Raw genomic sequence first — 141,203 nt, 5'->3', positions numbered from 1 at the left:
ACAGCGGCAATCAGCAAAAATCCTCCCAAGAGACCCACCCCTCTCTCCATAGTTCTGAGTCCGTATATCTTGTCACACAAGCACAAGCAAAATGATACAACTGGTATCTTTGGTAGCACAAGTCTCAGGGGATGTTTTAAAACTGCACCGGGCCACAGAAATCCTTGACCAATCAATCACCAAGTCTCAATCACAGACATTTTCACACACTGACCCGCCCACACACAATCCTCATGCGCACGCTCATCATCCACACCCTCTCACAGCTGGAATGTACACACAGAACACTCTCCTACAAGCACACACATCTCCGTGAACTTCACAAACACACACCCCCTCAAACCAAGGTGCACAGCAAATTCACACACACTCACACAGACATCCACTGCCGTACCTTTCACACAAAGCCTACCCCCAACACACTCATATACAGCTACACATACAATTGTTCACTCAACGCTTACAACCAAGGACACAGTGTCACACACACACCCCAGCTCACTCCCAAGGATTTATCACAGTCATACAAAGCACACACCTCACAACACACTCAGGGGCACACACCACTTTTGGAGACATTCCAGATAGAATCCAGGGGTCTCGCGGCTGCTAAGAAAGCCCTTTGCGCTGACGCACCGCCACCCCAGGTCTGACGCATCTGCTCTCAATGGTGTGGTCTGAAGCCTCACCCAAGATCACTATCAGCTCCGCTGTTCTCCCTCTGATGACTCGGGAGGGGGCGAGTGAGGGAAGAGGGCAGAAAACCAGGGACTCTGAATTTCTCTACAAAGAGGCAGCCTTTGGAGAGGAGCTTCTCCATAGAGTTTCTTCACTCACGAGGGTCTGTTTTTATCTGGGTCACCATTTATAGAGCACAGACCCCATGCCTGTCAGGGGGTACCCCTTCACTTATGCAATAAATATTCCCTGAGTGCCCCCCAAGGGCTGGCTGCTGTGCTGGGCACTGGAAATTCCACGGTGAGCCAGAAGTCCCTGTTCTTGTGACACTTACAGTGTAGGGGGAGACAGACAATAGAGTAATAAACCACTACATATATAAAAGGTCAATAGCTGTGAAACAAATCAAGCAGGCAAAGAGGATAAGTGTGGGAGTGCTGTATTCGATAAGGGGATCAGAAAAGGCCTCCCTGATGACGTGACACTGGAGCAGAGACCTGCCAGAAGGAGGGGCGAGGCACGCAAATATCTTCAGGAGAGCATTCCAGGCAGAGAGAACGTGCAAAGGGCCTGCAGCAGGGGCAGCAAAGTGGCCAGCACAGCTGGAGAAAGGAAGCAAGGGAGGGGCAGAGAGCTGTTGCCTCTGTCAGGGGCATCATCTCGTTTAATCCTTGAGTCTCCGTAGAATAGGATTATCATCATCTCCAATTTACAGATGAGGCTCAGAGAGGTAACGTGGCAGTGCCAAGTCACACAGCTCTGGAGATATTGAGAGAGATGCACACCTGGGTCTGCCCACTCCAGGTCCTCGCCTGCCCTCATCTGCCCCTCTCTCTGCCAGGATGTGCCCAGCTCTGTTAAGATAGAATGCTCTAGCTCCCTCGCCACGGTCATCAAAGTCACGACTGATTAATTCATTGTTAGAGTTCTCATTACACACGTTATTACAATGCACGAGATGGCAGCTGTTAGCTTACAACTACAAACACCATTAATAACTCATCGCTCTTTCCATCACCACTAACGGGCGCTTTCCAGGGCCCCTCACACATACACCGGAGCTGAGGAGGGACTCAGTCCTCTGCTGTCTGTCCCCAGCTACCTGCCCCTTTATCCATGACAGGGAGATGGCCATGGCTCTGCCCACCCCAGAGCTCTCCCCTCCTTATAGGCTCTGCTGCCTGGGGTTGTTTTGATTCTCTCCTTTCTTTGGGTTTGAGAGGAAGAGAAGGCAAGCAGAACCCCATGACCTACAGAGAATTCAAGGCTGACTGTGGATAATCCACGATTCAAGCTCCAGTATTAGGCAAGAAGCAAGCCCCTTATACAAAAGACACAGCGGAGATTCGAAGACTTCACCAGAACCCCTCCAAAACCAGGCGGAAAGAAGATTAAGAAATAAGGACATATTTTTGCGTCTAGATCTATGAAGTCAATGCTAGACGTAAACATTTTCTCATGGAATCTTTACAACAACGCTGTGAGAGAAGAATCATGACGCACATTCATTTTAGAGGTGAAGAAGCTGCAGCTCAGAGATGTTAAGCCACTTGCCTGAGGTCACACAGTCAGTAAGTGGAAGAGCTGGAATTTGAACCCAAGTTGATCTGGCACCACAGGCTATAGTCTTGCCCGAGTTGCCCAGATCAGGGAGGTACAAAGGGACTGAGGAGGGTCATGGCATGGCCAGCGACTGTCCTGCAGTAAGACACTCACTTATCTCTCTGTTCCCCCCTCCTTGCAGGTGTCTGTGGAGAGTAGACTTCAAAGAGAGAGCAGAAGAGGCGAAGGGAATTGGGAGGAAGGAAAGAGAAGGAAGAGGAGATTGGGGGAGAGAACAGAGGGGAAGTTAAAGGAGAGGAAGGAAGAATAAAGGAGACAAAGGAGGAGGAGGTCCCCTGCCAGGTACCTGCCGCCCTCATCCTCACCCCTGCTCCCTCCTTGTACTAGGGTGTTTGCCACACATGGTCCTTAATCCACACTCCAGGATATGGAAAGAATTAGACAGTCCAGTCCACAGCAGCAGGAGCCAAGGGCCACCGTGCCCCGGGTACCACCCATACATGATCTCATTTCGATCTTCAAAGCCACTCTCTTCGTGGAGGCTCAGGGACACGTCGTAAGTGAGCAGCCACACAGGACTATCGTCCATCCCCACACCCACGCCCTTCCACCTCTCCGCGCCTCTGCCTAGAATGTTATCCCCTCCCAAACTCATTGTCTGGCAAACCCCCCATTGACCCTTCAAGACCCAACTCAAGGGGCCAGCCCGGTGGCGCAGTGGTTAAGTTCACATGCTCCGCTTCTCAGCGGCCCGGGGTTCGCCGGTTCGTATCCCAGGTGGGGACATGGCACTGCTTGGCACGCCATGCTGTGGTAGGCGTCCTTCCTATAAAGCAGAGGAAGATGGGTACGGATGTTAGCTCAGGGCCAGGCTTCCTCAGCAAAAACAGGAGGATTGGCAGCAGATGTTAGTTCAGGGTTAATCTTCCTCAAAGAAAAAAAAAAGACCCGACTCAAGGGTCACCACCTCTAGGAAGCCACCTGTGACTCTTGCAGGCAACACTAGTTGAGTAATACAAAAGCGTATGAAAAGTTCATTTTCTCCCTCTCCCTGCTTTCAGTCTCATTTCCCCGAGGTCACAACAGATGGTACATATCCTTTCATGTAATTTTCTAGGCCCACACAAACACAAAAAAAATATGTGGGCTTTTTATTTCTTTTTATTTATTTCTACTTATTTATTTAATTTTAAAAAATAGGATTCACATTACTCCAAACTTCTTTATTCACTTCGTGTATCACGGACAACGCTCCCTCCCTCTCTGCCTGTGTCACTGTCTGAAGCCTCGCTGGGCCGGGAGCTGCCTCACCGTTCCCTCTAGATGGATTTTTACCTGTTTCATCTTCATCACTACACGCAGGGCTGTTATGAATGTCTGTACATTTGTCCTTAGATTCTGAGGTTTTATTCCCAGAGGATGGATTCCCAAAAGAAGGATTGCAAATCAGAGGGCATTCGTATTTTAAATTTCAATCGCTCCTGCTGATTTTGTTTGCTAACATTTAGAGCAATTCTCACGCCCAGGGACGCATGCGCGAGCCCTCATCCCACACTGTGGCCCGAAGGGACGTCGCCTGTCTTTTTTATTCTTGCCAATAGATGGGTGACAGTGCCTGCCTCATGGAATGCGTGACGTTTAAATGGGAAATACCGTATCCAGCACACAATAAGTCCTTAATAAGTGTTAGCCGTTTACATAACTCTGGTGTCATGCTATTATCATACGTCTAAGGAAAGCCCAGGGTAAGTGAAGACCTCTAGGTTCAGCAGACTGTGTTTTTCGAAAGCAGACCTGGATTGCAATCCAGCCTTCCCTGACCAGCTGAGTGGCTCTCAGCTGGTCATTCAGCCTCTCAGAGCCTCAGTTGCTTCATCTACAAATGGGGAGGGTGAGCCCCACATGTTCTCCTTCATGAGGAAATAATAGAACTCAAACAAATTCGTGAATGTGGAAGACCCCGTGAGGGTAGGGATGGTGATGCTCTCAGTTCCTCCCATGACCAGGCGTGATGCCTCTGTGATTAACAAGAAGCCACTTCTTAGGAGAAAAGGGACCTTCACAGTCAGAGAAGAGGGAGGAGGTCCCCTCACGCTCGGTCCTCAACCCTTCAACCTGGCATTCATGCTCCAGGCATCCCTGAGGACAAGGGAGAAACATGAATACGCGCATGGGGTCATCCAAATGGCCCCAAAAGAATCTCCTGCTATCCACAAATGTCCCCTAACCCAGAGGATATTGTTAGACGCAAAATTTCACCATTAGACAGCCACACCCTGTGACACTCCCCGGGGGACCAGGTCCAGTTCCAGGACGCCCAGCATTATTTACCAAACTCTTTCTGAGCACGTGCTTGGTACCAGGCACTGTGCCCGGCACACGCGGTACCTCATGGTCAACTCTGTGCTTGGCACTATCAAAGGCCACCTCTCCAGCTTGGACTCCCCTCCATGCTGCAGACCCACATTCCCATCTGTTCACTAGAAATCTCACCCTTAATGTCCTGCAGGCACCTGAAACTCAGCACACCCCAAAATGACCTTAGCAGCCCCCTCCACAAACAGGCCCCTCCTCCTCCTGGCTTCCTCTAGGCCATAACATCACAAGCCTGAGCATCACCTGAGCAAGGAAGGTCCCACTCCCTCACCACCTGCAACCCACCAGTTACCAAGCCTTATAAATCCAGCTGCCTTCTCCATCCCCTCACACAGGGCAGGACTAGGGGGAGGGGAGTGAGGCAGAATTTAAGGAGCCTCTCTCAGGCCCCTGCAAATGCGGACCCTGAGAGGGAGCGCCTCCTTAAATCTGGCACCCTAGGAGCCTCACCGGCCCACCCTCGTCCAGGCCAGCCCCACCCCCTGGATGAGGCCAGCTCAGCATCATCTCCCTGGGCTAAGGCAGCAGCAGTTACCCAGCCTCCTGATCCCCTCTCTACCTCCAATCATCCTCTTCCCTGTGGCCAGATTAATCTTCCCAAATCCCAGCTTTGACCAAATCACATCCTCAAGAATGTTCCCGGACTTGCCATCATCTATTGAATTAAGTACCAAGCCTTGCATTCCCACAGGACAACTCAGCTACCATGCAACAAACTTCTGCTTGAATCTACCCTGCCAAGGCTCAGAGCTGCCATCTGATTGGACAATGCATAAGCACCTGACACAAGAGAGGCCCATTCATAGATTTCCTAATAGCCTATCCCACGGCCCGACACAAAAAGCTCTACAAAGAGACAATGGTCATCAGCTGAGCCAATCAGATTTCTTCTCTCAGGAGTTGGAACTAGAAGAAAAAGGAGAAGAATTGCCTAACTGATAGCAGGACAGAAAAAGCCGACACAGGGAACAGAATCTGAATGGTGTTAACAGAGCTAATGAACTCCCTCCAGCTGCCAACTTCCTGGCGCCATCTTAAACCAGTCTGCCTCAGTTTCTCAGCCCTGTGACAGCTCCTCTTGTGGGATTTCCATAAGAAGGCCCCTATTATGCCACGAGGGTCTTGTGTGAGCTGGCTTGAGTGGATCTCTGATCCATAAAACCAACACATTCAAGGCTCTTCGCGATACAGCCCTGCTCAGAATCCTGTCTGCAAGTAACAGAAACCCCCTCAAGCTGGCAGGGTTGGGGCTTTTATTACAAAGATCCAGGGAATTTCGTGGAAGAGGACCAGAACTGGAATGCAGAAGGCCACCAGGAATCAGTCAGTCCTTTCTCTCTCTCCCTCTGCTGTCACTGGGCCAACTCCCAGCTTCCCAGTTAGAGATCCTAGTCCTGCCTTCTCCGAGGCCCAGTTCTAAATTTCCAGAAAAGAGAATCTGATTGACCCCATTTGGGTCAGGTAGCCAACTGGCCATGAACCAGGGAACCAGCTCCTGGGAGAGACACATAGCCCCAAGCCTTGGAATTCTTCCCCTACGTTAATCATCGCCCTCTCCCGGGTCACCCCCACCCACGGCTGTGTCCTCAGTGATGTTCTGAGATGGGAGCCAGAAGTGGGCACCCTGCCTTCCTGACCTTGTTGTCTGGCCCACAAGGAGTGGTACTGGCTGAGGAAGGCTGGATCCCACCAAGACCCAGGGCAGGAGACAGCTGTCTAGAGAGGGCTGTAAACCCCAGCTCCCACAGCCCTGAGCTTGGCTGTGACATCCACACACCCACGAGAAAAGGGGCATCTGATGTTTCTGCACGGTTCCAAAAAGCTGGAGACATCTCACACCCACAAATAATGATCATGATTTTCTATAATTATTATTTGTGTATTTTGCATAATTGTCATAATTATTATCATCAGCTCATCAGCCTCCCATCCCGGCATGCTCGCCTCCCGTGCCTGGCCCTGAAACCTGATCATGTGGGGCACCCTCTCCTGCCTCTGACTTCCTCCCGAGAGCTGGTTCTCAGGGGTCCTTCAGAATGGGACAGGATGCTCCTGAAGGCTCTCCTGCTTTGCTTCTCCTCCCAGAACATTTCTGGGCCTCGGTGCTAACCGTGCAGAGCCTGTGCTCAGTGCTGGGAGACGAGACTGGCAGAAGGGCTGTTAAACATTTAGCAGCACACCCTCAAACCCACCCTCCACACTCCAGACCAGATGTTCTTTTAAGGCTGATATTGAATGGTGTCACTCTCCTTCAACGGCTCTATGCTACCCACAGGTGAAGTCCAAACTCTTCAGTGTGAGGCCTCCCAGCCAGCCCCAGCCCACCACTCTGGGCTCCATCCTTACCATCTCCCTATGTCCTTCCAGATGTCTCTGTGCCCCGGAGAAGTCACCTCCAGGCCCCACACTCTCTGGCCTCCAGTCTCCACCACCACACGCCATCCACGCCTGAAACACCTTCTCCACCTGTGGCCTTCCCCCTTCCTCCTTCAGTTTTGGCTTCAGCATCACATCTTTCTGGGAAGGCCTATTGACCCCAGCCTGGGTTAGAAATCTTCACTTGAAGTCCCCCGTCCCCCACTGTCATGGCAGCATGGATTTTCCTCAGGGGTCTTGCTCTCTGTGGTCCCACTAGACTACCGGCAGGAGGTGAGTCTAATTCGCTCGTTCTTTCACCTTCTGCATCCAGCACCGAGTCCAGCCATGTTGAATTGAGTAGACTCCAACTGAATTGAACCAAATAGAATCAACACCATAGTCCAAGACAGGCTGTGGTCAGAGCCCAAATAAAGGGCTCTGGTTGGTCAGAGAGAGCAGGATGCTTCTGATGGATAAGGCAGGACAGGCGTCCAGGATGCATCCCCAAGGAAGAACCCCAGGGGCACATGAGCAGGGCAGCACAGGCGCCTTCTTCCAAGCAGCACTCCTTGCACCAGCTCTCTGCCTCCTGGCTGCTCTGCCCTCCCAGTGGGGCACCTCATGATGCCCCCTTGGTCCCTACCTGCTCCCGCTGGGCCTACTGCTGCACACTACCATGGCGCAGGAACCCCCACCACCACCCCCTCTTACACACACACACACACACACCTCCAATTTAGCCCCAAAAGTGGCTGAGGCTGAATTTCCCAGATCCCCCGAGGAAAAAATGGGGGCTCGATCTTACGTGGTGAAATTGATCTGAAGGGGAAAACGTGGTGTTTCTCGCACAGTTAAGTCTGTGGGCTGAGATCCCTATATCACAGCTCACATCTACTGAGAACCATCGAGGAGCAGAACAAAAGCCAGCAGAACTAAGTTAAATAACAAATAAACAAAACCAAACCTGAGAGTTTTAACGTGCCAGACAAGGGTCCGTACCCTGGGGAAGATATTCCCTGAGCAGTCTGCTGAAGGGGAAAATTCAGGGTTTTCTCTACCAGAAAAGGGAGTGGCAGCCAATGGTGGCTCTGTTACTTAAGGATGAGAACCAATACTCCACCGAGGACTGGCTCACAGGTCCAGCAAATCTCCAGCTTGGTCCAACAAGGGTCTGGCATGTGTCACGTATGACAACAGCCTTCAGCTCTGATACCTCCTAGACCAGCGCTGCTCAAGTGGACGTGTCCCCTGTGTGATGCCAACACTTACTGCTCACATCCGTGTCCTAAGGACATGGCAGCCTCTGCAGGAGGGGCAGTGGGGACAAGTTCAGGCTCAGGTGCCAGACCACCTGTATCCAATCTGCAGTTCCAGACCTTGAGCACATCACTCCCTGTTTCCTCGTCTATAAAATGGGAATTATAATAGTATCTGACCCACAGGGTTGTTTTGAGGACTAAACAGTGCTTGATAGATAGAATCTTTTCAGAGTTGACTATTATTATTATTATCATTATTATCTCACTTAATCTTGTCCTCAAGAGGGGGATGCTGTTCTTATCTCCGTTTCACAGACGAGGCACAATGACTTGCTCGTGATCCTGCCATCGCTGCTGCTCCCCAGGGTCTAGGAATTGGCGGTGTCGTGCCGAGGATCCAAGGAGGCCTTGCTCATCATGGCCGTTACTCAACAAGGATTGCTGTGGAGACATCACCGTCCTGGCCCCCAGGACTCCTTCAGCTCCCCCACCAACACACGTGGCAAGGCTGGAACCACCCAGCCCCCCGGAGATCCTACTTTCTCCAAGGCCCTGCCAGGGAACAGAAACGAGTCCCCTCTGCCTGGATGACCCCAGATTCCGTCACCTCCCTGTCTCCTGTCCATAAAGATTCTCCTTTAATTGGGAGGAATTCTTCCCTCTCTTTTCAATTTTCTTTCCCCTCTCCCACCAGGACACCCAACTGAATCCCCTGGAGAGATTCCAGCTTTGGGGACCCATAACCCCACAGAGAAGGGTCATTCAGATGTGTCTTCCTTCCCAGTCACAAACCACTAATCTCCCCAGAGCTGAGGACACTCAGACCGCTGCCCGCCTAAGTGGATGAAAGACACAGAAAACATCACTAGCCCCAACTGTCACCTCCACCAGAGTAGGGGCGGGCACTGGAACCCTGCTCAGGATGGATCCCCTAGAAGTTGGAGTCTGGCCCTGAGGTACCAGGCTGGCCCAGGAGCATCCCTGAAATAGCCCCAAAGGAGGTCACAGTTTCGTGGGGACACACCCCCCAGGTGACCATCACTATGCAGAGCAGGGAGCTCTAATGGGAATTTGACGCTATTGCTGAGTGAGGAGCCATCAATTCTGCACGAAAAGGGCAGAGGAGTCTTCCAGGGAGGGGAGCTGTGAGCTTGGCCAGGCTGGGTGAGGAGAGGGCACCCGCCTGGAGGGGTGAGAGGTCCAGCAGAGAGAAGAGCTGGAGGCTTGACCTTGCACTGGTGCCAAGGAACCAGTGTGGTAGTGAGCACGGGGGCAGGGCAGGGGGGCGGGAAGAGAGGCAGATAAGTAGTCAGGGGTCTGGGGTCCTGGGCCAAGCAGCTTGGCCTTCCTCCTGCAGGCAGTGAGGGGTCTGAGGTAAGGAGGGATGTGCCCAGATTTGAGTTTTGGAAAAACATTCTGGCTGCAGTGTGGGGAATGACTGGGGTGGGGGCAGGGAGGCCAAATAAACCACTGCAATAGCTCAGAGATGTCAGATGATAGGGGCCCAAACTGGGGCCGGGGGTGGGGCTAGGGGAAGAAGACTCCAGATGGGCGGGCTTGGGCCAGGGCAAAGTTCCTACGCAAACTGCCCCCCACTGTCCCTCCTACCTAAAGGACTATTTCCTTCAAGCCCACAGACAGGACCCTGTTGGTCCCCCAACGGCAGCATAGTTGGGACACCAGCAGAATGGAAACCCCCCCAACCCTCCCCGACCTTCAACTGCAGCCTGAGGCTGGGGAGGGGTCCTGGGGAGGCCTGCCCAAGGTTGGGCCAGCTCCACAGCTAGGCTTGGGGCTGAGATCTTGACCCTGTCCCCAGGAACCCCACTCATGGACATGCACACCACACACTACACACCCCCACACATACAGGCACACCTAGTTCACCCAATCCAATGGAAGGTGCATACCACAAACACACGCAGAGCCCCTGCCTCACCCCCACTATCCAGCCCACCCAGCTCAATACTCAGTATATAAGAGCCACCTCCATCCTCCAGCAAGGACCACCACCTCCACCACACCCATCCTCCCCCACACCCAGACATCATACGTTCAATCCATCCCACACTCCACTCAGACTCACACCTCACACACCCACCACACAAAACACAACGTACACTGAATCACACAAACATCAGATAAACCACTAACACACACAAATCCAGCACACACCACCACCTTCACACGTGTAAGCCCGGCCTGCCCTGCCACACACGCACCTGCAGGTACCCCCCACATCACCCAACCCAGGGCTGAGTGAGGCCCAGAGGGTGAGCGGGGCTGAAGTCCCACCCAAGCTCCGCCTGCAAAGTTGTGTGTCCACAGAGCTGGGGCAGCCCGATTAAGGCTCCTTTCTTTAACTCACAAAAGGCAGTGTTTACTTAGGTTACACATGGCCTGGCAGAGCCAGCTGAAATTCTCAAACCAAACAATGCCTGATGGAGTCCTGTCTACAGGAACAAACTTTGTAACCATATCTGGGCAAGTCATCTCCCTCCTTAGAGGGAGGGACCATGCCCCTCCAATTATAAATGACGAGAAAACTCCAATATCAAAGGCAACTCCAAATAAATTAAAATGTATGTTATGCTCGCTGTGTGCAATAAATCTCATTTTTTACCATGAGCAGATCACCATCTTTACTAACAGAATCACTTGTACCCGCTCCACCAAATAAACGCTGAACAGATACATAAGGAATATTGATAGAAAGTGGTGTTGAAGAATTAGCCTGCCCGGGAGGCCCTCGTGCACCCACCTGGCCCTGCTTAACTCATTCCCTGCTTTCCGAGATGCTGGGCGGGGAGGGGCGCTGGGCCCGGCACACTCAGGGGCACATGGTGCCTGCTGCTGGCCGCATCAGCTCTGAGGAGGTCCTCGCCAGCAAGACCAGCTGCCCACCTGGAGGCCGGCTGGAGACGTTCCGCCTGGAGGGGCTGTGGTGGATTTTTCTAAGCCCACACTTGACTCTGTCCACCCAGAACTCGCCTGTGTGTGGTCTTTGGGGAGGCTGCATGGGAGCCGCATATCGATCAGGCTGGAAGGAGAGAGAGAAAGAGGAAAAATACCTTCAAATAGCAGAGCTTTAAATCCACCTCTGGTTTCTAAAGACCCAAAAGCATGAGCACACACAGGCAAGCCTGAGACAGCCTCACACATGAGACACAGGGATGCAGAGACACACAGAGACAGCCCACAGCCCCAGGCATAGAGCAATACTCACATGTACTGACACATATGTGTAGCACAGACACAAAAGTACACGTGTCTGTGCAGACAGAACAAGCCCAAAAGTACAGGCGTGTGCCCATGCATATAGCTGCCCAGTGTCTTCACACAAGAACGTGCCTGTGTACACACACACAAAGATGCTCGTACACATTCATGGACACACACTGCAGCCCGCTCTGAACGCCTCGTCCTGGGGCGGGTGGGAGCGCGTAACTCTCACAGTGTGTCCTGCCCACCTTCTCTCAGCCTCCAGATGTCAGGAACCCAGGGCCCTTGGACCCACTCCTGTGATTGTCATGGTCTCGAAATGTAAATGATGCAGACCTACCCCAGGAGGGCAAAGACCATCCTGGCATTGATCAGCTCACTCTCAAAGCCCTGCAACCCAGTAATTCAGGGTGCATTAGAGCCACCAGGGTGGCTTTGTAAGTTACTGATGCCTGGGCCTCAGCCCCAGAGGCTCTGATGCACCTGCTCTGGGGAGGGCCCCAGGGGTGCGTGTGGCTCCCACAGTCCCCAGGTGATCCCAGTGCACTTCCAGGGTTGGAAATTCCTGGAGCGACCCATGTGGCCTCCAGGGTCCTGCTGGCATCCTCGTTTTCCAGCAGGACTGCCCCAATAAATGAGATCTGGAGGGTGTGGACAGGTCCCTCACCTGCCGTTCAGCTCGCCCAGGAAGCCCTTGACACCCTGGGTCTGACCCCCATCTTCCGAAAGGCCCTTTCCGAAGTGCCGGTGGCACAGAGCGAGACGTGTTGGGGGGCGCAGCCATCCACGCGCTGCGGCTGCCCCCTGCTGGACGGAGTGGCCCCGCCACCCGGCCGCCTCCTGACCCGCTTTCCCTCCGCGCCAGGGCTGACTCCGGCCTGAGATGCCGGGCTGAGATGCGAGGGGACGCAGGAGGGCAAGGCCCTGGAGAGAAGCCCCTAGACCCGCAGCTCTGCGCCCTCCTGCCGAGGCCCAGCACCTCTGTGTTCCCGGCCATCTCAGGCCTGGGTGATCACCTTCACTCAGTGGTAGCCAGTAATGCCCATGACCCGGGCTGGCTGTGGCAGCTGGGGCTACGGGGATGAATAAGGAAAGGGACCAAGTGACGAGGCGCCTCCAGTCCCCCCGACACCCACCCGTCCTCCAACAGCTGCCTGAACCGCCTCCCTCCAGCCCAAGGCATCCTTGTGTCCCCCACATCCCCCAGTTCTCCCACCGCCCTTCCCATAAAGCTCAGGCTCGGGGACGCGGCTGACCAGGCCCCTCACAGCCTGGCTCCTGCTGCCTAGTCTCCCTGGAAGGTCTTCCACCCTGGGCTGCCTGGCAAACTCTTACTCACTCTTCCACATTCTGCTCATGCCACCTCCTCCGGGAAGCCTTCCCTGGCCTCCTGGCCCCACCACTCCCCACACCTGTTAGTTGCTTCCTCCTCTTTTTCCTGAACAGTACATACCACCTCTTATAATAATTCTGTTTACACGCCTGCCTTCCTCCACCAGACTGGGGGGTCCCTAAGGGCAGGAGTCAGAGTCTTGGGGTCAATAAAGGTTTGTAGAATGAACGAAGCTTTCTCCCACCTGCTTGGTCCATAGGCAGCTCTGGCTCCCTCACACCTATGGGCTGAGCCCCTCACTCAGGAGCAATCCTTAAGACAAGGAAGAGCCAATAATACCAACACCAACAAAACGCTTACTAATGCCAGCTGTGTATTCGGTTCCAAGTGCTTTCCTTCTATTAATTCATTTAACCCTCACAACAACAGGATTATCCCCATTTTACAGATGGGAAAACTAAGGCACAGAGAGCTTAACTAACTTGCCCACACAGCTTGGCAGTCCAGAGCTAGGATGCAGGCCAGGAGTCAGCGCCAGAGACCACGCTGTTCACCACACTTCCCTCTTAAGGGAAGAGGATGTCGGTGGAGCACCCATGCCCCTCCAGCCCCGGCCTGCCCCCAGGTGCCTCCGGTGGGATACTGGAAGGGGTCTTCCCAGGAGAGGCCAGGCCCAGACTCTCTCCCCAGCCGGCAGTCCTGGGCTGTGGCTCTTTCACTTCCTTCTTCATTTTTCTGACGAGAACAGATGCCGCCGCAGCTGACAAGCAGCCTGCCGGTGTGAAGGGGAAGGCGGATCCAGCCCTCGTTTGTCTGGTGAGAAAATGGAATCAGACAAGGAGGCAGCTGAGCTTTGGGGGACCTGGAGACTCCGGGGGTGGTGCCAGGAGCAGGAGGACTCTTGACAGGGAGGGGTGGGTGCAGGGGGAGTTCCAGGATGCCCAGATACCCTCGGGACCAGCCCCCGCCTCTAGTCTGCCCTCCCTCCCTCCCTCCCTCCCTTCCTTCCATCCAGACTTGATGAGCGACTACCATGTGCTGGGCCTCTGCAGGCTACTAGGACACAAGGACGAAGTAGTCACCAGCGTCCTCCAGAAGGACAGTCTGGGGAATCGGCAGGGACCCTGGCATGAGATGCTCTGATGGAGCAGGACTCCGAGGCCCGGCCGCCTGGTCCCCATCAGTCTCCACCACTTCCAGCTGTGAATCGCACAAGGCCCTTAAGCCCCACGGCTGTAAAATGGGATGCTAAGGACACCCGCTTGGTTGGGTGTTAGACAGATTAAACACGTTCGCACGTGGAACTCATTTGATTACAGTGCCTGGCACACAGCAAGCTCCTTCTGCCCACATCCACATCCTAGAATAGTGGCTCCTCACCAAATCCTGGGAGCTCCTCTGCTCCTCTGTCGTCCCTCACACCCCCTCACCTCCAGAAGTGTCAGGGTCTAACCACCATCCTTCCAGCTGCAAGTCTCTTCTGATCATCACAGCAGACATCTGCATGTACCATGCACAGTGTGCTCCCCGCTGAGCTCACATGTCCTCTGCCTAAGCCCACAGGGGGAGGGTCTCCAGAGGCCCTGAGACCTGATCTTGGAAGAGGGTTGGAGTTTGGCTTGGGGTGAAACGGCTCCCTGCCCCAAGCCAGGTATATGCACCTCACCAATCCCTCAGGCCCAGGCAGTACGTGGCACCCCTGACTGCAGAAAGCTGGCTTCCCAGCTGGACAGTTCTTCCTGGCAGCTGGCCTCAGGCTCTCCAGCTGCAGTGCCAAGGATCACATGCTGGCCAAGCAGAGAGGCTGCTGGGTAGTCTGCAGAGGCCGTTCTCCCTGACTCCACCCCTGCCCACGGTCCCAGGGAGCAGGTACCAAGGTGAGGGGTCAGGCACATCTCTGGCCTTAGCAAGCCCCTCAGAGATGAAGCCACCTGTGGATCTGGTGTGTTGAGTATGTCCAGAGGTGCACTTTGTCAGTGTGTCTATCTGAGCGTGCATGACCGTGTGTGTCTGGACGTATCTGGGGTAGGGGACAGGGTGACTGTGTGTTTGTGTCTCTGTGATTCGTGTAATTGGAGCTCACGTGTATGACAGTGTCTCTAGGTACTCACATGAGTGCATCTGTGTCCCTGGGACACTGTCCCTGGCTGCACACTTTGTTATCACTGCCAGGACCAGCGTTGCTATCACCCACCGAGTCCTCACTTTGTGCCACATGTTTTACCTATGTGGTTTCATCTATTCCTCATTCCGAAGTGGGGTCTTTGAGACCCCTTGTAATCTGGCCCAAAGTGATTTCTCCAACTATGTCTCCTGTCTTTCCTTTTCTCAGCCAGGAATCTGCCCTCCTCTCACGTCCTGGAAACTGCTACTCACCTTGCAAGACTCAGAAAACATTGCTTCCTCCAGGAAGTCCTCCGCGATGGCCCTGCCATCTCCTCCAGGAAGCCTTCCCTGATTCTTCAAGAGTTGGCACCTTCGGCCCGAATGCTGCGTTCAGATGCCCCCCGCCCCCAGGAGGGTCATTACTCCTTCCATGTCGAGCTCCCCACCTGACCGGGAGCAACTTGAGAACAAGCAGAGCCCGATTCCCCAGGGTCTCCAGCCCGGCACACAGCGAGCGCTCGGAAAATGTTGGTTGACCCTGTGATGCTTGGTTGGCTAGAAGGTGGCCAATGTCTATTCCCTGAGGCTTCCCCCAGCTTCACTTAAGGATGCAGCTCTGCCCTCTGTCTCCTGGCTCATCTGTAAGGGTCAAGGTGCTTGGTCCAGAGCAGACTGTGTGCAGCTGCCCAGCCCTGGAGGAGCTCCACAGGCGCGTGCCCAGAGCAGGCACAGACCTCTGCTTGTGGCTGGGCTCTCCCTGCTCCTGTTTCCCCCAGGACAGCCGCGCCCCCCAGGCTGGAGACCAATCCCTGAGACCAGCCACGGCCACTCCCCCATCCCTGCTATCACCGCCGTCACCATCACAGAGGCCTCCCTCAGAGGGGGTGGTGCAGAGGGAGGAGGGGGGAAGTGAGGTGGTGGAGGGAAGGGAGGGGAGGGGAGAAGAGAAGCGGGTCTGATCGCCTGTTCCTCTCCGCCTGCAGCCTGATGCTTCACCAGTTAATTGCCGGCCATTCGGGCCCCAGCCCCTCCTCATTACCATGATTAGCATTGAGCGAGCTGCGCATTTTACGACTCTCCAAACCAAAAAAATAATTAAAGCAATTACTGTCATTAAAGCTCTGCCCTCTTCACCACCTTCGCTGAGAGTGAGCAGCGAACAGGCCCTGGGGCGTTGTGATTGGACCCCGAGTGCCTTCTCTCCTCATCTTGCACTCCCCCCCCCACCCCCCACCGCCACCACCACCACCACCACCTGCCGCCTCCGGGAGCACCAGCCTGGACAGCTCAAGGCGCCAGCAAGGCTGGGAGACCACGAGGAAGCCTCAGTGGGACCCTGGACAGACCCCCTGCTTGCCTGGAAAAGCTGGAGCCAGGCCTCTGAGAACCTGCACAGAGACAGTGCCGCCTCCAGGCAGGAGCCCAGCAGGCCCAATCACCCTGAGACTTGTCCCTCTGTGACTCCTCAGTGCCAGGTTCCCCAGCCCCCAGGCAGGGCTCCTCCAAGCCCAATCTCCCATCACAGCCCAGGGTAACGGCACTGCCACACCCCAGCTGGGTGACTTGTCACCTCAACCTCAGAGTTTCAGTTTCCTTGTCTGTAAAATGGGCTAGCTTAATCAGCTGGGGCTGCCGCAATAAAGTACCACAGGCTAGGCTAGGTGGCTTAAACACCAAACGTTCTTTTCTCACACTTCTCGAGGCTGAGAGGTCCAAGGTCAAGGGGCCAACAGATTCCGCTCCGGGTGTGAGCTCTCTTCCTGGCTGCAGAGGCCACCTCCTACTGTGCGCTCATATGCCTTTCCTCCTCCATGCACATGGTGGGGGGGCGAGGAGGGGAAGAGAGAGGAGAGAAAGGAAGCAACCTGTCTGGGTCTCTTCCTACAAGGGCACTAATCCCATCACGGGGGCTCCACCCTCATGTCCACATCTAAACCTGATTACCTTCCAAAGGTCCTGCCTCCAAACGCCACCGAATTGGAGGACACCATTCAACCCGGAACACGGGCTTTGAAACATCTGTGGAACAATCCGTCCCTCAGGAACGCATCTGAAGGTTAAATGACGTGAGCAACAGGAAGCACCTAAAGCAAGCCCCGCACCTAGTAGGCCCTCAAGCACCAGGGGTTCCCTTCCGTGCTCGACTGAAGCAGAAGAGGCATGGGGTGCAGCAGGAGGATCTGCTGAGGAGGCTGCGGAGGGGGCCCCCTCCAGGCTGTGGGGCTCTCGTGAACCATGCTGCCTGTGCCCCCCAACGGGTCTCCCACCTCTGTCCCTACCCCCACCCTTCCATTTACTCTCAGCGCGCAAGCCGAAGTGAAGCTTCAAAACATTAATCACAGGGCACAGAGAATTTCTAGAACAGTGAAAATACTCCGTATGATGCTATAATGATGGATGCAGGTCGTTATACATTTGTCCAAAACCACAGAATGTGCAACAGCAAAAGTGAACCCTAATGTAAACTATAGACTGTGGGTGATAACAACGTGTCGATCTAGGCTCATCAGTTGTAACAAATGTAGCACTCTGGGAGGAGCGGGGCTGCTGATAATGGGGGAGGCTGTGCATGTGTGGGGACAAGAGGTATATGGGGAATCTCTGTACCTTCCTCTCAATTTTGCTGTGAACCTAAAACTGCTCTAAAAAAGAGTCTTTAAAATGCCCCTTAAAAAACAATAAATACTTTTTTAAAAAAAAAGTCTGATCATGTCACTTCTCTGTTTAGAATCCTGCAATGGATCCCCATCTCACTCAGAGCGAAAGCCGAAAGCCTCATGATGGTCTCCAGGGCCACTTCCTCTCCTGCTCCCCATCCCTCCCACTCCCTCTGACCTCAAACATAGCCAACAGATTCCTGCCTTAGGGCTGGCCCATCTCAACTCACCTCTTTCCAGACCCTATTCAAGGTCTTCCCAATGACGCCAAGGCATATTGTTTCCTCTGGAAGGTCTAGCGGCGCCCAAGGACCTGAAGCAACAGAGATGCCAGCACAGCCATGGACAAGCCGTGTCCATCAGACCGTGCAGGACTAGCCTCCAACAGCGACACCACATGGCAGGAAGAAGCAACAGCAGCCGTGGGCTTTCTTGTTTCTTCCCGGTGTGGTCCTGGAAGCAGGACTGACCTCATTTTGACTGCATCGGCCACAGAGATTCCTGGCCAATCAAGACAAGGGGAGAGATTCTCAATCGGACTTTCTTCTAATAATGAGTGGCTCTCAGCAATTATTTTATTTATTTATTTGTTTATTTTTGAGGAAGATTAGCCCTGAGCTAACTGCTGCCAATCCTCCTCTTTTTGCTGAGGAAGACTGGCCCTGAGCTAACATCCGTGCCCATCTTCCTCTACTTTATATGTGGGACGCCTGCCACAGCATGGCTTGCCAAGCGGTGCCATGTCCGCACCCGGGATCCGAACTGGCGAACCCCGGGCCGCCGGAAGCGGAACATGCGAACTTAACTGCCGTGCCACCGGGCCTGGACCTCAGCAATTATTATTTTTTTTTCCCCTGCTTTTTCTCCCCCAATTCCTCCAGTATATAGTTGTATATTTTTAGTTGTGGGTCCTCCTAATTATGGCATGTGGGACACCGTCTCAACGTGGCCTGATGAGCAGTGCCATGTCCACCCCCAGGATCCGAACCGGTGAAACCCTGGGCCGCCGAAGGCGGAGCGAGCAAATTAACAACTTGGCCATGGGGCCGGCCTCCTCAGCAATTATTTTAAAAACCAAAAGTTTTCACTTCACCTCCGTTACAATGGCTATTACTTAGAAACAACAAAATAGCAAGTGTTAGCAAGGATGTGGAAAAATGGAACCCTTGTGCACTGCTGGTGAGAAGGTACAATGGTGCAGCTGCTATGAAAAATAGTATGATGGTCCCTAAAAAACTCAAACAGAATTATCATATGAGCCAACAATTCCACTTCTAGGTATATTGCCCAAAGAACTGAAAACAGAGATTTAAACAGATATTTGTGCATCAACATTCATAGCAGCATTATTCGCAACAGCCAAAAGCTAGAAGTGACCCCAGTGCCCGTCCATAAACAAAAGAATAAGCAGAATATGGTGCATAGAAACAGGGAATATTACTCAGCCTTAAAAAGGAATGGAATCCTGATACATGCTACAATGTGGATGAACCTTGAAGACGTTATGCTAAGTGAAATAAGCCAGTCACGAAAGGGCAAATACTATATGGTGTCACTCATATAAGGTTCCTAGTCAAATGCAGAGAGACAAAAAGCAGAAGGGTGTTTGCCAGGCAGTGGGCAGAGGGGGGAATGCGGCATTGGTGTTTTATAGGTGCAGAGTTTCAGTTTGGAATGATAAAAAATTTCTAGAGGGCCAGCCCCAGTGGCCTAGTGGTTAAGTTCAGCATGCTCCACTTCGGCAGCCCAAATGTGGTTCCTGGACATGGACCTACACCACTCATCTGTCAGTGGCCATGCCGTGGCAGTGGTCCACATCCAAAAAGAAGGAGATTGGCAGCGGATGTTAGCTCAGGGCAAATCTTCCTCAGCAAAAAACAAAACAAAACAAAAGTTCTGGAGACAGTGGGTGGTGATGGTTGTATGACGATGTGTATATACTTAATGCTACTGAACTCTACACTTTAAAATTATTGCAGTGGTGATTTTTATGTTAGATATATGTATAATTTATGACAATAAAAAATTTTTAAATAAAAAAAGCAAAAAGAAAACTGCAGAAAATAAAAGGTTGGTGTGACTCTGAGTCCAAGGAGTAATGCTTCAAAGCATGGCACAGGGACAGGGACGGGCCATCTGCCCACCCCATGTGGAGCCCACCAAGCCACTGGCACCGACTAACCCCGATTTTATATGCCCCTCTTCACCATGTTGGGATCCAAGTTTGGCTCATATTTCTTTTCAGGGTCTATCTAATGATTCTGAACCCCTGAAACTCAAACCACACAGAGCATGTTCCTCTAGAAGGCTCCTTTCCCCTGGTCCTATTCAAAGCTTGGAAAAAGGCAACAAGATGGCTGTGAGTCCTCTGCCCGTCCTGTCCCACGTTCCATGCACCAACCAACAAGCCCGTCCAGAGCCAACTGACTTTCTAGGCACACGGTCTGGTCTGGTGTTCTAATTACTATTGATTGGGGTCCACGCTGTGTAAAGTTAGAAGTTCCTTTGTAGAAAACTGATAAGGTGCAAATGAGTCCCATCCAGCAGAGAAAATAACCCCAAAGGTTGTGGTTTCGCGGACCTATGGGATATTAACCAATTTTGTATTTAACGTCGAAATCTTATTCAGTCATTGTGTTCCATAGGAGTTTCTCATATCCTCCTTTGAACCGGCTTTGTTCAAAGATTCTCTCTCATGGAGTTAAATAACATTTTGATTGTGCTCACTATGTGCTGCAGGAGAATTAGGTTTTTCACATTTGGACAACTATACTTTGGCATCTGGAGAACCGGGATAGGCACTCATATGTTCCACACATAGTCGTGGGGGGCTGCTTGGCCCCTGACTGTCTCGCTGTTCCTTCTCCTGGCTCCCCTTCCTCTTGTCTGCCTCCCTCCCCCCCTCCCCCGTTCGCTCTCCCTCCTTCTCTCTCTCTCCCCACACCTGAAAATCCCTGTTCTCCTCTGCTCCCACCTCAGGCAATAAAACCAGGTCACATCCACAGCAAACTTGGCTTGAAATGTAGTCATTACGAAACAGAATATTTACCATCTCCGTTTGCCTCTCCTGCATTCAGATTTCTTCTCCCAGGCCTCTTCCTAGAAAAACAGGTGGTATTTGCCTCGTATAAAGGACCCATCTTGGTTGATTTCCTTTAGAAGGGTGGGGGAGGGGTCTAACTCAAGGTCACGTGTTTCCAGAAACAACATGGTTCCCAGAACCCAGCTATCCCCAGGGGAGCGTCCTCATTAAGTATTAAAAAAAATAGTAAAAACCCTTTTCTCTGGATAAACCTGCTACAATATCTTAAAACTGATTAGTGTTGTTACAGAAAAAAGCTTTTGTTTCTTTTTTTAATTTTGTATCTGACATCCTCCTAAACTCTTTTATTTGCCATAATTAATTGTTTTGAGTTAATTTTATTGGGTTTTCTAGTGATAAAACTGTCTTTGGCAAATGATGATAATTTTCCCATAGCTAAATTTTGTAATCATGTTTTCTGTCTTATCGCATCAACTGGAGTATGTGTTCTTAGCTATGATTAAATGTGTTGTGCTTTTGAGCAGCTATAGAGAAAAATTTATTGGTGAGCAAAGAGGAGAGTGACTGAGTAAGCAGCCCCAAAAAACGGATCGTCGTCGTTCGAGTGTGAGGTGATGGGGTGATGGGGAGAGGCGTGGACCAGAATCATGCCTGCGAAGGAAGAGCAACAGGGAAGAGAGAGTTCAGACGATGAGTCAGCAATGAGGGCAGAGATGGAACACGACTCCAGCCCAGCGGTCCCCTGAGTGACCAGGTATGGTGGGCACCCGTTCCACCCACTCCTGTACCATAGCGATTGTTTCAGGGGTGGGCACCTGATCCAGACCCACACCAAACAGGCCCTGGCAGTCCCCAGCCACGTGACCCAAGTTGGTCGGATTAATACTCAACCTCTTAATCTCAAGTTCGTGTGTCCGATGTGCGGTAACCAATCCCTGAGCCCTCGGCGATAGGAGAAAGGTTTTATTCGAATTGGCCAAAACAAGAAGGCAGGAGGATGGGTTCTCTCAAATCTGCCTTCACAAGAGAAGAAAGCAGGGGGTTCATAGAGCTAAGGGGCTTGGCAGGAGGACTTTTAGAGAAACAGGAGTCATCGTGTTTCTTTCGCTCCAGAGAAGCCCCTGGGCAACCTGACTTCTGGGCGTCAACAGCAGCTGGGGGCTGGTCATCCAGGGATGGAAACCTCCCCCAAGGCATTCTCTTTCTTCTGCAAAACAAGCTCACAAATCCTGGAGATGCCCGAGTCACCCCTCAGGTTAAACAAGAAAACAGCAAATGGACAAGATCTATCTACGTCTGCGTTGGGAACAGGGTTGAAAGGCAATCTTGTCCTTTTTGAAGATCTACAATAGCCCTCAGGTACCCAGCTGCACAATGAGAAGTGAAGCTCAGGAATTTTGTGGGATGGTTGGCCAAAGGGAAGCCCCCTCTCTCCCAGGATTTAGAGGAAGAAACCTAGGAGCTACAGGCACCCAACATGGAGAAGCTGGCCCGAGCATCAGAGGTAAGGCTCTCTGGATCAAACCCATCCTGAAGTCCATGCCACCTTTGGACTTTCAAATCCCATAACCTACACATTCCTTTTACTCGTTAAGCCAGTTTGCAGTGGGGGTTCTCTTACTCGCTATATAGAGTCCCAACTGATACACCAAGAAATTAACAATAATTTTAATAGATACTATAACTCTCTTACAGCATATTTATCTGAAAAGAGGTGTGAGGGAAAAAAGTAATTAGAATTCTCAGTTTACAAACATTTCCTAAAATGTAAATTCAAGAATCAAATTCACAAATATTTTAATTGTCTACTCCATTTCCACATTCTCACATTTAATCTACCTCTTCTCTAAATATATTAATTAACATTTTGTAAACACTTTTCCAGTTGACAATACAGCTTCACACATCTCAACTCATTTGGTTCCCACCACAAACAAGAGAGATGGTGTGGTAACAGCAGAGCCTCATTTTGAACAGCACTTGACAGTTTGCAAGCCTCTTTCTCGTACATCATTTTGTGTGATACTCATGTACCTAGCTCTTGCAAGTTCTGGAGTCCAGGAAAACTGAAGTATGTGCAGTCCTCTTGGCCCACAGAGAACTGTTCCACATTTCTGTGTCTTCGCTTATGTCAGTGAACACTGTCCTTCCTACCTTGTTCACCAGGTGAACTCCTATTCATACTTAAAAACCCACTTCAGAGGCCAGCCTGGTGGCATAGTGGTTAGGTTCATGGGCTCCACTTTTGCAACCTGGGGTTCACCAGTTTAGATCCTGGGTATGGACCTACACACTGCTCATCAAGCCATGCTGTGGCAGCATCCCACATACAAAATTAGAGGAAGATGGGCACAGATGTTATCTCAGGGACAATCTTCCTCAAGCAAAAAGAGGAGGAATGGCAACAGATGTTAGCTCAGGGCCAATCTTCCTCACCAAAAAAAAAAAAACCCACTTCAGATAGGGCACATCGTGTCTCTCTCCCCAGGAAGGTGGGCAGGTGGTGTGGTCCTCAAGAAGTGTGTTGCCTTTGCCAGATTTGTCAAGGTCAGCCAGCTGGTTGTTGGTGTGGAGGGGGGGCTCTGCCTGTTTTGTGGTTTCCAGCAAACTCCATCCACCACCAAAGGGAAGATACCAGCTGCTTCCAGCCCCCTGGACACAAGAACCTACTTCAGGCTTGGCCACACTTGCTCTCTTTGTTGGATGGAAGGAGAAGGGCCAATGTCAGCCTTGGCCTCGGGCCCTTCTTATTGGTTTTATGTTACTGGCCCTCAGGCCAACCCAACCAGTCATTAGGCCTTCAAACAGGCCTCAAAGAGACTTAGAAATAAGGCTCAGATAGGTTCTCAAATTGGTCTCAAAGAGACCCTCACCTGGATGCTCAGAGGTCCCTCGGAGGGACCCTTCCATGGGCTTGAGTCAGAACACAGCCCTGCACAGCAGACCCCTCCTCTGACCCCAGACGCTGCCTCAGAGACACCCTCCCGAGAGAGCCAGCGCCTGGCACCCACTGTCGGCGACCCTGCTGGAGGCCTGTCTGGGGCCTGCAGGGCTCCGTCTGGGAGTGTCTTTGTGGGTCGGAAGGCCTGACTGGGGAGGACTAAGGACGCTGGTGGTGGCCATGACTTCCAGCTCGATTTCCTGACTCAGAGCCTGGGGGCGGGAGAGCCTTGCCTGCCCCATCTTATTGCCACTCTGGGGATTCCAGTAACCAGAGTGACCTCTCCGTGGACTCAGGGGTCAGAGGGCAGAAAGCATGGGAAGAAAGCTGCCCCAGGGGGAGACAGAAAGAGTCACTAAGGGGAGGAGGGAGGTGGAGGGATCAGAAGAGGCGGCCCAGCCCTCTCACCGAAGCTGTGAGGCCTGTTTCCCTTGGGCTGCCTGGGGCCTGGGACACCATGGCCCAGGTCACAGGGTCTGGCTGCAACTGTCAGGGTGAAGCCGACTTCCCGTGTCTGCAGCACAGTTGGGTCCACATCTGGAGGTTGGCTGGTGTCGCCACACTGAATGCCTCCACTTCCCAGCCGGTTCAGAGGAGGGCCCACCATTGCCCAGCCTTCTCTCCCCTCCCCCAGCACCCACAGGTCACCTTGACTGCCCAGCCTGAGGTCCTCAACTCAGGCTGGATTCATGCCACCATGCTGAGCTAGACTCTGTCTTCCCACCAGCCTCCAGAATCAGTCTCCCAGAAACCACCTCTGCCTGTATCGATGGCTTCAGAACCTTCGATGGCTCCCCACTGCCCATGAGATAAACTCGAATGAAGCTCCTTGTCCAGTGCTTCACAACCAGGCTCCCATGGACCTCTCCAAATTCATCTGCTGGCACGCATGCTTCTTTGCAGCCAGATTCAGCCACATCCACTTCTCATCTCCACCCCTTTCTCCTGCCAGACCCCCCACCTGGCCTGCCTCCTCTACTGGTGCTATTTGCTCTGCCCTTGCGGGTTTCACACAGCTGCTCTCCCGTTGGGATCCCACGAGGTCTGCCCCTCCCTCCTTGCATTTCAAGTGCTATTTTCACCATTTCTACAAAAAAACCCAAAAAACAAAAAACCCCTGCACTGGGCGATAAACACTCTGAGTGACTCACTGCTGAGTTCCATGAATTCACGCCCGAGTTCCATTAATATTGTTTGCTGGGATGAAGTCATTTGTTCAGTCACTGACTTTTGGGGAGCGCCTACCACGCTCCGGGCACTGTCTGGGCCCCGGGGCACAGCTGTGATCAGGGCGAGGCCCCCGCCTTCATGGATGGGACTCACACTGTCCCAGAAGATAAGTACCAAGTGAATTCTGGCTCTTGGCAACTTTCCCGGATGCCTCTCTGGACTCCAGCGTCCAGGACCCCAGAAATCCGAAGCAGCAGACCCTATTTGCTCCTCCCCCACAATCGCCTGCCATCGGAACGTGCAGAGCAGGTGTGCACACGACACCTGGGCATGGGGGCCCTGGAGCGGGGCCGGGAAGGTGAAGCCTGCAAGTGACCCCAGGCCGGACCACCACCGTCCTCCTGGACCCTCCAGGTGCTCCCGTCCTTGCCCCTCCCCCAGCCCCGGCCCCGCCCCCCCCAACACTAGTGGCTCCCAACGCACCGCGCTCCTGTTCTTTAATTTTGCTGAACACCGAGTCCCAACCCCGTGTTAATTGGTTTTACTCCAGCCTTTTGTGCCTCCCATTAAATGAGGAAATGCCACTCATAAAATTTTAATTTTAAAAGCCAACTTGTTTGTTTTATATTGAAATTCCCCGGGCAGCTCCAGCAGAGGGAAACAGACACATTTTCGTTTCATTAAAGCAACTTGAGTCAAGATAAAAAAGAAGCTGAAAAATTAGATTTAAAAACAGAGCGAGAAGCATTTAAAGAAAATGAATGAAAATGAGCCGCCGCAGAGTGCGGCTGGGATCGGCTGCACCTCGCTGGCCTGCGCCTCCTGCAGGGAGACAGCGAGACGGAGGGGAGCCAGTGGATGCTCTTGGCTGGCACCCCCAAAAGGCTGGACCAGGGACTATCTCCCCTCCCGAAAATTGGCCCACTGGGTGCCCTAGAGGAAGCAGGCTAGAGGGACGCCACCCCCGGGCCAGCAGCATCCTCTTCCTCAAGGACAAACTGCATGATGGTTAAACCAACTGGTGGCCCTGGCTCTAACAGGTGCATAACGGAGGGCACGTGGCTCAGTTTTGTCATCTGCAAAATGGGAATAACAATGTTACCTAGTTTATAGGGTTGTTGTGAGGATTAAGTAGGTTAATACCTTGAAAATACTTAGAACTGAGCCTGGTATGCAGTAAGTGCTTAATAAATGGTCTCTCTGTTATTCTCACCCAGCTGGCTGCTTCTAACACGTTCCCCTCTGCTGAATGAACCTGCCTCCCTCCCTCGTCTACACAGCGCTTCCCCACTCAAAGGTCCTTTTAGTGATGCCCCTGAGCAAAACAGAGCTAGGAGACGCTGGGGGAAGGTCTGAGGAGAGGCTTGGGGAACCCCCACTCCTAAACCAATTCATTAAAAATGGTTAAGTTTGGCACGCTCGGCTTTGGTTGCCCGGGTTTGGTTCCCTGGCACAGACCTACACCACTCATCTGTCAGTGGCCATGCTGTGCCATGGCTCACACACGAAAAGCGGAAGATGGGCACAAATGTTAGCTCAGTGTGAATCTTACTCAGCAAAAAGATGAAGATTGGCAACAGATGTTAGCTCAGGGCAAATCTTACTCAGCAAAAAAAAAAAAAAAGTATAATCCTTCCAAGGAAAGCTGGCCTCCCTGGGTTCAAATCCCAGCTCCACCACTTACCAGCTGTGAGTTCGTGGGCAAGAGTCTACTGGACCTCAGTCTCTCCATCAATAAAATGGGAACAATAACTGGATTGGCCACTCGTTATCCTGAAGATCCAATAACACCAGCTCTGCAGAGTGCCCAGCACAACTAAATGCCCAGCGAGTGGCCGCCGAGTGACTGCAGAGGTGGAGAAGGGGCAAGGCAGGTGGTTCCATAATAGGGCGACCTCGCCTCCCATTCTCGGCTCTTGCCGTGGGGTAGTTACTATGGGCGCTCCCTTTCATTCTCAAAAATGTCCTAATCTGGATGAGCAATCATATGGTCATGCTATTTCTAATCCCCCACACCAGCGAGGGGGGGGGGCCTCAGAGCTTGCCCCGGGGGAGGTGGAACAGGATCCCGGCCCTTGACCTGTTTTCTGATTGCCTACTCAGTCCTAACCTCTGGCCCTAAGCTCCAGCTTGGCTCCGACTGAAGCAGCTCACTCCTCTCAATTAGCATGATAAAGAGTCGGGGTGGGGAGAGGCCCGGCGGTAAGCCTGGGTGCCGGGAAGGTGGTGGGATCCGAGTCGGTGGTGATTCCCGGCCTCCTCTTGGCGCTGAGGGCAATTTACGCAACCTCCATCTCGGATCCTAACTTCCTCTTCTCTCCGGGGGCGGAATTGGTAATGGGACGATCTTACCAAGGGTTGCAAAGACCAAATCGAACTAGCGAATGGATGTGAAAGTGTTTTGTAAACTGCAAAGCGTTGCTCACTGGCTGACGAGGACCATGATGAGGTCAGTGACCGCTGCTCCAGCCACCCAAGCAGAATTCCCAGGTTCCATTCCTGGACGTGACCAGAGATGGGCACACAGAGAGTCACAAAGGGGCACAGATGGGGTAGAGACGGTCAGCCCCGTGCCTCGGCACATGTAAGTTCTACAACACACAGTGTCCTGCAGACCCTGACCCACTTCCCATAGGCCCCCAACACCTGCCCAGGACCCTCTGCACCCCCTCAGAGATCCCTCGTCCAAGCAGGAGCCACCGCTGCCCCCAAACTCTATCCCACCATTTGCTAGAACTACCTCAGGGCAGATGATGAGCCAGCTGCCTCCTGGGCTGCTTCTCAGCGAAGCTCAGAGACGACGTTTCAGTGGCTGAAAGCAGCACCCTTTTTTCTAGGCAGAATTCTTTGCCAGCGGTTCCCAAATTGTGCACCAAGGAACCCCTTGGACTTAAGGACAGTTCTGAGACAGTGGGACCAAGTGGTGGGGCTCCGGGCACACTCTCTCTCTCCCTCTCTTCTCCTCCCTCCCTTCCTCTCTCTCCCTCCTCTCTCCTATCGCTCTTTCTCCAACCAGAGCAGCTCTATTTTATATATTCTCTCCAAGATTCTGCTTGCACAAAAATTTCCACCGTTAAAAGATTTTTTCAAAAACGCTGTTCTGCTCCTCATCTTCTCTTCCTTCCTCCCTTCCTGAACCATCCAGTACCCTAACCCCAACCCTAACTATTCAGTCCTGAAGCCCTCAGCTGCAGCACAGCAAGGCAGACACCTTCGTGGCTGTCCAGAGCAGGGTGGGGAGGGGTCTGGGGGGAGGCAGCCAGGCACAGGCTCAGAGCCCCGACCTCGCGAGGAGAGCGTCTCTCACCTAAGGGCAGCCTGGCCGGGGGGTGTCCGAGTACAAATGGGCTGAGGGGGCAGCCACACATGGGTCAGCCCGGTGTAGGTGACAGACCCATGTGGGGGGCTGGGCCCAGTGGGGGAAATCAGAGGCTGAGCTGGATGAGGAGGGGTCCACAGGGGGCCCAGCCTGGGAGAGGGAGGAGGCAGGGTATCTAAATGGAGGGAGGGGGTGACCCTGTCTGGGGGGTCAGAGCCTGAGAGCGGGTGGAACAGAGAGAGGAGGGACTGCCCAGATCACCCATCAGCACAGTCTCAGGCCTCTGCCTCTTTTCCACCTGCCCAAGTCCTTTCCGAAGCCAAGGAAGACACTCAAGTCATCGAGTGTTCCCTGAGCACCAGTGATGTGCCAGGCAGCCTGCTCAGTGCTGGGGAGAGAGTTGGGAGGGAGCACATAGCCCAGCAGGTGGACAGACACGGAGCCCAGCAGTACAGAGTGGGAGCCATGGGAGCACATGGCGGGGGGCTGCATGGCCTCTCACGGGGGCTCAGGAACCACGCAGAGAGGAGACAAGCTAAGAGGTGAAGGAAGATGAGTTGGCAGAAGGGCGGCAGGCCAGGGGTGGCAATGAGCCTGGACCTCAGTTTCTCCCCCTGCCCATCCTCACCTGCTCATCCCCGGGATGGTCAGGGAGCTTCAGGGGGCCATCTCACTTCTCTGGGCAGACCTCACTTCCTCTGAGGACTCCCTCCATGCAAGGTTCCTCCCTCTGCTTTTCTCTCTGAGGTCTGACATCCCTCCTAATTGAGAAGTTCTGCCTGGAGTTTAACTCTGACCCCTCCTGCTTTCTATTTATTTTTTTTTCTTTTCTTTTTTTTTTTTTTTTTTTTGCTGAGGAAGATCAGCCCTGAGCTAACACCTATTGCCAGTCTTCCTCTATTTTGTATGTGAGTCTCCTCCATAGCATGGCTGAGCAGTGGTGTATGTCTGCACCTGGGGTCCCAACCCGGGAACCCAGGCCGCAGGCCACGGGAGCAGAGCACACCCTGGACTTAACCACTACACCACCCCGCCAGCCCCTGCTTTCTCTGTTCTTAAGAGAAATGGCTAACTGAGCCCCTTCACCAATATGGCTGAAACACTGACAAAATCCGTCCCGGAGGAGGCGTGGGAAGAAGCCGCCCAGGTCAGTGGGTTGGGGGCTGCAACTATACAGTCCCTCAGGCAGAGGCCTCCCTCTCACTCCTCCCCCCCACCCCCACCCCCATCCTTATTTTTTTCTCACAAGCCCTAACCTACAATCCTTCCTTTGGGGGTGCCTCTGCCCTTCCCACGCCCAGGTGAGAGGCCCCCTCTGGCACCCACCTGCGCCACAGCACTGCCTTACTCCGCATGGGTCCCCCTCCAGTGGTCCCCTCCCCTGGGACCTCAGGATGGCCCAGCCCAACCTAGAAAAAGAACTGCTTGGACTCCATAGGACATGATTCTCATGCTTCAAACAGCCCCAGGAGAGGTCGAGGCTCGACCCCAGAAAGGGCTTCCTCCTGTTCAGAGCTGTGGCAAGGGCGCGCCGGTGCCCCGCTCCCTGCGGTCCCCAGGAGAGGGCGCCGCAGGCCAGCCGTCGGCCGCGCCATCTGAGGACCGGGCCGCGCGCCGGGCAGGAGCGAGGGTCGGGGGCGCTGGGGGCGCCGGGCGCGGGGCAGCAGGCGGAGCCGTCGGAGGAGCCGGGAGCCCCTGGGCGCAGGCGACGCGCCCCGCGCGCGCCCAGACACGGGAAAGGGAGCGGCGTCGCGTTCTGCCTAGTCATCGCCTGCAAAGGCGCGCGTCACCTCTGATGTCAGGCCTTCAAGGGGCTTCGTTCCAGCTGCGGGCTCCAGGAAAGGGCGTCGCGGGGCGCAGAGGTTACACAACTTCCCCAAGGTCGCGGTGGAAGTCACCGGCGGGGCGGGGATTTGAACCCGGGTGGCTGGGCGCCTGCCACGCGGGCCCCGAGCCGGCCGGCCGGCACAGGGTGCAGGTGGCGGCGCTCCACGTGCCGCCCTGGCGAACCCACAGCTGGAGCCCGAACGGCCTTGGCCTAGCTTCCTCCTTTCTTGTCTCTAAAATGGTCTTTCACGGTAAGATCTCCTTGGCAGCTTTATAATAAAAAGGAGCCTCTGAAACCACAGATGTTTTCAAATGAATTCAGGTCCCAAATTCCCCGAGTGGCGGGGGGGGGCGGGGGGGAGGCGGAAGATGATGGTAAGCCTGGGGCCCCGCGTCTCCGAAGTGTCCCCTTTTGAAAACACATGGGTCCTTGAGTTCTGAGTGTTTTGAGTTCGGTCCATTATGAGAAATCTCCTTTTGAGGAGGGACGTATTCAAATCCAGATGTGGTCCCCGCAGCTCGAAAAGCTCCCTCCAAATTCTCTTTATCAAGTAGGTTCTCATCCTTTGAAGGAATAACATCTCTTGGTAAGTGGAATTTTTTTTTCCCCTCCAGCCAAGAACCTGCTGCTCTGAATTTGTTAAAACCGGTTTAATAGCCTGTCTCGGTTCCATTTCAGATGACAGGATGGCGGTGACAAGGTGGAATGTCACCCGCTGATGGATTCAATAGATTGAGTATGGCGCCACTTAGAAGAGAAGGTTGGATTTTTAAAATATGTTCTTTATTTTGATTCATTTCTTTTAATTCAGGACTTTCATTCAAACGGGACAATTGTAAGATGAGACACAGATTGTCAAAAAACCTCCCCACTCATACACTGCTGATTCAAAAATGCCTGAATAACAACTTTTCAGGAAAGAACGATTGATTGTAAGTCAGTCCCAATTTCAGTCATATTCATTTTTTAAAGTGTGCTTTAAAATGGAAGAAATGTGGATTACATATTTGTTGACAATAATATGTGTATATATAGCCAACCAGGTTTTTTTTTTTTTTTTTGGTGAAGAAGATTGGCCCTGAGCTAACATCTGTTGCCAATCCTCCTCTTTTTGCTTGAGAAAGATTGTCACTAAGCTAACATCTGTGCCCATCTTCCTCTATTTTGTACGTGGGACCCTGCCACAGCGTGGCTTGATGAGCAGTGATGATCATGGGTCGGTGCCCATGATCCCAACTCGTGAACCCCAGGCTGCCAAAGCACACGAACTTAACAACTATGCCATCAGGGCAGCCCGCCGACAAAGATTTTTATCAGCACGATCTAGTATTTGTGTTGAAACTACCTGAGAGCTCAAAGCAGGAGTCTGTCCTCACTCTCCTTGCACACCCCTGGAGATGGGGTGTTCACTACCTCCGAACACAATCCTTTTCATTGTGGGACACTTCTGACAGACACAGAGGTTGTTCTCAGCCCCTCGTTATCTCCACGGGTCCCAGTTCTGCCCCTGGAGCCAGGCAGGATTATATTACTACTCCTCCCTGTGTGCCTGAGTCTCTTTTCTCCAAGGTTAGTATCCCCAGTTCTTCACTATCCTTGGCCCTCTACAAATTGGACTGTGGTCTCTCCCTGTCCCCTCAAAAGTATGGCAACTACAATTGAACACAACCCTCCAGCTATCACCTCCCTCATTCTCAACCCTATACCTCTACAGATGCAACCTGAGATCACATTAGTATGGGGCAGCCATCTTAACACGGGATTATATTGAACCTTCAGCCCAAACCTTTTTCGTGCAAAATCTTTTCCTTTTACATCCATCCCTATTCCACTTTACTTCAGGGGGTTTAGTCTATCATTTCATCCACTTTAGGTGCTTTTGAACGCTAGTTTGGGCCTTGAAAATGCCAGCCACTGAGTCTAGCACATTGAATACGCTTTCTGTGCCTTTCCCCCAGCTGTTTATAGACCTGTCGCATGACGATCCTGACCCAGCCAGCCCGTGTCTCTGGGACCTCAGTTTCCTCATCCAATTACAAACAAAAGGGAAGTGAGGAGTCTATTAATAGAGTTTGCGTATTATGTGTCAGACGCTCTGCCAAGCCCTTTGCAAACAGCATGACCTCTAACTCCTCACACCAATTCTACCAGGGAGGTGTTATTATCATCCTCTGGTATCTACAGATGAGGAAAACAGGCTTTGCAGGATTTGAACCCAGCTGTCTGGCACCCACTCCAATGCTTTTAGCCACCGTGGTTCATGGCCCCACCCCAGAGCAGGATCTCTGGTACACGGCCTGGAAGAGAGCCCTGAGGCCCACCAATAGTGACTTCTCACGAGCTGCTCACCAGCGCTCCTTGGGGGCCCTCGAGCACCCCCAAGTCCCACTCGTGGATTGGAAGCAGCAGAGAGCTGGAGGGTTAAGAGGACATGAGAATGGCATGACAGATCCTCAGCCACAAGGATCAGCACATGTGAGAAGGATGATCCCAGAAAAACGGGCCCTCCCCTCAGCCCACGCCTTGATTCTGCTCCAGAACGCGGAGGATGCAGAACTTCAAGAGGGCTGCGGCGAAGGTGTTGGCCAGCTCAGTGGACCCGGCACTTTGGCGTCAGAACTTCAGGTAGGCTGTGGAACGTAAAGAAAGTGGTGTTTCTTACACACCTGAGTTGGAGTCTGGGAGCCAGCCCCCCAACGCCCCGGCGCCAAGGAGTTAGACGCATGGGCTCATTCTGGGTTCCCAACTAAGAGGCCCTTTCCCAGATCCCGCAGGGGACATGCTTAACTTCACACCTGTAATTCTTCAGAGAGCCCCTCAAATTGCATACGCTTCAGGCCCCCCAAAACCTTCTCCTGTTATTAGCCCTATTTTATAGATGAAGAAAAATATGGCATAGAGAGGTCAGGGAGGTTACTCGAGGAGGCAGGGCTGGGAGGTGCTGAAGTCAGGATTCAAACTCTTAACACACTCAGATGAACCCTGAGTGACCGAGGGATTTTCCCAGGGGATTCATGTCTTGAAATGCAACTGTAGCCTCTGCTTCTATTTTTACATTTTAACCCATGACTAAATCCTTATTTATTAATTTTTTAAAGGAAATTGTTTGAGACACTAAGATTTATCAAATGACGATTCATAGTTACTCAGTCTTTTTTTTTTTTTTTTTTGCTGAGAAAAAGATTCGACCTGAGCTAACATCTGTGCCAATCTTCCTTTATTTTGTATGTGGGTTGCTGCCACAGCATGACTGCTGACGAGTGGCGGAAGTCCACGCCTGGAAACTGGACCTGGGCTGCCAAATTGGAGCACGCCAAACTTAACCACTAGGCCACAGGGCCGGCCCCTACTCAGTCTTTTTATCCCTTGGCTGAACACTGACAGCCCCTGGCTTAGCTTTGCTATGAAACACTTTTAAATTATTTTTTATTAGAATAACAAATTTAGAGTCTATACCTATAATGGATCACTGTTTAAAAACAAAAATTCTAAAAAAAAAAATTAATGCTGAAATACAAATTAATAGGGAAAAAATTTTCGCAAGAATATTTCTGCAAATTCCTCCTATCTGAACACTCCTTACATCTGATCACAGTTCTCACACGTGATTTGATAAATGCCGTTGGGACCAAGTGTCCCCCAAAATCAGTCAGTTGGGTTCCTACCTTACGCCTACGCCAAAATTAATTCCAATAGATTAAAAAACTACACATAAAAAGAGAAACCATAAATGAGTTAGAAAAAAAATGGGAGAATTTGTGCCATAAGCTTAGAGTGGAGAGGGCTTTCTTACGTCTCACAGAAAACCTCCAAACCAGGAAGGAAAGGGTCTGTTTGTCCAAATCAAATTGAAAATTCTTTCCTGGGTAAGGAAAACAGAAACTCATGGACGAAGTCAAATAACAATTGACTAATAGGAAAAGAAAATATTTGAAACAGATCACAAAGAGCTCATTTCCCTTATCTTTAAAGAGCTCCGATGAATCAATAAAGATAAAAGACAAATAATTCAATAGAAAAATAGGCAAAGGATGTAAACAGCTGGTCACGAAAACAAGGCAAATCGGTCTTAAATATTTGAAAAAACAACCCTCCGCCTCACGTCTGAGGGAGATAGAAGCTGGACTACGATGAGACTAGACGGGCGAAGATCACAATGTCTGATGACCCACGGTGCTGGCGAGGTTGCGGTGTCACAGGCCGTTTTCATCACCGCTGATGGGAAGGTAGGGTACCATTTCTGTGAAGAGCACTTTAGCAATATCTTCCTAAAGGTAAATGCTCATCTACCCTTTGTTGTGGGTTATGTCCCCTAAGATTCCTATGCTGACGTGTGAACCCCCAGGACCTTGGAATGTGACCTTGATTGGAGATGTAGTCAGTTAAGATGAAGTCACACTGGCATAGGGTGGGCCCCGTATCCACTATGACTGTTATCCTTATCAAAAGGGGAAATTGGGACGCAGACACACACAGGGGGAAGGCCACGTGTACACCAAGGCAGAGATGGGCTGATGCGTCTACCAGCCAAGGAACCCCCCAAAGGGGCCGGCGACCCACCCGAAGCGCGGGGAGAGGCCTGGAACAGATTCTCCCTCACAGCGCTCAGAAGGAGCCCACGCGGCCCCGCATCTTGATCTCGGACTTCCAGCCTCAGAACTGCATCCATTTCTGTTGGAACTGAAATAATTCCCTGTGAAATAATACATTTCTGTTGCTTCCCCACCCGCCGTGTGGTACTTGGTGATGGCAGCCCGAGTGACTTAGCCGCTGCGACGCAGTGAGGTGGATTTATCGTACTGCGTCTGTGCACAGCTGCAAAGTGGGGCAGAGACCGGGGTCTACACGGCAGGATTGTTTGTCATTGCTAAAGACTGGAGCAACCCAAATCTCCGTCAGTCAGCAGCTGCCGCAATACGCGATGGGACATCCTGACGGGGGGATATTTTCAGCGAGGAGGCAGCGTAGCATGTGCAGATGGGAATTATCTCAAAGGTTGATTATGAAGTGAGAAAAGCAAAATGCAGTGGTGAGAGAGAGGGCCTCATCTGTAGGAAAATACAGAGAAACAAAGCAGAAAATAAATGTGCAAATATTTGCTTGTAGCTGCATACATTCTATTGGAAAGATAGACGCGAAGCTGCTGAATTCACTCGTTCCCGGCCTGCAGAATCTCTTTGAGGCTCACAGAAAGATTTCTGCTTCCACTATAAACACACCTGTCCCTTTTGAACCTTTTACACTGTTTATGTATTACCTGTTCAGAAAAAAAAGTCTTATGGGGAACATCAAGATGTTTCTCGTACTTCAAAACCCAACACTGAAAAGAGAAAATACAGGCGTTTTGGCTTTTCATCTTTTGGACATAACAGCTCTTCATACCTGAAATAGGTTATTTCAGAAGATGATACCTTCTCTCTTATCTCTTCGTTTCGAAACAAAGCACAAAATTTGTTTTTAAAATACCTAAATAAATCATAAAAATGAAGCATAAGATGCAAGAATTCTAACGCTCTCATGGATTGAAAGCAAGCATATCTGTTTTTTAATCCCTAGCATGTAAATTTCAGTCGACAACGATTGTTTCAGCAGATACGCAGGCCCTGAACCAAGCCTGACAAAATATTTTTAATTCATTTGCCTATAAATCTTGCTTTTCCTCCTAAAATTAATCTAAATTCTATCGAAGAGTAGGCCTGACTTACTAAATAGAAAAGGGTCAAAAGTCACCTTTAAAAATAAGGCTTCTGGGGGCTGGCCCCGTGGCCGAGTGGTTAAGTTCGCGCGCTCTGCTGCAGGCAGCCCAGTGTTTCGTTGGTTCGAATCCTGGGTGCGCACATGGCACTGCTCATCAAACCACGCTGAGGCAGCGTCCCACATGCCACAACTAGAAGGATCCACAACGAAGAATATATAACTATGTACCGGGGGGCTTTGGAGAGAAAAAGGAAAAAATAAAATCTTAAAAAAAAAAAAAAAATGTGAAAAAAAAATAAGGCTTCTGATGAAATACGAACTTTTTAATACAATCTTTAGGATCAGACTGATCTAAAATAAAATAAATTTATTCAAAATACCTTGCAAAAAGGATGAAATGATTTTTTTTTTATTCAAAAAAGAGTTTGCGAGGTCATCAATTGCTGTGAGTACAATCTGAGGGTCCAAACACGTTGAGAAGTGCGCCCGAGGCTCACCGTGTATGGTTGTACAAGTTGCGAAGAGCACAACTCCAGGGGGGACCATTCAGATCATAATTCAAATTGTGCAGTGCACCGACTGTGCAGCTGTGCATATCAACCCTGGGGCTACTGAAAATACTGGGGAGCTGTGAAAGGCTTTTGGATAGGGGAGGGTAGGTGTCAGAGCTGGGGTCACATGGATTGTGACCTCATGTGACCTCCGGTTGGCCTTGATTTTGGAGGCGCTGGCAAAAGAAATAACCTAAGTTTTCTCTGAGCCTCATAACCTTGATTTTCCTAAGGTCGGGGAGGAAGGACCATCCGCCAGGGCCCATAGTCACTTCCTTGGCCTGTGCAACTCACAGTCTTCTTCAGTCACTCGGCAGCTGGGAAGGAAGGCCAGAAGAGGGGACTCTGTCACGCCCTCATCTCTGCTCCTACCCTAACGGAGGCAGAGGCGGCCAGCACAAGGAGCCGGGTGGAGGGGGCTGGACCTTCAGTGACTCTCAGGACATTAGGCCTCCAGGACCAGCTCTACTCTGCCTTTCTGTGGGACCTTTGGCAAGTTTTCAAGCCTCTCTGGGCTTCTGCCTCCCTATTTGCAAAATGCAGAGAATTATTGCCATTCCTTATGCCATTATGTGCCATCTCCACAGACCTCATATTTTGTAAGATTCTATTCCCTAAGCTGTACTTAGATTACTTTATATATATGTACTTAATAATTATTAATTATTGTTATCATTATAAAGGATATTTTTGGTTGTGAGTGACAGAATTGATGGACTTACATAGCCAAAAAGTCTACAACTAGGAATAGCTTCAGGCAAGGTTTGAGCCAGCAGCTGTTACCAAGGATCTGTCTTCTTTCAGTCTCTTGGCTCTGCCTCCTATGCTGTGTTGCAAGGTGGCTTCCAGAAGCTCCTGGCACTACTTGCTTTTCTCATTTGTGATTCTGTACAAGAATCAGGGAGCAAGAAGTGGAGAGCTTGCTTCCCCGTTAGCTCAAAGACAAGATGTGGAATGAGACTCATTAACTCTGGTTGGCCTGATTTAGGTCACATGCCTTTTCTTGACCAATTTCGATAGCCTGGAGGACGAGATAGTCTCATTTGCCTATGCCACTTAGGCCCTGCCCCTGGAATGGGGTCATTTCTGACCAGATCACATGGCTGGGAAATTCCCAGGCACTATTAGGAAGGGAGAAGGGGGCAAAGGGTGCTGAAAAGACAACCAGCAGTTTCCGGTGGCATGTTTATTAGCCAACGATCTCTGGAACAGTTCATCAGAACTTCTGATCAGCAACTGAGCTGCACATGAGTGACCTCCAGGATCTTCTGAGCCGGTTGCAATGACAACCCCATCTGTGGGTGGCCAGACTGATCACGTGAGCTGACATCAGCCGGGCCGGCAGCAAGCTCCTGACTCTGTGGTTAGATCTGGCCTAGATGCAAGTTCATCCCTGTCCCACTTCCAGTTCTCTGCTCCCGTCTGAATCTTCCAGATGGCTCAGTTGGAGATTGCGAGTAAATCTCAAGGTGACTTCCCAGGCCTGTGACTGCCCTTTTCAGATACAAGGGGACCTCCAAGAGCTGGACTCGGCAAAGAGAATGCAACAGAAATGGCCACAACAAAACACAGCCCGAACGACTCCTGCTTACTCGTGCGTTGACGCACCAAGCATCTGTGCCAGATCTTGTCCCAGGGACCCATCTCCACGGCACCACAGTTAGGTGGGGAGAGGGGGATGCCCCAGACCATTACAGTTCACTGTAGAAACACAGTGAGGGAGGCCGCAGGGGTGCCCTGGGCCGCAGGCCCCTCCCTGTCCCAGGCCAGAGGAGGTGAATGTCCACCCCAGCACACTCAGTGGCAGGGCCACCTCAGCCCAGCCTGTACCTTCCTGGCCCTAGGAAAGGCCAGCTGCCTCTCTAGCAGCTTCAAGATTATCACCAAGGTTGTGTGCCCCGGTACAGAGGAGGGGTGTTCAACCCCAAGGCTGGGGCCCCAGCCCCTCTGCACACCCCCAGGGCTCTGCGGAATTGTCTCTGGTCATTCGCTGCAGGGGCTCTGGGGCAGGGAAGCGGGGCAGGCCCACTCACCCTTCGCCTACCTTCAGACCCCAGGTCTTCCTGGATCTTCAACCAGATGGGGTCACTGGTTAAGGGAGTGCACAGTGAGACCAAAGGGCAAACGTCCCCAGCAACTACGCTCTCCAACAGACCCCTGAGTTAGGCATGGCCCAAGGAAGTGACCAGTACTTCTGAGCCTCTGTGGGTTTGATCCCCTTGTCTGCAGCAAATGGGGCCAGGCATGCCTGGGATGGAGAGAGCCTGGCTGGTCCCCTCCTCGGCTTTGCCTAAATTAATGGGCTGTGTGGCCAGGAGCAAAGCCCTTTTCCTCTTTCAGTCTCCCCATCTATAAAACAAAGGTTAATCGATCTCCTGGGGCTTTCCAGCTCTAACAGTGCAGACTGCGAGCATTCCAGGTTCCGAAACGAGGGAGCAGGGGTAGCTGAATCGGGGGGCAGGAGGCCCATCTGGCCAGGGCCCCAGAGACACAAAAGCCCCAAGTTTAGACTTTGGACACCATCTCCCAGTGGGATCAAGCTCGGTCACAGGATCCATCTATACCAACAGAACCTAGCAGATCCCTGGCCCTATTACCAGAACATGGTGCCTGGAAGGCCCATGAAATTATACTTTTTTTTTTTGGTGAAGATCAGCCCTGAGCTAACATCTGCTGCCAATCCTCCTCTTTTTGCTGAGGAAGACTGGCCCTGAGCTAACATCCACGCCCACCTTCCTCTACTTTATATGTGGGACGCCTGCCACAGCATGGCTTGCCAAGCAGTGCCATGTCCACACCCAGGATCCGAACCAGCGAACCCCGGGCCATGGAAGCGGAAGTGCACACTTAAGCGCTGCACCACCAGGCCGGCCCCACCCATTTATTTTTAAATAAACTTTATAATTTGGGAATTAATTTTAGATTTACAGAGAGTTGCAAAGATAGCACAGAGAGTTCCCGTGTATCCCTTTTGCCCCTCCCCCCAGTTTCACTTTCCCCTAATGTTATCATCTGACGCGACTGTGGGACACTTGTCAAAACTAAAAAAAACAACCTTGGCCCATCTCTGTTAACTGCAGTCCAGACCTTATTTGGGTTGAACCAGCTTTTCCATTGATGCTCTCTCTGTTCCAGGAGCCAACCCTGGGTACCACATGGCATCCAGGCGGCGTGACTCCTAGTGTCCTCTGGTCTGTGACTCTTTCTTTCAGTGCTTTTTGTGACTCTCAGTTTCGAGGAGTCCTGGTCAGATATTTTGTGAATGTCCTTCAGTTGGGGTTTGTCTGATGTTCTGCTGTGGGGTTATGGGTTTCGGGGAAGATGTCACAGAAATTGAAGTGACCCCTTATCCCATAATATCCGGGGTACATGACATCCACTTGACTACACTGGTGATGTTGACCTTGGTGACTTGGTCAAGGTCGTGTCTGCCAGGTTCCTCCACCGTAAAGATACTATTTTTCCCATTTCCTACTCTATTATTTAGAAGCAAGTCACTAAGATCAGCACACTTTCAGGGGGAGGGGAGGGGATAATTAAACTGGAGCGGGGAGAATTTCCATATATTATTTGGAATCCTTTGGTAGGGAAGATTTGTTTCTTCTTCCCCAGCTCATTATTTACTCAACAATTTATTTCTATACCATGAGTACAGACTCAACAAATGCATGGTTTGTACTTTGGGATACAATCGAATACTCTGTTATTTATCTTATTGCCTAATTGTTGCAGCTTTGGCCATTGGAGCCATTGGGCTCCTGGGTCCCTCTGACACACCCATCCTTGTGTTTGGAGCACTTCCTACCGCAGGCACCACATGCTCCAGGCTCACCTTTTCCCTTCCCTAGCCCTAGAACCAGCCATTTCTCCAAGGAAATCATATATTTTTAAAACAAATCTTTGAATTACTTTGTCAATAGTCCAAATATATCGCACTGCATTTGTATATGTGATGAAAAGAGTTCCTTTGCTCCATTACAGTTTAAAACATACCTCAATTTTTGTAGCTCTATGGGAACAAGTCTTTTTTGAATATACCAGGAGCCTCAAAACATGGGAGCCACCTGACTTTTTCTTCACTTCCAGGGGACCTTGTTCAATTTAACCTCTGCTGCCACTCTGCCAAAGCTTGGGGGTGGCCTGCGTCCCCTTTCTACGAAGGTGACCTAGCTCCTGTGTGTTCCCCAGTCTGAGCTGCCCAATGGAGCAGCGAAAGGCCAAGGTACTTCCTGGGACCGTTCCCTCTCCAGCCTTCCCACCACCCCCTACCCCCCCCACCCTTCCCCCAGGGGGTGACCAGCCCTGGAGCTCTGCAGACCACCCCCAGGCTGCCCAGGTAGGAAAGCAGGTGACAGGAGAGCAGGCAGGCTCCAGGAAGGAAGCTGGCAAGCCCAGCCACCCAGACGGGCGTGCAAGGGGCAGAGGGGGGTGCCTGCGCACCGTGAGATCCAGAGGGTTCCTGGAAATGGGCGACAAGGTTTGCAAAATCCAGCTTTAAGTGGAGCAGGGGTTCCCCGGAGCAGCCCTGGGTTCTATAGAAGAGAGTCAGCTTCCCAGGAAAGAGATGCTTCCCAGAGCCGGAAGAGAGGGAGACTGCGGCTCACTCTGGGAAAGCAGAGCTGCGTGACTCATCGCCCAGTCCTGCCGGCTCCCGCTGGCACGGTGCTAGGCAGCCCGGGGCCTGGGAGCACAGGCGGAGTCCCTCCCAGTGCCAGCCCCAGAGGAGGTCCCAGGCAGGCGATCGAGGTGAGGCACGTAGGGACACAGCAGCACTGAGGAAGTAACTCAGCATCTCGGGAGCCTCGGCGGGCTGCACCGAGGAGTTGACATCATCACAAAGAGGAAGGGAATTGGCCAGGCAGCGTTGGGGTGGGAGGGAGGGGTGGCACTCCCGGGCCGGGGAAGCAGATACAAAGGCACGGAAGTGTCACCAGCACTGGCGCAGTGCCTGCACCGAGTGAGCACTCCTTAAGTGAGGCATTATCGCTGTGGTTGACTTCTCATCCTTACGATACCAACCTGCACTCATTACTTAATATTGTTACCGTCTTAGAGGCAGTTACTACAGTGAATAAATGTCTAACGTCACCGAACTTTTCTCAACTATAAAAGGGACTATTGCAAAGATGAGGGGTGCAGCATACGCAGCGCTCAGTGGGAGCGGTCGTGAGCAGGACGACCCCAGCACTGGATCTGAGCTGGCACAGGGAGGGGGCTTGTTTTCCCCTCTCCTCGGTGGCCAGCCCCTGGGGTTGCTGTGCCTGGGGGCTACAGAAGAGGGAACCCTTTGGGGTCTTTAATGGTGACCAAGCAACAAAGCAGGGACTTGGCTAGGTGGGGTCGGGCAAGCTCACAGGAACAGCTTTGAGACCGACTAGAAATACATGCTCCCTCCTCCCTGGGGACTTCGGTGGCCTCCCGGAAGAAGCAGATGTAGACGTGGAGAGGGACACCCTGAGGAGGGTGTGAATTCCAGCTCTACCAGCGCCGGGACCCTGGGCAAGAGACCTCACCTTCCTGAATCTCAGCGTCGGTTTCTCAACTCTACAATTAACATTAAGATATTTACAAGAATATTTAATGCCCCGGCTTTGTAATAGCAAAAAATAAAAAAATCCTAGAAATAACATGCAATAGCAGGGGAACGGATAAATAGCTAGTAGTAGACTCCTAAAATGGAATGCTATTCAATAGTGAAATAAGTTATAGGTACACAGGCAATAGAAATGGATTTTTAAAAAAACATAATGCTGTGTGAAGAAAGGAAGTCACATAATTAGAGAGTGATTCCATCTGCACAAAGTTAAAAAAAATCAAAACTAAACGATATATTAGGGATTCATACAAAGGTGTAAAACTAACAGAAAATCGAGGAGCTGATTAGCATCATTAGAACAAAATCCAGGAAAGTGGTTCTTCCAGAGGAGGTCGCGGTGCAGGCTGCGGTGGGCCTCAAAAGGACTGGCACGGGTCTGTTTTCTAAGTTGGGTGGCGGAAACGTGGAGGTTTTATTATCATTACTGGCATCCCTTCAGCTGTATATAGATATAAATACATAAATGTATAGAGATAGTGCATATGGCATCTTTCACAATAAACAATTTGAGGCTAGAACCCTAATTCCTATGAGGCAGAGGAAATGTCAGTAAGGTATTGCAACACAGCAAACACTCAGTTTTCAGTGCTTTGGCTCCCTGGGCCTCAGTTTATCCATCTTAAAGTGAGCTGGTGGCACTGCTGAAGCTTTGTCCTCTAGCACGTGGTTCTGGGTCTCTGTTCCCACACACACACAAATACACTTGAGAGCAGGGGCTAGGCCTCATCTTTGCACCAGAAGAGTGTCCCCTCTGCCCTAGGCCACTGGTGGTTTCAAAAGTGGCAATGGTGGCACTTGGTGCCCTGGAATGGAGCTCCTGGTCCTGGTTCCAAGTCTTGCCAGCTGTGACAATCAAGCTTTTTCTGAGCATCTCAAGGGGAAAAATGGCATCATAACCTCTGTCGTCCTCACCCACGTCCACGGGTAGACACTATAAGGTGTGTGCTCGAGTGAGGGATCCTGCCTGGTTGACCCGGGAACGTAGAAGCATCCTCAAGGAGTGGGTGGGTGCATCCTGAGCTGGGTAAGAGAGCATTCTGTGGGGATTCGTGTCAACGTACCTCCTTTGCCTGGTTTTCTGCTTCAGTCGTTGTGTGTCTGCTTGCTGGACCTGTCTTTCTATTCCGCTAAGGGCCTTATTTCAGAAAAAGTGTGTCTGGCCCTGGGGGCGGCCCCACCTCTGTGCGCCTGCTCCTGTCACGCTGTACCTGTTGAGTGTTCCTGTCTCAATCTGAAAAGTGCCTGTCTGGGTGTCCCTGTCTTTATAACCATGGACCTACCTCCAGCGGTGCGTGGACCGGGCTTTGAGGCCCTGATTCACTCAATGCGCCCCTGACTGGACCTCCGTCAGTGGAGGCGTACCTGTCCAGCGTTCTTAGGTCTGAACGTACCTGGCTCTACCTGTCCCTGGGTCGCAGCACGCACCTGGGCAGTCAGTGCCTGACTCGGTGCGCATAACCGCTTCGGCGTGTCTACCTTCCCCATGCGGGCCGTGCACGCCCGCCCTCCGGGTCCCCCAGCCGCCGGGGCGTCGGGGCGAGCGGAGACGGCTGCATCCCCGCGCCCCCAGCGAGGAAGCGGGGCCCGGCCGGGCTCGCTCGGGCTGCGGGGGCGGGGCCGGAGCGCGGGGGCGGAGCAGGAAGGGGCGGTGGCCGCTCCGCCCCCTGCCTCCCGGGCCGGTTATCCCCGCCCTGGCCCAGCTTCCGCGTCATGGTCGTTACCACCACCTGCCCGCCCACCCGGCCCGTATAAAGACGCCGCCGGCCTTGCCCCCAGGACTCGGCCCCATGGAGACGCCGCCGGCTGCGGCGGACGCACGGCGGGGTGAGCGCGCGCGGCGGCCGAGGGGCGCGGGCCTCGGGGTCGGGCGGAGGAGGGGGTGGGGAGGGCTCCGGCTGGGACCGGCCGGAGGGGGAAGGACGTGAGGCCGGTCTCCTTCGGCCTCGCCGGTCCTCGGGACCCCCCTCCTCAACTTAACTCAAGTTGGGGGAGCCTGGGGGAAGGGGCACCAAGATCCAGAGGGGGAGCGTGGGGCTCGGGGCCGGGACAACCTCCGCGTCACCGAGCGCGAGGGCCAACCAGAGTTTCCCAGCAACTTTTCTCGCTCATGGGTCGCCCCGGAAACTTCCCCTCCCCCGGTCCAGGAGTCTAGCTACGGGCCTTGCGCCTCCTGGGCCTGGACTCCGAGCTCGCGGCTGCGATGGCCTCTGCGGGGAAGCCGCCGGCCCCCCCACCCGCCAGCGCACTTCCAACCCCGGGTTTCCACCTGAGAGCCCCGCCCCGGAGCTGTAGGGGCTCGGCCAGGTTCTCGGAGGCCTCCCAGGACTTCTGAGTTCCCTGGGTTGGCTGTGGGGCTGGGGATGGGGTGGGAAATGGTGTCGGATTGCCTAAGTTCAAATCCTTGCGCCACCAGCTAACAGCTGGATGACATTGAGCAAGTTCTTAATGTCTGTGGCTCAGTTGCATCCTTTGTATGATGGGATGTGATCATCTCTAGCTGGGAGAGCTTCTGAGAGGACTGACAGAGATAACACGTGAAGGTGGTTTTGCATAGTGCCGCTAGGCCCTATTGGCCCATCCTGTTGCGTGGGGAGGAGGTGGCAGAGGGGTGGGAGAGAGCCATTCTCTATGCCTAACCCTTGTGGTTGTCCCACAGGAGCTGTGACAGGTGCATTCCGTGAGCCTGAGCTGTGAGTGTCCGGTTGAGAGAGGCCCACCCTGGAAGCCAGCCCAGCCATGAGTCGCTGGGAACTTGAAGACAGCCACTGCTGCCAGGGTGCCCCCAGGCCAGCCCAGGAGCCCCCTGCTGAGGACGCATCAGCTGCCGAGCTGCAGATGAAAGTGGACTTCTTCCGGAAACTGGGCTACTCGTCCTCTGAGATCCACAGTGTCCTGCAGAAGCTGGGCGTCCAGGCCGACACCAACACGGTGCTGGGCGAGCTGGTGAAACATGGGTCAGCAGCCGAGAGGGAGCGCCAGGCCCCATCGGACCCCTGCCCGCAGCTCCCTCTGGTTCCCCGGGGCGGGGGCACCCCCAAGGCTCCCACCTTGGAGCCCTCTCCCCCAGAGGAGGACAAGGATGGCAGTGACCTGAGGCCCGTGGTCATCGACGGGAGCAATGTGGCCATGAGGTACGTGTCACTTGTGTGGCCAAGACCGTGGCCAGCGGCTGGGAACGGTGGCCCTGTGTGTCTGAGCGTCTGGTCAAGCGGCCTCCGGGAGAAGTTGGACCTCTCCTCGCAGACTGGGCTAGAGGAAGGGAAGACCCTTTACTGAGGCCCTACTGTGTGTGAGGAGGCTCCCTTAATCCTCGTGGCTTCTTGGAAGTGAGTTGGGGATGTTCTAGGGGTGAGAACGGGGGCTCGAGGACATGCTCAAAGTCACACTTCTGGCAGGGAGTGGAGCAAGGATTGGAACTCAGGTCCTGTCTCCGGGGCTTGGCTTGTGCTCTTTGCCTCTCCCCGAAGGCCAGCGCTCTCAGTCTCAGTTCCTCTCCTGTGACATGAGGCAGTATAGCGTTAGGGATCCGACTGTGGGTTCCAGCTCACTTGTGGAGGAGCCTCCTTCCTGGGCCTCTTCGGCCCCCCGAGGTGGTGGTTATGAGGAGTGAATGCACAAAACCTCGAGAGAAGCGAGTGCTCAGTAAACAGTCGGAGAAGTTGTTGTTGTTGTTATTATTATTCAGGCTCTGGAGCTTCTGAGGCCTTGTTGTCCCAGATCTGGGCTGCCGTGGAAGCAGGCCCAGCAACCAAGGCCTTTGTAGCTGTGACCAGGAGTGACCTGGGGGGTGTGTGACCTGGGGGGTGTGAGATGTGACTTGGGTCCCGTCTGATTCAGCTGGAGCCCCGTGGGCTGGACTGGGCTCTGGTGGCTTGCCCGGGGCCAGAGTCAGCACTCAGCTCCAGTAGCTCACCCCCACTGTGCAGGTTCTCACGGGAAGCAGGTCGGGTGGGGCCGGGGCTGCCACAGACCCCAAAGGTCTTCAATCCAGGCCCCGCCCTCTGGTCCTGCTTTCTCCAGTCCCTCCACGGGGCGGGCGGGCTGGTGAGTCACGGCTGGGTGGATCATTCACAAGGAAAAGTTCCTGTGGGTGTGGCTGGGGAGACCCCAGACCTGGGGTGGGGAGTGGGGAGGGCTCCTTTCCTGGCTGCCCTGAGGGATCTCCCAGGTGGGCTGCCTGAGGCCTGGATGCCCTTGGCCCCTCCCACTCCTGGCCCTGCTGGGCCAAATCAGCTGTCTGGCTAGTCCCAGCCCAGCTCAGCAGGAGTGCAGGTGGCCTTCCTCTGGCCACCTTCGGGTCAGTCTTCTCATCTCTGAAACGGGCTGAGCCTGGGTGGGAGGTTGAGGAAAGCTGAGGCCCGCATGCCAGCGGCAGCTGATCGCATCATGTGCTTTGAATGTTAGGGGGTCCCCTTTCAGCCTCCGGCCCTGCGCGGCTGGGCAAGGAGTCAGGACGGGTCTGGGACTCCTTCCTGGGGTGGGGGTGGGGGCTGGCGTGCTGAGCCCCGGGGGGAACCATGTGCTGTGTGTGTTTGTATCCTGGCAGAAGGAGGAGGGGCCTGGGAGGGAGGAGGGGCAGGTGGTGGCCGGAGAAGCCAAGCCGCCGGGGCTTTCTGAGCTGGGGCAGGAGCCGGAGGGGAATTCCAGCCTCGAACTTCCTGTCTCAGCTGCTACTGGGTTCCTGCCCTGCCGCCCCCTCCCCCCTCCCTGAGGGCAGGCGGGCCAGCCCCCACCGTATGCAAATTGTGGGGAAATTCACCTCTGTTTCCTTCTAAGGGAATTTTTCTCCACTAGCTGGGCCCAGCCCAGGCAGATCTTTTCACCTGGACAGCTGGTCCTGCCCTGCCCTCTGTCCTAGGGTGGAAGCAGCTGAGCTGGAGTCTCCTAGACTCACACATCTTCCCACTGTCTGATTAGCCAGGCTAGGGGACAGACCGGACTGCAGTGGGGGCGGGAGGGTGTCTGGTTTTCCTGTGCTGGCAGGGCTTCCTCTGCTGCAGAGAGAGGGACCAAAGTTAGCTGTGCAGAGACTCCAGGCCTGGGAGGGGGGTGTCGGGGATCCACTTGAGGGACTGGATATGTGTGTGTTCTCCTTCTGCCAAGAGTAAGGCTCTGACCACCTGCCTGGGGAATATTCTGGGGGCTAGGGCAGCTGAGAGCAGACTTGTCCCCAGCCAAGGTTTTTGATGCCCAGAGGGCATCCTGGAAGCTTTGGTGTCCAGTGAAGTCCCAGGACTTGCAGATGCTGGCCTAGGGTGGGGCGTACGCATGCACACATGTGTGTATAGAAGGAAGTAGGTGGATGCGTGTGCAGTCTGCATCTCTAAGATAGGGAGCCAAGTAGAGATGCTCACACCTCCCCACGGTCTCAAGCAGGCAGAGCAGGAGGCCCAGGGAAGGGAGTGAGGTGATGAGGGAAGCAGTACACCTTGTAAAGACAGACCAGGGCCCTGATCCTTCCTGGAAGGTCAGGGAAGGCTTCTCAGAGGCGGTGACACCTCACATGGGTGTCCTGAAAGAGGAGCAGGAGTTTGCCAGATGCCTCATTTTTCCTGTTCCCAGCCTGTTCCTCCCTCTTAACACTGTTCACGCTCAAGTTGGGGAGCTTTTTTTTCGCCTAGATAAACTTCAGGTCTTGCTGTTAGGGACAGCAAGGCAATCCAGTGCCCCCAGACGTGGGTTCCAGTTCTGTCTCTTACCACTAGCCAGGGGAGCTTAGATGAGTCTCGGAGCCTTGGTTTCCTCACTGTGGCTAGCCTGGTAAGGATGAAGCCAGGAGGTGTGCAGTGCGCCTGGTCTCCAGTAGGAGCTCTGTCCTTGCCGTCAGGGTTGGCACCTGTCTTTGTACCTGTCTGACATCCACACCTGTGGTGGTTATGAGCACAGGTCTGGCATTGCATCTCTGTTCCACTATTGCTGCTGTTTGACCCTGGCTACTAACTGCCCACTGTGGAGCACAGTCTCCCCTCTGAATAAAGGGGAAAGGGGCCTTTAGTGATATGACCCTCCTCAGGGGCTTGCTGATGATTCACTTATGCTCTTAGTCCAGGGCCTGGCTCGCAGCTCATAGTAAATGTTAACTTTTATTATAAGCAGCTGGCGGAGAGCAGGGTGGCCCCACCTGGCAGGGACAAGCACTGCCTTCAGGCTGGACTTTGCCTCCCCTACAATCTCCAGGGACCTTCAGACCCGGGAGCCCCAGCCTCACCCCCAGGCAGCCCCCGTGCCCCCCTCACTGCCCCACCTCCCTTTCTGCCTTCTCTTGGGGCTCCAGCTCTCACCCCCTAAAGCCACCCACAGGATGTGGTCGACCGTGGACTTGCCTCTTTTGCGTAACGTTGATTCTGTTTTATTTGCCAAATATGAGAGTCTGAGTTATTCACTGAGGGGTTCTGAGGGGCGGGGGCTGTTGGGGAGGGAGCCTCCCCAGCCCGGACCCAGAGCCTTCCCATGACCCCAGTGTTACCTGGGAGCCTCATCCCCCTCCCATCCTCCCACGAGCAGTTGGAAGCTTCACTTGGTTGGACTGTCTTTGGCCTCAAGCAACAGGAAAGTTGTCCCACTGACATGGGCCCTTCTTAAGGAGGCTGCAGACTGGGCCCATTTTTCAGATAGAGAAACTGAGCTAGCAGCATCACAGGGCTTGCTTCTGGATCTGGCCACGTTTGGGTGGGTGAGGTCTGGTCATCAGACTACAGAGGGGATGGCCCATCTCCCCGCTCTCCTGCTGACAGGATCTCCGGCATCCTGCAGACCATCTTTCTGTCTTGGGGTGGGGGCCGGGGAGGCATGCCCTCTCCAGAGGGGTGAGGAGAGGATGGGCTGTCCAGGTGTTTGGGGGAACCGGTCCTCTTGGGAGGAAAAGCAGTGTCCTTTCATTTTCCACTTAGGAAAGGCCCCTGAGCGGCCGCCTCCGCTCTGTCACTGCCTGCCCCCGTGTTGGAGGCTGGCATCCTGACCCTTCGCCTTCGCCCTCCTCAGGTCCCAGCCCCAAGGGGTTCATGCAGGACTCAGCTCTACTCCAGCTCCAGTCTAGAGCAATCTGGTTTCTCTTCGGTTAGCCGGAGCTGTGCCTCCCCCACCCCCACCCACAGTCCTGCCTAGTGGGGCGAGAGAGGCTGGTGACTCAGTCTGCATGTGTAGTCTGTCCCCGTGGTCCCGGCACCCCCCGGGGTGGGGCAGGAACCAGAAGTCTCCAGCCGCCTTTCCCCCACCCCCAGGTGTGTTGCAAGCGACCTGACCCTCCCCCACGTGGGGAGCGGGTGGTGCCAGATTCCTGGGCGTTTCCTCACTGTCGGGAGATGGGACCTCAGGGAAAGTCCCGGGTCAGCCATTCGGGGTGCTGTGGGAACCAGCAGGGAATGCAGGCCTTGGGCCCCCAGCCAGAGGCAGTAGGCTGAGCCAGTGGCTCTGCCACCCAGGCCAGGGCAGGGGCTGACTGTGTCCCTCCTGTCCCTCCCAGCCATGGGAACAAGGAGGTCTTCTCCTGCCGGGGCATCCTGCTGGCAGTGAACTGGTTTCTGGAGCGGGGCCATACAGACATCACAGTATTTGTGCCATCCTGGAGGAAGGAACAGCCTCGACCGGATGTGCCCATCACAGGTGAGTGGCATCTTGGGGTGGGGCATATCCCACTGCCCCAGGAGCCCTGGTTCTCCCTAAGGGAGGCCCTTTGGATGTGACTGACAACTTCCAGGCCTCAAGCAGGGAGCAGCATTTCTTTTCCCAGCATTTGCTACCCTCAGCATCTCTGCTCTGAACAGTGGTCACTGGAGGTCACCTTGTGCAGCCTCTGCCTCCAAGTACCGGGTTCCTCCCTCACCGAATGGTGAGGTGCTCTTTCCACACCCCCGTGGCACAGGGGCAGCATAACGTAGTGGCTGAGCCCGTGGCCTCTGGGGTCCTTCTGGCTCACTTGTTCTGAGCCACCTGCTCCTCATCTGAGACATGGGGTTGGGGGTGTGATAACCTCACGGGGTCGTTGTGAGTCCACCCATGGTAAATGCTCAGACGAGGGCCTGGCATGTGGTGAGTACTCAGTAGATGCTAGCTGTTGCCCTCGTTCTTACAAGTGCCCCCAGCCTTTGCGGGTAGAACCGAGTTTATCTCCCTAGATGTCTTGAGATCTGGGGGCAGGCTGGCTGGGGTCATCTGCTCCAGGAAAAGTGGCTCTGGGAGCTGTGTCCTGGTTATGGATAGAGCAAGACACTTCTCCCTGGGGCTTGTTCACAAACCCCTACAGAACAGGCGGGGTGAGCCAAGCCAAGACCCCCTCTGCCCTGAGCAGGCCTGATGTCTGGAAGAGGGAAGGAGAAGGCCCGGCTCTGTGCTCGGGAGCCCTTGCTGAGTGGGACCTGCAAGCCCCCTAGGTGTTCCTGGTTTCCAGGCAGCAAACTGTGACTGGCCCAGGTGAGGGGCTGAGGGGTGGCGCTGGCCTCAGCAGAGCCACTTCCTGCCCTCATGAACTGACCACCGGGAGGCTGGGGAGCCGCATGGGCCTAGCTCTGGGTCCAGGCTGGGCCCTGACTGGGCCCTTGCCGCCTCCCAGACCAGCACATCCTGCGGGATCTAGAGAAGAAGAAGATCCTGGTGTTCACACCATCGCGGCGCGTGGGCGGCAAGCGGGTGGTGTGCTACGACGACCGCTTCATCGTGAAGCTGGCCTTCGAGTCCGATGGGGTCGTGGTCTCCAACGACACGTACCGGGACCTGCAGGGCGAGCGGCAGGAGTGGAAGCGCTTCATCGAGGAGCGCCTGCTCATGTATTCCTTCGTCAACGACAAGTATGTTCCCGCGAGGGGCGCCCGGGGGGCTTGGTGTCTGGGGGGAGAGCAGGGGTGCCCTCGGGAGGGGCGGGGCTCCGCTGGGGGCCACGGCCTTGCATCCAGGCTGCTTTGGGAGAGAGACAGACATGGCACTGCGTGAGAAGGGTTGGGCTGGGACCAGGCCAGGGCAGGAGTTTTTTCATTTAGGGGATGGAGCAGTGGCCTTTGTGATGGAATATGGTCAGTGGTTCCCCGAGAGCCTCGCCAGTTCCCAGCCCTGAGTCTCTGACCAGAGGCCAGTGGACGCAGACTGAGCCTCGGATCTTCAGGTTGCTGGCCTCCCTCTGGCCTCAGAGAGTTCCCAGCACGAGAGGTGCCCACGTCTGTGGCCCTCTGGACTGGGACCTCCTCCTCCCCTCCCTTGGGGCGATCCCACCCAGAGCCCAGGGATGTCCTGCTGGCCCGGCACGAGTTTTCTAGGAACTGCCTCCTATTCTTCCTGGTGAGGCTCGGTGCCCCCCAGCACTTAGAAGTCTCCATTCATATCTCCCTCCTGTTCTGCAGGTTCATGCCCCCTGATGATCCCTTGGGCCGTCACGGGCCGAGCCTGGACAACTTCCTGCGTAAGAAGCCGCTCACGGCCGAGCACCGAAAGCAGCCGTGTCCCTATGGTAAGACAGCCGGGTCCACCCTCCACGGCCCTCCTCACTCTTCCCCCTTCCTCTCTCGCCTAAGTCGGCCTGGGCCCTAAGTTCTTCCTCTTGGGTCCCACCCAACCCAGAGTTTCCTGAGCCTCCCCCTTCCGCCACCCACCCCTGGTCACAGCTTCCCTAAGGTCCCTCTCACTTCCCTTCCAGGGAGGAAGTGCACCTATGGGATCAAGTGCCGATTCTTCCACCCCGAGCGGCCGAGCCGCCCGCAGCGCCCTGTGGCTGACGAGCTCCGTGCCAATGCCCTCCTCTCACCCCAGAGGGCCCCGAGCAAGGACAAAAGTGGCAGGCGTCCTTCACCTTCGCCTCATTCCGGCTCTCTGCCAACAGAGCAGGAGCAGTGCAGCCTGGATGGGAAGAAGCTGGGAGCCCAGGCATCCCCGGGGCCTCCCCAAGAGGGTCCGACCCAGACCTTTGCCCCGGCGGGTAGGAGCCTCCCGCCCAGTGGGGGCAGTGGCGGCAGCTTCGGGCCCACAGACTGGTTTGCGCAGACCCTCGATTCACTGCCATACACCTCCCAGGATTGCCTGGACTCGGGCATTGGCTCCCTGGAGAGCCAGATGTCAGAACTGTGGGGGGTTCGAGGAGGAGGCCCTGCTGAGCCAGGCCCACCTCGGGGCCCTTACGCTGGCTACAACCCCTACGGGGCTGAGCTCCCAGCCACTCCGGCCTTCTCTGCCTTTGGCCGGGCTGTGGGTGCCGGCCACTTCAGTGTCCCTGCTGACTACGCCCCCCCGCCAGCTGCCTTCCCACCTCGAGAGTACTGGTCTGAGCCGTACCAGCTGCCCCCACCCACCCGAGTCCTGCGGGAGCCCCAGCTGCCGGGACCAGGGAGTGACAGGAGCCCGTGGGGTGGGGCAGGCAGCCTGGGCAAGGAGCGAGCCAGTGTGTACACCAAGCTGTGTGGCGTCTTCCCCCCACACCTGGTAGAGGCCGTGATGGGGCGCTTCCCGCAGCTCCTGGACCCCCAGCAGCTGGCGGCCGAGATCCTCTCCTACAAGTCCCAGCACCTCAGTGAGTAAGCGGCCCTGGCGGCCCTCATGGGCAGTATTCCAGCCTCTGAGGGTCGTCAGGCTGGGCTTTGGGCCACCAAGCAGCCCATTTGCAGGCCCGGGGCCCACCCTGGAGGCTTGACAGAGGGAGAATTAAAGTAGGGAAGGGAACCCACAAACCAAAGATACTGTAGGATTGGTCCTGGCCCGCGTGGCGCCTCACCGCTGCCTGCGCAGGCCAGGAGCGATCGCCCTGTTGATACACATTGTATCTCTGTAGTTTAAGGAGACGCTGCCGGTACCGGCCGTCAGTCCATGGCTGAAGCCCAAACCCTCCTTTCTCTCGGAGGGCGGGGAGGGAGGCAGGGGGAACAGAGGCCTGGGCTGGGGGCCCTGTGCAGGCCCCCCACCTCCGCCCCGTCCCTGGGATGCCGGCCTCGGCTGGCTAGTTGGGCACCGTGTGCCTGCCCTCCAAGGGCCCCTCCTCTAAGCCAATGAGGCCTCGGCCGTGCTCTCTTGGGCCCGAGGCTTCATGTCAGTAAGCAAGATGCTTCTTAATAACCCACCTTCTGTCTCACTCTGTTTGCCTAGCCCATTGCCCCTGCCGGGGTCAAGGGCCCTGTGCCCCCACCCTTTCTTCCTCCCCCTTCCTCTGTACTTGGAGTCGCCTCGCCCTTCCCCAAGGGTGAGGGGACGCATGTTATGTGTGTACGGGTGTAATGTTAAATATTTTAAGTGGAAAGTCCTTGTCTCCTTAACACATCAATAAAGTACAACATGAGCCCCTCTAAGAGGTGATGGTCTTTGTTGTGCTGGGCTTGAGCTGGCCTTTGGGGGATGAAAGGTCAGCAGGTGGGCACCCGGGACCCGCCCAGTTCCACCGGCAGCGCTCCGGCCCTGTGGGGCCAAGGCATCCATATGAGGCCTTGGGCCAGGCCATGAGAGGAGGCTGTGGACATGTGGACGGGGCTGGGGGACAGTTGGGACGCAGAAGTATGAAAGGGCTTGGAGCCCTGAGGCTGCGGCGTAGGGATGGGGTGGCACTGTTGGAGGGACTGGGCTGCTCCCCTTTTCTGCCCTGTGACCCAAGCCGGGGCTAGGAAACCACCTGGCTGAGCAGAGGCTCCAGGAGAGCCTGAGGGAGCGGGAGTGGGGGGGCCCTTGGGTGCTTGGCTCTGGCCCCGTCCTCCCAGACGTGGCTGTGTCCTAGGCCCAGAGTCGCTGGTGGAGTGGGGGTGCTGGAGCAGAAGCAGCCTGGGGAGGCAACGTCAGGGTGACCTCCAAGTGGGGGTTAAGGGTCCTGGTCCCAAACTCAAGAACTGGCTCTGCCACCTATTGTCACCTGGGGCAAGTGACTCCCCCCTCTGGGTCTCAGTTTCCTCCTCTGTGAAGCGGCGATAATGATAGCACCTACCTCGTAGGGTTGTTGTGAGGAGTCCCTGGGCCTGGCACATAGTAAGTCCTCATTAAATGGCCTCTGGGTGGCTCTCCGTGGGCTGTGTTCACCTCCAGCCACCCATCGACCTTCTCATCTGCCCCTAGAAGGAATGAGGCCCAGGCAAGAATATGCATCCTTTTTTTTGTTTTTTTGCAGGTGGAAAAATGAGGTAAAACTGTAAAATATTTTAAGTGAAAAGCTTGACTGTCATATGATCCCCAAACAAACACCATCAGCTGGGGAAAATGGAAAAAATACCGTTTTAATAATTCTGTCTTTGAATATCTCACCTAATTTGTATTTATTGTTTATGAAGCTTTCATAGTGTCTGTATTTTTTTTTAGAAACTGCTTTACCACAGAACAGCTGTGTAGCACGTTGGAGAAAAATGCCACATTGGCAATCTCCCTGCATGTCAGCCCCTGCCCCATTCCCCCGAACATTCTTCAGGGTGACCAGGATGGAAATGATGTCAGCCAATGTTACCTCGAAGCCCCCACTACATGCTCTTCAAGGTGTCCTGTGCCTGTTGCTTCCACCCTCGTCGGGAGCTTTTATCTGCCCAAAGAAACGTCATTGCCTTATTTATAAAATATTTTTTCCAATCAAGAACTGTATTCCAGATTAAGAGGCTATTTATGGGCCTTTGTTTTTACGGGACAGGAAGCTAAAATACCGGACTGTCTGGTTCATTATCAGCCACTGGCAATGCTGAGTGACTTGTCCAAGGTCCCACGGAGGAGGCCAGATGGGGGCAGGGCCTTGAGTGTGGGTCCCCAGGTTCCACAGACCTGAGGAAGGGAGGGCCCCAGACACTAGTTTGCAGGGACTCTCAGGCTCCGGAGAGGGATGGAGGCAGGAGGGGCTGGGAGCAGGAGTGCCCTCAGCCCCACACCTCACAGCCCTCTTAGGTTTACAACGTCCACGTAGGAGTCCCTCCGGCACGACAGCTGACATGACCCCCTTTCCACCTGCTCAGCGGTCGGTGCCCCAGCGCCCCCACCCACCGAGCCCCCTCTGTCTAAGCCCACGGTGGAGCGTGAAGCCCGCGAGGCCTGGGGGTGGCGTGGAAGGAGCAGTAGTGCTCTTGCCCATCGCACCAGCCAACTGTCCGTAGACTTCGGGGCTCACATTCCTTGACCAGAACCAAACTCTTGGTCATTTGCTGCTTCTGCTTTGGGGAGTGTGGGGCAGAGAGCGGATGCCACAGGCAGGGGGACAGTGGGCAGAAGGTCCAGGTTGGCTGTGGTCAAGAGGCCGTGTCTGGCCCAGCTGCCTCATTGACAGGCACCCTGACAAGGGCAGCAGAGCCCACGTGGCAGGTGCCGGGGGAAGGGCTGGGCTCCGGGGCGGCTTGAGTCCTTTCGATGCCCTGTCACTCGGCCCAAACATCCCCTGCTTCCCCCAGAAGCCTGGCCATCCAGGGTCTGGAGCCTCCCCTCCAGGCCTCTTTCTCAATCTGGCTTCCAGGTAAAGCCATTCAGAGGCTGCCAGGCCCAGTACCCAAGATGTTCCTTTCCCACGACTAGGGGTTTAACTGTGAAGTCTTCCCTGCCACATTTTTCCCCATCTGCTGAAGTATCTTTACTGATGGGGGCCTCACTGTTACCACCCATACAAGGGACATAAGGATCCCTGCATCTCTCTAGACCTGACAAGAAAACACCTCAGTTTGTGTGGTGGCAGCATGAGAGAAAAGAAGACTCGGGTTCAATACCCCCCCTTCCTGGGCATGTAGCCTAGAACAGCTCACTACCTCTCCAGACCTCAGCTTCCCAGCCTACCCCCACTGGAGAGCCAGGAGGTTCCGGGTTCTCATGAAGGAGAGGGTGGCGGGGCCGGAATGCGATCCTGAGACAAGCTCAAGCCACCGAGGCGCTGGAGGGGACCAAACTCGGCAGCCGCCCTGAGCCTTTTCCTCCTTCTGTTTTCCTGGTTCCAGGAGCTGAGAAGCAGACGGGGAAACCAGCGAGTATGCAAATTCCTGCACTGTTGGGAAATGATCCTGGAGCTCCCCAGCGTGGCCTCCTGCCAGCCCTTCCCTGAACCCCGACAGGCCCCCACTGACCCAGTCTTCTTGCAAGTTCTGTCTCGCACACATGGGTTAACCAGGCTTGGGGTGCACAGTGACTAAGGAAACCTCGGCCTCCCTGGTGGAGACAGAACCGCCCAAAACAGGATGAAATTCCCTGCCCTGGATGTCCCCGCCCACTCTGTCCCCATCCCACTTTGCCAGCCTGAGGAAAACCCAGCAGTCTCCAAAGATCTGGGGACCTAAATTAGGAGCATGAGGGCCTTGGGGCTTCAGCGGAGCGGCTCTCCCAGGCACCCCCCGCCAAGTGCTATAACACCCCAAACCTCGCTTGTCACCTGCAAGGTGGTGTTGGGGAGTGGCTGGGACGAGGCCAACGCTTACCACCTAGCTGCCACTTCCTCCCTCCTCCCGCCAGCAAAGTTCTGTGCCCTCCATCTGCCCCCATGTCTCCTGGAAGAGCCAGAGTCTGTCTCGCCTGCACAGAAGGGCAAGCCCCCCGCCCTGAAGGAGGTGCCGGGCGGGTCTCCACCAGAGGCAGCGAGCAAGTGAGCAACAGAGAAACTGGGATTCGTGGGACACAAGGCTATGAGCTGGGGGGTGCTGTCAGCCCGAGCTCTGGGCACAACTGCTCCCCGGGGACTCTTGCCCCGCAAGAAGGCAGTCTGAGGATCCTAGCACGTTTGCCCCAGGGCTTCTCAAACCTGGCTCTTTTTTTTTTTTTTTTTCCAGAATGGGTGGAGTAAAGGGTAGTGAGTAAGAGCCTGTTCTGGGGGCCTCCTAGTTCACGCGATGGGTGTGGGAGACTTGGCTGAAAGAGACAGGAAGTAGGGCCCTACAATTAAGGAAACCCAAGCCAGCCCAGGCCACGGTATGTAAATCTTCCCAGACAGTTCCTGGAGCAGGAGGAGGCCCCAGGCTGTCATCCTGGGGTGTGGCCTCTTGAAGCCCATCTCCAGGCAGCTGCCAGCATCTTAAACTACTCACCCAGTTAAGAAATGGCTACAAAACTCAGTGGGAGAAAAGGATCGGACAACCCACCCCACCCCACCCTGAGCTGGGCACGTTGCTGGGAAGCAGGTCACTGGGAGGGGTCCAAAGGCTCTGATTCTGGCTGCTCTCCCAAGAGCCTGCCAAAGCCAGAGGCACTGGTGGCGCTCTGCCTGCCACCTGCTGGCGCCTCCTGGTACAACCGCCTGTAGAGCAGGGGGCAGGCTCAGCCCCCACGGCCACCCACCCTGCCTGGGGAAGGGCCTAGAGGCAAGGATCTCCAGCAGGATCCACAGACGAGAATCTAAAGAGAATTTACAGGAAGTAAGCACTAAGGCAAAAACGGGATTCTTCTTTATTTTCTTTGAGGAAGACTAGCCCTGAGCTAACATCTGCTGCCAATCCTCCTCTTTTTTGCTGAGGAAGACTGGCCCTGAGCTAACATCCATGCCCATCTTCCTCTACTTTATATGTGGGATGCCTACCACAGCATGGCTTGTCAAGCGGTGCCATGTCTACACCCAGGACCCGAACCGGCGAAGCCCAGCCCACCAAAGCAGAACATGCAAACTTATACCGCTGCACCACCGGGCTGGCCCCAACCGGGTATTCTTAACGGCATTTGCGGCTCCACCCTGGAAAGCAACACCAGAGGTCCCAGTCATGCCTTCTGCAAAGTTTAAAGCTCCAGAAGATTCCAAGTGTTCCAGGTAACAGATTACCCAAGAAAAATTCTCAGGAACTGGAGGAATAAGAAGGAAAGAAAAAGGAGACAATAATGCAGGCATTCCCATTTAAAAAGTGATTTGGAAGATAAAGTCACAATGAGATCCATGGGTTGTGACCCTTTGGGTCAGCAATCCCACTGCTAAGAATCATGCTTGCAAAATGATGTGGGCAACGCACTCCAACACCGTCTGAAACAGCAAAAGATGGGGAACAAGATCAACGCCACCAACAGGGGGCTGGTGAAATCGGTTCTGGTATACACGTGGAAGGGAATATGAAGCAGCCAATAGAAACGAGGCAGCTGCATTTATAGGTTTTCCAAGCTGTATTACTAGATGAAAAAAGTATGCTACCACTTTTGTAATAGACACACGTATGTGTGCATACTGCTCATATATGTACACAGTTCCTCTGGAAGGACACACGAGAAACTGGCTCTGGGAAGGACAACCGGTGTTTGAGGGGCAGGTGGACTATTCATTGACCGTTCAGTACATTTGAATGGATGCCATTGGCAGTTATTACTTACTCAAATTAAATATTGTAAAGCCCCCTAGGGGTCAGACATGAGTTGTAGGGTTGGGGGTGGGGATCTGAAGGAGGGCTGTATTGGCCAGGGGTCTCCAAAGTTTATTCTTGTACATGAACAGTGAAAACCTGCAGCATACCGACCCCCATCATGCATTAGTTGTTAAGCCATGAGAACTGCCATTTTTGAAGATCAAAACGGTTGAATATCAGCAACTGCTTGTGGTTCAACCTAACATTTATTCATAAGTTACCTACATGTACTCGTGAGCTTTATTATATAAACATTCAAAGTGAGGAACTAAATAAGGCTGAGCCTGAAAGTAAATATAAATCGAAGGCCTGACTGTTCCTCCTGCCCCCATGAGCCATCCTCCACGCTCCTCAGCTTGGGGGCCACTGCCCCACGAAGTGGGGATCAGAATCGGCAACATCCAAGCCCATCCCAGCGACGAAACTTTCGCTCTACAGAAGCAGTTTTTCAAAGTGAAGATTGTTTCGCAGCGTGAAGTTCACCCCTTATAAATTCCAGACAGGATAACATTAACTTAGATGGACACAGGAACGAGAATCCCAATTCCTTCTTCTCGTGGTCTCTGCCTCTTCCGCACACCTCACCTTCCCGGGCGCGACAGACGCTGGCGGCCTGGGAGCAGTGAACGTGCGGGAAGCAGCACCATCTGCTCTGCGTCCACGCTGCACCCACCTGGCGCAGCCCCTGCGGTCCGGCTTCGGGCACGTGTTTTTAAGTGTAACAAGGCCTCAGTAATCTGGAATAAGGCTGAGAGGCAGGGAAGTCAGAATAAAAGCCGAAAATAAGTCACAGAGTGTTTCAAAACGGCATACATGTTACTGCCTTCAAGCTGAGGCCTTTCAGCATTTGTTTTCATTCCCTCACTGACCGTATAGATCAAGATGGTGGGAGTCCTCCTTGGGACGTTTAGAGGACTTACATGACCCCAAAACCCAGAGGCTCAAGCTTGGAGCTGGAAATAATTCTGATGCCTACTTCCTACTCAAGCAGGGGGCTTTCTTCTAAGCAAACAGTATAAACTCATCGCGGAGAGAACGGTTAATCTATTTCTTGGTCCTTTTTTTAATGCATTTTGAAGGCCCTCAGCTTCAGGCATGCCCAGCAGCTCTGACCAGTCCACGCTCTCTCAACCCACACGGGCCCTGTCCACATTCACGAGGCTGCCCTTCAGACCCCCCTGGACCCCAAGCAGCTTCCAATCTTTTACTTTGTGTTTGTTCCCACTCTCCATCTTCAATTTGTAGGGTCTGTGGTGTTTGGAACATTTTGAGTTTGAATCCTCTTTCCCCAGCTCCCTGGAAGAGCATACTTGAGACTCCCCAGGACTCTTGCACAGGCAGCCAACTCCCAGAATAAGACATAAAACCTAACTACAAAGTGCCTGGACTTCTTGTTAATATCTTATAACTACCAAAAGGAGCAATAGGACAACCTGCTCCCATCGTGGAGATGAGAAAGCTCAAGTACAGAAAACTAGGTTTACCCAGATGGCAGAAACCAACCAGTAGGACTGCCCTCAGCCCTCCCATCCCCTCTTGTCCCCTGGATTACTGGAGAGGGAAGAGGACACAGCACAGGAGCCATCTTGCAGTTTGGCTCTAGTTCTTTAAACCAAGTCATCTTCTTTTCCTAAGACCTGAAGCCAAGTACTGTTCCAAACCCAGCTAACCTAGTGAAGGCAGCCCAGAAGGAACGCCTTCTGGGTGCCCCTGGGGGTGGTCCAGCTCAGGGGCCACTGGTGGGGGCTGCAAAGATGGGAGGACACAGGCCACCCAGCAGACCTCTACCAAATGTTGTAGGTGGGTACTGCGGGGGCAAGTGCCACCTGAATGAACATGTCTCTCTGTGTTGGCACGTTTATTCTTTTGATCGATGACTTAATCAAAGTCATTACCTTATCCTCTTTGAAAGTGGAGCCAGTTAGTTTATAACAGAAGTTACAAACATCTCAAGCACGCGGGCAGGGATGCCTTGCGCCCTTTCTCAGACCACCCAGATGTAGGGAGCCCAGGCGGTCCTTCAGGACTTGAGTATCTCCAGCACGCCTGGCCGACGTACAGGAAAACTGAGAGGTCCTCTAATCAGTAATTAAACTTCATAGAGAAAATAAGCATAAAGCCAGCAGCCTGTCTCTAACTACGATTACATACACACGTGGGTGTATTGGTATACATAGATAGGCCTGTAAACAATACGTCTTCTCAAGAGCAGTCCTACCATAGCTCTAGGAAATAAACTATGAGAGTCAGCAATGTCTCCTGGTTTGCTTTGTGCTTCCTCAGAGCTCAGGAAACTGCAGGCACTCCTCCCTCCCAGAGGAGACAAACCAACAGAGAAGAACGCAGATGCTTCTGGTTCCCATTGGTTTTAGTTGCTCTTGTTGTTTTTTTAAGGAACAGTCTAAATATACGAAACAATTTCCTTTAAAACCCTGACACTGGAGTTCTGCCACCAAAGACACACCTGAAGACATCTAAACAGCCACAGAGTCAAAAAAAAGTTTATTTGAGAAAAGAGTGAAAGCTTTTGCACATTTGACAAGTAGACTTGTTTTGATAATAGATGCCATCCATATTCAGCTCTACCAAGATTATCACAAAGGAAACAGCTTTTCTAACAAAGATATGGGCATAAGTAAAGGACTACGACTAAATAGAGTCAAAGGAAGGGTGAGGCCCCAAATCTCTCCCCTGGACTGATTCACAACCCAGGATTTAAATGAAACCAGCCCGTCTCCCAGGGCAGTGGTTCTCAACTTGGCTTCCGACCAGAATCCCAGGGACTCCTCGAAAGGAAATCCCAATAACTAGACGGCCCCCGGGCAGAGTCTCTGGGTGTGGGACCCAGGCATCAGTGTTTTTTTAAGCTTCCCAGGTGATTCCAACGTGCAGCCGAGGCAGCTCACCACTGCTCGGGAGGCAGGCAGCCAGTGTCGCCGCGTTCCTCAGCCCGTCGAGCCCTGTGAGGAGGCGGTCTGCTGGGCCTCGCTGGCTCTCCTTGATCCTATCTTTCACTCTGCTCAAGAACTTCCATACGGTATCAGCTTTGGGTGCAATTCTGAGCCTTTCTATTTGTCTTAGTGATTTTTAGAGCAACATTTAATCAGGCAAATACCAGCAAAGAGAGAAAAGATGGAAAAAGAAAGAAATTTCCATAAGGCATGATATGAATAAATTATTTTAAAATAAGTGAAAAAATGATCTCAGGTTTAAAAGTAAAGCATGAGAAGTCAAAGCCTGTGAAAATTTATTTATACAAAAAAATAAAAATATCTATTTTTAAAGGATTGATTTAAACTTATGTTTTTCAGCTTTTCCTGTTCCTTGAACATGAAACTGCTTCCAACTCAGAAAGATTTAAGATAGGTAATCATTAAATAGACGCTCTTTACCTTCCTCCTGCAAACAAACAGAGCCAAATTCCCCATTTTATTTATGGTGAACCAGATTATCTTCAGTTAAGAACTTTGGCAACTGCACGAAACAGATGATCAGCTCTGTCAGCAGGAAGGTACGAGCTGGACATCGGCAGTACAAAAAGTCCCAAAAGAAAATAAGATGGTAAAAACAACAGTAGAAAAATAATAAAACATGAACAAAATAAGAAAATGCCAGATATTTACAGACTCCCACTGCAGGGTGACCTGTCGTCTACTTTCAGCATAAAACAAAAGCAGAGAGCGTTTCTTGATGGGTGTCACAGATGAAGCTGGTGCCAGCCAGTGGGGGGACAGTCATTCCAGGAAGGGAGAAACACAGTTGGCGACTTGCTGGGGCTGTGACCAGGTCTTGGTCCTCCTGTGGTTCTGTTACTAAAAATGACACACGGTGAGCGGTCCGATGCGGTCTTACAGAAACAACTTGTTTGTCACCACATTTCAGAACAAACTACTCAGAGTCACAGGCACTGGGTCTGGGAAAGCAGAGGTGGACGGCCACGCACGCAGGTGAGGTCAGAGGAGGGGAGCAGGGCTCTACAGCCTGGAAGCTTCTGTGCTAAGGAGTCTTCTAATAGTCCTAAGGAGAGAGAAACAAAGTCCCAACTTACTCTCAGCAGAACATGGGTTTGAAGCTAAGAAAAAAAATGTCATAAACAAGTCTGCTACTAGGGGGTTGCTCTGTAGCCCGAGACTATTTCAAATGCAATGGACGATACTTCACATCTGAAAATGGCCTGTCGAGTCCATCAAGGGACTGAAACCCAATCAATTCTGCCCCAGGAGACCTCCTGAGCTCAGCAGTCACTAAGAATAAATAAATGAATAAAAAGCTAGTATTAATAATTGATTGTTTAATCAAAGGGAATTTTTCTTCCACAAAAATGTGTGACCCCTCTCTCTCTCCAAAATATAAAAACAGTAAATAACACCTCAGACTTGAAGTGTACCCAGATGGCCCTCAGACTTTAGAATGGGCGTTGTGACTCCAGATCAGGAACACTCAAGTTCTGAAGACGAAGACATTTTTCTAATCATCTACAAAATTACCGGGCTGTCTGAAATGGTCTGGCTGATACTTACAGCTCGTGGTTTTTTGTTTAACTTCAGATCAATCCTGCGATAGGAAACATAAAAAATATTTGCATTTTACTTTACAGAAAAAGGGTCCAAGAATCAGCTACTGCACAGGGCACAAGCTATAACAAAGGCTATTTGGTTAAGTAAAATCCACATTCTTCCTTAGACTATGTCATATTTAGTTGTTTACCCAGATATTATTAAGCAAGTATTTAAAAACATGAGCAGATACTCTTGCCACAAGGGAAACTTAAACGATTCAAGAAAGAAATAGACAGCAGTCACGAAAGCCAAATCATTGTTTAAAATTACTCCAAAATTACACGTTAAAGAGACTGGATTAAGAGGCATGCTCCACGTTAATGTGTTAGCTCTTAACTACATCCCTGATAGTCACTGAGACACAGAGTGATTAAGAACAGGAAGGAAACTAGGACTTTGTATTTCTGGATAGGAAACACAAAAGAAATTAAACGAATTTCAATTCTTAAATCTTTCCAAAGCCAAATATCAAGATCTTAAACTATTAATCTCCTTACGAAGCAAAGCCAGAAAATCAATTTAAATATAAAGTAAAGGTTATCTAGTTTAAAAGAAATTAAAATGCATAAAAGTGAAGTTTACTTAATTTTGCTTAAGTTATTAAATAAAATGTTACCTCCATCACGTTTTTCTGTTTTAAAAAAAACTTCCCAGCCTAACCTAATATACATACCTACAATTAAACAGATAAACTATGGGTTAGAAAGGTCTCAAAAAGGCATATTGGTCTCTACACACTAACAACACAGCACAAATACTAATTCAAATCAAACTTACTCAAAGTCATAATCAAACATGCCAGACGGGCTGAGGGCAGCATTTGAAAGGAAGAAAGCAATAGAAATTAATATACTAATTGAATAAATTAGTTGATTAGCCACCCTAGCAAGATTTATAGAAACAAAATCAGCTTTAAGAATCTTAAGCCATAAAGTTTTCAACATCAAGGCACCAAAGACAGTGTGGTTGGCAGAGTCCCTTCCCTCAGTGAATTTCACATTAGGACAGACCACGAAAGGAAAAGTCATGTCATTAGGAAACTGGACCCCTGCAGGCCTTCTATTAGCTGCCCGATTCAGAGTTAGAGCTTTCAAAATATTCTATTGTAACGAAAAATATAAATAGGGCATTAGAAGAAATAGAGAAAGAGGGTTTAGTCATATAATGAAAGGTGCTTTGAAGACAGTACTAATAACTCAGCATAATATACTTTCACTAAAGTCAAAGATAAAAACATGACAAATTTTTTAAAAAGAAAACATTCTGCAACTTTTAACTCGAGTTCTATGTTCCAGCGTGTCCAGGGAGCGTGGCACTCCTTTTCTACAGCATTCATCCTAGAAGCCAAGGGTCGAATGCAGAGTCTTGTTCCAGAAACTGCAGAGCCGTCTTACTCTGCCCCCTGAACTGGTGGCGGCAGTGAACGGCTTAGGTCAGGGCCGCAATTGCGGAGCACCGAGGTCTGCAGCGCCCCTATCAAAACAAAGCAAAGTTGCCATCCACGAGCACCCGAGCCTCTGGCACCCGGAGGGGAGCAGCACAGAGGAGGAGGCCACTTGGGGCCATTGCTGCTAACAGACCGTGGTCCAGGCAGACCTCCAAGGCAAACAGTAACCAAGATTGTGACACCAGCTCCTTAGGTGGCTCCAACGCCTTTCTGACTGTAGGCATGTGGTAAAACAATATGCAGAATAGCTGTCTTTCCCTCCTAGCCAATGTTTGCAAGAGCGAAGCTGGAAGAAAGCTTAACTTCAATATCCCTTATGCAATAGCTTCACCTGACACATCTGGGAGAGTATACGGTAAGTGTACAAATTAGTAACTATCAAAAATTTAACTTTCAGCCTAACTCAACTTTGTTCATAAATTAAAGGAGACTGTACCTACTTAAAAACTATCTTCAAAAAACTTCAAACTATCTAGAAGAATTCTAGACATTGGTATAGTATAAAAACCTATAAGAGCAGCTATAAGTTATTATTTCAACTTTTTTAAAAAAGACACTGGGACCTATTCAGATGTCATGTAAAACATAAGAATTCAGAACACTGTAATCATTTACGAATGCTAAAAATTATTTGATAAATTTTCATATTCCTGAAGAGCACAAATTCAAAAGCTATTCTTTTTTGCTAAAGTACCATATTTATTTCCACTTTGCTTTACTCACCACTAAACAGTGCCTGGTACATAGGAGGTATGCAGACGTTTGCTAAAATAATGTCCTATTGACTTTACTGACCATGCAGGGTGTGGCACGTGGGAGGAGAAACAAGGACTGTGCTGAGTGCAGACTTCCAGTGTGTGTGGACCGCCCACCCCATCTGTCAGCCCCACTCAGACATCAGTCAGGGGTCAGGGGTCGGGGCCAGACACAATGCCAGGCTCAAGACGGCAGGAGCCTGAGAACCGTAACTGGCCGTGAGGAGCCATCGCAGGTGCACTGAACTGCTCTTCCCAGCAAGAAGGCAAATCAGCTCCACTCCGCTCCCCTGGGGCAGACGAGTGCCTGAGGTCAAGGAGAAGCCCAGCCAGATACCAAACCGGGGAATGACAAACAGAGCCTGTTCTCAAACAGTTCTTCCCTACTTGTGGGAAGCAGTAACTAACATCAAAGATCTTTATAAATCCTCATATTTTTCCGGGAGTTAGCTCCTAGGGCCAGGAGACGAAGGAAGGGTAGGAAGAAGTGCTGTCCCTGTGGAAACCTCCTAGAAACCTACAAGAAGGAAGTGAACTTCAAGGCCTGGTTCCCTTTATCAGTCAGCCGATGACGTCATTAAGGCAAATGAGGTGTTGCCCGAAATAGACAATAGCTATCGAGAAAGCTTACGGTGACAGATGGAAAAAATGTCCCAGAAACTTTCAAGGAATTTTCCCCCTGCTCTGGACACTCCGAAATAGGAAAAGAATCATTGCTTCAAAACGATACAGGAGCAAATTTAATAAAAGCTTCACAGAGCATGATATTTAATTATCTTGACAATTAAAAACATATTTTTAAGAGTATGGTTCCCTGCTACTGTTTGTGATTAAGCTGGGATCAGTCCCATCACAGTGGTCAAATAACGCAGAGCCTTAAAAAAAAAAGGAGATGATAGGCAATTTTTGCTATTTCTTAGTGCAGTTATGAGATTGGCATGGTGATTCCTGGTTTGCAGAAAACATCAGCAGCAGTCCTTTGTTGCTGTTTGGAGGAAATACTATTTCTGCAGTCTAAAAACCACCACCACCGCTGACAAGCAAAACTCTTAAAAGAATTCAAGAACCAGTTGATGCCAAGGAGGCTTAAACCAGTTAGATTAATTCTCCATTATCCCCGGGTCTCACGTCCACAAAGCTAACAATCTTCACACCTTGGGTGCATGAAGGAATGTGCTGCCCGTGTGTAAAACGTCCCAGCCCAGAAGCAAACCGGAGGCCAGGAGCCCCACCCACTCCTGCGTGCCCCTCATCTTTTCGGCACTCGGGCTCCCAGGAGGAGCGGGACAAGAGCCAGCCTACAGAGACCCGCTTTTTATGCCTCCCAGAGGAAGGTGTGAGGCCAGAGCAAGATCCTCACTCTGGAAACTAGGCATCACCCTCTCTGAGGGCAGCTGTGTGATTTCCAGTTGTCTCAGTTAACAGGCCTCAGCATTACCGTACAAATGCCACGCAGCGTGAACGCTAAAATCCTCTCTGGGAGGCACCTGCCCCTCTGTCCACGGAGGTCATTCCTATCTCATTACGTACTGCAAAACACACAGTGGCAAAGATGATCTAGGAAGGCACCGCCACATCTGATAGACTTTACGTTGTTCTTCTGAGATCTGAAGCCAGCATATTGCAGAGATATATAAAAACAGAAATCACAGACAATCAAAACACTTGTATTGAAAAAGAAAAACAGCCCCGTGAGATCAGTTCTCTCCATCCACGAGGGAGTAATGGGCAGGGATCAGGACCGAGAGCAAAAGACTTTGCCCCACTCCGCAGCTTCCCAGCACGTGCTAGGACACACATTCCGTTTCTATTTCCCCTTTTCCTCTCCTAAAAGCAGGCCAAATCCACCACACTAAACATGTTTCTATGGAATAAAATTCTTCTGCACTAGAAACAGTGAGAAGGATGGCCTCCTTCACGGTCACTCTGATGCCCACCAATTCCCCCCTTAGAGACAGAAAAACTCCTCCATTTCACTGGGACCAAAGGGATTTCTTCCCATCAGAAATAGGAAGACTGAACTGATGCTGAAGATTCTTTTTCTAGTAAAGTCCCTCCCCAGCCATGGTCACAGAAGCTCCGGGTGGGCGGGGGTGGTGTGAGGTGGGGAGTGTGGGGGTCCCCGCCACTGACCTGTGCCGGTTTTTGTTCTTTCGTTTTTTATGGCTGCTGTGGTGGCTCCCTGAGGAAGTAGAAGACGCAGCCTTCTGAGGTTTCACTCCCTGCACAGATCCATCCAGATCCTCAGGGTCCTCCTGGCTGGGCTCATTTTCCTGATTGTGGAAGTCTGGAGAAGTATCACTTTCCGTGCCACTTCCTGGCTCCCCTGGAGGAAAGAAACACAAGTCCCCAGAAACATCATCAGTCTCCTCAGGTAATCTGTTCACCAACGAGGACAGACTTTTTGAGCACTAATATATTTGGAAAAGGATTATTTCTTATCCTCGAGGACCAAATATTCTGATTCACACCAAGATATATACAGTCAAAGCATCGAAGTTACCAGAATTCTTGAAAAACATGTAAAATGACGGCTGGGAGATGGGACCATACAACCAGGATAACCTCACAGCATACAGCTTGTTTAGACATAGAATACTCTAATGAGATTAATAATTATATGAGAAGCGTTACTAAAAACACTTGGGGAGGTGAGAGATGACCTTGGGAAAACATCCTACAGCGGGCCCCAGTTCCTTCCCCAAACCATACAGGAATCCTGTCTTTCTATCAAGAAAAAGGGCTCGAGAGGAGAAGAGCCTACTACCTACGTCACTCTGAAAAGTCTTAAGAATATTTAAAAAGTGATAATAATACTCTTCAGCTGACACAATATTCCCAATTTTAAAACATCCCTTAGATATGTTAAATAAGCAAGTTCAAGAACAATTTGTATACATATAATTTTTAGGGAAAACTACATATATTTTGGTAAATGTATACTTTTCTTCCCTGACAGGAATTTCTTGAAACTCTCAACAGAAAAAGATGCGGGAAGACTTTCACTTTACTGAACTTTTCAAGGATCGTAAATATGTACATTATCTGTTTCTAAAAATTGTCAAAAAACTGTGGACAGCAGGACCAGGGGCCAGTTTTCTTCTTTTTTATGTCTTTGTATCATAAACTGCTGGGAAGAGATTTCAAAGTGAGTAGCACGTGGCTATGAGACGTAGAAGAGGCAGTCCCAAACAGCAGGAGAGAGAAAAAGAACCACGTCTCCCAAATCATGAAACCCTGTTTTTGAACATTTCACGAAAGCAACAGAAGAGGGAGCTGTGGAACTAAGAGGCTAGAAAAAGCACACTGACCCGTCCTGCCCTCCCAAAGTTCAGGACAACCGATTTCATACAAAAATCAGCAAGAGAACTTCAAAACTTACTACACAGAGCTAGAGCTAGAAGACAGTGGTAATGGTGTAGGAACAGACACACAGATCAAGGGAACAGAATTCAGAGTCCAGATACAAACCCTTACATTTCCGGTCAACTGATTCTCAAGAAGGTTGACCAGACAATTCAGTGAAAAAAGAATAGTCTTTTTGACAAATGGTGCTGGGACAACTGGACATCCACGTCCAGAAGAATGAAGCTGGACCCCTATCTCACACCATACACAAAAATTAACTCAAAATGGATCGCAGACCTAAATGTAAGAACTAAAACTAGAAAACTCTTAGAATCCACTGGATTACACAATGGTTTCTTAGAAATGACCACAGAAGCAAGCATGAAAAAAAGAAAAAACATATAAAGTGGACATCATTTATATAAAACACTTGACCTGTAAATGACATCACCAAGAAAGTAAAAAAACTACCCAGAGAATGGGAGAAATTATTTGCAAATCATATATCTGATAAGCACTTGTACCCAGAATATATGAAATCTTAGAACTCAATAATAAAAAGACAAAAGAACAAATTTTTTAAAATCGGCAAAAGATTTGAATGGACATTTCTCAAAATAAGATATACAAATGGTCAATAAGCACATGACCATGCTTAACATCATTAGTCATTAGAAAAATGCAAATCAAAACCACAATTGGGTTCTTTGCTTTTTTGTCGTTGTTTTCTTCTTCTCCCCAAAGCCCCCTGGTACATAGTTGTATATTCTAGTTATAGGTCCTTCTAGTTGTGGCATGTGGGACGCTGCCTCAACATGGCCTAACGAGCAGTGCCATGTCTGCGCCCAGGATCTGAACCGGCAAAACCCTGGGCTGCTGAAGCAGAGTGCGAGAACTTAACCACTCGGCTACGGGGCCGGCCCCAGTTGTTTGCTTTTTGTTGTTGAGATGTAGGAATTCTTCATATATTTTGGATATTAACCCCTTTTCAGATACATGGTTTACAAGTATCTTCTCCCAATAGTTAGGTTGTCTTTTCATTTTGTTCATGGTTTCCTTTGCCTTCCAGAAGACTTTTAGTCTGAAGTAGTCCCATTTGTTTATGTGTTCTTTTGTTTCCCTTTCCTGCCCAGGCACAGTATTTGAAAACATGCTGCTAAGACTGATATCAAAGAGTGTACTGTCTATGTTTTTGCCTAGAAGTTTTATGGTTTCAGGTCTTACATCCAAGTCTTTAAGCCCTTTTGAGTTAATTTTTGTAAGTTGAGTTAATGGTGTAAGATAATGGTCTACTTTCATTCCATTTTTTTTTTCCCCTTCTTCTTCTCCCAAAAACCCCCCAGTACATAGTTGTATATTCCAGCTGTAGATCGTTCTAGTTGAGCTATGTGGAATGCTGCCTCAGCATGGCCTGACCAGCGGTGCTAGGTCCACGCCCAGGATCCGAACCAGTGAAACCCTGGGCTGCTGAAGCGGAGTGCATGAACCCAACCACTGGGCCACGGGGCTGGCCCCCTACCTTCATTCTTTTGCTTGTGGCTGTCCAGTTTTCCCAACACCATTTAATGAAGAGACTTTCTTTTCTCTATTGTATGTTCTTGGCTCCTTTGTCAAAAATTAGCTGTCCACAGATGTGTGGGTTTATTTCTGAGCTATCGATTCTGTTCCATTGATCAGTGTGTCTGTTTTTGTGCCGGTACCATGCTGTTTTGATTACTATGGCTTTGTAGCATATTTTGAAATCAATGAGTGTGATACCTCCAGCTTTGTTCTTTTTTTCTCAGGATTCCTTTGGCTATTTGGGGTCTTTTGTTGTTCCACATAAATTTTAGGATTCTTTGTTCTACTTCTGTGAAATAGGTATTGGAACTTTGATAGGGATTGCACTGAATTTGTAGATTGCTTTAGGAAGTATAGACATTTTAACTATTTTAATTCTTCCAATCAAAGAGCATGGAATATCTTTCCATTTCTTTGTGTCTTTTTCAATTTCTTTCAACAATGTTTTATAGTTTTCAGTGTTATGGGTCTTTCACCTCTTTGGATAAATTTATTCCTAGGTATTTCATTCTTTTTGTTACAATCATAAATAGGATTATATTCTTAATTTCTCTTTCTGCTACTCCATTGTTAGTATACAGAAATGCAAGTAATTTTTGCATCCTGCAACTTTCCTGTATTCACTTATTATTTTCAATAGTTTTTTGGTGGATTCTTTAGGGTTTATATATATAAAATCACGTCATCTGCAAGTAGTGACAGTTTCACTTCTTCCTTTCCAATTTGGATCACTTTTATTTTTCTTGCCTGATTGCTCTGGCTAGGACTTCCAATACTATGTTAAATAAGAGTGGTGAGAGTGGGCATCCTTGTTTGGCTCCTGTTCTTAGAGGGATAGCTTTCAGTTTTTCTCCGTTGAGTATATTAGCTGTAGGTTTGTCATATATGGCCTTTATCATGTTGAGGTACTTTCCTTCTACACCCATTTTATTGAGGCTTTTTATCCTAAATGGATGCTGTATCTTGTCAAATGCTTTCTCTGCATCTATTGAGATGACCATGTGATTTTTGTTCTTCATTTTGTTAATGTGGTGTATCACACTGATTGATTTGCGGGTGTTGAACCATCCCTGCATCCCTGGAATAAATTCCACTTGATCATGGTGTATGATCTTTTTAATGTATTGTTGTATTCGATTTGCTAGGATATTGTTGAGCATTTTTGCATCGATGTTCATCAGTGATATTGGCCTATAATTCTTTTTTTGTGTTGTCCTTGTCTGGCTTTGGTATCAGGATGATGTTGGCTTCTAGAAGGAGTTAGGAAGCCTCCCCTCCTCTTCAGTTTTTGGAAGAGTTTGAGAAGGAGAGGTATTAAGTCTTCTTTGAATGTTTGGTAGGATTCATCAGGGAAGCCATCTGGTCCTGGACTTTTATTTTTGGGGAGGTTTTCAATTACTGTTTCGACATCTTTACTGGTGATTGGTCTATTCAAATTCTCTATTTCTTCTTGATTCAGTTTTGGAAGGTTGTATGATTCTAAGAATTTATCCATTTCTTCTAGATTATCCAATTTATTGGCATATTGCTTTTCATAGTATTCTCTTATAATCTTTTGTATTTCTAAACTGTCTGTTGTAATCTCTCCTCTTTAGTTTCTGATTTTATTTATTTGAGGCTTCTCTCTTTTTTTTTGGTGAGTCTAGCTAAAGGTTTGTCAATTTTGCTTATCTTTTCAAAGAACCAGTTCTTAGTTTCATTAATTTTTTCTATTTTTTTTTTTAGTCTCTATTTCATTTATTTTCACTCTGATTTTTATTATTTCCTTCCTTCTAGTGATTTTGGGCTTTGTTTGTTGTTCTTTTTCTAGTTCCTTTAGGTGCACTGTTAGATCGTTTATTTGAGATTTTTCTTGTTTGTGGAGGTAGGCCTGTATTGCTATAAACTTCCCTCTTAGTATTGCTTTTGCTGTGTCCCATAAATTTTGGCATGTTGTTTTTTCATTTTCATTTGTCTCCAGGGATTTTTGATTTCTCTTTTGATTTCTCCACTGACCCAATAGCTGTTCAAGTTGCATTTTGTTTAACGAATTGTTGAAGCAATTACATCATTTGTTTAAGCAATTAAAAAATGGGCAACTGATCCAAATAGACATTTTTCCAAAAAAGATTTACAGATGGTCAACAGACACATGAAAAGATGTTCAACATCACGAATTAGTAGGGAAATGCAAATCAAAACTACAATGAGATATCACCTCACACCCATAAGAATGGCTATAATTAATAAGACAGGAAACAAGAAGTGTTGGAGAGGATGTGGAGAAAAGGCAACTCTCATACACTACTGGTGGGAATATAAACTGGTGCTCCCACTATGGAAACCAGTATGGAGATTCCTCAGAAAATTAAGAATAGAACTACCATATGACGTAGCTATTGCACTGCTGGGTATTTATCCAAAGAACATGAAAACACAAATGCATAAAGATACATGCACCCCTATGTTCATCACAGCATTATTCACAATAGCCAACACTTGGAAGCAACCCAAGGGCCCATCAAGAGAGGAATGGATAAAGAAGATGTGGTGTATATACACAATGGAATACTACTCAGCTATAAAAGAAGATGAAACCTTGCCATTTGCAACAACATGGATGGACCTTGAGGGTATTATGCTAAGTGAAATAAGTCAGATGGAGAAAGTCAAATACCATAGGATCTCACTCATAAATAGAAGATAAAAACAACAACAAACAAACAGATAGATACAGAGATTAGATTGTGGTTACTAGAAGGAAAGGAGGGGGGCAAAAGGGGTATCTGGGCACATGTCTATGGTGACAGATGGTAATTAGTCTTTGAGTGGGAAACATGATCAGAAGTCAAAATATACACAGAAATCGAAATATAATGATGTACACTTGAAATTTATATAATGTTATAAGCCACTGTTACCTCAATAAAATAAATTTTTTTAAAACCACAATGAGATATCACTTCTATCTAATCATAAAATTGGAGTTGGGAGGACAAAAGGGAGAGTTCTCATGCCCTACCTCTACACTGACCCCAAAAGGAAGGAGGGGACTTCCTCTTCTTGCCCAGCAAGAGCTCAGCCAATGAGAGACTCACAACTCAGCCAATGCAAAGCCAGTCCACAGAGAACACCCACTTCCTCCAACAGACCCTGCCGACTTCCTCCTCCCTCCATAAGAGAGTTTCTCCTCCCTCGCTGTTGGGGGACTTGTACATGGCTTCCCATGGTTGCAGACTCTGAAGTGCAATTCTTTGCTGATCCCAAATAACCTATTTTTGCTGGAGAAATAACTAGCTGTCTATTTGTTTAAAGTCAACACTTCCCACTCAGTAGGATGGCTATAATGGAAAGAGAAACAATAACAAGAGTTGGTGAGAATGTGGAGACACTGGAACCCTCACACACTCCTGATGGGAATGTAAAACGTGCAGCCACCTTAGAAATCAGTTTAGCAGTTCCTCAAAAGGTTAAACATCAAGTTAGCAAATGATCCAGTAATTCTACTCCTAGATATATACCCAAGACAAATGATAACATGTTTACACAACACTTGTCATGAACGTTCACAGCACTATTATTCATAGTAGCCAAATGTCCATTGACCGATGGATGTACAAATAAAATGTGGTTTATCCATACAATGGAATATTATTCAGTATTAAAAAGAAATGAAGTACTAATACATGTTTTGTTTTGAGTTTTTTTGGTGTGATTAGTATCAAGAGCCTAACATTTATATACCTACCATATGATCCAGCAACCCCACTTAAGAGCATTTATCCAAAAGAACTGAAATCTGCATCTCAAAGAGCTATCTGGACTCTCATGTTTACTGCAGCATTATTCACAACAGCCCAAAGGTGGAAACAACAGCAATGTCCATCAACAGATGAATGGATAAAGAAAACGTGGCAAATACATACAATGGAATATGTTATTCAGTCTAAAAGGCAGGAGATCCTGTCACAGGCTACAACAGGGAGGAAGCTGGAAGACACTGTGCTCAGTGAAGGAAGCTGGGTGCAGGACAAACACTGCATGATTCCACACACAGGAGGCGCCTGAACAGTCGAGCTCACAGAAGCAGAGTATAGCGGCGGGTGCCAGGGGCTGGGGATGGGGAAAGGGGGAGCTGCTGCTCGCTAAGCATAACGTTGCAGTTACGCAATGTAAGTTCCAGAGATCTGCAGCACAACACTGTGCCGACGGTAATAATATTGTATTGTGCACTTAAAAACCTGCAGATCTCACGTTTAGTGTTCTTAACACAATTTTAAAAAACCCCTACCATTTAGAGATACATACTGAAATATATATACAGGAGAAAACGGTCTGATGTCTGAGATTTCCAATATAGTACAGGGGGTGGAGGTGGGTGTGGGTGGGACGTGGACAGGGCAGGGTCGGCCATGGTGTGACGGTTTGGGGGCAGTGCGATGGGTACACAGGGGTTCATTATTTTATTGTCTCTCTGTGTAGATTCAAAATTCACTTTAATAAAAGTAAAAATGTGGGGCCGGCCCTGCGACCGAGTGGTTAAGTTCATGTGCTCCGCTGTGGCAGCCCAGGGTTTCGCTGGTTCGGATCCTGGGTGCGGACATGGCACCACTCCTCAGGTCATGTTGAGGTGGTGTCCCACATGCCACAACTAGAAGGACCCACAACTAGAATATACAACTAGGTACTGGGGGGCTTTGGGGAGAAGAAGGAAAAAAAAATAAAAGATTGGCAACAGATGTTACCTCAGGTGCCAATCTTTAAATAAATAAATAAATAAATAAATAAATAAACAAATAAATAAAAAGTAAAAATGTAATCTTTTTTCCCCTCTCATTTTATCCCAGTGATATCTATAACAGGCCCTCCCAAGGTATGCTTTTAGGAATGTGAAGGCAAGAGTCTTTTTGGAAAATCTAGAGTGTTCTCCAACACTAACAACCAATTCCCCAATAATACAGACACCAAAAATTCAATTTAATTCCGACACTAACTACCCCACAGGTTCAGGGCTCAGTCCCATGACAGTGCCCCACTTCAGACATCGGTTGCCAGTCCTGGGCTTCCCATACTTGACAGGCCAGCTATAAATGAGGGATACCCACAGCCCCCTCCTCAGGTTTGATAATTTGCTAGAACTGCTCACAGAACTCAGGAACACACTTTACTTACTGTTACTGGTTTATTATAAAGCCGTCAACTCAGGAAGAGCCAAATGGAAGAGGCGCACGGGGCAAGGCAGGGAAGCCCCAGGCCACTCTGGGCGCAGCATCCTCCCAGCACCTGGGTCCACCACCGGCACTCCAGCGTTCAGGCGCTTTTAGGGAGGTTCATGAGGAAGTAAGCCATCAGCCGTCAATGATTAACTCAATCTCTAGCCACTCTCCCCTCCCTGGAGGTTTGGGGGGTCAGGCTGAACGTTCTAAGCTTCTTATCGAGGACAGGTCTTTCTGGTGACCAGCCCCCATCCTGAAGCTATCCAGGGGCCCCCAGCCACTAGCCCTTTCACCCAATCTTTTTGTATACTAGCCATTCTTCTTACTCTGGAGATTCCAAGGGTTTTATGAGCTCTGGGATAGGAAAGGGGACAAAGACCAAATATACATTTCCCATTAAGCCACAGAAAATAATTGAGCTGTATTTATGAAAATCACTCTTTGACACAGTAATGCCACTTCTGGGATACTGTCACACAGAACTTTAAAAAAAAAAGCTTATGTTTATTGTGACATGGTTCACAGTGGGGAAAATGGAGACAGGGTGAATACTCATCAACAGAGGCAGCACAACCCAACCGTGGGGCATTGTTCAGCTTTTTTTTTTTTTTTTTTGAGGAAGATTAGCCCTGAGCTAACATCTGCCGCCAATCCTCCTCTTTTTGCTGAGGAAGAGTGGCTCTGAGCTAACATCCGTGCCCATCTTCCTCTATCATATATGTGGGATGCCCGACACAGCATGGCTTGATAAGCGATGCTAGGTCCATGCCCAGGATCTGAACCAGTGAACCCCACACCCCTGAAGCGGAACACATGAACTTAATTGCTATGCCACCGGGCTGGCCCCTATTTTTCAGCTTTTAAAAAGAATGTGAAACAGACATTTCTCCAAAGAAGACATACAGATGGCCAATAGGCACATGAAAAGATGTTCATCATCACTGATCATCAGGGAAATACAAATCAAAACTATACTAAGATATCACCTCACACCTGTTAGAATGGCTAAAATAACCAAGACAAAAAATAACAAATGTTGGAGAGGTTGTGGAGAAAAAGGAACCCTTATACACTGCTGGTGGGAATGCAAAATGGTGCAGCCACTATGGAAAACAGTGTGGAGATTCCTCAAAAAATTAAAAGAGAACTACCATACGATCCAGCTGTCCCACTACTGCGTATCTATCCAAAGAGCTTGAAGTCAGCAATTCAAAGAGACTCATGCACCCCTAAGTTCACTGCAGCATTATTTACTATAACCAAGATGTGGAAGCAACCTAATTGTCCGTCAAGTGATGACCGGATAAAGAAGATATGGTATATATATACAATGGAATACTACTCTGCCATAAAAAAGGACAAAATCGTCCCATTCACAACAACATGAATGGACCTTGAGGGTATTATGTTAAGTGAAATAAGCCAGATAGAGAAAGACAAACTCTGTATGATTTCACTCATATGTGGAAGATAAACAGATGGACAAAGAGAACAGACTAGTGGTTACCAGGGGGAAGGGGGGTTGGGGGTGGGCACAAAGGGTGAAGTGGTGCACCTACAACACGACTGACAAATAATGTACAACTGAAACTTCACAAGATTGTAACCTATCATAACCTCAATAAAAAAAATAATAAAATAAATGAAAAAAATAAGGCGTGTTCTGTACCAAATGGTTGGAAGGTCTCTGGAGTTCTGTCAGTGTCCTCACTGTCTGTGACGTTCTCACCTTCGGCAGAAACACTGGTCATATCCTTATGGAACAGTCACACACTAGACTCCAATAAAGTATTTTATTCTCAAAAAAAAAAAGGGGGCCAGCCCGGTGGCTCAGCAGTTAAGTGCACACACTCTGCTTCAGCAGCCCAGGGTTTGCCAGTTCGGATCCCAGGTGTGGACATGGCACCGCTTATCAAGTCATGCTGTGACAGGCATCCCACATATAAAGTAGAGGAAGATGGACACGGATGTTAGCTCAGGGCCAGCCTTCCTCAGCAAAAAGAGGAGGATTGGCAGCAGATGTTAGCTCAGGGCTAATCTTCCTCAAAAAAAAAAAAAAAAGAACGTGAGGGGCTAGCCCAGTGGCGTAGTGGTTAAATCCGTAAGCTCTGCTTCAGTGGCCTGGGATTCTGGGGTTCAGATCCCGGGCACGGACCTAGCACCACTTGTTGAGCCACGCTGTGGCAGCATCCCACAGAAAATGGAGAAAGACTGGCCTAGATGTTAGCTCAGAGACAATCTTCCTCAAGCAAAAAGAGGAGGATCGGCAACAGATGTTAGCTCAGGGCCAATCTTGCTCACCAAAAATAAAAGTGAGATGCTAACAACAGCCAACACATATAGTCCTTCCTAGAAGCCAAGGATGATTCCACAGACTTTAAATATATTCATACAACCCTCACAAAAACTCTACAATCATGATGTCCATTTTACAGAGAAAGGAACTGAAGGGTAGAGAGGTTAAGGAGCCTGCCCATGGTCACACAGCTAACAGGTTGTGGACTTGGGATTCGAACTCAGACAGCTGAGCTCAGAGTCCACGCTCTTGATCACCACTCTATCCTGCATCTCACTGACTGAACATTGATTGGCATTGAACCGGCAACGGTCTATGTGCCGTAAGGAGTGGAAAAGCAGATAATGTGCACAGTTAGGGTCCAATTTCTCTATTAGAAAACCTCCAGCTCTTCTATGTGTGTGTTTGTGTGTTCGTGTGCATGTGTGAATCCAGAAATATGTGTTAGGAAAATACCAAGCTGCTAATGTTGGCTACCTCAGAAGGGGGGGCTGAAGTAGAACAGGAGGTAATGAACCTATTTCAAACTCACCTCTCAACAACTTGACTTGTAATAAGAATGTATTACTTTTCCAGTTCTTAAAAAACATCTAATGAAATAAAAAAAGATGAGTTTTAGATGGAACAGTATCAGGACAGCCTTCTTCTCCCATATCCGGTTCTATTTTTATTTAGGTAAAAAATGTCATCTCTAAAAATGCAAATGGTGGAGGCACTGGCTGGGGAGGGAACAGGTTGACAGGGCATGAGGTCACAAAAGCTTTGGACCACAGATAGGACGACAGAAGGGGCACTGGACTAACTGAGTAAGGGCTGGGCACAGGGGAGAGAAGGGTTAACCAAAAAGGTGGAAGACAATAAGAAAGGCAAGTTAGATCTGGCAAATTCTGGGTATGTTTCAATTCTATTGAGAGACACTGATGAGCAAAACCAACCGTCTCCTCATTTGGGGCCAGCTGCTATGAGAGTATCAAGTAAAGGGATGAGCGGGTCACATTCTATGAGGTAAGCACACATGTACACACACACGTGTGCAAACTCACACAAGTGTGCAAAGCGAATCAAAGCCCTGTGAATAGGGAGGGCACCCGCGTTACCTCTCTGAAGAGGTGACGTTCCAGGCAGTAACCAACGTCCCAGAGGGCTGAAACAGATATCAAGTATCCTGGGAGTCAGAGAGGAGTGAACAATTCAGGAAAAGCTCCACTGAAGGGGTGGAACTGAAATTGGACCTTGAAAAATTAGAAGCCCAAATAAGTACAAAAAATAACACAAGCAAAAGTGCAGAGGTGAGAAAACGCAAGGGATATTTGGGACAAATGAGTCAAACAACATCTCTCAAACAGAGCTTGAGAAACGAGAGGTGAAGTGGAACACACAGCTTAGGAGGAGCCACAAAGCCCAACGAAGGGATTTCATCCAGGCACAATACGAGGGGATGGGCAAGAGGGCTGAAGGGTGCCTAACCTTTCTGAGCCCAGTTCCCCATCTGGAGAATAGGAATTCTGTCTCTCACGTATTGAGTACCTCATAGACGAGGCACTGGGCTAGCTGCTGGGGCGACGGCAATGTTTCCTACTTTCAAGGAGCTTTCATCGATACCTGTCCTCAAGGAGCAGCTTTAAGGATTAAACGAGGTAACACAAGTAGAGTGTTCGCTTAGTGTCTGGAACATAGTCAGTGTTCACATCTCAATATCCTTGAGATCTACAAACACGCACGTCAAATTCTAAACAAACAGACTACTTGCCGTGAAACAATTGCTAGTAGGACATAAGGTGGTCATCAAGAATTTCTCAACAGAAAAGTAACAGCAGACAATACACACTGAGTTCTCTGTGCAAAACCCTGTTTTAGGATTATTGGGCTGGAAGAGGTTTAGAAAAGACACTGGAGACAGGGAGACTAGCTTAAACACTGTTAAAATACAAAGTGAGGCCACAAAGTAACAATTTTCTTCCTTGGCTCCTAGAAGCAGAAGAGGAGTGATAACAAAAAGGGTGGGTTACGACATCTCTAAGTGCAGCAGCCGGTCACTCCATCGTCTGATGCTGCCACTGTGCAAAGACACATAGGTTGTTTCTCACTGACATCAAAGCGAGCAACTCATTCTTTAGAGCAAAGAAAATCAGATTTTGATTAAGTTTAATAAATCTATAAATGAGACACTACCTATTAAAAGAAACGATAGCTACCAAATAGAGGGAAAAACAAACTTCCGATCAGCACAGAAAGTTCAAAGGAAGAAAGGCAGATACCTAGAACGATACCTCATGCTCCTGTTTACTTACCCACTGAGCGATGTAAATGCTGCCGGGAGATCTGGGCTGACGAAAGCTTCAGAGGGCCCAGGAAAATAAACAGCAGAGGCTGCTGATCCTTAAAGGAAACTTTACCTGCCTGTTTTGTTTTTCTTTGACTTTATTCCTTTTTACAAAAATATATAAGCCTTCACTAATTTACATACAATTCCCCTTTGGGGACCATGGGAATCCACTCTCCTTCCAGTCTGGGTACATAAGAAGCCAAAGGAAGCAGAAAGTAATGCATTTTTTGAGGAAAATTTTCAGAATCGTTTGAAAATAAAATGATAAAAGTATAAAACTCCAAAACAGTTGAGATCTAAGAATATGCAAGTCAAAATTCTAAGAGGAAAGAATGTTTACTTTGGGGCCAGCCTGGAGGAGTAATGATTAAGTTCCCACGCTCTGCTTCCGCGGCCCAGGCTTTGTGGATTTGGATCCCAGGTGTGGACCTACACTCCATGCATCAAGCCAAGCTGTGGCGGCATCCCACATACAAAATACTGGAAGACTGGCACAGATATTTGCTTAGGGCCAATCTTCCTCACCAAAAAAATAAATAAATTTAAAAATAAAGAATGTTTACTTCATTGCCACCAAAGATCAAAAATACAGAAATCATTCCATGAGATTGGTTATACAGAAATTCTGAGACCCTGGAGAGACTCTGTACAAAGGAAAAAGCGCAAAAGGCAAAGCAGACCATTCCTCTCATGGAACTAAAGCTTGCCTTGAATCACATGGGTGTTTCAGGGACCCTCAAGCCTTGAACTTGGCTTAAAGAGGTCCGAGCACCTAGCAAGAGGAAACGTAAGTCTTCTCTGGAAGACAGCACCTTCGTCCTAGCCCTCAAATTATTCTACAAATACAGTCATGTGTCACACGACAAGGTGTTGGTCAATGACAGACCACCTATATGATGGTCATCCCATAAGATTAGTACCATACAGCCTAGGTGTGTGGCAGCTACACCATCTAGGCTTGTGTAGTGCACTTCATGATGTTCGCACAACGATGAAATCGCCTAACAACGCATTTCTCAGAACATATCCCGGTCGTTAAGTGGCACATGACTGTACTTTTCATTATTAATGAGCAGTACACAGGGAAATTAGATTTCACAAGTAATAATCAGCAGAAACGACAAACAGAAACAGGTCCTTAGAGACTTCAGAAATTGAAACACAGATTACAGAAAAACTATGCCTACTATACTTAAAGTAAAAGGCAAGTTTGAAAATAACTGCAAAGAAAGCTATCAAAAAATTACATAGCAGCTTTTAAAAATAAAGTACAATTTCTGGAAATCAGGGCCGGCCCCGGGGCCGAGTGGTTAAGTTCACACGCTCCGCTGTGGTGACCCAGGGTTTCGCTGGTTCGGATCCTGGGCGTGGACATGGCACTGCTCATCAGGCCACGCTGAGGCGGCGTCCCACATGCCACAACTAGAAAGACCCACAACTAAAAAAATATACAACTATGCTGGAGGAATTTGGGGAGAAAAAGCAGAAAAAAAAAAGAAGATTGGCAACAGTTGTTAGCTCAGGTGCCAATCTTAAAAAAAAAAATTTCTGGAAATTAAAAATGTAATAACAAAAGATTTAAAACCAAGGGAAGGTTTAAGAGCAAATCAGACTCAAATGAAAAGAGAATGAGGAACTGGTAGGTCAAAAAATAACTCATAATGCAGCACAGAAACAAAAGACAGAAGATACAGAAGAGATTAAAAAAAAAAACCAGACAGAAAGGATAAAATGAGAAGGTTTAACACTTAGCCGGAGTACCAGAAGGAGAGGAGAGACAGCAGGGAGCAAACGCAGTATCTGGAGATTCCCAGTAGGAGCTGGGAATGTTCCAGAACTGATGAAAAATACCAAACCACAGTTTCAACAAGTCCAATGAAACCCAGGCCAGATAAATAAAAAGGAATTCATACTTAGACACATGGCAGTTAACTGCAGAAAATCAAGACAAAAATAAAACCTTAAAAGATAGCAGTGGGAAGTGGTAATGGCAGAAGTGGTGAGACAGAAGGCCACAGAATTACTTTAAAAGGGCTCTGGCCATTGGAAATAATGAACTCCAGGATTTAAGTAATTCTCTACACTCTGCTTTATTCCAAAAAGAATTCAAGGCAGCTTATCAAGATCCATATAATGAAATCCAATAAAATAAATTTAAAATGACGTAAATAACACAAAGAGGAACGTAAGAGGAAAGCAAGCTAGATGCAGTACTAAGAGTCATTCCCAAAATGCATGCTATAAATTCCTCTTTGCTTTCTAGGGGGAACCACAAATTTGGCATTAAGCATTTCAGCACCCACACAAAAAGGGAAACAGTCAATTAACCAGATTTTCTGTAAAAACCAACTAGTCTTGCAAGGAAAACAACTACTCCTAAAGGAGATGATAATTAGTAATGATAATAAACAACATTTGCAACATCCTCTTACGATAAATAGAGGGACACATTTTACAGGACCAAAGTATAATTAGCAAATGCAAGTTGAGAGGGAAGACCAAGGAATACCAATATGATGTAGTCAAGAGGGGGGGCTCAACCCAAGGGGACGTTCCTAAGGGAAGGGACGGCGTGCATACGCTTTAGAAAATCTTTAATACTCAAGTATTTGTCTCAGTCAAGCTTCGGAAAGTAGTGGCTTTAAGAGTCTGCTGACAGGAACCTAGGTGCACCTGTTCTGTGTGGGTCACTAGGTACAGAGCCACATACTAAACGATCCACTAAGCCAGGGGCCTGATAACAGACTCTTGTGAAAACTGAGAAATCAGACATCATTCTGTCTCAACTCAAAGGACTCAGGTCCAGAATGTTCTTTAATCAGTCTTGTTACTCAACAAAGCAGAAGAAATGGCTCTACAATCTAGAAGCGGCTTTAACCGAAAAGAAATGCGGTTTAACTGGCAGTCATACCAAAAGAAAAGTCAGAAGGCCTTGGTACAACTGATTAGGTTGGCAGAAAGGAGTCAAAGATGCCTACAAAGTTGGGAATGAGGGAGAAAGGGGGCACTATAACAGAAAAAGTGGGCAGACATGTTTTGGAGGAAATAGAACACCTCAGTTTTAGACAAAATGTTTGAGTTTGAATTCGTGAATGGAAATGTCTAGAAGACATTTTCTAGGATTTTCTTTTCTTTTTGGGGGGCTGAGGCGGGGCGGGGTAAGGAAGATTATCCCTGAGCTAACAACTGTGCTAATCTTTCTCTATCTTGTATGTGGGACCCCACCACAGCACGGCTTGACAAGTGGTGTGTAGGTCCATGCCCAGGATCCAAACCTGTGAAGCCCCGGCCACCGAGGCGGAACATGCAAACCTAACCACTACTCCATGGGGCTGGCCCCTCTAGGATTTTCTAGAACTGCATGACTAAAGCTCAGGAAAGGGGTTGGGGATAGACCTAAAAATCCAGAAATCTGTACGTGGAGATAATAACTGAAGTCACTGAGTAGTTCTAATTCCCAAACTACCAAAATCCCTTTTCCTCAAACCACTGCCTTAATGCAAACAAAACAACTGGCTCCCACAAGAAGCGATGCCACCTGAAAGAGGTACACAGCCACAATATAAAAAGCAAGTTCAAAAAGTGATCCAGTGCACAGGGAGAGCACCCAATACAGCCACACAGAGTCTGACTCAGAAAGATAAATGTACAGATCTACACCCCATCACTAGAAATTAGAACAGAATGACACTGTATGGCTTACACATAGAGAATGATATAATTTCTTTCTTCTTTTTTTTTTTGGTGAGGAAGATTGGCCCTGAGCTAACATCTGTTGCCAATCTTCCTCTTTCTGCTTGAGGAAGATTGTCACCGAGCTAACATCTGTGCCAATCCTCCTCTATTTTGTATGTGGATGAGCAGTATGTAGGTCCATGACTGGGATCTGAACCTGTGAACCCCAGGCCACCAAAGCAGAGCACAGGAACTTAACCACTTTGCAACGGGGCTGGCCCCAAGAATGATACAATTTCTCTACAAAGTAAATACTACCCACTCTCCATTTTATATTTAAGAACACACAGGTACATTCTGTTTACAGGATCGGAATTTCCTAAGAATTATCAACTTAGGTACATGGGGATTTATATCTCTGAAATTTTCCACATTGAAAGATTCTTTTAACTTTAAAAAAATCCCCTAAGACTTCTCAGGAGTGAAGACGTATCTTTGTGTCTTTGAGCCGCTGAAGGCAACCTTCACGTGATAGAAGAGGCAGAAAGGACATGGCAGTTTCTTCCTCAAAAGAAAGACATGATTAAGGATACCCAAAAAGATTCCTAACTTCTAGCAGAAGAGGCAAGAGTAGAGGAGACGCAGTCTTCAGAGACACAGTTGGACCGGAGTGGAATAGAGGGACTATGGTAGCTTAACAATGAATTGAAGAAAAGTGAAAAAAATAAACTTACTCTTTTCAATGAGCTGGTCTTGAACTCCTGCCAACGCACTTACTGCCTAAAAAAAAACACCAGTTACTAGAAAAGTTATCACAGCCCTCAGGAGAGCACGCGCAGGCAGAACAGAAAGAGAAAACACACGGAAATTTATCTGAGCTCTTGCTCGACAGTGGGCCAGAGAGCCCCCCCATCACTTACAGCTGCTGAGGTGACCGAAGATTTACTGAAGAGCCGCTCAGCTTCCTTGAACTTCCGGTTCCTTCGATCGTTTTTGCTATTGGAGTTTCTAAAACACACACAAGAAACTCACTATAAGCACCAAGCTGAGTCCAGGGCCCAAGCTGAAGCTGCTCCAGGGCAAATGCAAGGAACTCTTTTTCCTTTTCCTTTTTATTACCAAGCTCCATACAGAAATGCCTCCATCCCACTTGGATTGCCCGAAACACCCTTTACCCTGAAGGCCTGTGGAGACAGCCACCTTTTCCAGCGCAGGATACGTGCCCCCTGGGGTACAAGTGATTACCTTAATTGGTTCACAATTGCTTTCATTTTAATTGTATTCATTTTAATGCTCATTATTAAAAACCACTAGTGCAGACTAGTGATAGGAAGCATCTCTGTTAAAATTTAAAGAACCAGGGTTCCTTGGAGAAGCGGCTGCTATCAGTTCTGGCACAAGAAAAGGACAAAGTGACAGAAAGCAACCAAGTGCTCAGATTCATAGGGTCACGTCAAAAGGACAAAGGAATCAGCTTGAGGAGGCTCCCCTTGGCCAAGTTTGGGACAAACGAAGCATCAAAAAGGATAATGATGGGTGTGTTTGCTTTGTGAAAAGTCACTGAACTGCTTATTTGTGACTTGCGCACTTCTCTGAACGGTCATGGGCCACATAACATTTCCGTCAAGGACACACCGCATATAGGACGGTGGTCCCATAAGACTACCACCATGCGGCCTGGGTGTGCAGTAGGCTATCCCATCCAGGTTGGTGCAAGTGCACTCTATGACTCACAATGATGGAATCGCCCAGTGACACATTTCTCAGAACTTATCCCTTTTGTTAAGTGACACATGACTGTATATATTTCAATAAATTAATTTATACTAAAAAATAACATAAACCTCTACAATAAAAAAGTGACAGTCCTAGATCCTAACACACTGTTTTTTAAAGAATCCCTGAGTCTACAGTGATAGTAAAGAGAGACAGAGAGTGAAAGGGAGAGAAGGGCAAAAGGGAAGACTCTCCTTTCAGAATGCCAGTAATAAATGCAAAAGCAAGAGTAAAATTAGAATCACAATTTTGCAACCTCCAGTAAAATAACTGATTCAGACAAGAATCAACAATAGATGCTAAAAACAGTGATAAAAATTTGGGGGGAGCAGTATGTTCACACTGTCCAAAACTGTAACCTCCAAAACTACTTTTTAGTTACAAAGAGGAAAAAAAAGCAACTTTTATAATGGAGAAATCACAGGCTCAAACTTAACAGCACCAATAATGGGACAATCCAACATTATGTGCCTTCTGAGAAAATAGAGGGAAACAAGTCACTAATGCGACATTTTTGCCAAAAATTTAAATAGGATCTCTTATGAGGTCACAATAAGAAAAATTCAGGGGGACCGGCCCCATGGCCTGAATGGTTAAGTTCGTGCACTCCGCTTCGGTGGCCTAGGGTTTCGCCAGCTCAGATCCTGGGTGCAGACACGGCACTACTCATCAAGTCACGCTGGGGCGGCATCCCACCTAGAAGGACCCACTAGAAGGACCCACAACTAAAAATACACACCTATGTACCTAGGGGGCTTTGGGAGAAAAAGGAAAAATAAAATCTTAAAAAAAAAAAAAAAAGAAAAAATCAAGCACTGGAACATTCTACAAGACAATGTCATAAACAACAACTTCACCACCAAAAAGAGTGGGAGACTCTCCTAGATTAAGAGACTAAAGAGACGTAACAGGCAAATGCAATGCACGAATGCTAAGGGATCAAAATAAGGAAGCAAAGCCTTTTGGGGACAATTAGGGAAATGTGAATAAAGACTGCGTATTAGATGATGGTATTAGTGATAATTTTCTAGGTATGATAACTGTGGTTAGGTAAGAAAAATGTTCTTATTCTTAGGAGGGAAGAGCTGACATAATCGGGGCACTGTCATGCTATACCTGTTTTAAACTTTTAAATGGTTTGGGGGGAAAAACAAGTGTGGGGAAATGGGAGAGAGAACCACAAAGGGGTGGCCTGCGGGAGCTCTCTGTGGTGCTGGAATAGCTCTGCGTCTTGATTGCAGTGGTGGTTACAGGAATCCACACACACGATAAAATGACAGAACTACATGTACACATTGTATCCATGTCAATTTCCCAGGTTTGATACTGTACTATAGTTACATAAAACCCAACCATCGGGAAAAACTGGGGTGAAGGGGACACGAGACCTCTCTCTACTATTTTTGCCACTTCCTATGTATCTATAATGATTTCAAAATTTTCAAAAAGTGTAAACATAGATGAGTGTCTTTATGCATATTATAGAGAGAGGAAAGGAAAAGAGAGAGAGAAAGCAAATATGGCAACAAGTTAACAATTGGTGAATGCCCTTTAAGGGTATCAAATGTTCATGTACTATTCTTTCGATTTTTCTACAGATTTGAAAATTTCAAACAATTTAGCGAGTTCTCAAGTATATTACTAAATAAACAGTGGTACAGGTGGCACACAGGTATGGCAAATATTGTGAGGGTGGGAACTCATGACGGATTAAAATGTGAAAGACTCAAATAAGAGAGCTGCTGTGTAAAGTATTATACGCTGCACTTCATTTAGGCCTCACGCAACCCCGAGCCACAGGCTGGACTTTCCCCATTTCACTGATGTCGGATTTGTCCAGGATCACTCAGTGAGGCAGTGGCTGAGCCCGAGGCCAAGTTCAAGCCCAGACCTCTTTCCACACCACCGCTTTACTGGTGCCTCCCCGCAAACTTGCTAGCAAGAACATATATGTCCTTAAAACGAATATTACTAGGGAACAACACAAACACTGTAGGCTTCTGACACTCACTTCTGGTTGGTCAGATACCGATCCCAGCCACGGATAATGTTGCCATACATCTGAGTGTCTTCCAGGTAGCTTCCTTCAAAAGCATAGATCTGTCTCTCCAAGTTTGCCAGTGTTTCCTGAGAGATGAAAAACACGGCAAACGGGTAATGCCTTTTACATACAAACATTAACTCTGACCAAACCGAAAACTCAAGCTCAACGACACTAAACCACCGTTGTGGAGAGATGGAGGACATGGGGAGGGGCAAGCTGCTCCAGAAGAAGACAGTCTACCCCTGTTTGCTGGATCCCTTTGAGAACAGAAAGGGATAGAGAGAGCCTGTCCCCGGAAAAATGTAGACTCATGCAAAATTTTGCATACATTTCAGAGGGTTCGTGGAAACCCAGCTGTCAAGAACCCCGGCTGAGGCAGAACGTGAGCAGTCTCCACTCCCACGCATACAAGGTGCCGCCACCGGGGAGAAGGCAGGGCGCGCAGCCTCCAGCGCCAACGCACTCCCCTCCCCGCAGGCTCAGAGAGGCCGCCTGCGCTGGGCTGCCAGTTGCCATGGAAACGTGGAAGGGCAGCTTCAGGTGAGACGCGCCTCCCCACGCCCAAGCCAAAATGCGGGGGGCAGGGAGGGCTTGGCCACCAGAGTGCTTGGGACCCTGGCTGCATGTCACGATTCACAACCCCCTACACTGAGTCCGCTCCCCTCGCCTGTCACCTTCTAGATGCTCCCAAACGCATCACATCCCTGCCCATCAAAACACCCATCCAACGGATCTACTCCTAGTCCCCAAAAGGACATGCGCCCCTCCATCCTCCAAAGGCCAGACTGGGTAACAAGGTGCCCCTCCCACCCACGCCTGCTGCCCCACCCTCCCCAAAGCCCACCCGCAAGCCCGACCCGATCTCCTGCAGCCCGCCAACACGCCCGCCCGTACCCCGCGGAGATCGCGCCCCTGCTCGCTCTCGCCCACCCCGCAGAGCTCACGGACACTCGCCTTTCCCGGCTCCCACCCCGACCCGCACCCCAGGCGCCATCCCGCCCCCACGCCCCTCCCCCCGGCTCCGCGCCCGCCCCCGCCCCGGCTCGCCCGGCTCGCCCGGCTCCAGCGCCGGCTCCGCCCCGCCGGGAAGCCGAGGCGCCGGCGGGCCGCGGAATGCGCAGCCCGGCCTCGGGCCCCGGACTCCGGGCCGCCGCGCTGCGCCCGCGGGGTAACGGCCCTGCGCGGCGGGCCGGGGCCGGGCGGCGGGGCGGGCGCGGGCCCCCGGGCGCTCCAGGGCCAGAGCCTCACCGCCAGCTCCTGCTTCCGCTTCACGAGCTCCGCCAGCTCCCGCCGGGTGTCCGGGATCTGCGGCGGCGCCGCCTTGTTGTGCATCGCCATGTTGGGCTCAGGCAGGCGGCGGCGCGCCGGGCTTGGGGCGGGCCCTGCGCGCCGCCGCCCGCCAGGGGGCGCCCGCGCCGCATTGCGCCTGCGCGCCGGCTTCCGGGGCCGCGCCGCGCCGCGCGCTGGGCCTCGGGTTCGCGCGCCTCGCAGAAGGATCCCCGGTGGTGGCGTTCTGCTCTTGGTCGTAGATGAGCTCCGCCCCTGGGTGGAAGTCTGCGCTGTACAGACACCACGAATTCACCGTGTCCTAAACCAGACTCCTCCTGAGTCGCCTCTGTGAATGACTTTCACTGTCCACCGAGTTGCCCAAGTCAGAAACCTGAGTATCATCCTTACTCTCCCTCACGCCCTGAACCCCATCCAAAGCCAAGTCCGGTGCACTCGACTCCAGAAGGCCCGCAGATCCATTTGCTTTTGTCGGCCACTCCCCTCGTTCATCCAGCCCCTCCCCATTTTTGGCTACATTATTCTGACAGCCTCCTGTTTTCTCTCTTAGCTCCGTTTAATCCATTATCCACAGTGGTGCCAGACGATTTGCTTTTGGAAAAGGCACTGTCACTCCCTGGTTAAAAACTTTCAATGGCTTCCCATTGCCCTTTAGAGAGACAAGCATGTGTAGTGGTTAAGGACGCAAACTGGAGCCAGAACTGCCTTGTTCAAAATCCTGCCTCTACCATTGATAAGCTGTGCCACCTTGGGCAGGTAACTAAATTTCACCTGTCTCAACTTCCTCATCTATAAAATGAAAGTAATGATAGTATCCACCTAATAGAATTGCTATGAGAAGTAAATCACTTAATGTAGAGGCTTGGGAAGTAATAAGGACTGTTAAGCATTAGCTTTTATCTTTAAGTCCATCATCGTTAGCTTTATTTTCATTTGGCCTTCGCTTACTGCTCCAGCCTCAGCTGTCTCCATTTTTCGGGGTTCTGCAATTTCACTATCATCAATGGGAGTTTTTTTTCATTTTTCCTTTTTTTTGCCTTCCTCACTTGGATGTCTTTCATTTTCTACAATCTGTGGACTGGTATCTTTCACCAGTTCTGGGAAATTCTCAGCTATTTTTCTTCAGACGTGCCTCTGTCTTATTTTCTCTCCTTCTGGAACCCAGATTAAACATAGTAATCCTTTATTTTTTTATCCATTGTCTTTTTTCCATCTTTTTGTCTCTCATGCATTCTGGATCATTAATTTTGTGTGTTGACCTTGTAACCTGGGATCTTGCTGACCCCCCTTATTAATTCTAGGGGGGGGGTTTGTAGATTCCTTGGGTTTTTTTTAATGTAGACAATCATTTCAACTGCAAATAGGGAGGTTTATTTTTTCCTTTCTAATCTGTATGCTTTTTATTTCCTTTTATTGCCTTACTCTCCTGGCTAGGACTTCCAGTTCTATGTTGAGTAAGAGTAGTCAGAACGGACATCTTTGACTTGTTGCCTCTCTTAGGAGGAAAGTATTCAGTCTTTTACCATTAAGTATGATGTTAGTTGGAGGGTTTTTGCAGATGTTCTTTATCAAGTTGAGGAAATTCCCCTCTATTCCTGGTTTACTGACAATTTTTATCATGAGTGGGCATTGAATTTTGTCAAGTGCTTTTTTTGCATCAATTCACATGATCATAATTTTTCTTCTCGACCTTCTTGATACAGTGGATTAATTCATTTCCAAGTGTTGAACCAGCCTTGCATATCTAGAATAAACCCTACTTGGCCATGTTGTGTAATTCTTTTTATCTAGTCCTGGATTCAAATTGCTAATATTTTATTGGGAATTTTTGTGGCTAAGTTCATGGGATATTGGTCTGTAGTTTCCCTTTTTTTGTACTCTCCTTTCTGGTTTTGACATCAAAGTGATACTGGTCTCATAAAATGAGTTAGGAGGTGTTCTCTGCTTTTCTGATTTCTGGAAGAGATCGTACAGAATGGTGCTAATTCTTGAAATGTTTGGTGGAATTCTTCAGTGAAACCATCACCATCTGGGCCTGTATATTTCTTTTTGGAAGATTTCTAGTGACACATTAAATAATTATAGGACTATTCAGATGATCTTTTTCATATCAGGAGAATTTTGGTAGTTTATGGGTTTCTTGTTTTCTTGAGGAAGATTGGCCCTGAGCTAACATCCGTGCCCATCTTCCTCTACTTTATATGTGGGATGCCTGCCACAGATGGCTTGATAAGCAGTGGGTAGGTCCACACCCGGGATCCAAACCAGCGAACCCCTGGCTGCAGAAATGGAGCGGGTGAACTTAACCGCTATGCCACTGAGCCAGCCCCTAGTTTGTGTTTTTTGAGAAATCAGTTTTTATCGTTTTAGCTAAGTTGTTAAATTCATGTGCATGGATAATTTCTTTTTTTTTTCAAAGATTGACACCTGAGCTAACAACTATTGCCAATCTTCTTTTTTTTTCTGCTTTTTCTCCCCAAATCCCCCCAGTACATAGTTGCATATTTTAGTTGTGGGTTCTTCTAGTTGTGGCATGTGGGATGCCACCTCAGCATGGCCTGATGAGTGGTGCCGTGTCCACACCCAGGATCTGAACCAGGGAAACCCTGGGCTGCCGAAGCAGAGGGCGTGCACTTAACCACTCGGCCAAGGGGCCAGCCCTGATCATTTCTTTTGATCTATCTTCTGGGTCACTAATTCTCCCTGAAGCTTCTGCTAAAGCCATCCATTGATGGGTTTACAGTTATTGTATTTTTCATTTCTAAAAGTTTTAGTTGTTCTTTTAAATAACTCCCATTTCACTTGTTGCCATTTCTTGTTCCCTGTGCATATTTTCAAATTTGTCATTTATTTCTTTGAAAATAGGAGCCACGAACATTTTATAGTATCTTATAATGCAAGTATGTGAAGTCTTTGAGAATCAGTTTCTGTTATCTATTTCTATTGGTTCTCACCTACAGTGCCTTTTCTTGTGTGCTTTAAAGAAATAATTGTATCTTTGCAGAAAACAATGTGGAAATAACTGGGGGGGAGATAAAAAGTACCTTCCTCCAAAGAGAAATTTTGTTTATTTCTATGAGACACCTGGAGACGCTAATAGTACAGGGTCATCTTAAACCAAGTTCACGGCTTGAGTTTTCCGGAGCGCCCAGGCTGCAAATCCCTGGGAGGACTCGATTTCCTTTTTTTTTTTTTTTAGGAAGATCAGCCCTGAGCTAACATCTGCTGCCAATCCTCCACTTTTTGCTGAGGAAGACTGGCCCTGAGCTAACATCCGTGCCCATCCTCCTCTACTTTATGCATGGGATGCCTACCACAGCATGGCATGCCAAGTGGTGCCACGTCCGCACCCGGGATCTGAACCGGTGAACCCCGGGGTTGCTGAAGCGGAACGTGTAAACTTAACCGCTGCGCCACCGGGCCAGCCCCTAGGATTCGATTTCTGATCTACTCTTTTCTTCTGAAAAGTATAGCCCTTGGGCATGCCCACTTCTTGTGGGAAGCACTTCTATTAGTCTACCCATTGTTTATGGGCTTTGAGTTTTGATTTCTGTCCCATTCAACCTAGAGTAAGGGCTGATTTGCTAGAATCAAATACGGTTTGCCTTTAGATGAAATGTGGTTTCCAGACATCATTGCTCCATTTCTCTCTGGATTCTTATTTATCTTCACTTTTGGCCTGATAACTTTTTTACTAATTTGTCCATTCTTGGATGCTTTAAGAAATTTTTTGGCTTATATTTTATCCAGAAGTTTTGGCTGTTTTCAGCAGGAGTCAGAAAAATAACGTTGTCCATCATTATGAGAAACCAGAAGGCTCACTCACCCCCTTTCCCCTACGAACTTCAAGGGTTTCCCAAGCCTCATTAGTTGATCACCTCGGCGTTTCTAGGGTCTAGTCTCTCTGCCTAGGAACATTCCTCTTTCCTCTTCCCTCATTCCCTCTTTCCTCATCAGTGACCCCTCATAATCATTAAATCATGGTCATGTTAATTAATGCAGAAAAAGCATTTGACAAAATTCAGTAGGATTTGTTAAATCCTATTTCTCCGTGCTTCCACAATCCCCAGTGCTTCTCCTATCTAGCACTGTCTCTATTGCTCTGGGAGGGCCGGACCTTGTACATCTCATGACTGTAAGAGGCAGTATATCATGGTGGTTAAGAATGTGGCATCTGGAACCAGAGTGACTGAGTTTGAATCCCGGTCTGACCTACCACTCTGTGACCTTAACCTCTCTGTGCCTCAGTTTTTGCATCTGCAAAGCGGAGTGATAATACAAGCCTGCCTCATAGGGTTGTGAGGATGAAATAAGTTAGTGTATGCATTAGTGCTCATGTAAAATGCTTAAAACTGTGCCTTGTCCATAGAAAGTCCTCCTAAGTATCAGCCAGTTTTATCATTGAGGTCTCGGTTCACAGCACTTCTTAGGCGCCCGATTATTGAATGTCTATTTTTGTGAGTCAGCATGATTTCCAAGCAGCTCTATGCCTTGGTGAGGTGAGGATTTGCCTGAGCCACTCTCTACCTCCGGAAGTCCCATCCACTGTGATTTCTTTGAACCCACTATGAATCAGGCAGCTTAATGAACCAGCTCTTTTCCCTCCTCCGATCTCTCCACTAAGCTCTGCACAGGAGGCGGGAGGGAACAGCCCAGGGAAAGACCCCTGAACCAGGACTGAGGCGATGTCTCATCCCAGCTCTACCACTGCGTTGCTGTGGGACTTCAGGCAAACAACTTAATTTTACAGGATCCTTTCCACATACTCCACTCCAGTCCTGCTGTCTCCTGGACTGCTCCGTCTGAAACAATGCCCTCCTCTACTACTGTTAAGAATCAACCTATTCTCTGAGGCATTCCTCAAATGCCATCTCTTGCACAGGTGCAGCCCACCTCCACATTACCAGTTCCTGTTTCCAACCGGAGATTGTAAACCAATTGTTAGCATAATAAGCTTATGCAACTGTTGACTCATTGGATTAATTTGCTTTAACTTTAGAGTAAATGTGAACAAATCAACTGTCTTTTTCAACTGTTTCACATTTGATAAATGGAAACTTTACCAAGAGACCAAATGAAGCTTTAAGTTCCAAAGCTTTAATTTAAATCAAGAAGCCTCTTCACTTGCTATAAACCCACACACCCAGGAACATCGTGGGCTCAGAACATCACACAAGCAGGCATTGCTGGCGTGTTGTGTGTCTGTCTCTCCTAGGCTCTCATTAACATGATAGCATTTCGTTCCTCACATCCACAACTAATTTCCACAAAGAGAAGGATGTTAAAAAATATGAAGCATCTGTGCACCAAATGATAATCAACCTGCAATATATCTTTCAGTTCTAAGCCTTTTAAAACCAAGCTATATTGTATACTGGCGTATTCAATACAATAATACAAAATTTAAAAAATTGACTCTGCTTTCACTTGTCACCAGAATACAATAAAAGCATTTGAAAGTTACATCACCCGTTGCACTGAATGAGCTGTCCTTTGTCAATGTCAGGAAGAGGGAACTAGAAGATGACTGGGAAGAGGCTTGCTGGGAAAATCGGAAGATTCTGTCCCATACCTCAGCAGAACTGCAGACCACCAGAGGGTCTGGGGGAGGGGCTCGGCAGCAAAGGGCGGTTTCGCAGGTGGCTTGATTTTGACAGCAATGATTTGCACAGGGGGGAGGAAAAAGAAGTTGCAAATAGCTAAAATAAACTTGAGTTCTAAGCAATTAATTAACTCAAGAAGAAAGCTTTAGGATTATGTCAACTTCAAATGAGAAGTCTGCTGGTGACATCCGGCTTTGGAGATGGGTTAATGTCTTTGACACTCTTTCTCAAAAAAGAAAAGGCGGGGGGGGGGGGGGGGGAGAACACTTTCCCAGGTATTCGGCATGAAGAATCTCTTAATGCAGGTGGCAAAAGTGCACGACACATTGGGCCCTCTTACTGAAACACGCGGGAAAAGTGCTCATGTAGCTCAGTGCCCCCCACGATGGGGTGTGAAGTCAAGCCAAGGCTGGCAGGCAGGAGACGGAGCTCGGACTGCAGCAGGAGGCCGTGGAGAGAGATGCCAGATTAGCGCCTGATCCCAGAAAGAGAAAACCATCCGTTTGGATTAAGAGAAAAATTCATTAAAACAAAACGTACCTTTCAGATGTGCATATATGTAGCATGTGATCCAGGCTCACATCAAAATTAGGAAAACAGCAGTTACCACGGCCAGTGGAGAACACATTGGGGGAGGGAGTGCTAACTGCTCTTACATCCTTGTAGCTTCCCTTCATCTTACTTTTCATCTAACTGACCTTGTTCATGTTCACTCTTCAAAGGGGATGTTTCCATTTCTTTTGAACCCTCCCCACACTAGTCAACACTCAGCCCTGAGTACACGTGGGTATGTGAAACCTTAAAGGAAAAACACCGGTAAAGAAGACAGCATGACAGCATCATACGTTTCAACCCAAGAGGAGCAGCTGGCAGCAGCGCTGACTGCGTTGCGTCCTCTCTCCCTTCTCCTCCCAGCCCCCACCACAACAGCCACAGGGGTAACCTGGGTTGAGGCCCGCTGCATATAACCTGCCCCAACTCTGACTATCCTGAGAAGGAAAACCCCATCCCTGCCAATTTAGAAAACACTGCAGCTTCAACAGGACCAACACTCACTCGCTGGGATTTGAGGATCTGGATTCCAATGCAAGTGTGGGTCCTATCTTCACTATTTCCCGTCTTGCTCCCATGGCACCCTCCACAACTACCTATTGTTACCTCAAAAATATTGATACAAAGATTCCGTTAGCAGCAAATAGCCTTATCAACACAAGGTCCTTTATGCTAGGAAAGTATTACTCTTTGAAGTGAGGCTATATTTACAAATTTTATTATTTTTTATCCCAAAAATACATATAAATGAAAACCTGCTCTTCAAATGCAGGGAGGCCTTTGCCTATAATGTAGTATTACATTGACATCACAAAACATTCTCATATGAAAATCAGTATGCAGCTCTTTCACACACCACTTTATATACATATATATACACACCCACACACACAATATATGTAAGTAGTTACGACTTTTCTACTTACACACATTCCTCTGGTGGAAAATTAGGAAACTGGGCAATTTCCATGCTTTCTAGCCTTGAGAAGGTAAATACAACCTCTCTTAATGTTCTTTAAAAGGATGAAACATGTAAACTACACAGTCTCCTTTAGACACATACACACGTTGTTAGAATAAAGCAAGGACCCTGCCACATAAAGGACAGTGTGTTTCTTAAAGAAAGCAGAAAGGAGATCACATTTGAATAAAAATGCAAAGTTGAAGAACAGATAAGATGAACAAAATTGTTATGTACATGCTCCATGGAGAAATCAGAATTCTTCCACAGGAAACAGATCCACGACCCACTTCAGCCTCTCATGACATTACATCAGTGCCCTCTGGCAGTAGCCATGATGTTCCCGGACAGTTGTTTGCTTAAGCAGGCTCCATAAAGAATCTGTTTAAGTCCAACAGTCGACAATGAGGTCATGTGGTAGACTCCCACCCCCCAAAAACGAAGTGCAAAGTCAACTTCTGTGACTCAAGAGCTCAACCAGTCAAAGCTTTGGTATATACTGGAGGCTGTTTTGGCGATAACCAAAGCTTAGGAAGATTCTCTGTTCAGGGGTCTGCCCCAAAAACAAAAACACAAACAAACCCGGTCCACAAAGCTTAACAGCTATATAAATAAAGGAACTGTACAAAGAGAACAAACCACAGTTTCCCTTTAACCAAGGGCTTATAGTTTCCTAGGCAGCAGTTCTGAAAGCACCAACTAAAGCCACAACGCTTCTACTAAAACATGGTGTGTTGGTGAGACTATTCTCAAAACAAATGCCCAGAGGCATGTGGCTGATGTGCCAGAGAGAAAGGTCAGTCGAACAGAAGTCAGTGTTCTTACACTGCAACATAAGCTGGCAGCAACAGAGGAAAGACTTAAGGCAATAAGAGGCGTTACGGAGAGCACCACGGTGCTCCGTGAGTCAATCCCAAAGCCTTCGCACAAAGAAAAGGTCGCTAAGAGTCTGGGTTGTTTCCTAGTTTGCTAGCTGTCAGACACTTCCTCCTCCTCCTCGTCATCTTCATCTTCTTTCCTGTCTACTTCAGAGGTGTCAGAGGACTCATGAAGCAGAACATACTCTCTGCTGCTGAACCCAAATTTAAGGACATCCTTTTCCTTCAGTTCGTAGTATCTCTGCGGCTCAATGCGCTTGTTGTTCAAAAACGTCCCATTGCCCGAGCCAAGGTCGATGATGTAGGGCTTCACTCTGCGGCCGACCGTCCCATCGGCACGGGTGTACTCCACAAGCCTGGCAGAGACAAAGGGGAGAGAGAGCTGAGCAAACTGCCTCAGAGCATCCACCTCTCTGCCAACACAGCCTGCATGAGGCAGACCTGGCTTGAGCACAGGTCAAGTTCAAACTCTAGGAAATCAAGGGTAAGGCATGACCTGGAAATTGGGAGCAAGTTAAATATACTTAGTAGAAACGGTGAGAACTGGTCGCTGGTGGGGGAGCGGGGAGTTCACGGCAGATCAGAAGCTTAAAACGCAGGATCCAAAGGCCTCTTGCTATGGTTAAGAAAATACATTTTTTGTGTTGTTTATCATCAATATAATGCTTCTTTCACCTATATTTCAATATAATTTAGCTCCTGTCCCAGTGGGAATAAAGGAGTAGATCTGGACTTCAGAGTCACGGGAGCTGGATTCAAGCCAGAATTCTACTATGGTGATCATTGATTTGCTGAGCTTCAGTCTTCTCATCTGTCAAATGGGGATGTTAACACTTGTCCTATCCTCCTCACGGATCAAACAATAACAGACGTACTAGGCAAACTGTCAAGATACAGATTCAGCTAACACACGTGCCAGGCATTCTCAGTTATATTTCCATTTAACCCTCATAAGAGCCCCATGAGGTGGGTAGAAACTGAGGCCCAGAGTGGCTCGTGCCCCAGGTCAAACACCTGGTAAGTGGCAGTGGCGGGATTCAGAATCTGGATTTCTGACACCAAGTTCACTGCTCTTATGCAGATGTAAGTGATTATTCAAGGGGCAGTTGGGTTAATAAGAATACTTAAGACTAATAGTAGACACGGGGGGTAGGGGATTCTTCTGCACGCACATGCACACAAACCTCAGTCATCCTAACTGAGACATTCAGCTTCCTGTTTGCACTTCAGTTTCTTTCTGCAAATGTAACTCACCGATACTGAAAGACTGCGTGCTGCTTTGAACAAGAAGGATGATCGATTGGAATGTCTGCAATGCGGCGGTGTCGGCCCAGGAGGTAAGCGCTCTGTCGATGGATGTACATGACTGGAAGCACCTCATCATTTTTAAAGGGGTAGAGACGCCACCGTTTTTTTGGGATACGTGCTTCTGGGGGCTCGCTATATTTAATGACTACGCCCCGGAAAGTGTTGGTGTCCTCGAGAAGCGCCCCCGAAAGTTCAAAGCTTGGCTTTTCTTTAACAGGCACCTCTTTGTCTTTGTTGTTGCCACTAGGTCGAGGAACCAACTCCTGAGACTCAAGACCACCAGCACTGACTTCATTCTTCTGGCGATGCTCCCGCCGCCGGGCGTTATGAAACTCCCGCTCTGCTTCCTGAGCCTGAAGGTTCTGAGGGTCTCGATCCCGTCCCTGAGCCGGCCCACTCCCAGGCCTCTCGTTCGAGGTTCTCCTCTGGTGGGAGTGGCCCCTGTGTCTGTCTCGGTCGCTGTTCCTAGCTCGCCTGTGTTCCTGTCCTGAAGGTTCCCGGTGTGGCCGGTCCTCCCGGCCTCTCCGGGGATGATCCTCACGTTCCTGAAATTCAAAGAGACTCAGTCAACTAAAGGCAGTCCACGATCTATGAACAAGCTGCGTTCAAAAAGTCGTTTGTAATGTGGACTTTGGCATTCAGAGCAAAACGTCCCACAGAAACAAGGTCATCAGTGGTGGTTATGTTCCCTTGCAAGGCCACGCAGTCTAGATACCCCATGCTGCTGCCCAACCAGAGCTCTGACTGTGCAAGCCCGTGTGCTGAGCCCTAGAAACAAGCGCCTACAGGCAAACTTGGAAGCACAGACAGAAAACAGAAGTAACAAAGAGAGTTAAGCAGTCATGTATGAGACCAATATGCAAAGAAAAAAGCTAGCTGTCTCTTATGCCCAAAGTGAAAGTGTAACAGGAGTTTTAAAAGAGCTCATCTCGACAGTAACAAAAACTATTCACTACCTACGAATACACTTAAGAAATATGCAGGACATATAAGAAGAAACCTGTGAAAATGTACTAATAGTTACTTTTTAAAGATCTGACAAAATGGAAAAATAGACCATGGTTTCAATACTGAAAAAGACAGCACTGAAAATTAGCCTGGTAGAAAATGTTTGCAACATATAACATATATTAATATATCAATAAGAAAATAAATCAATAAGAAAAACAATCCAACAGAAAAATGAGCAAAGGATCTTCAAAAGCAGTTTTCAGAAGGAATAAATATCTAATGAACACACGAAATAAATTTATCCTTAATAACCAAAGCATCAGAGTTCAAGAGGGAGCCCAGGACACTATGCGCAAGGCCGCCCTTTCTGGAAAGGGGTACAGAGGGAACACTGAGCACTGGGACTGAGACACCCTCCCCCACCAAGCCTTCTCCTTGACATGCCAGGGGTCAAGTGGGGGCCTGCTTGCTCCGAGCAGGACTCAGTTTTCCTAGATTTCCTAGTCTGCAAAGACAAGCATCCAGAGGGAGCCTCAGACCCCCATCCCTCCTACTGTCAGATATTCACAAGCTTGCCACCACCATCTGCCTTGAGTTCACCAGGACTAATCTCATTATACCCTTTATCCCTGATTAGAGGAGTCACTATAAGAAGCCACAGACTCCAGCCATCACCCCCACCTCCTTTGTATTCTAATCTCCATACGGCATTGTACATCCACTATTGTCCCCAAATCCCACCCTACTTCAACTCCTGAAACCATTTTATGAGGCCCCCTGGAATGGAAAGCTCAGTGAAATCTACATCCTTAACGTTGTCTCTGTGCGTTCCCTTCCCCTGTGCTCTGACAGAACGCTCTCTGCCCTAGCACACTGCTGCCCTGCAGCTCTCTCAGCGGGAGCAGTTTTTTCCCCAGACTCCCCCAGCCCCCATCATCTCTGGGTCTGGACATAAGGCAGGCATCCTCCTTCCTTCTCACTGCCAGTTCTAAAATACTCCCCAAGCTCTCCTCTCTCCCTAGAAAACCCCAGCTCTCAATCACCCCTAAGACCATTATGACCCATTACTTTCATTTCCCTCAATCATGTCCCCTCACTTCTTGCCAATTGTACTTCTAGCTCAAGTCACTCTCTCCAACATTACTCTTGGTGATTTCAGTAACACATAGGTGGCCCTTACTGTGCTGGCCTCTCTGTCCTTTGAATTCCTCTCTTCCAGGGATGTTATTTGTCTCCTCCCTTCACCTCAACCACTCACTCCCACACTTATGCTCAGACCTTTTTGTTTCTAGTAACTGCAACCCCTCTCTAATTTCAGTCTCAAGCAATCCTCTTTCTGGCCCCCTTTCCAGCCCATATTTCCCCAATTCTCACAATCCTTATCCCAATAAAACATCCAAGCCTTTGATCCGACTACCTTTGCACAGTCCCTCACCCTCTTGCAGGCCTCTCTCCCTTCCTGTCTAATTTAAGTTTCACGGTCAAGCGGCATGACTGCTCCCTTGCAGACACATTCAAATCCCTTGCCCCTATGCCATTTTGTTGCACGCTCCTGGCAAAACCACAATGAGAATGAAGCAAATAAAAATGCCTGGAGCAAAAAAACACCATTCTGACTGGTCCCATGACACCCAGCAACCACCCTACATTCCCCGATCCATTCATTCTCCCAGTTTCACCCCTTCTCTCTCCTCAAATCTCCTACATGGTCTCCCCATTCCTTATTCACTCAGTCAGAAGTGAGTGACACCTCCCCACCTACCAGTACCTACACCCATATACTCTGCCTTCCTTTCCCGTCACCTTGAGTGAACTAACTGTGCGTCTATCTAAAGCTAATTCCTACACTGGCAGCTCGATCCCATCCCCTCTCATCGAGAGTCTCCCTTCTCTACTGGATCATTCCCATCAGCACAGGAATCTGCTCTTCTCTAGACTCCATTTCCCAAGGCAGCCTCTACTCTATACCTTCACTCCTCTTTGCAGTAAAACTCCTCAAAAGAGTTAGGTTTTTTTAAACCAGCCTCCAATTCTTCTCCCATCTTCTTTTGAACCCACCAGTTAAGTTTCACTCTTATTACTCCACTAAAATTGCCGGTCAAGGTCACCAATGACTTCTACATCACTAAACCCAACAGCCAATTCTCAGTCTTCATTTTAAATAAGCGTATGCCAAGCAAAATGAGTAAAAACTATGGAGAGAAAATGACAAACTAAATAATCAGATAACACAAAATAACCAAGATTCCAATATACTCTCTCAATCATTGCTAAGTCAAGTGGGATACTACATATAACATGGCTTTTTTTAAACTAAAATCTTTGTATGGAATACATATAAACACACACGCACACACACACACACCCCAAAACATAAAGGAAAAGAAGAGAACATAAGTATAATAGAGCCTTGAAGTAGAAATATCAAACTATTAAAATGGTTACCTCTGGGGAGTGAGGTGATTCTTTGTTTGGGGGTAGGGGTGCGATGTGGGGGATAATGAGAGGAGTAACCATATACTACACACACCATACTCTCACTTTTTATTTTACATACTTCCGTGTTATCACAATGAGCATGCAATCAATCAATCTTTTTAAGCGGCAATGCGGGGGTGGAGAAGAGAACACCTGCCAGCACAAGTCATGCTTCAGTCAGAGGCTGCGTGCACTCCTACGATCCACGTGAAAGTCACTTCATTTCAACTGCCTGTCAAGCCCTTTTGCTTGAGAGCCATTTCCAAGTTTCTAGCTAATTAATACACAGAAATCAGCGTTTAAAGACATAATTTGGGGTCAGGAGGGAAGTTAGCAAACCAAAACACTTTAAAATAATAATAATCACAGAAAAGTTCCATGCTAAAGGCCCCAGGAGTCATTGTAAAATGCTGATTTAGAAACCAGAGGAAAACAGCTGCAAGTTGTACATAAACAAACAAACAACTCCAAGTGGTCTGAGATGCTCAATCTGGGTGCTGTGGTTCCAGGGGGTGAATTCTGAGATAGCCAAAGCAGTGCCTGACCAACTCATGTGACAGACCCTCAAGACTGTCTGGCTTTACATCTTCAAGGTAGTAGAAAGTTGGCCTACAGTCTCTCAAATTCATAGGAAAATCCCTTTTCTTAAAGCCAGTGTCTCTGTTGGCATTTTGAAACACAGCTGTTAGTGCCAGAGAGTCAATTCCAACTCCTAGCAACCCTGTGGACAGCAGAGCGTAACCCTGCTTGGTCTTTTTGTGCCATCCTCTCACTTTCCGGCACTGTATCAGACAATGCTCCACTGCTATTCGTAGGTTTCCATAGCCAGTTTTTTTCAGAAGTGGGTGGCCAGGTCCTTCTTCCTGTCTTAGTCTGGAAGCTCCACTGAACCTGTGCACCATGGGTGACCCTGCTGGTATTTGTAACATAAGAGTTTCTTTAAAAAGAAGTCTGAATGCTTGTCTCTCAAGACTGAGGACAAGGCAAGGGTGTCTGCTCTCACCACTCTTATTGAACACAGTGCTGGAAGTCCCAGCCAGTGCAACAAGGAAGGAAATAAAATGCATACGGATTGTAAAGAAGAAATAAAACTGTCCCTAGTTGCAGATATGACTCTATGCAGAAAATCCTGAGTAATCTACAAAAAATCTCCTAGAATAAATGAGTTCGTAAGGTCAAAGAATATAAGATAAACACATGAAAATCAATTCTATTTCTATATACTAGCAATGAACATGTGGATAGCGAAATTTAAAATATCAATTATAATCATTCCAAAAAAACCCAACCAAACGAGTGTAAGTCTTAGAAAACACGTCCAGGAAAACTACAAATGCTGATGAAAGAAATCAAAGATCTAAATAAACGGAGACACACAGTGTTCACGGAGTGGAAGACTCAACATAATCAGAAAGCCAATTCTCTCCAAAATTCAGGTTTAACACAATTCCTACCAAAATTCTAGCAAGGTTTTTTTTTTTAAATAGATACAGACAAGATTGCTCTAAAACAATTTTAAAAAAGAAGAAAGTGAGAAAAATCAGTCTATCTGATTTAAGACAACTTATATAGCCAGAGTAATCAAGATTGTGTGGTATCGGCAGAATGACAGACAGATCAATGGAACAGAACAGAGAACCCAGAAATAAACCCACACACACGCCCAAACGATTCCTGACAAAGAAGCAAAAGCAATTCAAGCAAGGAAAAATGGTGCTGGAGCAAGTGGATATTCAGAAGCCAAAAAATAAACTTCGACCTAAGGCTCATGAGGTTTAGCCCAACGAACTCAAATAGATCATGGACTTAAAAGTAAAACTTTAAGGAAAAAACATATCTTCGGGATCTAGGGCAGCGAGGCAAAAAGTTCTTAGACATGACACCAAAAAGCACAGTCCAGAAAAGGAAAAAGGGATAAGCTGGACTTCATCAAAATTAAAAAACTTTTGCTCTGAGAAAAACCCTGTTAAGAGAATAAAAAGACAAGGTACAGACTGGAATAAAATATTTACAAACCACACACCCAAAAAGGCCTAGTACCTGGACTCTACAAAGAACTCTTAATCCAACTAGAAAACAGGCAAAAGACACGAAGACACATTTCCTCTGAGAGGATACACACATGGCAAATAAGCACAGGACAAGATGTTCAACCACAATAACCACCAGGGAAATGCAAATTAAAGTCACAATGAGATAGCACTACACACCTATCAGAACGGCTAATAAAAAACAGTGCCAATACTAATGCTAGTGAGGATGCAGAGAAATTGGATCATTCATGCATTCCAGGTGGGAATGTAAAAGGTATAGCCACTGTTATGGATCAAATTCTCTATGTTCCACAAAATTCCTATGTTGAATCCCAACCCCCAAACCTCAGAATATAACCATTGTTTGGAGATAAGGTCTTTAAAGGACTGATGAAGTTAAAATGAGAGTGAGGGCCTAGTCCAGTGTGACTGGTGTCCTTAGAAGAGGAGGAAGAGACCCCAGGGACATGAGCACACAGACGGAAGGCTGTGTGAGGACACACAGGAGGAGAGAGGAGAAGGAGAGAGGCCTCAGGGGGAACCAAATCTGCTGACACCGTGGTCTTCGACTGCCAGTCTCTGAAACTGTGAGAAATAAGTTTCTGTTGTTTAAGGCATCCAATCTGCGGTATTTGTTATGGAAATCCTTGCAAACTAATACAGCCTCTCTGGAAAACAGGTTGGCAAGTTCTTAAAAAAATTAAATATGCAACTACCAGATGATCCAGCAATTGCACTTCTGGACATTTATTCCAGAGAAATGAAAACTTATGTTCACACAAAAACCTGTACACAAATGTTTATGTAGCAGCCTTACGCATAACAGTGAAAACCGGGCAACAACTCAGATGTTTGTTAATTCACAAACTGTTAAATCCATACCATTGAATACCACTCAGCAATAAAAAAGAATGAACACTGATAGATGCAACAACCTGAAAGACTCTCCAAAGAATTGCGCTGAGTAAAAAAAGCCAAACCCTAAGGGTTACCTACTGTATGATTCCATTTACATAACATTCTTGAAGTGACAAAATTATGGAAATGGAGAACAGATTAGAAGCTGCCAAGAGTGGAGGGGTACGGGTGGGAGGGAAGTGGATGTGACTATAAAGGACAACAGGAGAGATCCTTGTGGCGATGGAAGTGTTCTGTGTTGATGTCAATATTCTGGTTTGATATTGTACTATACTTCGGTAAGATGTTACCATTGTAGAAACAGGGTGAAGAGTACACTTCTGTATGATTTCTTACAACTGCGTGTGAATTGACAACTACCTCAAAACAAAAAGCAAGCAGAAAAAAAAAATACCTAAAACCAGTTTTTAGAAAAGCCCACTGCAGGTACAGGTACACGACACTCCAGCTAGGAGGGGAAGAGGCTCCAGATTCGGACCCAGTATCAAAACATCTCAATCCACTTACCTGCTTCACTTTGACCATTGAGTGGTGAGGGCTTCGGCTTCTCTTACTCCGAGGAGACTTGCTTCTTCTCCCTGAGGACTTGTTTTTCTTTTTGGCTGGGGACCTTTTCAGAGCATGGGACACACAGGATTTTATCTCAATTTCCCTTCCCCCTTATAAATTAGCTGCAAGTATCAGGCTCACCTGCTAACACCAACACCACATTTGTGAAGGTCTCTGCTGACACACCAAGGGGGCAGGAGCTCCCCTTGCCTAGTCCTACCAGCTCCTTTGAGTTCCAGACCCACACATAGAACTGCTTACTGAACCTTCTTGCTTAGAGAACATAGCTTGATTTCCACCCCTCAAAAACCTTTCCTCTCTCAGTCTCTGCCATCTTGGTAACAGGCATCACCATCCACCCTGGTCCTCAAGCCAAACCTGTAAGTCGCCCTTGACTCTTTTTTTTCCTCACCACCAACAACCACCCGCTACTCTTTCCCCCATAACCACATACAATCCATCAGCAAGTTCTCTGGCTCCATCTCCTCCCTCTCCCACCTCATTCCCACCACTCTGCTTGATCACTACTTTTTTTTTTCCTATTTCTGGAACGATCACAATTAATTCCACTTCAGGTTCTTTGCACGTGTTGTTTCCTATGCCTAGATCTTTACAAGGCTGGATTATTCTTATCATTCAGGTCTCAGCTCAAATGGCTCCTATTCAAAGAGGCCTTCTCCCACTTCCCTCCAGTCTCTCACTATCACATGAATGTTTTAACCTATCCCTAATATCTATCACTAACGCAAACGATTTTCTTTGCTTGCTATTTTGTCTCAGGGCTAGACGTCACCTTCGCTAGGGTAAAGGCCATCTACCTTGTTCACCCTTGCGGCCCCTAGTCTTCAGCACATTATAGCACTCAGTAAAACTATGCTGAATGAATGAATAAATGAACGAGTCTAGCAAGAGACAATTTTTTTTTCAAGAATTTCTACCAGGTAGATTGCCTAGGCCCTCGATGTGAAAATCTTTTGGAGCAGATGATTGAAAAGACAGGCAGATGGGGAAAATCTTTCATTTCAACTTAAAATGATCAGTGCGACCCGCTGGGCCATACTCAGCGAAGTGCTGGGCACACAGAGAGGAAGGGGCGGATCCTGCCCTTTAGGCGCTTAAGGCCCCGCTATAACACCAGTGACAGGTGCCGGAGGAAACCTTTCACCCAAGCACGAGCGGGTCACTTCCACCGCCCTCCGATGAAGTCCAAGCTGCCGCGCCCAGCATCCAGGCGTGTTTCTGACGCTAGCCCTGTCCTCCCTTCTCAACGAGCCCGACCCAAGGTCCACCCCGGGCTGCTTCCCACTTACCGGCTACCTCCCCGGGCTCGGTTCCCGCGGTGACCAGGGCGGCCCGGCTCGCCGGCCGGCGGGGACGGGCTCCCACCGGCGGAGTCCGGACGGCGGTGGGCGGGAGGCGCGGCTTCCGGGCTCAGGCGCTCCTGCTTCACCACCACTGCCGCCGCCGCCGCCACCACGTCCCCGTCCCGGTGCCGTCGTCGGCTCCCCCGTTCCCGCTCGCTCTTCACCTCCTTCATGCTGAGATATAGGCTGAACTAAGCGAAGAGAGATCCGTTGCGCTCCTCTGGCTGAAGGAAGTGACGCGTTTAACCCCTGGACTTCCGCTTCCGTGGTGCGCGCTCTCCCAGAAACCCTCGCGGCGGAGGGGCTGAACACGTGACCATGACGCAGTAGTGGGCGGGGCCGTAGGGAGCTGTCTCCGTGGCGGGAGTTTTAGGTTTCAAAAGCAAACTTCTGGGAAAAAGCTACTCTCTAGGCTGCTTCTTGCCGCGTTGTTAGTAATTACTAAACACTGAGACACCCGAAATGCCCAGTAGTAGGAAACTGTTTACCGAACCGATGGATGTTATGTCGCCATTCGCAATGCTATTTACGAACTCTGTATGACAAACGGAAAAAACCCTGACTTGTTAAACGGAAGAAGCAGGATACAAAATTGTGCGCAAACTGGTTTCATTCACGTTTAGAAATACGTTTAGGAAAGAAGAGAAGCAAATGCAATCCTAGATGGTAGCCTGTGGGCAGATCATAGGTATTTCCCTTCTATTCCTGAACTTTCTGTTATGTTGTCATTTCTCCATCTAATTCAAAACAAATACTTTTTAAAACCTGGGAATCCCAGATGCCTTCCTCCGGGACTTTTCCCCAACCTTTCACTGAGGAGTCAGATGACTCCCATTTTGCAGGTGACAAAATCAGAGGTCGGAGAAGGTGATCTGCCGCCTCATTCAACCTGTGAGCTAGACGCAGCGCAGGGACTCGAACCCGTGTTCTCCCAGTTTCCAAGACTACGGAGGCGACCCGGGGAGCAGGAGGCCTGACAAGTTAAGCACCGGAAAAGCTGTGCAGAAACTCGCGCGCCGCTGGCCCCGCCCCACCGCGAAGCCCCGCCCAGGCCATGAGGCTGGGAGAGGAGGTTTCCATGGTGACGGCAAACAAGGCCGGGACCGGAGGGGCAGCAGCTGGGCTACTCCTCTCGCCGCCGCCATGATCCCCCCCGCGGACTCACTGCTCAAGTATGACACGCCGGTGTTGGTGAGCCGGAACACGGAGAAACGGAGTCCCAAAGTAAGGACGGGTCTCAAGGGGCGGGGGAGCCGCGAAACTCCGATGGGGAAAGAGATCCCCTCGTTGAGGATCGGGAGTCTGAGGATCGGGAGTCTCGAGGGACAGAGACTGGGAGTAAAGGGAATTGGGCCGGGGGAAGGAGAGTGTGAGAGCGTTAGAAGAAGCCCAGATGTTGGGTGACCCCCGAGGGCAGAGTTATATTGGGGAAGGAGGTCACAGGGAGATGAATGGGGCTCTTTTTCATGGTGGATGGGTCCCAAATAGATCTGGTAGTGATTGCTCCATCACTAGAGGTGTGAAAGCAGAGGCTTGAGCACCTGTACCAGAAATATCCGTTCAAGGAGATACAAGCATTGGGTTGCTGTGGGATCAGAGACTCTTTATGGCCTCCTTCAGCTCTGAGGCATAACTTGTGCTGAGAAGATGGATGGGGAAAGGGAACTGGGAATAGGTGAGGGTGTGTAGGAGACTTGGAGCAATCTAGAAGGCCAGAATGTGTGGAACTGAGTGTCTGAATCACCTCCTGCCCTGACTTGTCCCTTCTTCTCAGGCTCGGCCACTGAAAGTCAGCCCCCAGCAGCCTGGACCCTCAGGTCCAGTCCCACAGCCACCAAAGACCAAGCTCGCAGCTTCCTGTGTCCCGGATCCTACAAAGCAGGCAGAAGAAATCTTGAATGCCATCCTGCCCCCAAGGTAACAAAGCAGGAACACTGGCTGGGAGAAGGCCTTTGCATCCCACAGCTTGGGAATGTGGGGAGAGGCAGTCTGTCTCTGTTCCTGGCTGGAGTTTCCTGCCAGCATCCCCGAGCTCCTAGAGCGTGCAGATGGCTGGATGCTGGGAGGGTGGGTCGAGCCCTCTTCTCTATCCATCCTCATTTCCTGAGTGCTCACGCCCAGGCTTATGGCTTTAAAGCCCATCTGTATGTTGATGGCTCCCAAATGTGCATTTCCAGCCCCATCCTCTCCCCTAAACTCCAGACCCGTATGTTCTATTGCTTCCTCATTACCTTCATGAAGATGTCTAACAGACATCTCAAACTCAACATGTCCGCGATAAATCACAATTTCTTCCTCCTCCAACCTGCTCATCCCCAATCTTCTCCTTTTTACGAGGGGTTCGGGCACCTTTCTTTCTTTTCTTTTTTTTTTTCTAAAGAAGATTTGCCCTGAGCTAATATTCACTGCCAATCTTTCTCTTTTTGTATGTGAGCCACCACCACAGCATGGCTGCTGACCAGATGAGCAGTGTAGGTCCACACCCAGGAAGCGAACCTGGGCCGCCAAAGTGGAGCACACTGAACTTAACTGCTAGGCTACTGGGGCTGGCTCAGGCCACCTTTCATTCCTTTTGGTCTCTCATGGCACATGTCCTATCCTTCATCAAATTCTTTTGGCTCCACCTTCAAATTATATTCCAAATTCAACCACTTTTCACCACCTCTGTCTCCACCATCTTGTTCCTAGTCATTCTTTGTCACTGGCATTACTGCAATGGCCTCCCATCTGAAAACCCTGCTTCCACTCTTTGCTCCTTCAATCCATTCTCCACACAGCTCTGAAATCATAAGTCCGATCATGCCAGTCTTCTGCCAGAAACTCTTTAACGGCCTCCCAGCTCACTCAGACTAAAATCCAAAGTCCTTACAGTGCCTAGGAGACCTGGCACGATCTGGCCCCTGATAGACCCGGGACCTTACGTTGTTTTCCTCCTTGCTCACTGTGCTAGTGCCACAGGGACCTCTGCTGGCTGTTTCTGAAACACTTCCACCACTCTTCCATCTCAGGGCCTTGGTACTGGCTGTTCTCACTGCTGAGGATACTCTTCCCCTGATAGCCACCTGGTTCTCTTCGTTTCTTCACTCAGGTCTTGCTCAAATGTCATTTCCTCAAGGAGGCCTTCCTTGAGAAGCCATATGAAAGAGCGCCTTCTCCTTTCTTCACCATCCCCTTCCCCTGCTTCTTTCTTCTGCAGCGACATTCATCACTATGTGGCATGCCTTTTCTGTTTTTATGTAGTAAGCTGATAGCACAGTTTTTAAAGCTATGATGGAAAGGAGAAACAGTAAAAGAGGGACTGCGATTTCCTCTGAGATGGAGGTCGAAGGAGGGGGGATTTTTCAATTGATGCCCTCCCACCAATGCATGGAAATTCTCTCCCCACGTAGCGGTTCTGCCCTCAGACTCCCTCCTCATGATTCTGGAACCTGGCCATGCCTCTGACACAAGGTTCACTATGGGGAGGCCCATAGAGGCACACGCCTTCAAGAACCTCCGTACTCCCCAGTATATGCATTCGCCTCTTTCTGGCTGGCACAAGATTTGTGGTGCCTTGTGTGTCCCCCCCAAGAAGTCGGTGGGGGAATTCCCACTGTCCCTTCTGTTCAGATCAAGCAGCAACGACCATATATCTGTCCTCACCATGTTAGGAGGGTAAGATCTGGAACATGGGTGATGATTTCATGGAGGGCTGTGGGAGAGTGGAGATGGCCCAGCCCCAAGGTAGGGGCCCTGTGGAGGCAGCATAGTGGGTGTGGCCTTGGAACCACACGCTCCCCAAGGAAGAGAGAAGGATGGAGGATTCTGGTGGGTTGAGGACAGAGCTGCCCCTCACTCCTCTCAGGCAGAGGGCTCAAAGGGCCATCTCTGCTCATGTCTCGAGGACCCTCTCTGGTCAATGGGTTTCTCTCAGCCTGGCTGTGTCTGTGCCGCAGGGAGTGGGTGGAAGATACGCAGCTATGGATCCAGCAGGTGTCCAGCACCCCCAGCACCCGGATGGATGTGGTGCATCTCCAGGAACAGCTGGACCTGAAGCTGCAGCAGCGGCAGGCCCGGGAGACTGGCATCTGCCCTGTCCGCCGGGAGCTCTACTCACAGTGTTTCGGTGAGTGGCCCGGGGGTGGGGTACGGTACAGTTCCGCCTCCTTCCCTTCCTCTTCGGCACAGACCCAAGCCCTGAGTATCCCCGAGCCACAGCCCACCCCATCCTGGAATCATCTGGTTCCTCCCTCTCTGCCCCCCCAGGAAGTGCTCCCTGCACCCCCTACCCCCTCCAGCCGCGCCTCTCCTACCAGTCCCTCTCTTACCAGTCCCAGTATCTCTGACAACCTGGTCCCTCACCCCTTAGCAGTTGTTTGGAGTAAGATGAGAACTGCCATTGTAAATCTTTGTTTTTTCAGAGACTTCTATAATAAGCATGTGTTAATTTTTTTATTAGAAAAATGTTCTATATTTATATCCATCTATCAACATTCGGCCCTTGGTCAAGAAAAAGATTTCAGGGTAATTTGTTGTTAAGCGACAGACACAAGGGATTTAAGGTTTCACTCCACAAGTGCTGGTGTCAGATGGCTATCCCTTGGCCCAATCTCACTGGCCGGTGTGGACGCCGACATGCAAATCACCTCCAAACCCTGAGGCAGCTGCTGGGTCTAGCAGCTCCCTTCAGTCTGCGTATGATTATGGTTGGCCCTCCAGGTCAGCATTTATGGAGGAGATGGGTGGGCAAGCTCTAGATGCTACTGTTTCCAGCCCCAAACAGTCCAGCCAAGGGGGCCCATAGGATTTCCCAGCCACCATCTTCGAGTTGAAAAAGTCAGATTTCTTTGAATGGTACCCAGTTGCTGACTGAGGACGGAAGAGAAGGGTCCCCGGCTGCAAACAGACCTGGGACTCTTGCCTGCCTCTGCTCTGGCCATGCCGGGCTTGCCGACTGCCTGTTCTCCCAAGTGTCAAGTTCAGAGCAGTGGCTGTATGGCAAGGCTCCTGGGGCCATTCAAGGCTCCTCCTTGAGGCCTGTCTCCAAGTGAGGAGGACACCCCCTAGGCCCTTCCCAGTGGGAAGGGTGGTTTGCAGTAGACATGGTGGATTTCCCTCCTGTCTGTCTTCTCTGACCTCACTGTGTATGTATGTTCACTGGAAGATGAGCTGATCCGGGAGGTCACCATCAACTGCGCGGAGAGAGGGCTGCTGCTGCTGCGGGTCCGGGACGAGATCCGCATGACCATCGCTGCCTACCAGACCTTGTATGAGAGCAGCGTGGCGTTTGGCATGAGGAAGGCGCTGCAGGCCGAACAGGGGAAGTCAGACATGGAGAGGAAAGTGAGTGGGGTTTATCACGAGACTTTGGGCCTCTGTGACTCTTCTGTCAATCTCGGGGCCACATGGTTGTCATTCCAGCACTCAAGTCTGGCCTCCTGGGGTGCTCTCCCACGACCTCAGTGAGGACCCCAGGGCTCAGAGTGTAACAGCCAACCCTGGTCATGGCCGAGTTCTCTCCTCTTGGACATGCCATGCCAGTCACTGATCTCCCACTGGGTGGCAGTACAGACCCTGGCAATGTCTTGGGTTGGACAGCTGTGTCCCAAGAACCCTCCACCCAGGCACTCGCATCACTCTGCCACTTGGTGACATCCCAGGATGACTTGGGGTTCTGTCCTCAGATTACAGAATTGGAAACGGAGAAGAGAGATTTGGAGAGGCAAGTGAACGAGCAGAAGGCAAAATGTGAGGCCACCGAGAAGCGGGAGACTGAGAGGAGGCAGGTGGAGGAGAAGAAGCACAACGAGGAGATTCAGTTCCTAAAGCGGACGAATCAGCAGCTAAAGGTAGTCGATGCGCAGGCCCAGGTGGAGGTGCTTCCACACGCCCGCCCCCAGCCAGGCAGGCCCGGCACTTGGGTCCTTTCCCTACAGAGGACTTCTAGATACCGTGTCCACATGCACTGGAGTAGAGGAAGCTGACTCTTTTACGGGGTGGGGGGGAGGTGGGAGTTCATTACCCAGATTCTCCGTCCATCTGGCTCTGGAGAGGGTCTCTATTCTCAGCTCTGAATCCCCGTGACATGGCGGCCCGGCTCTCCAGTGGAGTTTTTTTTTCTCTTGGAGGAAAGTTGCCCATCCTTTAGGAGAGGTGGATATGGCAAAAAGCGGAACTTCTCTCCCGTCATGGCTGATGTTCTGGAGCCTTCCTAGAGGGCTGGATCTCTTCAGCGGGGCCTCATAGGAGTGCTTTCCCCGGGCAGTCCCTCCGAGGCACAGCTTTTGGGGCGCCCAGGGAAGGCCGTTTGAGAGGGAAGAACTATTTCAGATCGGGAACCTTCCCCAGGTGTGCGGTGAAAGGAAGTTGCTATAGGTGTTTGTCCCTTTTGCTGGTGGTATTTTATCCAGTTGATCTGAAGGGAGGGAGGGGACTCGTCAAAAGGACTGGGCAGAGGGCCGGGCCTCTCAGACTCCAGGCTCTCTGGTCCAAAGCTTCTCAAAGGCTGGGCCCTAGACCAGCATCATCCTCATCACGTGGCAACTTCTAGAAATACAAATTCTCGGGCCCACCCCAATCTACTAAATCAGAAAGTTTGGGCTGGGGTCCAACAGTCTGTTTCTAACCAGGTCTCGGTGATTCTGATGCTTGCTGAAGTTTGAGAACCACTGCTCTAGATATGTGGCCTGTTGACACTTAGTGGCTTTCTCCCAGAAGGGGCGCCCCGCCCCCCCACATGTCTTATCTCCCTCTCCTCCCTAGTCTCATAGAACGCTTACATTCTTGCAATTGGCAGGCTTGTTGGCGCTATAAGCCAAGAGGGCCGGGCATTTGAGATAAAGAAGGGCTTGGATTAACGGCTGGTGAAGGATGACATAGATTTTCTTGTTGCTGAGAAGTTTAACAAAAACAAAGAAAAGCTAGAAACATTCACAGCCAGATGTGAATCTGTTTACTTAGCAGCCCCTGAAGCTGCCTCCCTTATCTTCCATGTTCCTTTATCACAAGCCCAAGTTCCTCAGTTCTTCCTATAGTACTGGCAGCAAGAGCAAAGCAGAACAACTTGGCATCTTTCAAACATTTATAAGCAACCCTGTAATCCCCAGGGTGAACGACTGTTTAGAAGTGAGTGATTTTTATTGGCTCAAAGCTGTACTGCAAATAAAGCAGTGTTTGCAACCCCCAGGATAGACCTACTTAAAGATCTGTCCACACACCATGATGGTAAATTATTTCACTGGCTGTCAGAGGAGCAGAGTAAATAACTCCCAAGCGTCTTAAGCTTTACATACAAGATGGACAGCTCCCTACTCACCGGTAGCAATTTTCTCTAATTGGGTGTCAAGTTGTCTCAGTCGCTGCAAATTTGCTGTTTCCCAAACCTCTTGTCCCAGCACAGAGCTCCCGGGATCCCAAACCAGAGAGCCAAATGTTTAACTCAGCGGACGTGTTCAGGCCTGAAATCTGAGCCATGAAAAACCACTATTTCAACAAGTTTTATTCAATTTCCTTTTCAGTGCTTTATGTTATACACTGAGCCATTATTGTACGGAAACCAGGACAGCTCTGCTTTCTCATAATGTAGCAAGACTGTATGCCAAGCCAGAACCAGCTAATCTAGAAAATATGGAGTTGGGAATGAAAGGAAAGAACACTTGGAGTGGCAGCATTTAGATTATCCTTCCCAGAGGCTTTTATCACCTCTCAGCTATTTGCATTAGGCTGCAAGTTTCAAATATTAACAGAGTTTGTTTTGTTTTTCAGGCCCAACTGGAAGGCATTATTGCACCAAAGAAGTGATAATTTCCACATGGGTCTCAGCAAGCACCACCGCCCCATCATAAGCCCTCTGTAATAAAAAGCTAGTTTCCTGAGTGAACAAGCTGCCCCCCTCCCCTGATCACCACCTACCTGTCTGTCAGAAGTCACGCCATTGCCCCAGTGCCTTGAAACACCTCAGCTCTGGCTGGCAGGCTCTTCGTTTGGCAGTGGAAGGTGGTGTAGCCCAGGTAGTCTCAGTATGTGGCTTCCTCGCCCACCCTGGGATTTGCCAACTCAGATAGGAAGACTTAGAATTCACCCCTTTCTGCTTCATCCCTCAGGTGAAGCAGCTGCTCTCTCAGCATCACTCCACACCGTCCCTGGTTTCTGGCCAAATGAAGCTGCTCCTCTCCCCGGCATTTTTGGTCTACAATTCATCTTGCACCTTAACTTGGGCTTCTCAGGCCCGTCTTTCCCTTATCTGCTGTCTCTTCATCGCCCCCACTCCAATGCAGTTCTAGTAACTCATTTTGGAGCTTTGGTTTTATACTGTATCATCTTGTCCCCACCTGCCAAGTCAACCGGACCCCCTCCTCAGTTTCAGACTGCCTGGGTGAGGAAGCAATGGCAGAGTCAAACCCGTGGCTTTTGAGAAAGTCAGTGTTTGCTGCAAAGGAGTCCCAGTGTCCAGTGTGAGCTGCCTGCACCTCAGCTCCTCCTCCACCACTCATGTGGTCACCTTATTCTGCAGAAAGTCAAACCCCAACCACTACCCCTCGACTAGCTATGTTTAATCAACTGGAGAGGCACCCAAAACTCAAATGCAGTTCCAATGGTTGCAGCTGGGCTACGGCCTGTGGACAACTGCACTTTACTGTTCCTCTTAGGTTAGACTCAAAGTGTAGAGGCTCGGGACTCTTCTGGTTTTGTAGACCCAGAATATGAATTAGCGACATAAACCTTTAATCCAGGGCAGACCAGGGTGGGCTAGGGCGACAAGCTGGGTGACTTCCATCATTCAGCCACATCTCACAAGAACATACCTAGGAAGAAGGCTCTAACAGCCCCACCAGGTGGAACGCCTCAAGGGCTCAGTACCCCCAGGAGGCACGAAGAAGGACTCCGTTCCCCTCTGAGGGGACCTTACCTGACATCTGCCCTGTTAGGGCTTTGAGGCTCCCTGAAGAACTGCAGTCTGACGAGAGCTGTGCTCCACCAAGTCAGACATGCCCCAGACACTCAAACCTCAGCTTGAAGTCAGCGCTTTCACCCCCACCCAGGTGTCCTGAGAAATTCTGAGACTCCACTAACATGACCTGTCTGTGCTGTCATTTCACGGAGAAGAACTCTGTTCCCTGAGATGCGCTCGTTCCACGACTCCTTGACAGTAAAGCAATTACATCCTAAATGGTTCCACTTAACAGACTCAAGGGAGGATAGCAGAAGCTGCTGGAGCTGCTTCTTATTTTAAAGCCCAGGCCACGTACACTACATCCTTGAAGTTTTCTTTTTACAGTTCTGTTCCCAATGGCTTCTGTTCCAAATTGCTAACTACAAGTACAAAAGAAATACCAGATTTCCCCTTTTATAGACCTCATCCCTGTTTCTGTCAGACATTTACAGGACAGTAACACTGGAACTAAGAGTTAATTTAAGTGTTGGACGTGCCAACGGACTCCATCACTGAACTCCTTGGGGGTGAGCGGGCTTTATCTTTATTTTCGCTAGCACAGGGGAAGAGTTTTGACTGTCAAACCTCAGAACAAATGCATTATGGCCTTAGAAATGCCAACTGGGCATGAAGAAACAACACAATTTCTAACTGCATATTTTTGTATAATTTAATAAACTTTTTAAACATTACTGCTTCTGTTTGGATTTTTTGTGTTTGTGTTTCTGCCCCTCTGAGTCATTGGTCTTCTTTTTGTTCCTGTTCCTGTTCTTCACGTTGTGTGTCTCATAGTAGCGTACACCAACTTTTCTAGACTGTTGCTGCCGGGCTGCTCGCCTCCGCTGCGAAAGATGGGGGAGAAAAAAGAAGACAAAAAACCAATCAAACACAGAGTCATAAGCCAGGCCCCCGTTTCTCTGTGCTGCATTCCTCAGGCTGCTTCCACAACTACTGGAGACAGTGCTAGCCACAGACCCAAGTGCTCTTCCACTGTGACCTGCGACCACTCCAAGTTACAGATCGTCACTTGGTCCAACCCTCATCCATGGCCTGAATCCTTTCTGCAGCATTCCTGACAAGTGGTCCTCCATTCTAAGGCTGAACACTGCCGACAGACTCCTCACCTCCCGAGAGGGCCACTCCAGCTCTGAAGGACACAGTTAGAAAGCTGAGCTTCGCAGAGGGCAGCGACCTGTCCGCCTAAACAGCTCAGCTCACCATGTGTCATTTCCCTGGGGCCACCTCGAGGACAGCAGTCAGGAACTCCTCCAACATGACTTCCTCCAGTGGGCCAGCTCCTGATCCTACTGCACTGGCCTCAACCAGGTCACTTAGAACTGGGGTCACTGGAATCCACTCCAGACCATTAGTTTCAGAAAGAGCGCGTCTTAAGAACTGCGTTTCTCCTCTTTACGTTCTACACCCGGGTGACATTTAAGACCAAAAACACATACTTCCTTCGATGTAAGCGTCCTGCGAGTTTTATTTGAACGTTCCTCTTCCGTCTGTGCCTTCCTCTTCTTTCCCTTTTTGGTAGGTGCTGGAAACGATACATGAACACACAGAAGAGAAAGAGAAGTTTTCTATTTAAAATGTGTCTATGAACCCTACGGTGGGAATGAGCCTATGTGCTGGGGAAGAGGGCGAGCGTGGGCGGAGCGCGGCAAGGGAAGCGCCGAGTAAAGCAGGGGGCTGGGAGGGCGCCGGACCAGGCAGGGCCTCGTGGGCCACAGCGGGGTGTGCATTTAGGTCAGGAAAACACGCTCGATATAGAACCTGTCAGTCCAACAGGGTAAAGGATAAGCACAAGAACCACCTCGCCACCACCCCCCTCCCCACGACAAAAAATTGGTCTGTGGATCCACCCTTGGATTATGAGGTTAATAATGTACTCTTTTCAGAGGAAGTTTCCTGAATTACCCATTTAAACCCAAGAAGTGTACAGAATGAAAAGTGGATCATCCAGTTTGTATGATAAATAGTATGTGGAACCAGGGTAACCGGCGAAGTATGATAAATACCCATGTGGATGATAGTACAAGAGAGAAGCTGGAAATTAACGTCAGATGTCCCAAAGTTCTGAAGATACAATCACATCTAAATGACTGAAATAATTTAACTTTACCTCTATCTTCTACATCTTCTTCAGCTGTTCTCCTTTGTTCTTCAGTTTTTGCAAACACCTTTTCAGTGAGTCCCTTAGATATTCTGAAACAGAAAAGTCACGTAACGAAGCTGGCCCACAGTCCCTGCCTGCCCACGTGCCGTGCCGCGTGGACACCGAGGCGCCTCGCAGGTTGCAGAAACCCCATCCTCCTCACGCAGCCTTCGCCACTGGGAGGGCCCCATCCAGCAGTCTTTGCAGCTCCTGGGCCTTCGGGAAAGGCTGTAGCTCCATGTTAAAAATTTACAGACCACTTTTTGAAAATGGCAATAACTCCCTGAATAAAAGTGCTGCTCCCACACTCGTGGCAAGTTCCTGGGAAAGCAATGAGCAAACCGCAATTCGTGAGAAGATGAGCGCACTTACCGAACTGCTGAAAACTTCTTAGCCTTTGCCTTGTTTAAAAACTTCTGATATTTAGCGATCTTTTCATCCAGGGCTTTAATGACCGCCTTGGTGTCATTTCCAGCATGCTCCTCCTGGGACTCTGAGTAAGACTCCTCCTCCTCGTCTCCTTGGAGCTCCTCCTCCTTCTGCTCCTCCTCCTCCGCTGTGGAAACGCTCTCGAGCTCCTCCTCGATGTCTGACATCTCCAAAGGAACCAGGTCATCCCCAGAAAACTGAGGCACGACATTGATTTTGCCAAAGTTCTGCCGGACCCGTGCTAGGATCTGCTGCATTTCTGAGTTGGCGTCACAGGGACCCTTCTCTTCCTTTTCCTTCTCGGTGACAGACTGTGACTCTTCACCTCCAGTGTCTGTGATTTCCTCTTCTGGGTTGTTCTGGGTTGTTTCTGTGGCAACTTGCACAGATGAGGAGGATGGAAGCTGTTCAAGCCAAAAAGGGGTGGGGTGGGGGAGAGAAATGGAATTAGAAAATGAAAACTGAATTTCTGAACTTACACCTTGCTCTCACATGAGGCAGTCCTATCCTCAGCACTAAGGGAAGTGCTGAAAACACCCAAATTCGCATTACGTCATTAATCTACGTAAACCAAGGTGCCTTAAATCCAGAACCCAGTATTCAAGGAGCAAAGAAATTTATTTGCAGTTCCAAAGGATGCACCAACCACGAGAGGATTTAATCATTAAAAGCAATCAACTATTTACTGTAGAGACATGGGATTCCCTCCACCTTCTCCGAGGACTGTAGGAAGGGGGCTGTTGGGATAAGCACATACAGAATCAGCACACATCCAGGGGCAGCGCGGCGGCATAGCAGTTAAGTTCACGCACACAGCTTCAGTGGCCCGGGGTCCGTGGGTTTGGATCCCTGGCACAGACCTACACACTGCTCATCAAACCATGGTGTGGCAGTGCCCCACATACAAAATAGAGGAAGACTGGCACAGATGTTGGCTCAGCAACAAGCCTCCTCAAGCAAAAAGAGGAAGATTGGTAACTGATGTTAGCTCAGGGCCAAGCTTCCTCATAAAACAAGCAAACAAAAAAACCCAAAATCAGCACACAGCCACACGAGAACGAAGCCAAGTGGAACGAGGGACTGAAGCAGGACCAGTGTAGAAAGTGTCCGAGTACTAAGGAGAGGGATGGAGCAGGCATCCCGAAGGAAGAGCATAACGTAAGAGGAGGGGAACCTCGTGAGCAGAGTTCAGAAGCAGCACTGAGTTCGGGAGCACCAAAATGACTGGCCTGTTTTAGGTGACGCTGCAGAGAGTGTGTGCCTGGCTTTATACTGGTGCTTCACATACGTAGTATCATTTTATCCTTGCAACTGAGACTCACAGAACTTAAGTGATTTTCCAAAGGCAAGAGTGGCTAAGCGAGGTGCTAAAAAATCAGGAATCCAGAAAATTCAGGCAATTGTACACAAAATTTGTATGTACGTTTTTAGACACTTTTCTAGTAAGGGAAATAGTTCAGCTTCTGGATTCTCAAGGGGGGTTCTGCCACCACCAGAAAGAGAAAAGGAAAAGAGAAGAACCACAGAGCTGGGGGAGGTAATTATCTAAACATAACGACCAGATGAGGAGGAGGAGTTAAGGATCACGCCACCGTTTCCACACAGGGTACCAAGAGAGCTGGGATGGACGTCCTCAGATCCAGCTGCTTGCTAACTCAAATCGTCCAGCAGCTTCCCACCACGTCACCCTCCCCTTGCCCGGCAGGGTGTAGCCCCATGACCTGTTTCGTACTATGGACACACCGCCCGTGCTCCCGCCCCAGGTGCTTGGCGGGGGCGGGGGGGGGGGGTGCACTGTTCCCTTTTCTGGGAGCGGTCTCCTCTCCAGACATTCGCTCGGCTCCTGCTTCACGTCATTCAAGTCTCTTCTGAGATGCCACTTCCTCAGAGGCTGCCCCTGACCAGCCCACACACAGAAACGCTCCTGTCTCCCACCAAGCCCCTCCCCTGCTTTAGCGTCCTCACCGCGATCAATTCTTCCTGACGTTCTATGTTCACGTTTACTGTCTGTCTCCCTACAGTATAGTAAAAGTATGTATTTGGTCTCTGACCCCAGTTTCTGGCACAAGAGCTCCTAACACCCCTGGAATTTCCTAAGGAAAGAGAAGGGTCTCTTTTGTTATTCATAATAAGCCCCTTCCCACCACACCAGTTTATGCTAATGAGACAACTCCTGGTGGGGCCTTCAGAGGGGGGCTGGTCACCAGAAAGCCCAAGCACTTGCTTAGAGGACCAGAGACTGAGTGTAATCACCAACGGCCAATGATGTCATCCATCACGCCCGTGTAATATGAAACCTCCAGAGACCCCTAGAGGATGGGGTCTGGGGAGCTTCTGGGTTGGTGACCACACTGACGTGCTGGGAGGGTGGTGTGCCCAGAGAGGGCAGGGAAACTCCCGCCCCATGCCTCTCTTCCACTTGGCTGTTCCTGAGTCATATCCTTCATAATAAACGGTGATCGTAAGCAAAGCACTTCGCTGAGTTCTAGCAGATTATCAAACCTGGGAACCCCTGAACTTGCAGTCAGTGGGGCAGAAGTGTGAGCAGCCTGGGAACGCCACCTGAAGCTGGCATCTGAAGTGGGAGTGGTCTGGTGGGGCTCAGCCCTTGACCTGTGGGGTCTGCGCTAACTCTGGGAGTTTGTGTCAGGATGGAATTGAATTACTGGACACACAGTTGGTGTCAGAGAATTGCAAAATTGGTATTGAAAACCAAAACATATCTGATATGAGAAAACCCACACACTCCTCCATTGGCACATATATACACATATATATATAAAAATGCAAGAGGGCAGGACCTCCAGTACCCAGAAGAGCGCCTGGCACATGGGAGAGACTCAATACATTTTTGCTGAATGAATTAATCAATGAATGAACAATTTAACATACAAAGGTGGGAGTGGAATTGCTTTGTTTGCTTTTTGGTGGTTTTAGGGGGGAGAAAGTTGATTAGCATCAGTTTCAGGTATGTTGCTTTTGAAATACTGGAGAAAATCTTCAACTGGAAATTTCTAGCTGACAACTGAAACTCTGGGAATAGAGCTCAGGTGAGAGCAAACCAGAGCTATACAGACCCAAAAGATGATCATGGAAGTGATCCTTAAAGCCATCTCTTTAAGAAACTTGGCTGGGCTCTGAAAAAGACCCCAGAAATAGAAAAACAAAGTGCTCCAATTGGAGCCCCAGGCAGGTGCAGGGGGAGGGGATCGGAACAGGAGGACAGCATCTCAGTCCAGCCTGGGGCCCCAGTCGAGGACTTCTTCCCCTGAGCATCAGGTACCACTCTCCTTCCCACCTGATCACGTGCTTCTGGGGGGCAAGGGCTAGGATATTTATTCTCATATTCCCTGTGCCTGGCACACAGCTGGGTCTAATAAGTGTTTGCTAAGCAAAAGCATTTTGCCAATGCCTCTGCTCCTCAAGCAGGAGGAAGACTCAAGTACTGGAAGAACTCTTACATTTAGTGAGCCCCTTTTTGCAAGGCCCTAACGACTGGTATTTCAACTTGGCTTTCTATCATACATCTACTTCCTGGTCTCCAAATGCTACCTCCCAATAAGGTCACAGCAATGGCACTCTGGAACTGGGGACACTGCAGCCGAGACAGTTACCCCAAAGAAAAAAGACGCTCCATAAAGGGAGACAATTAGAAAGGTCAGTAACCATGCTTACTGGTGGGTCCACCTGTTCTTACCTGGGGGGCTGCAGGCGGCTCTGCATTGGGCGGCTTGACAAAGAAAGGAATCCGGCCCCTCTGCCAGTCGTTGAGAACCATCTTACCCACAGTCTGCAAGTCGGGCTCTCCACCCTGCAATGTCACAGAAAGACTCCCAGTTAAATTCAGAGAACCAGACCACCTCCCAGTTTGGAGGTATTTCAGCCGTCCCTGTTGTTCACCACCATCTACTCGCCAAGTTTATAGTGCCCACACAACGCATACATAACAAGGTCCACACTCTGTGCGCACACACCTGCGGCATGCCCCAGGCTAGATGCTCAAGAACCCCGGCTCACCTTTAGTAACTTCCCCGTCCGGAAGGCCAGTTTCTCCAGAAAGTCCTCAGCATTCTCCCAAGCATCAATCTTGTATGTCTTGCTGATGTATTCTGGCTTCGCTCTTTCAAGGACAGCACCAATGTGGTCTTCAGGACTCTTAATTTTTTCAACTTGAACCTAGGTGTTAATAGGAAATCTCCTGCTTACAAATTTCATTACGGAAGCAGTGAAGTTCCCAGTGTTCTTCGTTAACAATATTTGAAAATAGATTTCCAAGCCACAAACCAAGTGGAGCCTGGCAGGAGCCCGTCTCCAAGGCGACTAGACATGGTCAGCTGAAAGGAGCACCAGTGAAGGCCAAGCACAGCCGTGGGGCCCAGAACTCAGCTCTAATCCCAGCTCACCACAAACTGACTGTGTGGCTTCTGTAAGCAGCCGGAAGTTGGAATGTTTCATGCTACTCGCTTGCAGAAATGGTTAAAAGCCTGCCAACCCCAGGACACAAGGAGAACGTGGGCTAGTTAAGAAAGGAGAGGAGGAGCACACACGGGATGCACAGCCAGCAGCACTGGCCAAGGTTCAGTGGAACCATTGAAAGTCTTCGGTCGTATTCAGAAACAAGTGAGGAAATGACTGTGTTCCAAAACGACTCAACCCAGAAACCCACGAAGATGAATTGTCACTAAACATACACAAGCCCTGCTTCCCTCTGGATCCTGAAACTACAAACTCTTTTGTGGGATGACACTGAGCAGATACGCCCATGGTTCCACTAACTCCTCAAACAGGCTTAAGTGGAATGGAGAGGCCGCCCTGCACAGCATCATGTTCCTGAAGCTTGGTGAGACAGGCTGACCCCAAACTGCCTTCCAGATGAGTAAAACGCAAAGGTATCCAGTGTTTCCCACAGAACGCTTCCCCTAAAAGGCAAACAAAGAGCCCAGCAGGATGAGAACACTCACAACGCCCTTTAGCACAATGTCCGTCTCCGAGTCCTCAGAAGGGTAAACCACGCCGGGGCAGTCGATGAGGAATATCCGACGCATCAAGGTAATATACTGCCAGACCTGAAGACAGAAAAAGCCTGAAACTCTCCCAGGTCAAACATCAAGAGTCTAATTTCCCAAACCCCTGATGCTCGTGAGCCAGAAAGCGGGGGAATCGAAGAGAAGCAACCTGCTACCTAAGGAACTCAGGAAGCCCCTGCTCCCCCTGCGCCATGCATGAGGCATGTGCACTAAGTATCAACTATAGTTTCCAGCAGCGAAGAGTCTAAAAATAATGCAGAGGCAAGATCTCCATCCAGTATTGTGCAATAAGACCCAGCAAATCTTTCCCTGATTTTTAAAAGTATTCTTGGAAGATTGATACTGTTTGGCCTCCCTGCTTTTCTGCAGAATCATGCTGGCCTCCCCAAACATCCTGTGTTCCAGGGTATGACCCCCAACTGTCAGAATCTACCCTAACATTGAGCTTGCTTTCTTAACCCAGGCATCAAATATTCCTGGGTTAGTTTTGTTTATCAAAGGAAAAGGTTGGAGTCACAATTTAAGACAGACTTAAGTATGAATGGCACTTATCAAATCATGCCAACGCCACACAGTGGCATACAAAGTACTCGTAGTCTTATCAAAAGAGAAAGAAACAACGCTGGTTTATTCCAAACTATTATATGGAGACTACACTCCCAATGGTGGTCTGCATTCAAGAGAAGCAGACAGAAATCTCCACATCTGAAACAATCACCTTCCATGGAAATACGTAGAAGTAAGTAAGATCCCTCGAGCCAGACGTACCTTCGTTTCACCTGCAATGGGGGCCACATTGCAAACTTTCTTGGAGCGCAACGTGTTTATCACAGAGCTCTTGCCGACGTTTGGGTAGCCAATGAAGCCGACGCTGATCTGCTTCTTGTCAGTGTGCAACTGTTCACACAGAAGGATACACAACACACACGCACTCGTGAATATCTCTCCGGACAAACAGGCTGTGTGACTTTGAGAAGATAAAGAACACAATGCAAAGCTGCTGCTACGACTTGATTTAAAGCCCACACACACCACCCACACAGTCTGCATGGGGTGGATACATATACTTAATAAACCAGGGCTGAGTCATTTCCTCAGTCATCCACGTGAAATTATTCTCGAATGTTTTCAGGTTAAAAGTATGTAGGTCGAGAAACAAAGGAAGAAACAGCTTGTTAGTCATCAGTTTAGGAGAACATCATCCACTGATAAATGTCTTCACGGAAGACAACCCTGGCCGATGCAACAACTGGCAATCCCATGCCCCACTCCTCTGCTTCTCTGCACAAGACAGTCTGCATTTTCACTGCCAAAAATAAACAACAAAAGAAAAAAAGCAACCTCAAAAGTCACACCACTGGGTGCAAGTCTCAAGGAGGCAGAGCTCTGGAAGAGTCTAGAATGGATGGGGACATCTGATTAGAGATGGTGGACTGAACATCCATGCCCACCCACTCGCTCCGGGAACCTCACTAGAATTAACAAATGTCAACCCATAGAACCAAATACATAAAACCAAAGGAGAAGCTAGAGACGAGACAATAAAAACCAACATGTGATGTTAACAAAATACTAGCAGCTACAAGGTAGTATCGACCTTGGCCCACCACAAATTATGAAACCTAAGTGGCTGCAAAGGTAGAAAACCTAAAAGTCCAGCAAAAACACTGCCAATGAATCACAAAAGGCCTCCAGAGTGGGCAGGACAGATGCCTCTAGGGGCGGGACTGAAATCCAGGAGACTGGTGGAAGGTGTGTACGAAGTCACACACTCTGTCCCCTCCTCCACTCAGCATGGGCACCAACTCCTCCACCCCAGAGCCTTAGGAGGCAGTGATTTTTTTGAAACCCTAAATGTCTGAAAATATCTTCAATTTGCAGACCTGAAATGGACCCTAGATCTAGAGATAACGGGAGTTAAAGGCAAGTGTTCCCAGAGCGATTAATTGAAATCTAAATATTGAATGGTGAGACCCCCCCCCCCCCCCCCCCCCCGCCCCAGGCCCTTATGCCCACTGCAGTCCCAGAACCCTGGCAGCCCTGAGCTGGAGACTGGAAGACTCTTTCCTGGGGAAATTCACAGGCCCAATAGTAAAGACCTACACACACTGCCATCTAGGGTGGCCTCCAAAAAAACACTGGGCTTCTGTCCACTCACCCTACAGAGAACTCTGCCAGTCAACAAGCCCACCCTCAACATAAAACTTCTACTGGCTTTTTTTTAAAGGACCCCCTCTTAAATATGAACGGAGAGCCAAGAATAACCAGACATTTGAAGTGTGCCTCTAGCCGAAAAGACAGGAAAACACAAAGAAACTGAGAGGAAACAGAGTCAATGTAGGGAGAGAGGAAATTTCAGAATACCATTATCATCATCACATTCTCAGAGAACCAGAAGACGTTCCATCTGTGAAACAAGAGAGGCTGTGAAAGGGGGCAGGACAACTCAGAGTTACACAAGAGCTCTCGGGATTTAAAAATTAAAAGTGAGAGGCAAAATAAATTTTGCAGCAGAGCAGCTAGATGATGAAGTCAAGGAAACTGTCCAGAAAATAGACCAAAATGTCTGAAACACACTGAAATAAAGAAAAGATAGGAAAATTCAAGAATTAAAAAAGGAGATAAAACCAAATTCCTGAACGAGAACAGAGATGATGGGAGGGAGAATTTCCAAAAAATAGGACAGAATCAGACTGAAAGTCCCACACAATGCCTCGCTCACTGAACAATAAAAGACCCATCTTAAAGCACATCGCAGTGAAATTTTAGAAGAGGAATTCTTTAAGGGATCCCAGCCACAAAGGATTAGGAGTCAGAATGGCCTCAGATTTCTCAGCAGCAGTATTACAAGACAGAAGACGACGCAGCGAGGACTTTGACATTCTGAGGAGGACGGTATGAAGGTAGAACAAAGATATTCCCAGGATGCAAGATGCAGGATGCAAGTCTCAAAAGACGTTCCTTCTAAGCACTCCTTCTCAGCTTTTGGAAAATATGTTCCATCACAAGGAAGGAGTAAAGAAAAAAAGGGACCCAATGAACAAAGGGATCCAACACAGGAAACAGCTGAGGAAATTCTTGAGATGACGATGAACGGAAACCCCAGGAAGAAGAGTCTGCAGCCAGCAGGGGAGCAGCCAGGCCCGGCTGGAAGGGAGGTCCCCGGATGGTGTGAAAGTTCCCACTCTACCAGAAGATTTGGTGATACGTTAGTGACAAATAAAATAGAGCTAATCAACATCAGAGAGAACAGAAGATTCTACTAGAAAGGAATCATACTCATAGCATTGTGTGGATTAGCTGTGGCTGGTATTTTAGTCATAATAACGTAAACAGTGAATGAGTAACAATTTAGCCAAATGCAGTATAACACCATGGCAAGAACAGAGGGAGGGTAGCGTTCGTGGAGGGAGGATGGCTGTAGGAAACCTCATCCTCATTTTCCATGGTAGGACCTTGATAAATATCTAAAACTGATGGGGAAAAATCAACAAACAGAATCACGTGCATATATTAAAAATATGGAGGAAGTAACAGAAGTAAGTTACCAGTTGGAAGTGTTCACTTCTGGGAAGTGGAAAGGGCGGGCAGAGGACATGTATCTTTTGTTAGAAGCCAGGGAGAATTAATCAAAATACACAAATACAAAGTTGCAGGTACAGAACAGGAAGCTTTGAGAACATCTGCCAGGGCGATCTGGTTGCAGGTCTTCCCCGAAGAACTGACATCTTACCTGGGATCTGAAGCTGGAGTCTGGCAGGGCGCCTTCCAGGCAGAGGGGACAGAAACCGCACAGGCCCCGAGGGTGGAGGAAGCCTGGCAGGCCTGGAAAGCCCAGGGTGGGGAACACGGGGAAAGGGGTCCATCCTCAAGCAGAGGTTGGACCATCACATGCCCGGGATATGGCAGAAAGGGAAGCAACATCGGTTAGGGATGGGGGCAATGGTTGAGCTAAAAATATTTCAGAATCGCTCGAGATCCTGAGGTTTCGTGAGTTTCTACATCTCTAGCACACACATTTCTCATTACCAAGATGTGGGAAGCGAGGCTAGTAACTTTCTGACACCCTGGCAAGAGAAATTCTTACACAAACCCACAGCTACACAACCCCGGGAGACAGAGATCAGGACTTAGCACCTTTCCAAACTGCCGGAGAAGCTGAATAAATGCTCCTTTGCCAAAGGGGTTAGTGAGACTCGCGTGGAAAGCCAGGGTTGGATACTCCTGGGAGAGGACGGCAACCCAGCGTTTCTGCAGGGAGAAAAGAAAAGATGCCGGTCAACTGCACCTTGTTTACTTCCAGTACGGGGAACAATCAGAGCGTGAATCACAGGATTGTGCTTCAAATACCCAGCTGTCTAAGGAAAAGGTTAAGCGTAATTCTCTGAAGTGTTTCTTTCAAGTATGATAGTTAATGCTTTGTCTCACAAAACAATAACCCCCAAAAGACTTCATTGCTACTAAATGCAATTAATGCAACATAATATGAAACAGGCCAGTGGCTGTGGCCTGTCTCCCTCCGAACGGCACACATCACTCATCTTGTGGGTCCTGCAGGGGTCCCCTCACCAACCATCAGAGGATAAACGGTACCTCTGGCCACAGTCAGTGAAGCACACTTTTGTTTTCCATGAGAACACGTCTATGACTACAATCTCAAGAGTGCAACACTCTAATGACGCCCCGAATCCTTGAAGCCACGATTTATGGAGAACTCAAAGCCCACACGAGCTGTGTGGCCTTGTGGTCTGCTTTGGATAAGCAGCTATACTTACTGTTGCCCAGGTTGGAACAAGGTCACATTTGTTAAGGACAAAAATGAGGTGTTTCCAGGGTTTTTCCTTTTTCAAGTAAGTCTCGATGTGAGGGGAACGGGTCCCCATTGGATCTCTAGCATCAAGAACCTGTACCACGACGTCTGATGAGTCTATCACCTGCAAATTCAAAGAGGCAGGAAGGTTTGCTACAACTGCAAGATGAAAGGGGTGGCACTTAAGGGAGGCTAGGAAATACAGTAACAACGGAGACAGCTTCAAAGCAGTCTTATGAGGAGGGCAGGCTGTAGCCAATCCCAACGCCCAGGGAGCAGAACTCAAAGTTTTTCCATCCTGTGGGTATCTGAAACTTGTCAAATTTCAAATAGGAAACTAGCTTAGACGAAATCCATCTTATTTCATAACTACTCCACGTTATTTAGCAGAATCATGTACTTCTCAGACTTCTAAAAGTTTCTACTCTTATAGGTTTTGCATATTTTACAAAGTTTACTTTCCTATTATGTCACTGTTTATGTGACTAGGCTTGAAGGTCTTTGCCACTGAGAATACTACTAGTGTGTGAAGCTGAACCTGACCCAGCTGAAGAGCACTGGACCAGGACTCAGGAAGCACAAGGACTCCTCCCCTAGCCCGCTGCGTGTGCTGGGTAAGCACAACCTTTCCAGACATGTGTTCTCCTCTATAAAATGAAAGGCCTGGACTCAAACTTCCCACGGAGCTCTAACCATGTATGATCAATCTAAACAGGAATGCCATTTTAGCAGGTAATCCAAACAAACACTGACAGAGAATAAATGAACGTACACATGGGAGCTGTGACTATTATATGAGCAATTACAAAATGTAGTTATCCGCGACAATGGTAGGACGTGCGTGACTACATCGACCCCACTTCTTTGTGGGGGAAAGAGATGGAACGGGCAGCAGAGTGTGACTTTGTCTGACAGAGCTTCAACACATCAGAATCCACGTTCTCACTATAAGATGGCGAAAATCAAAGGAACCACTCAACGAGAGAGCATTCAAAGGCTTACCTTGTAGAGCTCACCCCATATTCTTCTGGATTGTCCCTTTTTATAGATCTCTTCCTGGGCTTCATTTCTAAAAAGAAAGCACCCAAAGTGAGCAAGTGAAGCACTAGGAAGATTAAAAGGATGTTTTAGGGAAAAATCAACCCCATACTAAAGGAAAATACTATCAAAACTAGTTGCGGATGGACCAAAAAACAAACAATTTAAAAAGTGACTGTATCCAAATGTCCATTGACAGATGAAGGGAACAAAGTGTGGTGTACACATTATTCAGCAACGAAAAGGACTAAAGTACTGATATACCCCACAACAGGGACAACCTTGAAGACATTATGTAAGAGAACAAGCCAGACACAGAAGGACAAATACTGTATGACAGCACTTACAGGAAGTACTGCTCCTAAGAGGAGTCAAACTCACGAGGGGCAGAGAGTAGAACGTGGTTGCCAGGGGTTGGCTGGGGCGGGCGAGGAGTTGGTGTTTAACGGGTACAGAGTTTCAGTTTGGAATGATGTGAAAATATTCTAGAGGTGGGTAGTGGTGATGGTTGCATAACCAGGTGAAGGTACTTGATGCCGCTTAATTGTGTGATTAAAAATGATTAAGATGGTAAATTTTATGTTACGTCTATTTTACCACAATAAAAAAATTATTAAAAAAAAAGCAACTGTAATCAGGCGATATGTCACAGAGAATTACAAAAAGGAACCGGCAGGACCTGAACCATAAGCTACATTCCATAGTTCCTGTGTAAAGAGAAATTTTTCTGAAAAGCTTGAGAATTTGTTTATTTACAAGCCTCAATGACATTTACCCAATGTCTTTGAAACAAAAATAGTTTCGCCTTTTGGAAGAGGAAAAAATTTAAATCAGTAGAATACAAAGCCAGCTAGAAAGTCCAAATAATTCCACAAATAAATGAACTTGCTGCCTTTCCGCTCGGCCTCAAATGGCCTGACGTTCTGTCTGGGACGCCCAGGGCCTGAGACAGGCTGACGACAGCACCGCGGTGGCACCGTAGCGGTCAACAGACAACGCCTCTTTGCCAAGGAAGCATTTAAGGGACACTAGGGGGAGACGGGGGGCCCTCCAGTACTGCCTGGGGTAAACTAAACTGGTAAACCCTTCTGGAGGGTAATGGGGCAGCTGCCTATCAAAAAGCACGCATACCCTCTGACACTTGACTTCCCCCACAGGAATTAGTCTTTGGACATTAAGGATGAGAAACATTCAGCCACAATGATGTTTTACTCCAGCGCTGTGTATCATAGGGAAAAACTATAAAGAGGCTGAATAGCCAACAGTGGGACTGGCCACTACAAAATACTACTCTGACATTAAACATCACATCGTTGTTAACTACTGACGTGGAAATCTACTCTTGATAGTTTAGGAAAATATATTAAAAGGCAAGTTAAAATACAGTCTTAACACATTATATTTGGAAATAAAAATCGAGTATAAGAACGATCTAGAAGAATATATCTATCAGGGACTGATTCTCAACCTTCTTTTGGGTATGGACCCTTATGAGAATATGATGAAAGTTATGGATCCTTTTTCTTCTCCGCAAAACAAAATAAAAACCTCATCACCTTTATGCAGGTACGTAAATTTTCCAGATATTATCTTCAGAGGCTCACAGAGACCTCACAGCCAGCCATGAACTCCCCAGCGGTCCAGAGACTTCCGGTTAAGGAAGCCCTGATAGTCATCAAGATATTCACAATGCTTAACATAGGTAGTGGGATGAAGAGGTCTTGTTTTCTTTTTCTTGCATTTCCAATTTAACTTTTCCAATTATATTTTCTAATTTGTGTACGATAGAATACACCACTATTACGAAGAAGAAAATGTTCTTTCTTTCTATTTTGGGGACAAAGAAAGAGACCTATAGTAAACAAACCACCTTAAATTATTTTCAGTCTGGTCCCAGTTTCACTAATCTTGCTACTCTAAGGGAAGAGGGTAACTCTCCATCTATGAGTTAGATCCCCGAGCTTCTGAGGTAAAATAAGCACAAAGAAAAGGTTTTCTGGCAGAGGCGCAAATGACGGAACCTGCACGAACTTCAAAACCGTACCTCACACCGGTGTCTTCGGTCACCAAGTCACGGTCCTTGCCTTGGTCATAGCTCTCAGTGGACATTTCCGCATTTTCTAGCAGAGACTGCATATCGCTCGCAAATAAATTTGGTCGCTTCCTCTGTGACTTGGGGCCAAATGTAGCTTCAAAGCTTTCCGTATCAAGAATGTGAACTTTTGAGTTCTACAGAGAAAAGAGAGGAATTACAGGGAAGACTAAGGACGGCACTGAGAGCGAGCAAAGCTTCATAACTACCCGAGGAAGGCTTTCTGCTTTCATTTCTCCAGAGCTCAGACCGTACCAAAGTCTACAACACGGATGCAGCTGGGTTTCAAATCAGAGACGCTGACGTACATAGCAAAAGCACTTGTTCTCTGACTCGGACGTTCTGTAAGCTTCCTTGGAGAAATGCGAAAGCAATCCAAAGAGTCAAAGTAAATATGAACAGTTGTGTTAAGACTTGCCAAAAACTCTGCTTTATTTCATTTATCATAAACTTTAGTCAAATGTAATTCAGCCTCCACTGATGAAAACTGACTTATCTTTTCTGACCATTTTTTTTGAGCTTTCAAACAAGTGCATAAAATTCGCCAGATTCACAGATTTTTGTCAAGGCCTCATGCTCAAATTTGTGTTTTTTTTTAAACCAACTGTAAATGCCAACTTTTTCTTGGAAGTTAATTTCTTTCATGGCTAAAAGGAATTGCTTGTTTTGTAAGATGCATTTTAGTTTCAGATAACATTCTCCCTAATTTAGGTAACATTTTTATTAAATGCACATGGAAAGTCTTCAGATGAAAAACATCGAGCAAAAGTCCAAAATAATAGCTTAGATGTGATAAAAGGAACCTGATACTAACGAGAACTTGACGTGCCTGTAAAGGAGTTATGGGCACAGGAATTTCTGAAGCCGGATCAAAGCCCAAGTCTGAGCGAGGATCTATCACGTAACGGAATGTTAAGAGCGGCAGAGAAGCGCCTCAAAGAGGAGCAGCCTCTGGCCCTCAGTACAGCTCCTCTGTGAGCACCAGCTACTAAACACGGACGCAGCAATCCCCATGGCTTCAGAACGTTAACAGATCCCCCGTCCAACTCCCAAAGATCCTTAAGGCAGTATCATTTTCTCAGATTCTCTAACCCACCTTAGTTTAGTTTTACTCACTACCCTCCAACAGGGGTCACATTTTACATGGGAACTAGGTTCTCCAGTGTCACTGGGAAAATTATGATCAAACTGATCCTTAAAGGGGCTGGCCTCGTGGCCGGGTGGTTAAAGTTTCACACACTTCGCCTCGGCAGCCCAGGGTTCGCGAGTTCGAATCCCAGGTGCAGACCTATTCTGCTTGTCAGCCACACCGTGGAGGCATCCCACACACAAAGTAGAGGAAAACTGGCACAGATGTTAGCTCAGGGCAAATCTTCCTCACCAAAAAAAAAAGAAAGATCCTTAAAAATCTGTTAAATAACCTATGAAGTACAGTATACATGGATTTGTGTATGTAAACCAATACATTAGTAAATAAAATGTGGTAATACGCAGTATATAATAAAGTGCACAGAGAGAATAAGTTACAGTATCTTTACTGTATTGCTACAGTAGTAGAGAATTATACTGTAGTATATTACATACTAATTACACAACACATAGAGCGGAATGTAATCAATTAAAAGCCTATCTGAGTTGACTCCACTGTGCAGCAATCTCAGAACGAGATTTTACAACAAGGCGTAGAGACGGCAGTAAATTCAAACAGGTGAGGTTTTTCAAGTCCTAAGCAGAAACTCCTCAGCTACTCCGAGTACCCATCTGCCCTGAAATACAAGCCGAGGCTGGCGCTGCAGACCCTTCTCCCCGCCCATCAGACGGTGAGGCACTGAATTTTAGAAGCACTGAACAACTGGAATGGGCATTAAATCCATAATAGAACCTCTCTGTTCTTCTCATAAACAGGATTCAATCATTTGTTAAAAGATGGCTTTAGGGAGAACAGAAAAAGAGCACAAGGGAAATGAGCGACTTGTCTGTGGTTCATGAATTATACTCATGTGTTTCCCTGAAAGAAAACAGTCATTCCACTAATAGGCGCCATTCTTCTCGTCCTTCATAGAACAAAGCATAATTGACAAAACCTGAGGCAATAACAGGCCTTGGTTTTTATTTTGTTCTGCAAGTAAACACTTCTCTTTGAACTGTTTAACCCATGGATGCATGTCGATGTTTTCTTCCCCTCCTTATACTGGAACCGGAGGTTATGTCCCAGCTACATTTCTGGGAATTATTATTCAACGCAAGTAAAAACGTGCAGGCAAAATCAGGCCATTTCTTGGGTTCTGTGTGAAATATTCCACTCGAGGCTGACTCAGTCCTTACTGGACTTCCAACCTGAGCCATTAACAGCGAATCTGACCAGCCGCCTTTCCTTCAGCTGAAAACAATCCCCAAGGATCTCATAGAGGCTGAAAGCACACAGCACCAAAGGTCTCCCTCCTACCACCCAATCCTAATTCTACATTTCCCCAAAATTTGATGGAATCACCACTTAAACAAGTTTGCCTACCAAAAACAATGTTAGTAGCAGCTACGCTCTCCGGAGCTCTCATAGGTGGCGTGCTATGCATTCACTGCACGCCAGGTGCCACACAGACGTCTCATCTCCACCCAATCACCCAAGGAGGGGGTTGTCTTGACTTCACAGTCACAGAAGTGAAAAGGTCAGGGAGAAACCTAACTAAGGCCACAGGAAGAGGCAGAGCAAAGACTAAGAGTCAGGTCTCCCTCCAAAGCCTGGGCTCTGATCCACCAGGCTCCCCCGCGTCCCCAACAGAACCCAGTCCAGACTAAAGGTGGGACCCAAACAACGGGGAGAGAGAAGTCTCAGAAAGCTCATCGGGATGTCATTACAGCCACCGTTCCCTACCGAAAACCAAAAGACAAATATCTCAGAGAGGGATCTGACAGAGTTTGCCAAAGAAATCCCAGGGCCAGGGGTGTCCTCCACCTTACATGAGGCCGGATCCGATCATGCAGAAGAGACATGGGTAACTTGCTCTGCTTCATGACAACTTTGTATGGATCCTTCAAAACTGCATCCATTTCCTCTTGAAATTTTTGTAATGATGACTGCTTAATCACGCGTGTGTTTCCTGTTTTACAAAAGAATGTTCCCATTTAATAACCAACTCTTTTTTGCTTCTGTATCCATTTTCCCAATGAAACAGCAAAAGGCAAGACTTTAAATTACCAAACACCTGATACATCCATCCCATGTAGCCATCTCCAAACTTAAAAGAGGAAAAAAAAACAAAAACAAAAAAACTGCCTCTCCTGCACTCATCCGCTCTGAGCTAATCCATCAGCCCAGACACACAAAGGGTTTCGATAGCTGTCCAAGCCCAATTTCCTGACTGGATGAAACTGAAAAATAAACATCACCGAAGAGAACTGAGATCTGACAAATGTCCTACCTCCTGACAGATCTGGCAAAGAAAACTGGGAGCCAATCACAGCTGATCGGTTAGCAAAACAGAGAATCCTGAAGCACAGAACCCCAGGGTCACAGTTACTGTTTTTAGGGCTATGAGGGGTTGAAGGGAATATTAAATTAACCGATAAACGCATGCAAGGGAACAAATTAAAGCTATGTAACACTACCTGGAGAACACCTTGTAAGTGAGAGATCCTGAAGAACACAGTCAACTAAACAGCAACTTGAGCACAAATGCAAAACTCAGGATGACAATGACTACAGCCATGGTGATGGTGATAGCAGTTAATGCTTATATGGTACTCACCATTAGCTAGGCATTATTTAAGCACTTTACATGGAGATATTCATTTAATTACCACAACAGGCCTATCAGATAGGCACTATTTGTGTGTGTGTGTGTGTTTGAGGAAGATTCGCCCTGAGCTAACATCTGTGCCAGTCTTCCTCTATTTTGTATGTGGGTCTCAGCCACAGCATGGCTGATGAGTGGTGTAGGTCCATGTCTGTGATATGAACTCGCAAACCCAGGCCGCAGAAGCAGAGCATGCGGAACTTAACCACTAGGCCACAGGGCTGGGCCCAAGATAGGTACTATTTTTATCTTCATTTTAGAGGTGAGGAAACGGATGAACAGACTTAACTTGCTTGTGGTCACAGAAATGGCAGAACAAAGATTCAAACCCAGGAGGTCTGAATCTAGTCACAGTACCTAGCCACCATGCTAAATGCCTCTCTAAGGCGTTTTCTTTGACACTTTTCTGTGTTGCAGCTTCCTAGGGGGTATCCCATCAAAAGATGTAAGAGAGATTCAAAGGCAGTTGCCATCTGCCCCCAAGCACAGAGATCAAACACCAGGCACGCACTGGGGTCTGCCCGTCTGATGAGCCCGCACAACTAGCGGTGGCCAAGGGAAAGGCTGGAAGTCCAGACTGAAATGAAGGGGGAGTTTCCAAAGGAAGAGCCCTGACCCCCTGTGACTCTGGAGACAGTCCATCACTCCTGGGAAGGACCAATGAGAAAACCTTCACTGTCACTCAATTCAAATACAACTCCATTCAGAAAAAGTGTTTCAGAGGAACTTCAGGGAAATGCTAAGGCACAAGCTAAGGGCACAAACACACCTGCAGGGCACCTCTCAAACAGTGGTCTCTCCAGGCAACCAGAAATTAAGAGAGGACAGTTGGAAGGTCTGCGAATGCTAGTCATTAAGGATGCCTATCGGTTTAAGAGGTTAATGATGATGAGCTCTTTTAAAAAGAGCTTATTTACGAAATCCACTACTTTTCTCAGCCCTTTTTCAACCACGGGTACTTATCTCATCCCTTCCTCATAGAATCCTTGACAGTTCCACTCACTCAAAAACCCCTGCCCTTTAGACACCCGAACGTTCTAGCCTTTTCCACACAGCACACATTCTGTAGAGGAAAAGGAGTAGAGGACAATACTCACCAAACCATTTAATGTTTGGCTCCACTCTCGCCACTGTGCCAGAAGCCACTGTTGACTGATACTGCAGAGGCTTAATCACTTTACCACGACTGTTCCTAAATGGAGGAAATAACGGATCTGGGTTGATGACAGAAGAAAGGCAACAACTGCAAAGTCTGGTTTACAGAATACCCTTTCCATCAAAAGGACTTTTTTTTTCCTTTTAAATGATCATGAAATACAGATTTCAGTAAACAAAAAGTACTTCTACATTTGAAACAGATTGCCCAAAAGCCATTTAACCTCTTGCAACAGCACACGTAATGATTTCTGCTGGATGAGTAACAAATAACACTGATGTTCAAAAATGTGTTTACTGTTCGCTTGCTTTAAAAAAAAAAAAATCACATACTTGAGTTTTTTGGGTAACTATTTGAAGGCTGGTCTAAATGAATTTTAAGTAGAGGGTGAGTAAGGCTGGAACTCAAAACTCTAAACCAAACTGCAGGGTAGGTGACTACGGCACATTAAGTTCATCGACATTCGTGTTTTAGACACATCTTTTAGAACGGATGGAGAATCTAATTACCAAACAAATTAAGGGCAGCCAGCAAAATGCCACGCTCAGCAAGTCCCTGTGGCAGAGGCTGCCTCAGCAGAACTCAGAGTGGGGTTGAGTTTCCAAGTGCCCCAATGTTATGATCTAAAGTCCGGCATTCAAAAACAAGTTTTCCGGCTGCTTTCAGGACTACAGTCCTACATGTTTTGTTAAAGAAAACCAGATTTCGGGGCTGGCCCTGTAGCTGAGTGGTTAAGTTCACGCGCTCCACTTCGGGGGCCCAGGGTTTTGCCGGTTCGAATCCTGGGTGCGGACATGGCACCGCTCATCAGGCCATGTTGAGGTGGCATCCCACATGCCACAACTAGAAGGACCCACAACTAGAAATATACAACTATGTACTGGGGGGCTTTGGGGAGAAAAAGGAACAATAAAATCTTAAAAAAAAAAAGAAAACCAGATTTCTATCTGACGGATACTTGAGATTTAATATGTCGCTGGTGGAGGCTGAGGCTGTGAGGAACAAGACCTCTAACTGTTGCACTGGGACACAAGCACGATTTCACCACCCACTACTCATGTCTTTAACCAAAAATTCACAATTTATCATAACAACCCCTATATAAAATGATACTTGAAAATACAGCACTCCTTTGTGGGGAAAGCAGGAGCGGGAATATCAAAAATTTAACAGGTCTCAGCTACAAGTCAAGGGCATGAAGGAAGAAGAGAGGGTGCCAGTGCCCAGGGCTCACCTGCGCTCCTTCTGTCTGTACATATTCAGGCGCCGGATCGTGGCCCGCTCCCTCATGTTTTGGCCTCCTGCTCCCTGTACTCGATCTAGGAAACACAGACACAGACCGCACATCATTTGATAACCAACAAATCTAAGTATGGTCATTGCTTCAAACGCATCAACTCAAAGTAGGCGAGCTGCCGCCTCAGTGCAAAATCTCTACTTCCTCCAACAAAACTATTACTACTAGAAGCTACATGGTATGACAAAGCTGATCTAACCTTTGATTCTCAACAGGACTGTGTTTGATAATGATAAGAACTAATATTTTTGAGCTCTAATTATGGCAATGTGCTATCCACATTATAGGTATCGTCTCATGTAAGCCATACAATAATCCTATCAAAAGGGATACATTATCCCCATTCTGCAGGCTAAGAAACTGAGGCACAGTGGCCAGACATCTTGCCCTAAGTCACAAATGGCAGAGCCAGAATGCTAACAAAAGCATTCGATCACCACCTGTGCTCTTAACCACAAAGACATCTACCTCTGGGTCTCACTTTAACAAATTCTGAGGGCCTGCTACATGCAGGGCACCACAGAAAATACAATTTTGGTACCTAAGTGTTTCTGATGTACCAGTTTCTTAATTTCCGAATGTTTGACTTTAGTTTAGTCAATAACAAGACAGGCAGTAATTCTGGCCTTACATCTCAGAGAGAAAGAGAAGGACAAATAAATGCAGTAAAACTAGCCTAGGTTCTCCTTTGGGGATCCCTTCAAATCACCTGTCTACTCTTAAAGTGATGCAGCAGAAAACAGGCTGAAATCACAGGACCAGCGGCTCTACTCGCACTAACTGTGCCACCTGTGACAAGCCACTTCCCCTATTTTGGCTCAGTCTCTTCACCTATAACATCATGATCTCTAAGGAGCTTTTCAGGTCTAACATTCTAAGATTCCAGTCTACACAAATCAAATAGTTTATCAGCAATCCAGGGTAAACATTCAACGTGAATTAAAGTCACAAAAAACTTAAACCATATTTAAAAACAAAATTTTATTAACTAAACCCGAATGGAAGGGACTCCCCCAAAGCCTATCTTGTTCCTCCTGTAGGTGGAACCCCGACAAAACTCATAAACATCTCCAAAAACATCTTTATTGAAATGATCGTGTTTATTTATCTGTAGGGTTTTCTATACACTTGAACTGAAGGGATGACTCCAAGAGCCAAACTTACAATCCCTTTCTCACTTAAACAGTCAAAGCTAAGGTGGGAGCAAGTGTGGTCAAGTGTAGAAGGCCAGGTGGGTCGGCCTACACCACTTTTAATCTGACTTTAATTTACTTCTAGCAATCCTTGAGCTGGAGAGCTGGAATCACACAAGACTGAAATATATTGGGGGAGGGGCTTCGACACGACCCACACAAGAACATAAGAAGAGGTCAAGTTTAACTGCCCCTTCCAGCTCAGAGCTTCCCAGTCTCTGCATCTCACAAGCGAAGACGCCCCATGCCGGCCAGGCCTGAGTGTTCACTCTCCCCGACTTTAGACCCGGTGCCTGGCACCCGGCCCTGACTGGCGAGCAACATGTCAGCACTCCTTAGTGCCCCGAATGAAGCAACCATCTTCTCCCTTCTCATCCCCAATAGCCACTCTGAGGTCACTCCAAGCAATGCCACCCGGGTGTCCCTCCTCCCCCTGGGTCTCCCCGGAGCCCTCCCCCCAAGCTTTCTCGAAGCTCCACCCTCCGCGAGCCCCGCCGCCTGTACCGGGGTTTGTGCTGGCCTTAGACGGGTTGATGGTGCTCCGTCCTTTGTAGTTGGGCTTCACCATCTTGCCGACGCGACGGGGACCGGAGCTCTAGGTCCGGCCTACGTAAAGGGAAAGAGCTCGTAACGCCCCAGGCCCGGCCGAGGGGACCCGCTCGAACCACACCGGACCACGTGTGCAGAGCTACGTCACTTCCGCTCGCGCCCCAGCCTTCCCCTGCGCGACTTCCTGCGCACGCGCGCGGCGCGCCGCCACACTCCTGGCCCCGCCCCCGCCCCGGCAGCCTAGCAGTCGCCCTGCGTCGGGCCCACGCCCCTCTCTCTCCCTAGCAACCGCCAAGCCGCCCGTCCATAGCAACCGCCTGGTCACCCTGGACGCGCGGCCCAGAGCTCCCAGATGGGCCCACCCGTAAACGCAGAAACCTCTTCGCAGGCCAATGGCACAAGCGTCCATTTAATTATCTTCTGAATTTATCCTCTAAGCCCTTCCAAAACTGGCTGACCACACCGCAGCCAAACATCAATCAGATCTTGTCACCCATCTCCTTGAAACTCCAATAATTTATTGTCACTCTTAGAGTTCAAGAGAGACAGAGACAGAGAGGGAGAAACTCAAACTTCTTGCCATGCCTACAGAATTCTGCAGGATCTGGCCCCTGCTATTTATCTGACCTCATGCATACTTCCCTCCCTCTGGTTATTTTGACATTTACACTGAATGTTCCCTCTGGCTGAATCACTCTTTCCCTAAATCTGCATGGCTAGTTCCTTCTGCTCATTCAGTTCTCAGCTCAGATGTCACCTACTGGTAGGGTTGCAAGATCTAGCAAATAAAAATACAGGATGCCCAGTTAAATTTGAATTTCAGATAAACAATGAATAACTTTTAGTATAAATATGTCAATATTTGGGGCCTACTTATACTTAGAAATTCGTTGTTTCTCTGAAATTTAAATTTAACTGGGCATCCTATATTTTATCTGGCGACTCTTCCTCCTGAGGGAAGTCTTTCCTGTCTAATCTATCTAAATCAGCCAATTCCCATCCTTCTGCAGTTATTCTGTTACATTATTCTGTTTTATTTACTTCATGGCATTTATCACTAGCTGAACTTTGTTATTTACAAGTTTATTGGCTACTTCTCCAAAGCTAGAACATAAACTTTTTGAGAGCAGGGACCTTGTAAGTTTGTTCCCTGCTATATCTCCAAGACTTAGAACAACACTTGAAACATAGACAGTAAGGACTCAATAAATATTCATTGAATGAAGGATGAATAGGTGGTGTCTTAGCTCGGCCTGCTCTAAAAAAAACACCATAGATTGGGTGGCTTAAACAACAAACATTTATTTCTCACAGTGCTGGAGACTGGAAAGTCCAAGGTCAGTGTGCCCACACAGTTGGGTTCCTGGTGAGAACTCTCTTCCTGGCTTGCAGATAGTCGTCTTCTCACTGTGTCCTCATATGTTAGCGAGACGGGGGAGGACCCTGGTCTCTTCTTATAAAGGCACTAATCCCATCCAGGGGGCTCCACCCTCATGACCTCATCTAAACCTCGTTACCTCCCAAAGGACCCATCTCCAAATATCATGACATTGAGAGGAGAGCTTCAACATATGAATTTTAGGGGAACACAAACATTTAATCAATAGCAGATGGGAATACCTCTTGCCTTGAGGGGAAACGAGGGTGGTAAGACCCAAAGATTTCTGTTTCTATTAGTCAAAATAAACTCTCTAGATGCCAGTGTTTCAACCAAGAAGCCCTCTCTCTTTTGTTGGCACCTCAGGTTGTTAGGGGTTGCCCATCACTGTGCCTAGGTCCAGAGAAGAGGTGGTTAGGCAGGAAGAAGGTGGAATCCAGCTTGTGGTGTAGCTCATTCCGTAAAAACAAACAACTTGGTATAAAGTGAGGAACTCTAATTGGGGGGGCGGGGGGGGGGAGTGAGTCTTTATTTTTCTGAGTCGGAAACAAACTGAAAAACATTCTTTCTAGGGCAAAAGCAGGCCATGTCCTAGACAAAAGGGGGAAATATCTTTTCCCCCTTGAGACTCACTTTTATTGCCCCAAGGGCACGTATCGTGAGACTTAACACAATTTTGCTAGAAAGGCCCTGACTCTGACAAGGTGTCGGAGGGGGTCTCTGAAAGCCAGTCAGAAACAACTTCATGCCCAGTGAGGATCCAAAGATATCCCCTTCTGCCTCACACTGTCCCTTTGGTCCCCTAAGCGAGGGTGCAATGGCCCACTCCTGGAGAAAAGACGAAGATAATGTGTTTCTGATGCCTCAGTTTGGTTCAAACCAGAATAAACACGAATGGCAAAAATCAGCCCATGAGCTCATTCAGGCTTTGATCAGAGACATAATTTCATTATGAAATTTTGGATCAGGCTGTTGTGAAGTCTTGCCAAGGAGTTTCATTTTCCCAGATGATATGGTGGGTTGTTTCTCTCCTGTTCTCAGACTCAGCTTGCGTTTATCATCTGAGTTTTCCATCTATTTTTATAATCAGATCCATCAATCCTTTTACGACAGTATTTGCTGATCCTGACAACCAACCTCAGTTCTACCAGCTGATAATAAGCCTGATCAAGATAGGTAAAGCTGAAGTTATTGATTTGGTTTGCCTGCCCTGCTGATCACAATTGTAGCAGATTTTTTCTCTCCTTCTTGATGCCATAGTGACCAGAGGAAGCAAGACATGCTCCAGGCCTACAATTCCTCAACTTTAGAACAGATGTATTAATTTAACTACCCTGAAAGACTGTGGTGTGATCATATGAATTATGGTATAAGAAAGCATAGCAGAAATGGTACACCCCATGTAGACAGGATGCTTTCTCTTTTCCTCCCGACTCATAGTTGGCTCCTCATTCCCTGGAATCTTGCTCCTTGTAACCACAGGGTTTTTGGTGAATGGGAAGACCCCAGCAGGAGTTGGCTCAAAATGCCACCTTTCTGCAACAGCCTTGTGCCAAGTTCTAAAGGGAAAGAATGGACTGGTATTTTCACAGGG

The 141,203-nt window shown here is 48.8% G+C and overlaps 5 protein-coding genes and 1 long non-coding RNA gene across 11 annotated transcripts; 2 read left to right on the top strand and 4 right to left on the bottom strand.

Moving 5' to 3' along the window:
* Positions 1-41,819: 41,819 nt before the first annotated feature.
* LOC139045327 (uncharacterized) lies at positions 41,820-43,314 on the bottom strand. The gene is made up of 2 exons (XR_011503475.1): positions 43,089-43,314; positions 41,820-42,136 (listed from the first exon to the last, which is right to left on the bottom strand). It is a non-coding gene; the product is annotated as an uncharacterized lncRNA (long non-coding RNA).
* A 54-nt stretch (positions 43,315-43,368) lies between these two features.
* On the top strand, positions 43,369-52,970 carry ZC3H12A (zinc finger CCCH-type containing 12A). Of its 2 annotated transcripts, XM_070510321.1 has the most exons (6): positions 43,369-43,521; positions 44,354-44,828; positions 49,160-49,299; positions 50,246-50,480; positions 51,027-51,133; positions 51,320-52,970. In XM_070510321.1, the coding sequence occupies exons 2-6, from the start codon at positions 44,434-44,436 to the stop codon at positions 52,192-52,194; spliced, it is 1,752 nt and encodes a 583-aa protein (XP_070366422.1). In that variant the 5' UTR covers positions 43,369-43,521; positions 44,354-44,433; the 3' UTR covers positions 52,195-52,970. The 2 variants fall into 2 exon arrangements, with proteins under 2 accessions (XP_070366422.1, XP_070366423.1); XM_070510322.1 differs by lacking the exons at positions 43,369-43,521; positions 44,354-44,828 and adding an exon at positions 44,838-45,023 and having other exon boundaries at positions 49,160-50,480.
* A 7,429-nt stretch (positions 52,971-60,399) lies between these two features.
* Positions 60,400-88,314, bottom strand: MEAF6 (MYST/Esa1 associated factor 6). 5 transcript variants are annotated; one of them, XR_006527797.2, is made up of 9 exons: positions 88,144-88,314; positions 86,863-86,978; positions 83,996-84,083; positions 83,810-83,855; positions 66,809-67,001; positions 63,251-63,280; positions 63,090-63,146; positions 62,435-62,468; positions 60,400-61,931 (listed from the first exon to the last, which is right to left on the bottom strand). XR_006527797.2 is itself a non-coding variant. In XM_044770367.2 (9 exons), exons 1-8 carry the CDS (start codon positions 88,231-88,233, stop codon positions 62,458-62,460), a joined length of 678 nt encoding a protein of 225 aa, XP_044626302.1. In that variant the 5' UTR covers positions 88,234-88,314; the 3' UTR covers positions 60,400-61,931; positions 62,435-62,457. The 5 variants fall into 5 exon arrangements, 3 of the variants coding, with proteins under 3 accessions (XP_044626302.1, XP_044626303.1, XP_044626304.1); XM_044770367.2 differs by lacking the exon at positions 63,251-63,280 and adding an exon at positions 66,206-66,282; XR_006527798.2 differs by lacking the exon at positions 63,251-63,280.
* Positions 88,315-95,039: 6,725 nt separating this feature from the next.
* On the bottom strand, positions 95,040-106,044 carry SNIP1 (Smad nuclear interacting protein 1). Its single transcript, XM_014840157.3, has 4 exons — positions 105,724-106,044; positions 104,372-104,474; positions 97,431-98,029; positions 95,040-96,532 (listed from the first exon to the last, which is right to left on the bottom strand). The coding sequence occupies exons 1-4, from the start codon at positions 105,948-105,950 to the stop codon at positions 96,268-96,270; spliced, it is 1,194 nt and encodes a 397-aa protein (XP_014695643.1). The 5' UTR covers positions 105,951-106,044; the 3' UTR covers positions 95,040-96,267.
* Positions 106,045-106,843: 799 nt separating this feature from the next.
* DNALI1 (dynein axonemal light intermediate chain 1) lies at positions 106,844-115,380 on the top strand. The gene is made up of 6 exons (XM_014840159.3): positions 106,844-107,001; positions 107,552-107,694; positions 109,713-109,882; positions 110,921-111,099; positions 111,441-111,605; positions 113,521-115,380. Exons 1-6 carry the CDS (start codon positions 106,921-106,923, stop codon positions 113,554-113,556), a joined length of 774 nt encoding a protein of 257 aa, XP_014695645.2. The 5' UTR covers positions 106,844-106,920; the 3' UTR covers positions 113,557-115,380.
* On the bottom strand, positions 115,345-138,413 carry GNL2 (G protein nucleolar 2). The gene is made up of 16 exons (XM_014840158.3): positions 138,187-138,413; positions 136,427-136,511; positions 135,134-135,228; positions 133,201-133,340; positions 130,195-130,379; positions 128,115-128,181; positions 127,078-127,236; positions 126,440-126,553; positions 123,071-123,199; positions 122,237-122,341; positions 121,293-121,451; positions 120,973-121,086; positions 117,219-117,679; positions 116,814-116,896; positions 116,143-116,228; positions 115,345-115,530 (listed from the first exon to the last, which is right to left on the bottom strand). The coding sequence occupies exons 1-16, from the start codon at positions 138,248-138,250 to the stop codon at positions 115,378-115,380; spliced, it is 2,199 nt and encodes a 732-aa protein (XP_014695644.2). The 5' UTR covers positions 138,251-138,413; the 3' UTR covers positions 115,345-115,377.
* Between the last annotated feature and the right edge of the window lie 2,790 nt (positions 138,414-141,203).

This window comes from Equus asinus, chromosome 5 (assembly GCF_041296235.1).
Source record: "Equus asinus isolate D_3611 breed Donkey chromosome 5, EquAss-T2T_v2, whole genome shotgun sequence".
NCBI classification, from domain to species: domain Eukaryota; kingdom Metazoa; phylum Chordata; class Mammalia; order Perissodactyla; family Equidae; genus Equus; species Equus asinus.
This window is presented reverse-complemented; position numbering and strand designations above follow the sequence as displayed.

Excerpts from the sequence above, each read along its gene's own strand:
- DNALI1 (XM_014840159.3), top strand. The coding sequence starts at position 106,921 with ATGATCCCCCCCGCGGACTCACTGCTCAAGTATGACACGCCGGTGTTG. Across the intron at positions 111,100-111,440 it reads AGTCAGACATGGAGAGGAAA|ATTACAGAATTGGAAACGGA; the intron begins GTGAGTGGGGTT and ends TTCTGTCCTCAG. Across the intron at positions 111,606-113,520 it reads GGACGAATCAGCAGCTAAAG|GCCCAACTGGAAGGCATTAT; the intron begins GTAGTCGATGCG and ends TTTGTTTTTCAG.
- SNIP1 (XM_014840157.3), bottom strand. The coding sequence starts at position 105,950 with ATGAAGGAGGTGAAGAGCGAGCGGGAACGGGGGAGCCGACGACGGCAC. Across the intron at positions 104,475-105,723 it reads CGAGCCCGGGGAGGTAGCCG|GTCCCCAGCCAAAAAGAAAA; the intron begins GTAAGTGGGAAG and ends TGCTCTGAAAAG. Across the intron at positions 98,030-104,371 it reads CAATGGTCAAAGTGAAGCAG|GAACGTGAGGATCATCCCCG; the intron begins GTAAGTGGATTG and ends TTTGAATTTCAG.
- ZC3H12A (XM_070510321.1), top strand. The coding sequence starts at position 44,434 with ATGAGTCGCTGGGAACTTGAAGACAGCCACTGCTGCCAGGGTGCCCCC. Across the intron at positions 50,481-51,026 it reads TATTCCTTCGTCAACGACAA|GTTCATGCCCCCTGATGATC; the intron begins GTATGTTCCCGC and ends CCTGTTCTGCAG. Across the intron at positions 51,134-51,319 it reads AAAGCAGCCGTGTCCCTATG|GGAGGAAGTGCACCTATGGG; the intron begins GTAAGACAGCCG and ends CTTCCCTTCCAG.
- MEAF6 (XM_044770367.2), bottom strand. The coding sequence starts at position 88,233 with ATGGCGATGCACAACAAGGCGGCGCCGCCGCAGATCCCGGACACCCGG. Across the intron at positions 67,002-83,809 it reads AGACCAGCTCATTGAAAAGA|GGGAGCCAGGAAGTGGCACG; the intron begins GTAAGTTTATTT and ends TCTTTCCTCCAG. Across the intron at positions 63,147-66,205 it reads TTGCCACTGTGTGTTTTGCA|GTATGTATATTAGGTTAGGC; the intron begins GTACGTAATGAG and ends GTTTAATTGTAG.
- GNL2 (XM_014840158.3), bottom strand. The coding sequence starts at position 138,250 with ATGGTGAAGCCCAACTACAAAGGACGGAGCACCATCAACCCGTCTAAG. Across the intron at positions 136,512-138,186 it reads TAAGGCCAGCACAAACCCCG|ATCGAGTACAGGGAGCAGGA; the intron begins GTACAGGCGGCG and ends TGTGTTTCCTAG. Across the intron at positions 130,380-133,200 it reads ATGATCGGATCCGGCCTCAT|AACTCAAAAGTTCACATTCT; the intron begins GTAAGGTGGAGG and ends TTTTCTCTGTAG.